This window comes from Podarcis cretensis (assembly GCF_951804945.1).
Source record: "Podarcis cretensis genome assembly, chromosome: 9".
Lineage (NCBI taxonomy): Eukaryota > Metazoa > Chordata > Lepidosauria > Squamata > Lacertidae > Podarcis > Podarcis cretensis.
Window position 1 is genome coordinate 316835 of NC_137178.1, and position 121896 is coordinate 438730.

Below are 121896 nucleotides of genomic sequence, written 5' to 3' on the forward strand. Positions count from 1 at the left end.
CAATGGGGAGGCTTTTCCATTTTCCTTCGACCTTGCAGAGAAATATTTGAGGTCAATTTGGGTGGGACAAAATGGTTTCAGGACCTTTTCTGTGGGGTTTCAGACATGTGGTTTATATATGCAGTTATGAACATTTCTTATTATATATATAAGACCTTTTTTTATTTCAGGGAGAACAGGACTAGAGAGCTTGCCAGCCCTGCAGGATCCAGGTAGCCCAACTCCTGTTCTTCCCATCTTCAGGTGGGTCAGGAGAGGGAGGGGGACAGGAAGCACCAGCAGCCGGCCCCCCCTGCACCCCCCACGCTACGCCACTGGCGTCTCATGCTTCCTGCCCCTCTCGATCGCCATCTTGTTTGAAGAGGACCCTCAAGACTTTTCCTCCCTGGAGCTTCCTGTTCCTCTGGCATCAGTCGTGACCTTGAAAGCAGCTCTTCAGAGTTTCCCAAATACCTGGAGATGATGGTGGTTATGACTTCACAGAATCCTAAAAACCTCCAATGGTAGCGTTTGAGGGGATTCCCGAGGGTCAGAGACCACCTTGGCTGTGAGGACCTGCCAAGAGGCTCTCAGGGTTGTTGAGGAGTTATCGTTTAATTCTGGAGATGTATAATTTTTGCTGGTTTTGGTATTCTGTATCTTTCTTGATAGACTTTATTATGAATCACCTGGGAATTGTTTAATTTTATTGTGGACTAATCAAGTTGCTTTTATTTTCCTTCTTTTGCTTTCTTTTGACATTGCATTCTGAATGGAGCGTGGTGTAACTATGGAATGGCAGCATACAAATAAACAATGATGATTAAAAAATAATAATTACCGGTATTATTTGCCTGTAATGCATACTCGGGTTACAGACGCTTCAGGTTACAGACTCCGCTAACTCAGAAATAGTACCTCGGGTTAAGAACTTTGCTTCAGGATGAGAACGGAAATTGCGCGGCAGCAGCCCAGCGGCAGCAGGAGGCCCCATTAGCTAAAGTGGGGCTTCAGGTTAAGAACAGTTTCAGGTTAAGAATGGACCTCCAGAATGAATCAAGTTCTTAACCCGGGGTACCACTGTAGTTTGGTCCTTATTTTCCTAAAACTTAAGAACTCTCGATTGATTTTGCTAAAGGTAGTCATAGTGAGGAAACCAGTGGAACAAGCAATGCTGAAGTCACTGGGGTTGAGGAGAAGACAGGGGCTCTAGCACGATAGGCACAGGCCCTCTTCCTTGCCCCTACCTCAAATTTTCACACCCCCCCCCCCATGTCTCTCCCCATGCTGCCATCTAAAATGCTACCTGAATGACTGGTGCAAAAGGCCCTTTGCTGCGGGGACTAAGCACCCTCCCCTCAGAATCCCAGTTCTTGTGTCATGGATGCTTCAGTTGAAATTCCCTTGGGATCCCCTCCAATTCTACGATTCTATTATTCCCCCCCCCCCCTTGCAGTTATTGCAAGAGCTACCATTAGACCCACTGATGCAAAAGGTCCTGGTGGCACTCAAACCTCCGCCCACTAATTCAGCCTCCCCCCAACCTGCCCTCAATTTGTCATCCTTGGCGCAGGGCGATGAGATGCCCCCGACCCCCCTGGCACCCTGCTCCCCAGCGCCCCTTCCCCCCCCCAGGTGAGCCCTCTCCGCCTGCAAAGCTTTAATCGTTGGGGTCATCCATCTTCCATGTGCCGGCGCATGGCTGTCAGCAAGTCAGACAAACCATTTCCTCATTTCATTGCCCCAGTGAGGGGGTGAGCTGGAGTTCCCTGCAAGAGCAGCAGCAGCAGCAGCTTTAATTGAAGCCTCATGTTGGTGAGAGTAGTGAGAGGGGACAGCAGAAAAGTCGGGGGGGGGGGAGATGAGGCTTGTTCCCCCTGCCCAAGCCGGCACCTTGCAGCAGCCAGGGGCACCATGGCACTCATGCACACACCTATCTCCCAGGTGGGTCTTGGATCATGGGCAAAATGGGCACTGGGGACCTGCAGGTGAGGAAACGCCACTCTTGCTTTCAGAGCAGCCCCTCACTCTCCACCCTCAGCCCCCAGACGTCTCTCCCAACGAAGCTGAATGGTGGAAGAATCAGGACAGAAAAAAGAAATAACTTTGTCATCGTGCCAAACCATGGAACTCCCTCCCAAAGGAGCCAGGGATGGCCATCAACCAGGGCCAGATTTAGGTCTGATGCGGCCCTCAGCACCTGAAGGTAACGGGGCCCTTTATATGTCCAGCTGTCCTTTGTCAAAAACAAATGGTCGCTGTTTTGAATGGATGCTATATGGTCACTGATGGGCGTCACTGGTATCTGAAGCCATTTGTACGTGTTGCCCTGCAACCAGTCCATGCAGGATGTTGGCACCCTATATATAGAAAGGAGCAAACCAGTGATATTTTAGGGAGCAGGTGAGCAGGCAGGGTCCATGACATACATCAGAGGAGCTGACACGACACAAAACACTGTTGCTGGATGTAGGTTTTATTTTATTTGTTTTTTTATCTTATATTTTGGAAATGTACATCCAGCATTTTTTTTCTTTAAATTTTTTGGGGGCCCCAAAGAGAGTGGGGCCCTAAGCTATAGCTTGTTTAAAAAAGGTAAAGGGACCCCTAACCATTAGGTCCAGTCATGGCCAAATCTGGGGTTGTGGCGCTCATCTCGCTTTACTGGCCGAGGGAGCCGGCATACAGCTTCCAGGTCATGTGGCCAGCATGACTAAGCTGCTTCTGGCGAACCAGAGCAGTGCACGGAAACGCCATTCACCTTCCCGCCAGAGCGGGACCTATTTATCTACTTGCACTTTGACGTGCTTTCGAACTGCTAGGTTGGCAGCAGCAGGGACCGAGCAACGGGAGCTCACCCCGTCACGGGGATTCAAACCGCTGACCTTCTGATTGGCAAGTCCTAGGCTCTGTGGTTTAGCTTATACATAAAACCGGCACTGCCACCAATCCAGATGGCTTTAAAAGAGGATTAGACAAATTCATGGAGGAGGAGACGGCTATCGATGGCTAGTAGCCAGAATGGCTTTGCTTCTGCCTCCACAATTGAAGGCAGTGATCCTTCTGAGCACCTGTTGCTGGAAACCGCAGGAAGGGACCAGAGTGTTGGGTCCTGCTTCTGGGTTTCCCCCTTCGGACGTCTGGCTGGCCCCTGTGAGAACAGGAGGCTGCAGGCCCTTCTTACGTTTTTGTGATCTCTCTCAGCCCCTTCCTACTCCAGAGCCCCTCCTAGAGTCAGGTGTTGCCACTTCCAGAAGCAATGAGCAAGAGGGGGCCCCATTCCAGCCTGGGTGGCTAGCCCCTGTTTTGAATTAAGTGAAGTAAGGGGGGGACTATTAAGCTCTCTTCTGAACTGGAACTCAGGACCACAGCTTGCCTGCCAAGCACATCTGTTTGAGGAGTGCCACAGCAGGAAGTAGCAGGGAACATCTGTAGCCCTCCAGATGGTTCTAGCTTTAAATATTGGTCCTGTTGGTGTTTAGCGTTAATATGCCCAGCAGAAGCAGAAGTGTTAAGTACTGAGTTGAATAGGATCCAAAATGCAGAGGTCTGATTGGTCGTAGAACTATAGGATCCAGAATGCAGCAGCCTGATTGGTCTACAGGAGCCGCCCAATCCAGCTCCAGGTGGAAGTGAATCCGCAACCTGATTGGCCTACAGGAGAATCCCGGAATTAGCCAATCACGTGGGGCCCATTGTGTAAATAATGTATATACATAATAATAATAATAATAATAATAATAATAATAATTTATTATTATTTATACCCCGCCCATCTGGCTGGCCCCCCCCCCAGCCACTCTGAGCGGCTTCCATAGAAACCAAAAATACAGTAAAATATCACACGTTAAAAACTTCCCTGAACAGGGCTGCCTTCAGATGTCTTCTGAATGTCAGGTAGTTGTTTATCGCTTTGACATCTGCTGGAAGGGCGTTCCACAAGGAGGGCGCCACTATCGAGAAGGCCCTCTGCCTGGTTCCCTGTAGCTTTGCTTCTCGCAATGAGGGAACCGCCAGAAGGCCCTCGGCGCTGGATCTCAGCGTCCGGGCAGAACAATGGGGGTGGAGACGCTCCTTCAGGTATACTGGACCGAGGCCGTTTAGGGCTTTAAAGGTCAGCACCAACACTTTGAATTGTGCTCGGAAACGTACTGGGAGCCAATGTAGGTCTTTCAAGACCGGTGTTATGTGGTCTCGGCGGCCGCCCCCAGTCACCAGTCTAGCTGCCGCATTCTGGATTAGTTGCAGTTTCTGAGTCACCTTCAAAGGTAGCCCCACGTAGAGCGCATTGCAGTAGTCCTAGGAAGAGATAACCAGAGCATGCACCACTCTGGCGAGACAGTCCGCAGGCAGATAGGGTCTCAGCCTGCGTAGCAGGTGGAGCTGGTAGACATCTGCCCTGGATACAGAATTGACCTGTGCCTCCATGGACAGCTGTGAGTCCAAAATGACTCCCAGGCTGCGCACCTGGTCCTTCAGGGGCACAGTTACCCCATTCAGAACCAGGGAATCCTCCACACCTGCCCGTCTCCTGTCCCCCGAAAACAGTACTTCTGTCTTGTCAGGATTCAGCCTCAATCTGTTAGCCGCCATCCATCCTCCAACCGCCTCCAGACACTCACACAGGACCTTCACTGCCTTCACTGGTTCTGATTTAAAAGAGAGGTAGTGCTGACATAAAGCAGACATTTCAGGAGAACTTCCATTCCTCACTACTATGAGCTGAATAAAGAGCATGAAATCCACACTCGACTCCGAGTATATTTCAAGAAGACTGGATCCCTCTGGGACAAACACACTTTTTTGTTTGTTTTTTGAGGGGTGAAAGATGCTTTCAATGGCGGGAGGTGACATCATAACCAGAGAGAGAGAAGTGTATGGTGACTTCCGGGAGACAAATCAGAGACGAGATCTGTAGAGGATCGAGGAGGTAAGCCAGGGTAGAGCTGACCTTCCAGGAAATAAAAGAAGCGTAGAGAGATGCCTTCCAGGAAATAAAGAAGATACAGATATGTATAAATGGAATCCAGGAACCAGAGATGAAGGTATAGTGTGATGACATTGAGAAGATAAACCAGAAAATTGTAGAGATGATGTCTAGGTTCTCCTAGACATGGAATGGAACGGAATGGAACGGTGGAGGCAAGCACCCTGGATTGAATTACACATTTATTGCCTCACCAGGAGAGAGGCAAAGGATGTCCCTCTGAGGTCAGCATCCCTGAGAGAGAATCAGCCTAGCACCCAGGATGGTCATAGGTGAGGACAAGGAGGACAGTCTAGGAAGACTGGAGGCCCCTCTCTACTATCAGCTTACTTTGCAAGCTGAGTTGCATCCCTGGCATGATGAGAGCTGCAGTCCAGCAACGTCTGTGCAGCCCCCACCCCAGGTGCCCCACTCCGGCTTCAACCCACATCATGTCCCCAGCTGGCTTCTCTCCTCTCCGCCTCTTGCCCCTTTTTGAAGAACTGCATCCCCCTTTCCCTTCAACCCTCTTCCCCCCCAGGCAGGGAAGGTGGGAGATTAACAGTCAAACCTAACAAATGCATATTTAGCATGAAAAGGGGCCGAGTCCACAGAGCTATGGATACTGAGACCATAGAAATACAATTGGTAGAGAGGGCTCTGTGTGATGTCATTTCCTCTCCGGAACAGGAAGAAGCATGTGGTTAGCATTTCCTGCTTCTCTGTCTCCCTCTTCCTTTGATCAGCGTTGGAAGCAGACATGTCACCACTTATTCCAGCTTTAGGAAATGCCTGAAGCATGGCTTTTACTGCTGCCGTTGCTGTGAACCAATGCATTATTATAAAGTAGACCATATTTTTGAACTTACCTTACAGATTGTTGCCTGATTCGTTATTCAGAAGGGAGAGCCAGCTGACTCCATAGCTGGACTTGCTCAAAACAAGGTTTCACAGCCTAATTCCTATGCTTTTGATTTTGCTGTGAAGGGTGGGATTTTGAAGCTCTGTTCAACCCCAAGAGGTGGGCGCCTGGAGGGATAAATTGCAATTAATATATCCTCTCCTACCCATTAAAGCCCACAGGGACTGCCTCACTTCTGCATCTAATCTAGCATCACACTGTCACCGCTATATATATATATGACCCAGCACTTGGACATTCCCTGGCCCAGGCTGAAGGTACTTGAGAGAGAAGATTCACCTGAGACCTCAGTTCTATTGCAGAAACGCCATCCCAAGATGTGCCGTGGCCTGAGAGGCTCCCGCTGGTGCCTTGGCAGCGTGGCACAACTGCCCAGGTCAGATGGGGCCTCCCTGCTGCTTGGTTGCTTTGGCCATCAAGGGAATGGACCACGAGTCAGGCCACCCTGGACCCACCCACTTGGCAGACAGCGACCCCAGGAACCTCGCCCAGGAGCCCCAACCCTCTTCCTGCTCCTGCAGTTCCCACTTTCCTACCTGAGGAAGCCAGCGACGTGAGTGCAACTCTGGGGCAAGGGTGCTGCTGCTGCTGCTGCTGCTGCTCCAGGGTCCCAGCACTGGTCGGCTTTGGGGGCGCGGCAGCAGAGCCCTTGGACACGGACACCCCTGCCAAGCTCAGCCCAGGTGACAGTCGAGGAGGAGGGAGGGTCTTGTTGTCACCCTGGCCCCAAACAAATGCCTCCCCCCTGCGCAACCTCCAAATGGCCCAAGAGGCCAAACGGAGTGGGGGGGGTGGAGCAGGCTTCACATTTCAAAGCTGCTCCCAACCTGATGGGGAAGGTCAGACAAACAACCCCCTGCACTCCACATGTCCCCCCTGCTGATGGACGAGACCCCTGACCTTGGGAAAGGCCAAAAGGGGAGGGCGGGAGGCGGAGGGCGGGCGGGCGGGCCAGGCAGCCTGGCACCTTTTGGTCTCCAAAAGGGCCCATCTCTCCTCCTCCCTCCTGGTCCGCTCTCATTCAAAGGCTCTTCCTCAGTGCCAGGGCCACCCCCAGAGGCCTTCCTCCCGGCCCTTATGGGGCTCAGCACCCCTCGGACCATAAAGAAGCAGAGTGTGATGGGGCATCTCTGAAATCCGGGCCCTGTGACCCAGAAAGAACCTGCACATGCTCAGAGGTGCCTTCTTCACAGTTGCGCTCCGTGTTCCAGGCTAAGTTCTGGTGACCCCTGGCTCCAGGGAAGCTCAGCCAGTTCCTTCGCTTTTTGACAGGGAGGGAGGGAAGAGCAGCAGCAGCAGCTGTTTGCCTCCTTTGCATCGCAGCCCCTTAAAGACCGATGAATTTATTACGCAAACCATAGCTCTCCTGGACCAGGAAAGTGGCCTCTGGCTGACAAGAGCTTCTGCCATAATAAATCTGCTGGTCTCTAAGCTGCCACAAGACTCCTGGCTGCCTTGGTAAGGATGAAGGTCAGAGTCAGTCCCGTTGTCTTGGCGGGGGGGGGGGGGGAATGAAACAGGAGCAGCTCCAGGAAGCTCCCTCTTCCATTCAGGTCCCAGAGTTGGCTCATGGAAAGAGGCACCTTGAACTTGCCAGTGGGCAGAGGTGGTCCAGGCCAATAATAATAATAATAATAATAATAATAATAATAATAATAGTAATAATTTATACCCCTCCCCGGACAGAGCCGGGCTCAGGGCGGCTAACACCAGTAAAATTTCAGTGAAAACATAATAGGGGGGGAAACCCAATTTAAAATACAGGTTAAAATGCAGTTTAAAATGCAGCCTCATTTTAAAAGTAGCCCATAGATCAAGACCATAAGGGGAGGGAAACATAAGGGTCAGAGTGAGTCCAAACCAAAGGCCTGGTGGAACAGCTCTGTCTTGCAGGCCCTGCGGAAACATGTCAAGCCCGCAGGGCCCTGGTCTCTTGGGACACAGCGTCCCACCAAGTCGGGGCCAGGGCTGAAAAGGCCCTGGCCCTAGTGGAGACCAATCTAACCACCTTGTGACTTGGGACCTCCAAAATGTTGAGAAACTCCAGCAGATCATCCAGAGATGGAAAAGACTAGCCTGACTCTGCTCTGGGCTGAATGGGGGGAAGGTGAACTATGGAAGCCACGCCCACAGGAGGCAGTGTTGGCCCCCCACCTAGACAGCCATCTATCATGGATGATTGAGCTGAGATTCCTGCATTACAGGGGGTGGACTAGATGACCCTCAGGGTCCCTTCCAATTCTACGATTCTATTATTCTCCCCCCCCCCTTCCAGTTATCACAAGAGCCGCCATCAGACCCTATGATTATATGAAAAGAGGATTGGACAGATTCATGGAGGTGAAGAGGGCTACTGGCTCCCAGCCACAATGACTATGTTCTGTGTCCACAGAGGAGCCAACTCCTAGGGGCCAAGGAGACTTCGGCCCCCACAATAAAATATGCGAGGGGGCTGCCCCAAAGTTGACAAGCATTGCCATTCAAATGCTCCGTGTGTGTGCCACATCATGTGACGATTATGCAGGGCAGGGCTTACCTCCCCCCTCCCCGATATTTTATTAAATTTGGCACCCCTAGAGGCACCAATGGAAGCCGCAGGCGGGGAGAGGACTCTGGTGCTGGGTCCTGCTTGCCTGTTTATAATAATAATAACAATAATTTATTATTTGTACCCCGCCCTTCTGGCTGAGTTTCCCCAGCCACTCTGGGCGGCTTCCAACAAACATTAAAAATACATTAAAATGTCACACATTAAAAACTTCCCTAAACAGGGCTGCCTTCAAATGTCTTCTAAATGTCAGATAGTTGTTTATCTCTTTGACATCTGATGGGAGGGCGTTCCACAGGGTGGACGCCACCACCGAGAAGGCCCTCTGTCTGGTTCCCTGTAACCTCACTTCTCGCAATGAGGGAACTGCCAGAAGGCCCTCGGCGCTGGACCTCAGTGTCCGGGCAGAACGATGGGGGTGGAGACGCTCCTTCAGGTCTACTGGGCCGTTTAGGGCTTTAAAGGTCAGCACCCACACTTTGAATTGTGCTCGGAAACGTACTGGGAGCCAATGCAGGTCTTTCAAGACTGGTGTTATGTGGTCTCGGAGGCCGCTCCCAGTCACCAGTCTTGCATTGTTTCCCACAATGAGCAGACATTTGGACTAGACCTTGAACTGAACCTTCAGGCTGTTGCAGGCATCCTTCTTGGTATAGGAGCTGAGGGGGCGGCTCTCAGAGCAGAAGGTCCATTTTGAGACCAGCCAGCCAATCAGAGCCCAAGATCGTTCCAGCCCCTGGACTGCGCAGCAGGTGGTCAGCTGGGAGGCGCAACCAAGCCCCGCCCCTTTCCCCACAGACTCCCGAGTGGCCTTTCACGGCAGTACCCCTTCCCAAGCCTCCTTTCACCACCTAGGCTGGGAGGGTCCCGTGATGGATCAGGCCCAAAGTGCCCCCCTAGCATAGCTGTCAACGTTTCCCTAATTCCGAATAGGATTCCTCGCAAGAAAAGGGAAAAGTTGACAGCTATGCCCCCCAGGCCAGCATCCTCTTCCTCACCTAGGCTGGCAGTGTCCTCCTGTGGGGAGCACAGGAGTTCGGAGGCGGTGGTGACACCCCCCCTTGCCCCTCGCCCTACACCAAGTGACAGGCTGGAGGCGCCACTGGGCTGCCGCGGATGGGCTTCAGGCGCGCGAGATCCTTGGGCGGACTGGCTGGGGCTGCCTTGGCAGTGCAGCAGGGCGACCCTGGTCCGGCCCCCCCTGAACGCTGCTGCGGCCCGGCTCTGCCTGCGAGGCTGCCCCGTCTCCAGCCTGGCCGACTCTGCGCTCTGCTCCCCCGGGCGCCCCATCCCATAATAATCGGCGGGGGAGACAGGGATGGGCCCGTCGGCCAGAATTGCGCCCAGCAAGAGCGCATCTCCCGCGGCTCTGGCCCTCAGTGACCCGGGAGCCGCTGCTGGCCTCTCCTCTGGGCTCCGAGAAGCGCCTCCGCGGCCTCCTCGCTCCGCCAACTGCCCAGCAGGCGCTTCATTGCTAATCGCGTTAGGTGCGCCTCCGCGGGCGATCTATAGCAATCGGGTTAGCGCGGAGGCCAATCCCGGCGGGCAAATATTGATGGGGAAGGGTCCCTGCCGGGTCTGGGCATCAGTCTGGCCACTGGGCGAGCAGAGGAGTGGGAGAGAATCCTAGAGTCGGAAGGGATCCCCAAGGGTCATCTAGTCCAACCCCCAGCAATGCAGAGAAGGACGGAACTGGCGTTGCGCCTTGTCCTCCGCAGGTGCTGTCTGCAAGGATCGGATCCTGGGCTGCGTCTGAACCCCGCTTGAAGGAGCCCGTCTCAGTCTCCCTCCCCTGCCTCGCAACCGCAGCTGATTTGCCGACACGGACGTCGTGTCTGCTCCCACGTGTGTGTTGACTCCTAGGCACCTCGCAGCCTTTGAGGCCTCATTTGGCTAGAAGTGGAGAGCGGTGGGGAGGAGCCACTCCAAGCCCCGTTTGCCCCTTCCCAGCAGATGGTGCGGGAGGGGGCGTCCCGGAGCTCCCATTTGCTCGCCCGCCAGAGCGCAACTCCGAGCACCCGGCGGGGCAGCGATGCAGCTGCGGCGCATTTCCGCACAGGCCTCCTCCCTCGGTGCCAACGGCGCCCCCCCCCCCGGCTCATCTATTATTTAGCGGCTCCATTTCAATAATGCAGATCTGGCGGGTGTAATTCAATTATGTCCCTGAGCCGGGGGGGCTCGGGAGGGCCGCGCCTGTTTTCGGATGGAAATTGCTTCCAAATGAATTTCCCTTTAATAAGGGGAATGGCTGGGCGCAAAATTAAGCTGTCAATAAGACGGCGAGGGAACAGGCGGCTTCGGCCAAGACAGCCGCTTTCACGCCTTGCGAGGCTGCGGAGAGGCCAGCGGGGTCAGCGGAGACGAGCGTCGGCTTTGATCCCGGCTCCTCCGCAGCGCCGGCGGGGAATTCCCACCGGCGGCTCTGGGACAGCCCCCCGCCTCCCCCTCCGCCGGGCCAGGAGCCGAAGGGGCTCTCCACTCTGCGCCAGCTAGATAGCAAGGAATACAGGAAGGCCACCAGTCCATTTAGCCCCATACTGTCTGCACTGACTGCCAGCAACGGCTCTCCAGGATTTCAGGCAGGAGTCTCTCCCAACCCCACCGGGAGATGGCAGCGGGCACTGGGCATGGGACCTGCTGCTGCCTAGCTTCCCCAAAAGGCTTTGCCCGGCTCGTTTCCGGGGCCCCTGGCCATAGCAGGCGACACTTGACCGCCCCTCGTGGCCCAGAGCCTCCCGCAGCTCCGCCCGTGAGGTTAGACTCAGGCGGGTAGCATCTGGGCCCGGGACCGGCTTTTCCTCTGCCTGGCGCGGCGGCGATTCTGGGCTCCGGCTCTCACGCCAGCTCAGCCCCTCCTAGCAGTGGAAGGCCCAGGCCCTCCACTCGGGCGTCTGCACCAACTCGCTCCCACAGGAGACAGTGATGGCCAACGCCGAGGACGGCTTTAAGGGAGGATGCTATAGATTCCTGGAGGTTTTCCACGGCCAGGAAGGCTGCGCGCTCTACCTTCACGGCTGAAGACAACAGGGCTTGTGAAAGCCTGTTGCTGGGATCCGCAGGAGCTGCGAGGGCTCTTGCGCGCAGATCCTGCATGCTGGTTTTTCCTAATGGGCATCTGGTTAACTGGCTTTGCTGTTCCAGGCAGAGGCCCCTCTTTGTTCTGCTGCCTGGCTGGTTAGATCTTGCGACCGCAGCGCAGCCATATCATCCCGCAGGCCGCTGACATCAAGCCGGGGAGGCCAGCTCACCTCTTTCTGCTTGCGGGGCTCTGCCAATAGGGTACGGACTGGAGCAATGTACAGGGGTACCTCAGGTTAAGTACTTAATTCGTTCCGGAGGTCCGTTCTTAACCTGAAACTGTTCTTAACCTGAAGCACCATTTTAGCTAATGGGGCCTCCTGCTGCTGCTGCGCCGCCGGAGCCCGATTTCTGTTCTCATCCTGAAGCAAAGTTCTTAACCTGAAGCACTATTTCTGGGTTAGGAGTCTGTAACCTGAAGCGTATGTAACCCGAGGTACCACTGTATTTTATTTGCTTCGCGTGCTCTTGCCCACGCCCTGCTTGGTGGAACTGGGGGGCGGGCAGAAGTCTTGGAGTCTTGCTCCTCCCCCGGCCTGACAGCCGCACCCAAACCCCAAACCCCTTTGGCTTCTCATCAGTTTTATTTGTGGTGCGCAACTGAGCGTTTGTCTCGCTTTTTATTCACCCTTAATTTTGTTGAACGGTGTTTGTACTTTTATTGTACTTTTATTGTTCTAATGCATAAAGGGGTTCCCTGACACCCCCAAAAAAATCTACAGCGGAACAAGGCAGGACCTGAATTCACTTGGCACAAGGAAGGGCTTGGAAGTGTCTAAGAAGCAGGCAGGCGGCCGACCCGAGGGGACTTTGCCTAAGAGGGTGGGCGGTAGTCACGATGTTTGTTGTCCTCGTTAAACTGGGGCGGGGTCTCTGGTGTAGGTCGGCTGCTTCCCCATATCCCTTCCAGACCCAGTCGCGTCTTCTTGTTCTGCCCGTGCTTGCCGCGCGCAAAGGTCCCCTGAGGAGCTCAGTGCTTAAACACTAAATTATTGTGACAAGACAGGACCCGATCCACCGCGACTGCTGCTAGACAAGCCCGGTTGAAAGGAATGGGGTCGTGTACCAATAGGTCCCGCCCCCCAATTCCAGGGCTGCATCTTTCTTGATCGGTCGGCCCCCGGAGTGGAACCAAACCAGCGTGAGCCCAAGCGCTTCGAAGATTCTCCTTAGAGAAACCCAGAAGGGGTGAAGCCGTGGCAGACGCCTCGCCGGCCTTCGTGAGCAACAGTGGAGCCCGAGGGCTGATCCTGAGAGAAGCCAGGCCGCCCCTCATAAAAGTGGCTTATAAACTCAACACCTTGAACTGCGTCCAGGAACAGGCCGCCCAGCAAAAGCGGGGAGGGAAGGAGGTAGCGAGCAGGGAGCGAACACGCCCTTGGGTGCGGAGATGCTCCTGCTTCGAGGGCGGTAGCAGCGCGGGGTTGTGCGCTCCCGGCTCGCAGGGAGATCCCCCGCCGCCTGGGTTTCAGGCTGCGCCGGGCGCGCATCTCTTGCCGACGGCGCCTGCTAGGAAACAAGCGCCAGGCCGCAGCCTTCAGACGGCGCGTCTATCTCCTGCGGATCTGCTGGCTGCAGTTGGCTCCTGTTTGTTTAATTGTTCGTCGCATTAATATGCCAACTTTTCCTCCTAGGAGCCTGAGGTGGCGCACACAGTTCTCCCCACCCTCAATGAATTCCCACAACAATCTTGCGAGGTCGGCTGAGAGGCAACGAAGGTTAGCCGGGAAGCTCCATGGCCGAGTGGGGGTTTGAACCCTGCTCTCTCTCAGGTCCTAGCCCGACTCTCAGACCACTACGCCACAGAGCACCGGGTTTAGCTGTATTTTGATGTACAGTATTCCCTTTAAGCGCCCTGCAAACCGGCGGCTTACAAGCGGAATAAACCAACAACTGAAAAAGCGAGTCTTGTCTGGAGGGAAATCGGGGCTCGCTCCCCTTGAAAGCCGGCGCTTTGGCCCGTGACCAGCTTCATCGCCCAGCGTATCCTGAAAGCCCAAGCAAAGCAGCCGGGGAAATCGTCAACCCGCGTGTCCGCGTCCCGCAGAAGAGCCACGCGCCTTCGCCGGACTCGGGGGCTTTGAGAAAGCGACGGGAAGGGGCTTCGCGGACCCTGAGCCCCGGTGGACAGGGGCAGTCTGTTGGATCTAAGGCCAGCAGAAGAACTCTGACCTGAATCTTGCGCAGAAATAAATCTGTACTACAATAAATAAGTTTCTTAAAGCCTTGCTTGCGTAACTTACCTTTAAATGTTACAAAAGATACGTTGGTTTCAGTCTCTCTCCCACTGGTCCCAAAGTGAGCCTTTAAACATATTTTATTAAAAAGTAGCTTTCCAGCTAAAAATCAAAATACTGCTCCTCCCCCGCCCTCCTGCTGGCCAATACCCCCACACAGAAAGCTACCTGCGATTCTTCGTGCGTCTGCAAGCGGCTTCATTTGCATATCTAAACACCTGCAAAGATGCTCCGGTTCCAGCTCCACTCGCCGCTGCCTCGTGACTTAACTCGTGATCCGAGCATGAAACTCCTTCACAGGGTACCGCACCCTCGAGGGGGAAGCCAGCGGGCCGTGGGAAAATACTGGCAACACGCCGAAAGCATGGTTTGTGGCAGCTCGAATACAATGCAACTGCAAATAAAGCATTTTATGTAACAAGCATAATTTAAACCCAGCCTGCCCCCGCCTTCCTGCTCGCCTTAAGCTGCTTTGCAGGGGGTCAGACTAGATGACCCTGGAGGTCCCTTCCAACACTCTATACTTCTAGGATTCTAGGACGGCGCCGCCAGCCAGAGGTGACCAGCCTGGTCAACGCGGCTCCGTCGGCCTGAAGCGAGGTGCGCGCCGCACCCCATAGTCTGGCCTTCTGTCCTTCCCCTCCAGCCCTCGGCGCCTGAGCGCAGCAGCAGCCGAACTCTCCTCGCCTGCGCTTCCCAGCCATTCAAAAGCACTTCCTGCCTCCGACTGTTATTACCCCCCCCCACACACACAAACACCTGCAAGTCCTGGGAAGAAACCAACCTCTTCCGCCCCTCTGACCCCGAAGTAACGGAAATAGAGTTCTGCCAAAGGGCTGGGATGCTGCCCTTAGCTGAGTCGTTCCTCCTCGGAGAAATTGGGGTTCTTCGCAGGCTTCGTCTCCTGGCCCCCCAAGGAGGCTGCCCGGTCCTGGAAGCAGCGGGAGGGGACAGTTTTGCACATGGAAATCCGAGGTTTTCGACAGGAGGAGGAGATGGAGCAGACCTGAGGAGGGCCTGGGGACAGGTGGAGAAGCTTAGATTCGCTGGCTCCTGCTCCTCTGCTGCAGGTGGCTGAGGGGCCAGGAGGTCACCGAGCCCCCCCCCCCCCTGTGGAGCCCAGCCTGTCAATAGTCTCATGTTCAGAACACCCCTCCTTAGAGCATCTTGAAAGCTGGTGTGGCCTTGACAAGAGTCCCACCTCCCGTTATGGAAATATGTGACATAGCCAAAGATGAAGGAAGGGGTTTGTTAGTCTCTGTGTGTGTTTGGTCTTTTTTCTACTACATATTTTGTGTTTTTATTTTGTATTTTTATGTTGTGAACCGCCCTGAGATCTACCAATGAAGGGTGGAGTACAAATTTAATAAATTACTAAATAAAATAAAGATTATTGGCTGTTCTTCTTGAGTTCCGCTTGGACCTTTCCTAAGAATGAGGAACTGGGAACCAGCTGGCAACCAATTCCATCCTCCTCCCCTGATGGGTTCCACCCTGCCTTGGTGTGTGTAACTGTCTTATTCCAAAAGGTCTTCAAAAGATGAGGTAGAATAATTATTTAAATCGGGTTGGACATTTAATAATAATAATAATAATAATAATAATAATAATAATAATTATTTATACCCCACCCTCCCCAGCCAGAGTTAGTCTCCATTGCTGGGTCTCAGTTTTAAATGAGAAACATGAGTAGCTTTGAAAGTACTGTATTTTAATCCTTCACTGTTGTTTTAAATGGTTTTTATTCATGTGGTAAGATATAAGGCTGGCCCAGACATAATCCAGGAACTATCTTTAAAATACATAAGACTATTTCTCTGTCCTTGTCCATGGAGTTTTCTTGGCAGGGATACTGGAGTGGCTTGCCGGTTCCTGCTCCAGGTGGATCACGTTCGGTCAAAACTCTCCACCATGAGCATAGCTCATAGCTATAGGTCTTATAGCTCATAGGTCATAGAAAAGACCCTGATGCTGGGAAAGATGGAGGGCACAAGGAGAAGGGAACGACAGAGGACGAGATGGTGGTAAAGTGTTCTCGAAGCTACCAGCATGAGTTTGACCAAACTGCGGGAGGCAGTGGAAGACAGGAGTGCCTGGCGTGTTCTGGTCCAGGGGGGCACAAAGAGGCGGACACGACTAAAGGACTCAACAACAATTTCTCTGTCCAAGCTGCATCGTCCTCTCCTCCGCCTGGCCAGTGACTCTGCAGGGCTACTTCAGGCAGGGGGGGGTCCCTTCCCCATTCCCCATTCCCCCCCCCCAAACTGATCTCATAAGCTATATAATGGAGGGATCAAACAAGGGTCCTCTGGCCACCACCATAAAGATACAGAGAAAGATAAATGCAAAACACCTCCGCGCTCATCAAGGAGGCAATCAGCAGTGCGTCACGGGAACAGCTCCGCACAGGCGCAAGTGAGTGCACCTACCTAATCAACACTGCGTGCCCCGTGGGTGTTGCACTGACACACAAGCCATGTGCTTTTGTTGTATTTGAATTTGATTATTTCATTATGGGAAATCTCTTTGGGAGCCAGCTGGTGGAAGACAGAGCAGGAGAAAAATGGAAGAAATGAAATGGATCTCTCTCTCTCTCTCTCTCTCTCTCTCTCTCTCTCACACACACACACACACACACACACACGGCAATTCACATGAACATGCGTGCTCCAAGGCAAACTGTCTTTAACATGCACAGCCAAACACAAGCACACAGACACACAACATTGGGATTTTATTATTTATTTATTGATAGGAAATTACTGAGTATTTTCTGGTTATGGCCCGGCCAAACCTCAGCATCCTTCAGTAACTAGCTGGGACATTGTGGTGCCCTGAGACAGAAGGGTTGTGTGGTACCCATTCATTTATCACTACAGAGCCTAGGACTTGCCGATCAGAAGGTTGGCGGTTCGAATCCCCGCAACAGGGTGAGCTCCCGTTGCTCGGTCCCAGCTCCTGCCAACCTAGCAGTTCGAAAGCACACCAAAAAGTGCAAGTAGATAAATAAGCACTGCTCCAGCGGGAAGGTAAACGGCGTTTCCGTGCGCTGCTCTGGTTCGCCAGAAGCGGCTTAGTCATGCTGGCCACATGACCCGGAAGCTGTACGCCAGCTCCCTCGGCCAGTAAAGTGAGATGAGCGCCACAACCCCGGAGTCGTCCACGACTGGACCTAATGGTCAGGGGTCTCTTTATTTTGACTCTTCTCCAAAAGGAGAGGTGCCAGGGTCAATATCTCTGACTGGAGTGCCTTTGTCTTGTGACCAGCAACGTGAAGCTAAGCCACAAGACAGAGGAACTCTGCATGTACCCAGAGGCACCCTTGATGATTACATTGCATGTTCAGGAGTGCCTGCGTTGTTGAGCCCAGCTCAACCCTGTCTCAAATTACACCTTCAGGTGGTTGTTGTGGAATGTAGAACAGTCAAGTACAACCTTTTCCTGTTGCCTGGAATGGACACCCAGGGGAATGTGGCTCCAGGCAGGGAAACCTTCCTGCCATACCTGCTCTGGATCTCCACCCCCCACCCCGTGTGTGACCAGGTAGATGGGCGTGACCCTAGCTGACCAGGTAAAAGGGCTGGCCATGCAACCATCTCTCTCTTGGCCTCTTGCTTTCCTGGCTCTTAGCCAGCGCATGGCTCAACCCTCACACAGGATGGAGCCCACAAGCAGAAAGTCTGAGATGTAGCTCAGACTTCTTTTCACTGTAACCACAAGATAAAGTGTGCCTTCAGATTCCTGCTGTGAACTGAATGTGAGTAAAACTTTATTCTTACTTTTAAAGAAGATTGTGCTGTGTTATTATTGTGGGAATGTTCAGGGGTGCAGGAGAGGATATATTGTGGGATTATATCCTAATCCAACTTGTGCTAACAAGTTCCCAAAATATCAGCAGAGTTTATAGACATTCCCCTTTAAGTTCGCAACGGTAACGTCTGCACAGGTTCGCTAGGTACTCTGGTAATTTCCCCTTTTGTTCCCTCTTAAAATACAAGACACGACACAGTCTTTATAAAAGTATAAAAGAGTTTACTCACGTTCTGTTCACAATATGATCCCAGAAGGCAGACAGACTTAAAAAGGTAAAATACACTCAGAATCTATCTTATGGAAGATAGTCCCTTAGTCCTCTCTTGGCTGAGAGCCAAGAGGGCATGTTGTTCCTTCAGAAGATGAAGATGAGAGAGAGAGAGAGAGAGAGAGAGAGAGAGAGAGAGAGAGAGAGAGAGAGATATGGCTGCCCTGTGCTTTTATCATTTACCTGCACAGGTGAGGCCACACCCACCTCAGGTCACATGCGGAGGAAGTCCGTCCCCAGGAAGTTTACCTGTTTGCTAGACAGACATCCCTCCCCATGTTCTAACATGTACATTCTAGGAATGTTGTCATTGACTGCTCCTGTGTTTACATCCCACAATTATTAGTTTAAGAGAGGAATAAAGGGGAATTTACCAGGAACAAGCCAGACTGGATTGCTTAATTAAAGGATTCTAAGTTAGTGAGGAGGGATAATATCAAAACAATATATCCTCTCCTACCATCCTTAACATTTGTCCTGTTGGGCTGGACCCCTGATAAGTTGAAAGGGGGCCTAATCCATCTAAAATGAGCCCATTGCGTGCATTCTTGGAGAGGAGTCCTTTTGCTTTTTGGCTTTGCAGGGCAAACCCCCCCCCAAAAAAAAAGGTTTTATTTGTTGTGTTTCCCCCATTGCAGGAGCTGGCCGTCAGGGTCCCTTCTGACTCCACAGTTCTACCATTCTATGAAATCGCAACTTACTTCCTGCTTGGCTTCACACAAGCTCCTTCCTGACCCAGATAACGTTTTTACATCTTTCAGGCACACCAACCACCTTCCCATTCAATCTGAATCAATCCCTGTCTGTCTGTCTGTCTGTCTGTCCATCCGTCCGTCTCTCTCTCTCTCTCTCTCTCTCTCTCTCTCTCTCTCTCTCTCACACACACACACACACACACGTGTGTTTCACACCATGTGTGTTTAACCTTGTCTGGGGGATCACCCAGGAATTAGTGTGGGCACATATCTGTTTGCCCTTTTCCAGCCACACTGCCACACTGCCAAGTGCTCCCATTGCCAAGTCCAAGAGAGATCATAAGGCATCAACATCATGTATGCCAAAAGGTCAAAGGGATGCTGGCAGGAGCATGTGAGCACATGGGGGCGCAGCACAAGCCCAGACATGTATGTTGGTGGCCACCTGGCTGCTCTGGGTGTGGCCAGGACTCTGTGCCTGGGAGTGTGGGAATGTTCTGGGGTGCAGGAGAGGATATATTGACTAATTATATCCTTATCCAACTTGTGCTAACAAGTTCCCAAAATATCAGCAGAGTTTATAGACATTCCCCTTTACGTTCGCAACGGTAACGTCTGCACAGGTTCGCTAGAACCTCTATAATAATTACTCTGGTAATTTCCCCTTTGTTCCTTCTTAAAATACAAGACACGACACAGTCTTCATAAAAGTATAAAAGAGTTTACTCATGTTCTGTTACTCACAATATGATCCCAGAAGGCAGACAGCTTAAAAAGGTTACATACATTCAGAATCTATCTTATGCGAAGGTAGTCCTTATCTCCTCTCTTGGCTGGGAGCCAAGAGAGCATCCTTAGATGTTTCCTCTTCAAAGGAAGATGGCAGAGAGAGAGGCATGAGAGAGAATGGCTGCCTGCCCTGTGCTTTTATCATTACCTGCACAGGTGAGGCCACACCCACCTCTGGTCACATGCGGAGGAAGTCCGTCCCCAGGAAGTTTACCTGCTTGCTGGACAGACATTCCTCCCCATGTTCTAACATGTACACTCTAGGAATGTTGTCATTGACTGCTCCTGTGTTTTACATCCCACAGGGAGACCACGCAGGAAGTGGCTGGGCCATACCAGCCAGATGTGCTGGGGCTTTAGAGCTCCTTTTCATAGCTGTCAAATCAAAGTGGGGGGGGGAGGGAGGTAGACAGGAGTTCTAGCATCATGCTCACAGCAGCTGGATGGAGTCCCAGGGTTGCTTGCATCTGTTCCATCAATCACAGCAGGGAGAGGGGCGTGGGCAGCTGTGAGGGCCCATCTGCCTCTGCCAACCTCAGCTCACTTGCCCCTGAGGCCCAGGGCTCCTGGTGGCCAAAGAAGCTGCAGGCCAGTGCCCGCTGCCTTAGACTTGCTAGGATGGCTTCCAGGGGCGCCCCCGCCCCTGCTTGCAGTCACTTGAGAGGGAGAGGGGGCCACACGCTCTTGGCCTGGAATCCTTGTCCCCAAATCCCAGACGCTGGGTGAGTGTGAGGCTGGCACTCCTGAGTGCTGAGGCAAAAACACTCTGCACATGCTCAAGGCATGCATCCAAGATCACATATCATGCTATGGAAAACCACCTGCAAATGATGATAGATTTCCAGTGAAGAGCCATCATAGAATTGTAAAGTTGGAAGGCACCCAAAGGGTCGTCCATGCAATGCAGGAATCATCATCATCATCATCATCATCATAATTTATTTGTACCCCGCCCATCTGTCTGGGTTTCCCCAGCCACTCTGGGCGGCTTCCAACAAAGATTAAAAATACATTAAAATGTCACATGTTAAAAACTTCCCTGAACAGGGCTGCCTTCAGATGTCTTCTGAATGTCAGGTAGGTATTTATCTTTTTGACATCTGCTGGGAGGGTGTTCCACAGGGCGGGTGCCACTACCGAGAAGGCCCTCTGCCTGGTTCCCTGTAACTTGGCTTCTTGCAGCGAGGGAACCACCAGAAGGCCCTCGGAGCTGGACCTCGGCTTCTGGGCAGAACGATGGGGGTGGAGACGCTCCTTCAGGTATACTGGACCGAGGCCGAATAACAGCTAGCACCATTCTCTCCCTCCTGGGAGCCCCTGACGTGGGTGGGCCTGTGGCAGTGGAGTCATGGTGGTGGCAGAGACCCTTTTGCTGGAGGGGGTGAAGGTGTGGGAATGTTCAGGGAGGCAGGAGAGGATATATTGTTTAATTATATCCTTCCCAACTTGTGTTAACAAGTTCCACAACTTAGCAGAGTAACATTCCCCTTTTAAACTTATACAGTGGATAGGTCTTTGCCAGGCTTGCATAAGCCTCTAAAATAAGTTTCCTGGTAATTCCCCTTTTATTCCCACTTAAAAAGAATAGACATGACACAGTCTTGTATAAAAGTATATAAATTAATTTACTCACATTCTGTTCACAGAAGGATCCCAGAAGGCAGACTTAGGTCACAAAATATATACACGTGGAATCTATCCCATAAGGAGATACCGTAGTTTCTTTGTCCTTTCTTGGCTGAGAGAGCATCTCAGGCTAAGGAGATGTTGCTATTTCAAGGAATGGAGTCAGAGAGACAGAGGGCTGCCTCCCCTGTGCTATTTTGTTACCTGCACAGGTGAGGTCACGCCCACCTCTGGTCACATGTAGAGGAAGTTTGTCCCAGCCCAGGAGGAAACCGGAAGTTCTGACTGGCTGGTCCAGACACCCCCTTTTTATGTCCACTCTAGGAATGTTGCATTTGACTGCTCTGTGTTTCACACCCCACAAAAGGTGAGGCCTCTAGGCCAACTTCATGAAGCCCCTCCAGCTCCACCCCCAGCTTGAAGGCACCTAGCCTCTCCTGCTCCTGGCCCCAATCCCGCCCCTTCCACCACTTTCTCAGGCTATCCCCTTCCACACCCCCCACCACAATCCCCGGCACAAGTTTGCTTGTTTAACCATTTAGGTAAAAAAAGTAAAGGACCCCTGGATGGTTAAGTCCAGTCGAAGGCAACTATGGGGTGTGGCCTTCATCTCGCTTTTCAGGCCCAGGAGCCGGCGTTTGTCCACAGACAGCTTTCCGGGTCATGTGGCCAGCAGGACTAAACCGCTTTTGGCGCAACAGGACACCGTGATGTAACCAAATTGCCCAGAAATGCCGTTTACCTTCCCGCTGCAGTGGTACCTATTTATCTACTTGCACTAGTGTGCTTTCGAACTGCCAGGTTGGCAGAAGCTGGGACGGAGCAACGGGAGCTCACCTCGTCGTGCGGATTAGAACTGCTGACCTTCTGACCGGCAAGCCCAGCGCCACCCGCTCCGTTTACACTTTGCCCGCCTTCCAGCTCCAACGTGGCATCCACACTTAGCCTAAAACTAAGGCTACAAATAATATCGCTTATATACAATTAAATCAAGAGCCATCGTTTAAAAACGTCCTGATCCCGGGGCCCCTCCTCGGCGTCTTGGTCTTCGCAAGGCGCTCCTCCGTTCACTTAAGTAGCTGCAGAGCCCAGCTAGTCCTCGCGCTCTTGACAACTGAGATTAGCACACGCGCACACGCGCGCAGAAACACACGCATCTAAAGGCCTGGGATGGAGCTGCTCGCCCCACGAGCACATTCTTCTCCATCACTTAACTCAATTTCCCTGTCAACGCCCCAGATAAGCTGGGAGTGGGGGCGGGGGGGGAGAGATGCTGAAGGAGAACCGGGCGGGGGAAGAGACGCGAGACCTGCTGAGAATGAGCTGGGGGCCTGCAAGGATCCCCCTCTGCAGCAATTTCCTGGTGCGTGTCACAGGGCATTATTCGAGACGGTGTGCAGGGCGGCGGCAGGGGGGGGGGAGTGTCTGTACGAGGCATGGAGCGGGGAGGAACCAGGGAGGCCAGGAGGAGCATTTCTCTCTACTTGCAGGTTGAAGTGTCCCTGCGAACACGCCCCGAGTCCCTGTATAACGCTCCCTCACAGGCTGAGCCAGGGCAGCGAAGACGCCTCTTTCTTCCAGAGGTTGCGCCTCGCCTTAGTCTGCTGCAGAAAAAAAAATGGGGGGGGGGACGGGTCTTCATTATGGCATCAGGCTTTCATGCGATCGTGGGATTGTAGAGTTGGAAGGGTCCCCAAGGGTCATCTAGTCCACCCCCCCCGCAGCGGAGGTTTTGTGTGCTTCAGATGCATCGGGTGGGGCCTTACAGACTCCCCGCTGTGCTGTGGCCTCCCCTGTAGCGGCGAGACAGAAGCCCGAGGGAGGCGAGGACGCTGTGGAGGAAAGTGGCTTGTCTGTCGACTGAGGTCCTTTGTCTCCGCGAGACTTCCTGGTCAGAGCGCTGCGCTAAGGCCGGAGGAATCGCGGCTCAAAAGCAGCCACGAAGCTCTGGGTGACCAAGAGACAGTCAGTGTTTCTTAGCCTAACCTCCCTCACAGGGTTGCTGTAAGGAGAAAACAGAGGGAGGCGGGCAACACTGAGCTATTTGGACCACAGCTGAGAGCCCGTGTGGCATAATGGCTAGGGAGACTTTGGAGTCAGTCACCATCGCTTCGCCTAACCCCCTCACAGGGTTGTTGAGAGGGAAAAAACCATGGAACCACCTTGAGCTCCTTGGAATTTAGAGGTGTATATAAATGTAGTAAGTACATAAATAAAATAGTAACAACAAGAGTCTGGGAGAACTGTGGATCTGGCCCTGTGACGGGTGCCAGACGACGCCCCTTCCTCACTCGTAAGAAGTCGATCTCTTAGTGTGGCGGCGCTGTCCTCTGGAACTCCCTGCCGATTGACAGCAGACGGGCTCCTTCCCTGCGCTCTTTTCTGCGCCTGCTAAACGCATCCTTGCTTAGACAAACCTACTCGGGTAAAATGTTGGTGTTTGTTTTCTTTTGATTTTAGTTTATGGGTGGTTTTAATTTTTCGAATGTTGCTTATAACTGTTTTTATCGATAATTTTATATTTCTTTTTTTTATAAACCACTTTGAGGCGTTTTACAATCAAGCAGAGTATAATTTTAAACAAACAAACCCGTTTCATTTGCTGTAGGGCTAGCAAAGAGGCAACCCCGGGCGAGCTGGACTTTCGCTGTGGCTTAGAAATATTTCCTGGGCCTGCCTTTCCCAGAGCGCCTCCCCTGGGCTGTCCCTGAGGAGTCCCGAGTCAAATCCTGCGCGCCACCCGCGCCCACAGCTCTCCTCCCGCAGAGGCGCCGAGGGAGGTTCCGGCGCTGGACTGGGAGGCGGCGACGGACGGATTGTCAGTGCTAAGGAGGGAAATAAGACGACTAAGAGGAGCTCTGTGGAACCAGGGATCGGGGCCACCGGCGAACAGGCCCCGACTCACTGGGCAAGGGCCCCTCGCCTCCTCCAAGGCCCCACTGCAGCAAACAGACGCGCGCCGTCGGAGAAATGATTTATCCGACGTGCGCCAGGCAGCCCTTCCAGGCCTCTGGCTTCTCTCGCGGACAAAAACTCTCTTAGTCCGCCTTGTCAACAGAGACGCTCCAGGCGCCAACATTTTAAAATCAGCAACGTTAAAAACAGACAAACGAAAACCAATGAAAGCGCTAAAGCAGAGAGGCGAAACCCTGAGTGGAATCCGGGAGAGCAGCTTGCGCGTAAACCGCCAAAGGAGGGAATGGATCTGGTCGCGGCGCCCAGACGAGAAAGGCCCTGCTGCGCCCGGCCATTCGCCGCCCTGGGGAAACGGTGAGAGGCTCAGAATAGCCAGGCATGTCCGACTGCAGCCGGGGAGGTGGCCGGGAGGGAGCCGGCGACTGCAGGCCCCTGAGCAAGTAGCCAGCCCGGCAACCCCGCGTTTCTCTCTCTCGCATTTCGTTGCAAACGTCCGCACGTCTTTTCGGCAACTGTAAAGGGGCGCACGGCTGGCGAGGCGAAGCAGGAGCGAGGGCGACTTGTAGACTTTGCGCTTTGGGTGGCTTTACAGTACCTTGGACGAGATTTTGGGGTGCGCCTGCTTTTCCCTGCTCCCTCCCCCTTCAGAGAGGACAGGAGGCAGCGGGGATCGGTAGCCCCGGCGGAGGAGCGGTAGCCCCGGCGGAGGAGCGGTAGCCCCGGCGGAGGAGCGGTAGCCCCGGCGGAGGAGCGGTAGCCCCGGCTACGGGCTCCCTCCTTCCTGGCTCCGTGTCAAAACTCCGCCGCCCGCGGGACTTTCGCACCTCCCTTCCTCGGCAGATGGAGCGCCTCTCTTCCCCAGTCTCGGGTCAGCGGCCTTCCACTCTCCTCGCTCCGCATCAGGATCTCCAGGAACCCACTTCTGCGGCAACAGATGCAAATAAAAATAGTGTTTGCCTTTCAGAACTGAGGCGGCGCTTCTCTACGCCAAGAGCCGCCTCGCCTTCCGCGCTGTGTAAGCCGCTTGACGGGGCTTTGCCGGTTTTTCTGCATCCAGTGCGCTTCTGGCTGAAGAAGCATTTTGACGGTATTCTGACCGTCACCCACCCGCTCGGAGAAGTCTTGGGATCGGAGCCTTTGGCAGCCAGAAGAGATGCGCCTTCCAGCTGCCGCCGGTCTCGCTCAGGGACTCTCGGAAGGCAGGAGGAAGGAGCAGGCGAGGGGAGGCCCGGCGCTTTTTCACTCCTGCGGCTTAGCGCGGGTCTTGTCAGAGGGGTGAACTATGGAAAGGGAAAGCAATTAAGAAAGGACGAAAGGGAGAAAGTCCGGCCAGCGGGGCTTGCCAGACTCCGCGCGGCTTCGCTGAAATCCCGGAGCAAAGCGGAGCCGGTGAGGCAGACCCGCTTGGAAGGAACCCGCGAGGGGCGGCGAGGGAGGCTCCCCTGGCGCGAGAGATTGGGGGGGGGGTCCTCTCTTTCCATAGGCTCCTCCCGCCCCTGTTGTCCAGAACCATAAGGGAGTTTCGCCGGTTGGGAAAGGAAGGCGAGTTCCTTTGGGATCGACTCCGGAATGGACCGAGGCCGGAACCTGGAGCGCCCCGCCCGGGAGACAATGCCCCGTCCTCCCGCTTACTCTTGCGGTGCCTTCACACCAAAGTCAGCCCCCTCCCCGGTTCCGATCCCAATTATTTTCATTCCCCATCCTCCCAAGTTTCAATCTCCAGGCTCCCCTCCCTCAGCAAAAGCAGATGAGGCGACGCGCTGGGGATTGTCCCGACATGAAAGTCACCATCTGGCGGAGCGCTCTCCCGATCCGCCGCCCCCCGCTCCGCCCGCCCGCCCGCCCGCGCGGCTGTGGCCATGGCGGGCTCCATCCGCTCCTAATCGCTCGTGTAAACGGCCCATCTATCACGGCGAGCGGGGATTAAAGGCCCCCGAGCGGAGGGGCGCGCAGCCCGCCAAGCGCTGAGTGACAGCTGCGCTTAACCACTTCGGCTCCGGGATGGGGCAAAACTTTTAACAGGGCGGAGGGGGACTATAGAGGGGGGGGGCTCTAAGGCAAGAAGCGAATTTATTCGGGGTGGAAGCCTTGGGATCCGCGGGAGGAGCATCCTCACCTGCTCTAAGCGCTGGGCCTGATCCGAACCATGGGGGGGATCTTTGGCCAGAGGAACCCTCTTCCACACTGCATTGCACCCCCCAATACCGAGGTGATTCTACTCCCGGAGCTCCTGCTTTCATTCTGGGGTTTTGGGGTACGTGGCTTTGCGCGCGACGGTTACAAAGAGGAACCTCTCCGCCGGCGGGCTTTGCTTTATTCTGCCTCAATGATCTCCGAGAGACCTTTCTCCGACGTGAAATAGCGCCGAAGGGTGGTTTGGGGCCTGGCCAAGCCTGGAGCCCGTCTCCAGGTTTCGGGGGGGGGGAGTAGGAGACCGACCGGGTTCGGGCAAAAGGAGCGGAACCTCAGCCACATACAATCTAGGCGTTCCGACAGCCCGGGCAGGATCCGGGCCGATTCCCCTTTGAAGGCTGGGCCGAGAAGAAAATGCAGCCGGAAAAATGGCGGGGGATGTCCTGCCTTATTCGGGTTGCAGCTGACAATTTTATTTCTTTATTTTTAAAAAAAGGGTTTTCCAAACCATTACAGCTCTAGAAAGAGCATACCGCATCCCCTTACCTGAAAGATTCCTTCTAACCTTCCAAATATTTATCTTCTATAGGTTTCCTTTGTTCCGTGTTAACCTAAAACAAGCAAAAGATTACATAAGGGACCAAGAGACGATAAAGGGGTGGAAGACGGCTCCATGCAATCCTTTTCCAACTGGGAAGGGGCTTGGGGCTGGCCCGGCTTGGGGCTTGGGGCTCTCCTGGGCTGGCCCTGAGCAGCCACCACCCGGCCGCCAGCGCCTTTCTCAGGCCCGGGCAGGGCAGGACGCCGCCTGCGCCTCACACCTGCTCTTCCACCCGGCCGTCAGGATGCGGGGTCGCGCAGTGGGGTCCGCGGGACTGGGAAACAGGGCGTCGGAACCTCGTTCACAGGTCAGGCCCGCAGCTCCGCCGCCCGACACGCGAGGAGGCTGGGCCTTCAGTGCCTCCGCCGGCGAGCAGGGAGGCTCCGAGACCCTCGTGCCCCAGGCCGCTAAGCTGAACGTCTGGAGACTCTAGAGTCTAGACGGTGTTCTTGCGGGGCGGCGATTATCATGCGAAGGAGCATTCTGCCCCGCGGAGGTTGTACCTTCCCGTTACAAACCCAGGGCCACTTTTATCCTCATGAATGTGTGAAGGGAATGGGAAACAAAAGGCGACTTCTGAATCTTGCGAGGTTTCTGGCTAACAGGAGTCTTATGGTCGCCTTTCGGGGTGATTGGAGGAGCAGGCAACGGGGCTGCTGGCTCTGAGATGCCCGGGGGCAACTGGCCAGGTTCACACAGCCAGAGAGGCCCCCCCACAAGTACTTTGCCGCGTCTCGTGTGAACGCACGCGCCCTTCCCCCCTTCTTTCCTGCGGCCTCTTCTGGCCTTCGGTGTGGGCAGAGACTATGGCTTGTAGGACGAACGACTCTCGTAGGACTTTCCCAGATATCGCGCGCCCACACCGAAGAAGATGCTATGGATTGGCTTGTGGCGAAGAAGGTGGTGGAAGTCGGTCGCAGGGCGGGTGCGGAAGGCGAGCGGAATGCGGACGCCAGTGGCGAGCGCTGCGGCTTCTCCTGGGCCTTTCGCGCTTCCTCCGGAGGTGTGAGATGGCTCTGGGATAGACTGATGTCCATGTTCCGTTTCTCTTCCGCCCATTGGCGAAGTCCTCCGGGCAGAGGTCGGGTGGCCATCTGTCCAGGATTCTTTAGTTGCGCTTCCTGGATTGCAAGGGGTTAGACTAGATGGCCCACGGAGGTCCCTTCCAACTCTCCAATTATATGATTGTGCGCCTACATTTGGGGTGTAGATGGGAGGGAAGGGATTTTCCTGCCCTCCCCCACCCGGTAACCTTCAGAGATACCGCCCCCATCCCCTCTTTTTCTGCTGCTTGCGCCGTGGGCTTTCCCGGGGGTATTGTGCCTTCTTCCGGCCGAGTCCGACCGGCTACAGGGGGCCCTCGGTGCGCGTCCACCGCCAGCCCTTTGCGCGCAGGCGGACCCGAGGTTTGGACAGGACAGGCCTGGCCTCTCAGCAGCTGGCTGTGGAGGGGGACAGGCTGGGAGGGAGGGAGGGAAGGAGGGGGGGGTTTACAAGCGTGCGGGATCATGGAGCTATTTGTATGAGGCTTTTACGGCCGGTCCGGGCAGTGAAACTCAAAACCTGCCCAAAGCCCCGCGCTGCGGGCCTTAATCACTCCCAGACGCGGCGCTTTTATGGGCCATTTAGAACTGGGGAGGCTATAAAACTCCAGGCAGTCGAGGGGGGGTTAGAATAGTCGGGGTGCATCCTGGAGGGAAGTGGGGAACCCCATGGAGGCCCCACTCTCCGGAGAGGCCGGGCTAGCCGTCGGGGGGAGGTCGGGGCCGCCCAGCCTGTCTACAGACTCCCCTCCCCAGCAGGCGGCCCGCGGGGGGCTTTGAAATGCTCTTTACAGCGCTTGGGGGGGAGAGCCGCTTTTTATGGCTCCCTTTACGGGGATGTTGCACGTCTGCCTTGCATTAGCGGCGGGGGTGGCGAAGGGGCCTAGCGGAGCGCCCAGCTGGGCCGCAGGCGGCGAGGCAAGCAGCCGGAGGGCCCGATCCACCAGAGACCCTGGGACGCCGCCGAAGCCGCCCTGCACCTCGGCTCGCTCGCAAGAGCGCAGGGGAAGAACCGGAGGGTGGAGGGCCGGAAAGGGGGAAGAAGACCCTAAGCTGGCCTCGATGGGTGGGGAAGGAGGGCCCGGAGGGCACACAGGGAGACGCGAGGGGCAAACCTGGAGCGGAGGCAGCGGCTCCTCTGGGCAGCGTCTCGGATCCTACGGGCCACGCAAGTCAAGGACGCCCGCTGAACAAGCCGGAGCCGGCGCTGAGGGAGAGGGGAACCTGAGGGTGCCCAAGATAATAATAGCAGTAATAGCACGAATAATAGTACTACTACGAAGAGTACTACTGATAGTACTACTACCAATAGTAACAACAGTAACAATAGTCATAGTGATAATAACAAAGCACATCTTCAACAGCGGCAGCAGCAACAAAATTCCGTGCGTCCGCGAAGGAGAGCGTGGAGTGGCTCTCGCGGGGTGCGAAGCCTGCCTTTCTCTTCCTTCCTTTCCCTTACACCAAGCGGAGGAAAACCCTCCGTGGCTCTCTCGGCTCTGGAAGAAGAGAAACCTCTCCCCGAAGTCCCCGCGGGGCTATTTCGGGGCCGCCAAGCTGGTGAAGGAGCTGCAATTGTGCGTAATTGCGCGGCGGGTAAAACCAGAGTCCCGAGAACAATAAGCGAGGCTGCCACAAACCCCCGAGGGGCATTTAGCTGGAGGGTCGCCGCCGCCCGAAGGAGAAGCAGCCGGAGGGCCCCGGAAGAACCCGGCGCTTCTCTTGCTCGGAATAATCCTCGCCACAGAAGGGCGACTGGCGATTAGGAACTGCACTCGAGGGAGGGTGACTATTTCTCTAGAGGTGAAGGCCGCAAAGGGCGCCCCACATGCTGGTCAAGGAAGGCTCCCCTCCTCCAAAGCAGACCCGATCCAGGCGGCTCCATAAAGCTCCTGGAGAGAGGCGGGGGGGGCGCGGGAAGAGACAATGCCAAAACTCAGGGGGCTCCTTGAGCAGAGACATTTGCGGCAGCTTAAGACAATTGCCAGAGATGAGCCCCGAAGGGGGAGGCAGGGTCCTCTATCGCCCACCCCAGCTGCCCTTCTTGTATCTACAGCCAGTTTGGCAGGGGGCGGTGGAAGGGTCTGGAAGGAGCGGGGACCACCGCGGAGCACACATACCGAGAGCTGGAGAGGCGAGGCCCAGCGTGATAAGCCGAGAAGGGGCCAGCCCAGAAGGCGCTGCTTCACAGCCCAAGCTGTCCTCGGCTTGGGGAGCCGGAGAAGCTGCCGGGTCAGGGCCCTGGCACAGGCCTAGCCGCTCCCGCGACGCCTCTTTGCTCCCGGGATCGGGGCCGCCAGCTCAGCGGTGGAGCCGAGGGAGCCCCCAGGCAGGCCTGCGAGCGAAGGCAGAGCCGCCGGGCGGTGGCCGCTTCTGCAAGGCGGCCGGAGAAGCGGGGACCCCCTCCCCTCCCCGCGTCCCCCCCACTCGCTCCCCCCTCTGAAACTTTGCTAACACTTCCGCGCTGGCTCCTCCTACCCGGGTGCCCAATTGATGGCCCTGCCTGTGCGTCTTTAAGGCTGGAGCGCCCGGGCGGACTTGGCTAGGACTGAACGGGCTCACCGCCGGCCAGAGGCAAGGAAGACCCGACGGGACGCCCCCTCCCCAAGCCGCGCCGGGCGAGGCCAGGCAGGGGGATGGGCCGGGGGGGCCCTTGTGCGGCGCCGCTCTACTCTTAGGCCCGGACCCAGCGGGCAGCGGGGCGGGGGGGGGAGAAGAGGAGCTTCCGCGCTCAAAGCTGGAGGGGGCGGCTCAGAGCGGCTGGCGCGCAGAGATAACAACGCCGGGGGATCTGCAGCAGCAGCAGCACCATGACCCCAAGGGGGTGCTGAGCCCCATCCCTGCTCCAAGAGAAGCTGGGGGGCTCCCTCCCCCTCCCTCCCGCCTCCCTCCCGCGGGCCATGACCTCCGCTAAGGAAGGGAAGGCGGCCCCCGCGCTGCCTCAGCCGGCCACCGAGGAGCGGCGCCGGAGCCCGCTGGACCAGCTGCCGCCGCCCGCCAACTCCAACAAGCCGCTGACCCCCTTCAGCATCGAGGACATCCTCAGCAAGCCCTCGGCGCGCAAAGCCCCCGCCGCCCGCCTGCTGGACAAGGTCGCCGGCTCGGCCGGACCTCCCCGCAGCGGCGTGCCCGCGCCCGCCTCTCCGCTCTGCGCCCTCGAGGAGCTGGCCAGCAAGACCTTCAAGGGGCTCGAGGTGAACGTGCTTCAGGCGGCCGAAGGTAAGGGTTCGGGGCGAGCGGGAGAGGCGGGGCGGGGCGGCGGAGGGCCGCGCTTGCCTCTTCCGCTCCGAGGGGTGACCTCCTCGGGGGCTCTCGGCCACGGGGCTTGGGCAGGCTCGGTAAGGAGGCGGCACCCGGGGGCACCTTCTCACAAACGCTGCTACGAAGCCAAGGAAGCGGCGGCCCTTTCCCTGTCCGGAGATTTCTCGGGCAAAGCGAAGGGCGAGGCTCGGACCCTCCTCAGCGGTTTGGGAAGCCCAGGAGCCGCCTCGGGGGCTGGCGGGTGTCCCAAGGAGCCGCCGCTGCCCTCGCTTTCCCGAGAAAAGCGCGGAGCTCCCGGAGGCGAGGAAGAGACTCATCCGCCGCTTTCCTTCGGAAATCCTGATGCGGAGGTCTAGCGGCGTCGGAGGCGAAGGGCTGGTCCGCCCAGCCCTCTTTCCACAGGGTCCCCCCAACGCCAACGCCGCTTCCTCCCCTTTGGCCTTTCTAATCATTTTTTTCCTGCCCCGCAAGAATCCGCAGCCGGTTAAGTCAATATTATGTCAGCGGCCTGGATTTGTTTATCTGTCCCGCTGGCTCCACTTGACGGGCAGAGTCAGTCCAGACCGCGAACCGACACACAAACCGCCTGCGCTCCGAGGACAGCAAATGGCTGCCGCGTTGGGTCTTTCAAAACTAGACCGTTTTCTCTCTTTCGGTCCCGCCCGACGAGAAAGAAAAATGCCACCGGCCTAAACGGCGCGAATTCGTTTCTGGCGGGTGCTAAAGTTCGTGGCGGCGGCTGGGTTCGTTTACCGCGCGCAATAATTTCTCCTTGCTGGGTTTCACACGACTGCGATTTAATTCTGCCTTCTGCTTCTGTAAAGTGACCCCCCCTCCCGCCCCTGCAACGCACCGAGAGACACTCTCTATTCAAATTAGCCGAAGGATGAACGCCGAAAAACGGCCCCGAATCACGTTAAACCACAAAGGGAAACGCGCTAGTTTGTTCGGGGCCGTTTGCTCCGATGTCCAGGAGAGAAATCCGGGAGTCGAGCCTGTTGGAGAACGGCCGGATAATCGAAGTGGGCACAGCCCTGCCCGGACCCCCATCCCACAAAAAACCCCGCCATTTAACATCCGGTTCCTCAAAGAATTCCACCACCCCTCTTTTTAAAAAAATGTTGCTGAGAGTGAGAGACAACATTTCGCCTCCACTTTTCCGGGGAGCTGGACCTTTCAGTTGTCGCCGCGGCTAAAAACCTTTCAGGCCGAGCAAACAATTTTCCGCCAGAACCCCGAATTCGGGAAGGTTGTTCCTTGCTGAGCCCCCCAATTGCGCCCTGGGCAAAAAGCGAGTGAAGGCCCCGGACTCTCCTTCTCAACGCTTCTCAAAGGTACCCTAAGAGCCACGTGGAGAGTCACAATCGGACATTACGTAATTAGTTCAAATTAATTATATTAAATCATATTCTTTATATTTTACAATTTCCCGTATTTCTTGGGTGGATGTTCCTCCCCAGTCTTTCAGCTTAAATTGCTTGCAATTCCCCAAAACCATATTTCAACTTAATATAAATATGTTTCAGACGCCTTTCTCCCCGCGCCAAAATGGGTAATATTTGAGTTCCTTTTTTCCCAAGGAACCCGGGAAACTCTCTTTTTTTCCTGCGTTGTGAAATTAGCCGGGCCTCAGCAGGTCCTCTTCGGCGCCCTTCGGGCAAAATTCTGACTAGCCAAGGGCGAGGGAGGCGGCGGGTGTTTTTCTTCTAATCGTGAAACAACAGAGCTTAGGAAAGCGTCATTTGTGAATGGTGGGGTGGAAAATGGGACAGAAAGAGAATTTAAACCCATTTCAAATCCAGGCTTGTTGCTCTTTTTTTCAGGGCGTTTTCAAACTTTCAGTTTAATACATTTTTGCATTTTCCCCAGCTGAAGTGCAAATCATGCGTCGGAACAGAATCTCAATAAATTAAATTGAAATTAAATTCCGGCGCATGGAAATGGGTTTACTTTCTCTTTCTGTCCCACTTTCAACCCCACCATTCACAAGTGACGCTTTTCTAAGGTATTCGCAGGGCGCTCAAACAGTTCACGTGTACAAATTCGGATTTCAGACCCGGGAAAGGGAAAATTGAGCAGCATTTGCGAAAATAGCCGACAGAGGAAAGCAGGATTTGAGAGCGCTATTAGTGTAAAGGGGGCATTAGTTTGGATAAGCACATCCTGAAGAGAAGGGCCTGATCCTGTGGATTCACCCAAACGGATTAATTCTGCGAGAGGTAATAGGGTTTCCCGGAGGGGTCCGGCTTCTCTGCTGTGGGCCGAATCGTTTTAATTCTAGACGAGGCCCTCGCGCGGGCTCAACCGCAGCCTAGTCTCGGGCAGGTCCATGGTCTCCTCCCTCCCCCGGCCTGAAGGTCCTCGTCCGGGACCAGAGAAGACCTCTTGTCCTTCGGCGGCCGTCGGGGGGGGGGCAGTGGGTTGCCCCGCCAGCAGCTGAGGTCAAGGGTCCCGCACTTCGGAACAGCCATTTGGTTTCATTACTGCCTCTTGCGCGCCTTTCTTAGAGGTGGAAAGGAGAAAGGGGAAAATAGAAGCAGGAGACTTTCGCTCTCCTTTCCCATCACACAGTCAGGACGGAGAAAGAAAGTATCACTGCTAAGCGGTGGTTGTTTATTAGTATTAGTATTAGTATTAGTATTAGTATTAGTATTAGTATTAGTATTAGTATTAGTATTAGTATATTGTTATTATTATCCCCACCCTCACTTCAGGATAAAAGTGTAGCAATTATTCCTTGATCTGGAATTTTGTTCCAAATTGTAATTTGGTGCCAAGCATCTCTCTCTCTCTCTCTCTCTCTCTCTCTCTCTCTCTCTCTCTCCCTCCCCCCCCCCCCGCCAGCCCAGTTCTTTGGGACAAAGGTCGGCGCCTTGACCGCCTTTGCTTCGTTGTGCGAGCAAATGGCCGGGGCTTCCCAGAGTCTGGTTTTCAACAAAATGTTATCAACGCCTTTGAACAAGGGCGGCCGCCCAGCACAGTCCCTCTTTGTGCTCCTTCACTCGCCCTTCCATCCCCACGAGAACTGGGTCCGCCTGACTGAATGGGGAGAGAGGGGAGGCCGTCGGTTTTCCAAGATGCTCCGCGTCCCGCTAGCACCCTGGGCTTCCCGCTCGGCGCTTCAGCCTGGGGCGGGGAGGTTAAGCTAGAAGCCGCCCGTCGTTCTCCGGGCGCCCCCACCGCACTCGCTGGGTTTCGGTTACCGTCGGGTTTTTTGCCCTGCGCCCAAGGGGAAGAGGTCTCCGGACCCCAGCAGAAGGGATAGCGAGAGCCCTTGCCAGGCCTCCAGGCAGAGGAAGCGGAGACTCCGCCGCCCCTTCCAGCCCTAGTGGGGTAGGTCTGGAGTCCCCCCGACGGCTGCAGGTTCTTTGGCGACTCCAGACTGGGCAGGGCAGGTGCGGGATGGGGGGCGCTGGCCCTTATGCCCGGCGGGGGCGGCTGACCGCGAATCCTTCTCATCTGCCTCCCTCTGCAGGCCGGGACCCGCTGGGCGCCTTCGGGCCGCGGCAGCAGTCGAAGAAGCGTCGGAAGTCGCGCACGGCCTTCACCAACCACCAGATCTACGAGCTGGAGAAGCGCTTCCTCTACCAGAAGTACCTGTCGCCCGCGGACCGGGACCACATCGCGGCGCAGCTGGGCCTCAGCAACGCGCAGGTCATCACCTGGTTCCAGAACCGGCGCGCCAAGCTGAAGCGGGACTTGGAGGAGATGAAGGCCGACGTCGAGTCGCTCAAGAAGCTGCCCCCGGCCGCCCTGGAGAAGCTGGCCAGCATGCCCGAGCTGGAGCCCCAGCCCCAGCCTGCCCGGGCCCGCGGGGGCAGCCTGCCCCGCGCCTCGCCCCCGTCTTCGCCCGGCGCCTCGCTCCGCGCCACGGACCCCTTCTCCGACGGCGAGGACGACGACGACGAGGAGGAGAAGGACGAGGACGAGGAGATCGACGTGGGGGACTGAGAGCCTCGCGCGGGGCCAGCCCGCTCCCCCAGCATCGAACCAAGGGACGGGGGGGTTGAACCGTTGGACCCCTTACCTCCCTCTCTTTCTCCCGCCTCACCGCCAGCAAAGGGGCTTGAGAGGGCGCCCCAGCCCAAGAACAGAGAGGCCCCACTTTCGACGTCCTGCACCCCAATTCCCTGACGCCCCAGGATTCCATTCAACCCGCTTTCCCTCCATCTTTATCCGCCCTCCCCGTCCATTCACCCCTTGCCCCGTCCCCGCCCTGCATGTCGTCCATGCGTTGCCTGCACCTCAGACCCACCCCCGTTATTCTGGCCCCAGCTGACCCCACCCCGTCCTCCTTCTTCGGTCACTGGCGTGGAAGATTTGGTGCAATTTCTTTTTCTAAAAAATCAATTAATTTTATTATTATCATTATTTTTCAATCGTGGTTTGGTCCCTGCTGTGATCTCGATTCCTCCCCCCCCCCGCCCCCGTGTCCTTGCTGTTTGCCTTTCCTCCATGAGTCCAGACTGGGACACCCACCTGGAGGAAACAGGGGACTGTGGGGGGGGGGGGCGTGTATTAATGGGAAGGCCGCATTTAGCACATTCCAAAAGGGGCCCCCCGACGGCTGGGCCTGGAGCTCTGGCGACTCCGCGAGGAACCACCCCTCTAGGGAAGGGGGGCTGCCTTCCCTCCCAATTTGGGGTGGGGGCAGCTCCCCCAGCCTTTCGCGCACCCCCACCCCACCCTCAGTTCTCCGGTTCTCTCGGTCGTGTGTGCGTGTATATATTTTGAATAAAAGGACACACCAGACGACGCTGCCAGCTTACGAAGAACTGGGGCGGGTGGGGGGCACTGGGGGGATCCGGGCGGAGAGGGAGCCGGGAGCCTGAGACGCAAACTTTCAAGGGAAAGGCCGACGGAGGAACCGGGCAGTCCCGGAGCCGGGAAGGCGCGGCCGGAAGGTGGGCGAGGGCGGCGAGGCAGGAGAAAACGGGAGCGTCTCCCCTCACCCTCAACCCTCGACGGATCTCCTGCGGAGAAGACGCTCCCACGAGTGGAGGGGAGTCGCCTCAGAGACCCCCCCCAGAAGTCTGTCTCAAGCACAAAAAGAGGGGCTGGGGACGGGGCCCCCGCAGGGGACTTGCCGCTAAATCCAGGGGCTTCGGCGTTTATTTGGTTTTGGTTGGAACAGCTGGGGTGGTGGTTACACCCTGGCCTCAGCCCTGTAATTGTCAATTTGGGAGGGGGTCCAGAGGGTCATCCAGTCCAACCCCCCGTAAGGCAGAAACAGCAGCTATAGCATCCCTGACAGACGGCAGTCCAACCGAGGAGAGTCCGCCACCTTTTCCCACTGACCTTGGGGCTCGCAATTTCCCGTTGCTTCTGGGTCAGGGGTGTTTTCAACCGGAAATAACTTGTGTGAGTCGGAGGCGGGAGGGGGGGGCAGAAAGGCGGTGCAAAATGTTCCGAACTAAAAAGAAGACCGCTAGGATCGGCCTGCGCCGAACTGAAGGCTTATATGCGACGTCGCCAAGCGCGCCTGCCCATGTGCAGAGAGCAGTCCCTGCTCCGCTCGCTTCCAGAAAAATCCGGCATCCTTTCCAAGCGTCAACCGACGGCAGAGCCCGACCCCATCTCCCCCCCCTCCACCTCTTTCCCCCTTCCTATTGTCTCAACAAATGAAATTGATTTGTAAAAATGTTACATGGGGGGGGACACACGAGAGAGGGACATTGCACACTATTGCAAATCAACAAAATCTTTAATAATAAAAAAACCGACGGCAGAGGCAGGGCCGCTTTCTGAGCAGCAGCCGGGCTGGGGGGGGGGTTGGCCCTCCTCCACCGGCCATCCATCTCCACCCCCCACCGCCGCCCCCTCTCCTCCACGCCGTGTCTGCGCCCCGTACGATTCAATTAGGCGCTGGGAGCCGGCCCTGCCATCTGGTTTGTGAATTCGCCCTGCTGATGGATTGGAGCCCCCGCCTGTCGAGGGGAGGCCAGGCAAGCAGAGCAATTGATTAACGGGGGGTTGGCGATGATGAACGCCCCACCCCCGGCCGGCCCCCGCCTTTTGGAGAGGAATGGGTCGCACTTCAAGGCCGGGGGATTCGTTCCGGAGCGGGGGAGGGAAGGGCGTCGAGGGGAGACCCAGGCCCAGCCGCCCCCTCCTTCCCTAGCGCCGCAGACAGCGCCTTTTATGAGCGGGACGTGCCTCGGCCACGGCGGGAGGGGGCGGGGGGAGGGGGAAGGGACGCCCCGTCGGGGCTGGCCCCTCCCCCTTCTCCCTCTACACGTGTCCAGTTGCTCTGCCGATGCGAAGGGTCCTTCTCCTCGGGAGACTTCGCTTTGGGGGGGGGAGCCGCTTTGGGAGGAGAGAGAGTGCCGTCGAACAAGGTCGCCGTCTGCAAGGTGCGAGGCCAGCTGCCAACACGGAGGGAAGCCCCGATCCAAAGGGCAGGTTGGGGGGTTGGGTGAGGGGCGAAGGGGGGCCCTCGAGGGGCAGAAACTGGCCCTTGGCGGGGTCGGGGACCGCTCCCCCTTCCGTGGGGCGGGTGGTGCACAGAGAGAGAGAGAGAGCGCTCTAGCAGGAAAGCGTCACGTGTGGACAGTGGCGTAGCGTGGGTTGTCAGCACCTGGGGCAAGGCAAGTAATTTGCGCCCCCTAACCCTACCCCTAACCCCCAGATGTTGCGCCCCGTGCGGCCGGCCCCGTGATGCGGCCTGGAGAAGAAGCCCAGCTCCTCCGTCCGACGGGCGGCTGATTTCCTGGAGGAGCTTTTGCGGCCGGACCAGAAGGGGTTAAGCCCTCCGAGTTGTCCGTGGCTAGAGAGGGCGCGTCCACGCCACGCCTCCGGGGAGGGAGGAAGTGACGTTTGGGACTTCCTCCCTGGGGCTTCCCGGAAGGGTCTGGCTTTCCCCGGAGCGGCGCCTCGCCCCTTCTTGACCTCCTCAGTCAAGCTCTAGTAGTATTAGTATTAGTATTATTAATATAATAGCATTATATATTATTCTTCTCTTCGGCGTTTCTCTTGGGGGCCCTTTTGCGGCGCCGCGAGGCGACCGGAGGTTTTCAGCTTTCCTTTTCCTTGTGAGTCTTCGGGGATTCCTTCCTCCTGGCACCTGGGAGTCGGCTTTTGAGATTCAAAGTCGTCCTTTGGAATTTCCGGATCCAGGTAGGCAGCTGTGTTGCTCTCAGTAGTCCAAATAAATTGAATTATTTTTTTTGGAATGGTCCAGTAGCGCCTTAGAACCCCCCTCAGTTTGCTCTGGGCCTCAGCTTTTGGGTCCCTGCACACCTCTCCAGATACAGGGGAACCGAAGTCTCCCGCCCCGAGATATATATATATATATGTATATAGGGAGGGAGGGTGTGGTTAAGGACAGCAATTAGGGTAGCCCTACAGGAAAAAGCAAGGGAGAGTATGCAGATGACCAAAAATAGCTTTCGCAGGTGTAATGAGACAAGAATCCAATATCTCTGTTCTGACCAGGTCTCTCCATAGTTTTCAGTTTAGTAATAAGTTTTAATTCAGCAACTTCTCTTTCAAGTCTATTTCTGAAATTCTTTTGTAATAAGACAACTGCTTTGAGATCCTGTATTGAATCTCCTGGGAGATGGAAGTGTTCTCCTACTGGTTTCTCTGTCTTGTGATTCCTGATGATACATTTTTTGAATTTCCAGTTATTTTCCCGTTTGTATTTTTGGGAGCATTTTCTTTCCTTTCTTGATTTTAAAATGGATAGCAAGAATGCTGTTGTTGAGGAAAGCCCCCAATTAAGCAAGCTTTTCAGAATAATTTCATTCAGTGGCGGCGACATTTAGAAGGAGTTCTAAAGTGTATTGAACAAGAAGAAATGGGAAGCCGGGTCTGTTATGCAGGACAGTGTTTCAGACAAAGAAAGGTGAAACAGCTTCTCCAATGCTTCAGAGTTTGCAAAAGGCTTTAGATTTGCTCTGGTGGGCAAATAAGTGCAAGCTGCAAGAGATTTTGACTAACTTTTTTTTAAAAAAATACATTTTTATTGAGATTTCAACAGATTTATAGTAACAAACAAAACAAAACAACATAACAGAAAACAATAAACACAACCAAACAAAATAATTATATATGTTCAACTCTTACTCTCATATAGCTTACTTTCCTGACTTCCTCACATCTCCCTTTTCTGTATTCAAATTTCCAATTTTAGTTTCAGCAAATTCTTGTTGTATTTTAACTAATTTTAACATTTTTTAATTTCTTTTAAATTAACCACTCCCACTGCTGTCCACTTATCTTCTGGTCCCCCATCACTTTGATTAATTTAACTTTGTTTCTTTACTTGTTCCATAAAACCATCTTTGCACATTCCTCTCAACTTTATCACTAATGCCTCATTGTCTCAGTATCCTGCATCATTTTAACATTCAAGTAATTTACAATGTTTTTGCAGATAAACTTTTAATTTCTTCCACTCCTCTTCTGTTTGTTCTTCTCCCGAGATTTTGACTAACTTTTTTGTGGCATTAAGGATCTTTTTAACTATCGCTGTTTTAGCTGCCAGTTGTGAAAGAAGTTTCTCAAAACTTAAATTTATTGAAACATATCAGAGATCTACAGTGAGCCAAGAAGCCAAGAGCCAACGAGTAACCTAGCGATACTGTCAATTGAGAGAGATTTCAATGTAAATTTTGATGCTATTGTTGAAAAATGCACACAAATTAACACTGGGCTATTTTAAATAAATTTGAGTATGCTATCGTTAAATGCATTTTTAATTTCATCATTGTAAAAAATACAATACATGTGCTTGGGGGGTTAATGGGTTCAATAATGGACCGGTGGAAGGGACTCGGAGAGTGTTGGCAGTCCACGGGTTAGGGGGTGCAATACTTGCTTTGCCATGGGTGCTGGCAACCCATGCTATGCCCCAGCTGTGCTGCCCAGTGCTGGTGCACCCCCCTCCCCAATCAAGCCCCTCTGCCTCCCCTGTCAGAGGACAGGCTGAGCAAGGTCAGCCTTCCTCTCTAGGAAGGAAAGAGCCACAACAAGAGAGAGTTGATTTGGGCTAAAATAGGAGCAAGGAGAGGAGAAGGGTGGAAGTCCAGGCCTGTAAGGTGCAGGGGGCGGGGGCTGAACAGTGATTGTCACTTTCTCTTTCCTCTCTCTCCTTTGTTCTGCAGCACAGCGGAGAGGAGGGCATCAGCAGAAATGAAATTTATCCCTGAAGGTGCCTTTGAGTCTCTCTGCAGGGAATAGCTTTTAATTTGACAGTTATGAGACACATGCAGCAGGCGGGGGGGGGAGGGAGGAAGCCTAGCGTGAAAAGCCGCCCCACGCCACCAGTCTGCCCCAAGGGATGTCCTGGAACGATCCCTCTCTCTCTGCACGAGAACTTAGAATAATAGAATCTTTAGAGTGGGAAGGGACCCAAAGGTCATCCAGTCCAACCCCCTCTAATGCAGGAATCTCAGCTAGAGCATCCGTGGCAGACGACCCCCCAACCTCTGCTTGAAAACTTCCAAGGAAGGAGAGTCCACCGCCTCTCTTGGGAGTCTGTTCCACTGTCTAACAGCTCTTACTGTCATGAAGTTTTTCCATGTTTAGTCAGGGAGAAGAGTGTCACCTCTTGGGGGCTGGTTTGCAGCCCTGGCAGAGAAAGCACCCAGCCTGGGACTTGAAACTTTGGCCTTGGGTCCTTTGCACCCTGACTCAGGTTTGGGGGTGTTGGGGTGAGAGGCAATCGGAAGCAGAGAACTGTAGCAATGGAAGAAACCCCAAGAGTCATCCCATCGGGGGTGCAGGGCAGCTGGGCACCTTCGCCCTCCGACTCCCAGCCTTCACTCCAAGATTAGCGTAGCTCAGAGAAGGTAGGAGCTGGTTCTCGGCCCGGACCCAGCTCTCAGCTACGGCCCCCTAGATAGCAGCTGCCCTCCTGTCGGAGAAGAGGGGTCACGGCACTCACGAAAGGGCCCCTGGGCAACCACCACTGATGTCCTCATTCTGGTTGCCCCTTCGGAGGGAGCAGGCGCCTCTGGGCAGGCACTGGCCCCAGCTTTGCTTCTGGGGAGGGGTTCCGAAGAAAGACTTGACGGGACATGCCAGTGCTGTGTGCCCCCAGGCCACAGCGAGGAGTGCGGGGCGCGTCTGGGGAAGCTGGAGGCGAGAGCAGGGCCATCTTAACCTGGGGGAGCCAGGGGTGCAGGACACCTGAGCTCCAGGCTCTCAGGGGCATCGGGCCAAGAGTTGGAGTCCGGGGAAGAGCTGACAACCGAGCAGAGCAAAGCCCATCAGAGCGCCGTGGGCTCTTCTGCTGCGGGCGGCTCTGTGCGAGTTCAGGGGTGGGTGAGGCACTGAGGCTGCCAGCCGGCTCCACCCTCCTGCGCGCCTGGGACTGGCGTAGGGCCGTGGAGAAGCCCACCCAGCCCACGCTGCTCACACCATGAGGTGCCCAGCTTCGCTCAGTTGCCGATGCCTCAGACTCGTTTGTTGCGCTGGGCTCTGCTTGCGTTGGTTCCATGCTGCCCACCCCCCAGGTTCCCAACCTGGCCTTTCTCAGCAACTAACTCCTCGGGCGCCTCTGTTTCGCAGGGCTCTGCCTCTGCGTGCCCGAGTCCAGGACCGAGTGAGGCGCTGAGGTGGACAGCCAGCTCTGCCCTGCCTGCGCGGCTCAATGGCCTGCCCACCTGACAAGGCACGTGGTGCCACTGTTCTCATTTACGAGACTTCCTGGACCATGACAGTGCCTACTAGCTAGCACACACACACGCACACACACACACACACACACACACACACACAGTGAGGGGGCAGGTAAGAAATGAGTAATTTCTGTAGATAATATATATTAAGGGGAAATATATAGAAACACTAATTTTCCATTAATAATAAATCAGTATTGAGTTTGCTAATAAGGAAAATATATGAAAGGGGCGGGAAGTCTAATGTTCATGAAGAAACTTACTGTTTGGAAGTTGTTATAGTCTTTATGTGTTTTGTGATGTTTTTGATTTAATGATAATCAGATGGTGTTGTAAAGATGTGATATTGAACAGTAAAGCATAAAAAAAGAAATCAGAATCAGACATTGAAATTGGAAATTGAAATTAGTGATTGTGTGATTGAGTATTATTGGGTGGCTGCAACTCTTCTGCGTGGACTCTGGCAAGATTCCACCTTGAACTCTTTACTGTTCAGTGTTTCTGAGTAGTCACTGAGAGAGATCCATTGATTAGTTGCAGTGCAGTGAGAAGAGAGACTGCAGGGAACCACAGCTCCAGGACTCTTTCCAGAGCGGAAGGTTTTTTGTTCTGGTGGCTCGGTTGGAGGTGAATTTCCAGTGAAACCTCTTTATCTGCCCTGTGTGCCTCGACTGCATGGCCAGTGTGTGCTGCCCCCCCCCCCCCCGGTGTCTGGCCTCACTCAGCCACTGCTGCGGTGGGCTCTTCTGCTGTGCCGGGTTTTGCACACCCGAGTCCAGGACCGAGAATGGACAGTGTGGACGGGGAGGAGCCAAGCTGAGTCTGTCCGAACGGGGACACAGGCGAGGCATGAACCTTGGCCAATATTTATTTATTCACGCACCAACTTCATGTTTATCTGCTTTTTACTTAATTTTTGCAGATGGCTGATGGTAAAAAGAAATTTTCAGAAAACTCGAGAAAGAAAATATAAAGAAGATGATGTCTCCAATTGGAACTTTTTTCCGACCTAGTAAGTGAGCTACTTACTTTCTCCACGTATCTCATTTGCACACATTTATTATTAAGTGTTTATATTTTGACCGAGAGGATTTATGCAAATCTCGAAAATAAATAGGTGTAAGTATTAAATGGCAAGTTTCCAGACTGCTTTTATGGGTGGATTTTAGGCAGATATTGGCATTGCAGCCCGTTTAGAGCAATTGCTGTGTGACATACATGGCACAACAGCCGACCTTAAATTATTGCTTCTCCCCAGTTTGGCTTTGTACCTACAAAGGGCTTGTGAAGTTTACTGCTCCAAGAGCCACTATTGTAAATTATGTCTATTAAACTATGTTATTTCTGTTTTAACAGGTACATCTTCTGCAGCCCGGGACGTAGAAGAAATACCTTCCAGAGATTTAGAACTTACTGCGCCTATTGCAGAAGCCTCGACTCACAGCACACCTGCACTTGCAACTAAATCTCCTTCGATGTCTGCTATTCCCCCAGAAGCACCGTTTCATGAAGATGCAATGGAGGATCCTTCTTTGTGGCCTCAAATAGTCCCAGAGAAGTTAAGATTGTTTTTAATAGATCAAGGGCCAGTTCAGATAGAAAAGTCAGCTCATTCTACAGATGGTAATAATAGGGCATTTTCAGACACTTGTTACACAACAAACGCTAAAGAACAACGAAACTGTTAATAGAGACTGGCTTTTGTACTCCAGATCTAGCGATTCCGTATTCTGCTTTTATTGTCAACTTTTCAACGATGGTGTCACTGATTTTAATGATGAGCCAGGTTTCAAAGACAATGCATTTATCTGGAAACAAAAGCACATGAAAAGAGTGCAGGTCATCTCTTGTCCATAAAAAAAACCCCTAAATCTGAAAAACAACATATTGAAAGGGAAATCTGCAGATTCCGTAAATCAAGCCGAAATCGAAGGTGAGAAAAGATGGTGGGTGGCTGGTCAAAATTTAGCATTGAGGGGAAATAATCAAAATTTGTTCTAGTTTTGATAATATATTAGCAGAGCATATTAATTGTATTCAAAATGCTGAACACCACATGCCTCATTATATTGGCCCTAACATTCAAAACAAATTGATCAATATAATAATAATAATAAATTTTATTTATACCCCGCCCTCGCTGGCCAGAGCTGGGCTCAGGGCGGATAACACCAATAAAATTTCAGTAAAAACATAATAAGAAAAAAATAAAAAGAAAAAAACAATTTAAAATACAGGTTAAAATGCAATTTAAAATGCAGCCTCATTTTAAAAGTTAAAACCATAAGGGGAGGGAAACATAAGGGTCAGACTGAGTCCAAACCAAAGGCCAGGCGGAACAGCTCTGTCTTGCAGGCCCTGCGGAAAGATAATCAAGTCCCGCAGGGCCCTAGTCTCTTGTGACAGAGCATTCCACCAAGTCGGGGCCAGTGCTGAAAAGACCAATCTAACCACCTTGCGACCTCCAAAGTGTTGTCATTTGTGGACCTTAAGGTCCTCCATGGGGCATACCAGGAGAGGTGGTCCTGTAGGTACGAGGGTCCTAGGCCACATAGAGCTGTACTCAACCGGGAGCCAGTGCAGTTTGAAAAGCACTGGGTGAATGTGCTTCCATGGCAGAGACCCCGTGAGGAGCCTCGCTGCAGCATTCTGTACCCGCTGGAGTTTCTGGGTCAGCTTCAAGGGCAGCCCCACGTAGAGCGAGTTGCAATAGTCAAGCCTGGAGATGGCCGTCTCATGGATCACAGTGGCCAGGTCAGGGCGAGAGAGGTAAGGGGAAGCAATCCAAATACTGGTCTTATTTTGAATGGCACTCCTGATGTCTCACACAAGGAGCAGCTTACTGTTGTTAGGTTTGTACACCTTAACCCATTAACAAAAAATGCTGAGTTGAGAGAGCATTTTTTAGGTTTTTCCCCAGTGACCAACACTACCAGATAAGCACTACCAACATTTTTGTTGGATTTTTTAAAATCTTCAAATATTGAACTAGATGACATGCGAGGTCAAGGATATAACGGTGCAAATATGAGAGGCAAAAATATAGGCCTCCCCCAAAAAATCTTGGATATAAATTCATGTGCTTTCTACGTTGCTTGTGTGGCTCACAGCCTCAATTTAGTAGTGATTGATGCCGCTAAAAGCTTACTGGAAGTGACTAACTTTTTTTCTGTTGTTCAAAAAATATATGTATTCTTTTCCGGGTCGACGTCACGTTGGCAAATTCTCATGAACCAGGTGCAAACTTTAACCTTAAAACCATTATCTTTTTTTTTTCTTCCAAAAAATTTATTGGTTTTCACAATATTATAAACAAACAAACAAACAAGACAAACAAACATAAATCATAGCCTTATTGAAAATTACACTTATTAACTTTGTTAAGTGACTTCCTCGCTTCCCCTTGGTTGAATTTCATTGCATGTCCTTTTAACGGTTTTCCAAATCCCAATTCTTATGAAATTTAACTTAAACATTAACATCCTTAAATCTTCACCTTATGGAATTAAACATATTAATTCATCACTTAACATAAATAAAATAAATAAAATCTGCAAGCTATTTTCAATTAATTTAACTTAACAAATTTAACTAGATAATCATTAAATTTATTCCACTCTTCCTGATACTCCTCCTCCTTCTGGTCGCGGACTCTTCCAGTGAGGTCAGCTAGCTCTGAAAAATCCATCATCTTCATCTGCCATTCTTCTATTGCTGGTAATTCTTGGGTTTTCCACTTTTTAGCTAACAAAATACAAGCAGCAGTTGTGGCATACAAAAATAATTTAACATCTTTCTTGGGCAATTCCAAACCTGTTAACCTTAAAACCATTATCAAACACATGATGGGAAAGCAGAGTGGAGGCGTTGAAAGCACTTCGTTTTAATATGGAAGAGGTTTGCGACGCCTTATATTCCACTTTTTCAGATAGAGAGACAAGGAACACAGCAAGTTCACTGATGTTGAAACTGAAGTCTTTCAAATTCATTTGTTCTTTAGTGACGTGGTATAGCCTATTAGTGGAAATTAATACTGTTAGTAAAACGTTAACAAAAGTCTGGTGTCATTCTTCCAGAAGCAGTTAAAATGATAGAGCAGGTCAAAAATGACTAAGCTACAAATCGTACAGACTCCATGTTTGACAAAATGCTGCTAGAAGCTAAATCAATTGCTGAGGAAACAGAATGCGAAACCGAATTTACAAGCGCTGCACGCCCACCTGCCAGAAAAAGATTTTTCAGTTCTGAGCTTACCAATGAGCAAATCACAGAGCCACAGAACAACTTTAAGGGAATTTTTTATTTTTATTTGTTCGATGTGGCAGTCGCAGAATTAAATGAAAGATTTGAACTGTTAAGTGAACACAATGACAATTTTTCATTTCTAAAAGATATAGACAAATGGAGAAAATTAGAGACAGGCCAGAAAAGAGCAGATTTGCAACAGAAATTACTTCCGAAAGTGGGGCTGATGTAGATGGAGAAGATTTATTTCACGAGCTAGAACTATTACCTATTGTTTTCCATAGAGACACAACTCAGCTGGATGTTTTCAATTATGTATATTCAAATAATTTGACGTCAGTATTTCCGAACTTGTCCATTTTGCTATGTATATATTTAACATTACCAGTGACGGTAGCCGAAATTAAAATTAATTTAAAAATATTTAAAGTCAACTATGACTCAAGAAAGACTGACCAACCTTGCCATGATCAGCATTGAAAAGGGAGTAGCAATTGATACTGACGACCTTATCAAGGATTTTCCTGCTCTCTGCCTAGACCCTGACTCTGGGCTGCAAGACTGCCCTGTAAACGATCACATTTCCCAAATGTCTGATAGCCAAGTTCCACAACTTTTCACAGGCTGGGAGTAGTGGCTCCCTCTGATTGTACCCATTCTGGAATTAGACTTGAAAAGAAAGTACTAGCACAGTTAAAATCTAATTAGATTTTAATTTGATCTTGACTTGTTTTTAGGAGGTAATTTAATTATTGTTTGATTTTGTACCAATGTTATATATTTGATGTTAGCCGCCCTGAGCCCAGTCTTGGCCGGGGAGGGAGGGCTACAAATAAAAGTTTATGTTTATTATTATTTGTGTTGTGGATACGCAACTTCCATAGTTTACTTGACACGGTTCAGACTGACCAATGCCTTGTTTTCAGCGACAGTCTGCAGCATCTGAAGCTGTGAAATGTGCCAGGGGCAAGCATTCTTGGTGTTGTGAATTCTACTGATGTTAACAACTTTATCTGACCAATAGTATGCAAAATCTCTTAACTGGTATCTGATGCATAAAGTATGTGTTAATGAGATGAAAGCAAACTAACCCTGGCTCCAATTGAGAAAATGTTTGATACACATTTTTTTTTTTAAAAAATAATTTTTATTTATTTTATTTTCCCATAGCAAATATCCAATATCATTACTAGACATTCATTTTTCAATTTCCCCCCTCCCTGTTGACTTCCCCCAACTTCCATTTCTGGTTTATTGCATCAAATGTTACATTCTGCTGTTTATATATAATATTATGTTGTCACACTTATACTCTTGTTCTCTGTAAATAAAATTGTAAATGTTTATTTAAGTCCTGCCAGTGAGTCCATATTTTTCTGTTGTTTCTGCAAATATATTGTAAAAGGTTCCCGTTCTTTTTCAAAATCACTGCTGTCCTTTTCACACAGTTTGTCTGTTAACTTTGCTAACTGCATAGTTCATCACTTTTAGTGACTTTTTTGTGGGCTGATTCATTTTCCACATTGAACCACGTTTTATGACCAACCAATTTGCTAGACAGATTTTTTTTTAAAAAATAGGCCTTTTTAAAGCAGATTTACAAGCTTCCCAAAGATTAATTTTGGCTTGATGTAGTGGATTTCAAATTTTAATTATTTTACAATATGTTTGCATGTTGTTTTAAGGTCTCCCATATTAAAGCAAAGGATTAAGGTGTTAGGAGAACCTTAGAATTTGAGGAAAAACTATACCATACAATGTACTGTATCAAACTATTTTACATGACTAACGTGGGTATTCTGAATTTAAAAAGAAACAACATTGTTAAAAACAAGGTGTTACATAATAAGATAATTTGTCTTAAATCTGCAAAAAAATAAAATGTGGTGTTCTATACTTAATAATAAGTATACCTGATGATCGTCTTCCAAAGCAGCTACTCTATTCCAAACTTAAAAATGGAAAGCGTAATGTGGTCAACAAAAGAAGTTTAAAGATTCTCTCAAGGCAAATCAAAAAATTTAAAGATTCTCTCAAGGCAAATCAAAAAAACACCGACAACTGGGAAACACTGGCCAGTGAGCACTCCAGTTGGAGAACAGCCTTGACCAAAGGTGTCCTGGGCTTTGAAAACACTCGAACTCAGAACACAAGGGAGAAACGTGCTGAGAGGAAGGAACGCTTGGCAAACCCTCACCGGGATCAACTCCTGTCCAGAAACCAATGTCCCCACTGTGAAAGGATGTGTGGATCCAGAACTGGCCTCCACTGTCACTTACGGACTCACTGTTAAAGCCGTGTTTATGGAAGACAATCTTACTCAGCTACGAGTGATCGCCAAAGAAGAAGAAGAAGAAGAAGAAGAAGAAGAAGAAGAAGTGCATTGTTAATAAACGAACATTATGTTTGCAGCTTTCTTTTCCCAAGCAGAGATAATGCTTAAGTGTGGTGTCAGCTCCCTAAGAAAAGGTTGACAACTCTGGGCAACCTAGGGGCGCCGGGTGGCTCTTTTCACCCCGGTGCTGCATATTGAAATACAGTGGCAGCAGGAGGCCCCATTAGCTAAAGTGGTGCTTCAGGTTAAGAACAGTTTCAGGTTAAGAACGGACCTCTGAAACGAATTAAGTTCTTAACCTGAGGTACCACTGTGTATTGAAATACTTTATTGTCACTTGTACAACTTGTATACAGTGAGATTACACGAGCACCCCCCCCCCACTCAGCTCTCTTAGTCTTAATTCCCCTTGTTTACTGACGCACACCCACCAAACCCCAAAGTCAGCTGCCCCGTTGCTATATTTTCATTCAGCAGCCTAACAGCCCACGGATAGAAGCTGTTCTTTACCCTGTTGGTGCGACTAATCCTGCCTCTATATCTTCTGCCCGAGGGCAGGAGATCAAGAAAGTGCTGGCCAGGGTGTGAATCATCCCTGAGAATTTCCCTCACTCTCCTGAGGCAACCTTCTTCCGCTATTTCATCCAGCGGATTCACGGGACAGCCCATAATATCTTGTGCTGTATTCACCACCCTCTGTAGGCACTCGCTATCAGATGATGTCAAACCAGCGTCCCACTTTCTGTTGTGGACCGGTAGAAGGAGAGCATCAGAAGTACGATTGACATCGTATGTTTGTTACATATCCATATACTTGTTACAGAGATTATTGGGGGGGGGGGCACATCTTTAAAGTTGTTGCAATGTTACAAATATTATGCCTGAATGTATCCTTTCGACTTGATAGCTCAGGGAAGATTTTTGTTGTTGTTGTTTAGTCGTTTAGTCGTGTCCGACTCTTCGTGACCCCATGGACCAGAGAACGCCAGGCACTCCTGTCCTCCACTGCCCCCCGCAGCTTGGTCAGACTCATGCTGGTAACCTCGAAAACACTATCCAACCATCTCGTCCTCTGTCGCCCCCTTCTCCTTGCGCCCTCCATCTTTCCCAACATCAGGGTCTTCTCCAGGGAGTCTTCTCTATAAATTCATATAAAATCAGTAGTTTGACTAATTCCTTCGTTCCAACGCCATTATTGCCCTTCAGGAAAGGACTTTATTCCCTTCTACCTCCCACCATAATCCCTCAAGCGTGAGGATGGACACACACACACACCCCACCCCCCAGGGAAGGGCCCAGGGGTGACATTTGCTGAGCAGTTCGTTTCCTAAAACCATCACTGGACTTGGTCCAGGCTATGGATGTGCAAAGGGAGCTCTATTATCCTTTTATGGTGGGTACTTGGGAGTTGGCCGGACATATTTTGCCTATGCTAATCTTGTACAGTGGTACCTCGGGTTACAGACGCTTCAGGTTAAAGACGCTTCAGGTTACAGACTCTGCTAACCCAGAAACAGTACCTCAGGTTAAGAACTTTGCTTCGGGATGAGAACAGAAATTGTGCTCCGGCGGTAGCAGGAGGCCCCATTAGCTAAAGTGGTGCTTCAAGTTAAGAACAGTTTCAGGTTAAGAACGGACCTCCGGAACGAATTAAGTTCTTAACCCGAGGTACCACTGTACCAAGGACTTGTCTAGACATGTTTGCCAAGGTTAAACTAGTGTATTCCCTGTCTACCCCTCCCCTTTTGTGACACGTCAGTGATATAAAGATGATGTCTCAATGATGCTGTATGAACTGTATTCTGGGATGTGGTGGGAAGTTTTAAAAGTCAGTGTTGCCCTTGCTCAGGGTTTTTAACTGTTGTTGGATCCTGTTGCACAACAATAAAGGATCTAAGTCTACTGACTGCTGTTTTGCTCCAAATTGCTGGCTGGAGCTTCTTTCTTGTACTGACCCCATGGACCCGCGGGGGGGACTGGTACCCCAACGAGCTGCGCTGTTGAGTAGTCTCTCAGCCCAGAATTTTCCTTGACATGCTTAAGACGGCCCTGGGCGAGAGACCCAGGTCATGTGAAACAGGGAACATTTCTGCCCCCTCCTTGTCCTGACCCAGCAACGCGTGTCCCTTCCTCCTTCCTAATCGGAGTCAGGTAGAAGCCCCCCCCCCCCCCGCAGCCTCACATCTGCCGCCTTGTTTCTATCCGGCTAATGCAAGGCAACAGCTGGAAGGAGCCGCAAGGAGATGGACAGCGCCTCCGCCTAGTCGGATGCCGGGGTCCCTTTCCAACTCCAGGGAAGGGGGCCTCCCAGGAGGTTTGCTCCTCGGTGTAACTCGGCTCCTCCTCCGCTATCCTCTGATCTTCTCTGCTGCGGCCCCCGGGAGTTCCTAATCAGCCCTTGGAAGCGGGCCAAAGCCCTGGTCAGTGTCTGGTTGGCAGCCTCAGAGGCAGCGCCAGGTGGGCATCGGGCCAGGCGGGCACGCGGGGGGACCAAAAGTGACAGCCAGCGGTGTGTGTGTTGGAGTGTTTTTCTGTGTGTGTGGACTCCGGAATCCCTTCCCAAGCACAGCTCTCTCCACTCTTGCACGCACACACCCCCCCCTTGGGGCGAAAAGCCAGCTCCTCCAGCGCTTTGGGTTTCTGTTGAGATAGCCCCACCTGCAGTCCATAGAATTGTGGAATTGTAGAAGGCGGCCCAACCCCTGCAATGCAGGAATCCTGACCACAGTCATTCCTGGGGAGGCTCAAACCACCAACCCATCTGCATAATAATAATAATAATTTATTATTTGTACCCCACTCATTTGGCTGGGTTTCCCCAGCCACTCTGGGCGGCTTCCAACAAAGATGAAAAATACATTAAAATGTCACACATTTAAAACTTCCCTAAACAGGGCTGCCTTCAGATGTCTTCTAAATGTTAGATAGTTGTTTATTTCTTTGACATCTGATGGGAGGGCGTTCCACAGGGCGGGCGCCACCACCAAGAAGGCCCTCTGCGTGGTTCCCTGTAGCTTTGCTTCTCGCAATGTGGGAACTGCCAGAAGGACCGGCTGTTGGCTGCTTCTCCATAATCAAGGCCATAATCTCCATATCCTAAAGCGGCTCAGGACCTCAAGGCCCGTCTTTTTCCCATATGAACCTACCCAGAGATCATCCTCTGAGGCCCTTCTTCGCGTGCCTCTTCCACATGAGGTCCAGAGGGTGGCACCGAGAACAGGGCCTGTTCTGCAATGGCCCCCTGCTTGTGGAATGCTCTCCCCAGGGAGGTTTGCCCTGCGCCCTCATTATATATTTTAATATTATATATATATTCTACATCCTTTTAAATGTGTCTATGGGAAGGAGTGGGTGTTTGTGTTTTGCTGTTTCCTTTTAATTGTTTTAGTGTTTTTATCCTGTATTTTACTTTGTGAGCAGCCCGGAGATCTCATGACGAAGGGTGGCATATAAATCTGCCCGTGGGGCAGCTCCTCCTGCTCCCTTCCTTGGCCAATGCCCACACCGCTCTCCTCCTTCCCTAAATGCAAGCGCACTTTGTTGAAACCAACCAGTCGCCAGCAGCGCATGCGATGAAAAGAGTGCCTCTGGGTGTGTGCAGACAGCCACATTGCCACCAGGCAGGAAGGAGGAACCACGACCGGGCCCCTATCCTACCAGGGTGCAGAGGCGGAAGACGAGGAGAAGCGGATCAAGGAATCCTAGAACCGCAGAGCTGGAAGGGAACCCAAAGGTCATCTAGTCGCCTTTGGCAGAGCCCCCCCCCCACAGGCCCCTCTCTTTGTGACGGGGAGCCGGCGGCGGAGGGCGACCCGCCCCGTCCACGACCCCCCCCCCTTCCCTTGTCCAATTTGCCGCTTGATTAGCTCCGCGCCTGTTTCCTGACACTCGCCGCTGCTGGTCTTAATTTCCTTTAAGTAGTGATTAATTACTCTTCCTCTCCCGCGTCCATCTCCTCCCCTCCTGCCACCAAGCATTTGCATATTAATCAAATCTGCCTTTGATGGCCTGACAGGCGAGGAGGGGGGAGGGGGGTTAGAGAGAGGCAAAGGCGGCTCCTCCCCACCCGTCCATGCGCCCTTCCCCGGGACCGGGACGGACGACTGCCGTCGGGGAGGAACCTGGCGGAGGAAAAACAAGAACCACCCCGAGGAGGAGGACAGAGTTTGGGGCTCCTTCTGTGCTGAGTCCAAAGCTATGGATTTGAGGGACCCCCCCCCCGAAACTGAGCCCCTGGAGGAGGAGGACCGAAGAGGCTCCCCCTCGCTCTTTGCAGGGCAACCCGACGGGGAGCACGGAAAGCCGGGCGAACTGCATCTCCCCGGGCGCCCGGCTGCAACCCTTGCCGGGAATTTGGTCTTCTTGCCCCCAGCCGCCCCCTCGGGGGAGTCGCCGTTGGAACCGGGAGCGGGTCCCGAGGGGCGTAGGAGGCCGACTTCGACGGGGCGAGAGCCCTTCCTTCGCTTCCCCCGCCCGGCGCCTCCAGGAGGAATGGAGGCAAGGCGCGCATTCCCAGGGGCTTGCGCTGCGGGGCCTCTGAGCGCATGCAGAGTGCGCGTCCCGTGGGAAGAAAGCGCGCTCCGCAGGGCGACTGGCCCGAGAGGAACGCGCCCCCTGCTGCCCGAGGGAGGAAGCGCCGCCTTCCCAGCGCGCGGAGCCCAGTTGGCCGAGGCTGATGGGAGATGTCGTCTGATTGATTGATTGATTGATGGCATTTGTATCCCCCCTATTCCTCCGAGGGGCTTAAGGCGGCGGAGGTAGCTCCAAATAGCTGGAAGGCATCGATCTGGGGAAGGCGAGGAGGAAGAGGAACGAGGCAGCTCAGCGGCGCAGCTTCGCCCTTCGAGGAATGGAGGGCTGTCGAACTTCTGCCGGCAAAATCAGTTCACTCCGCCCCCCTAGAAGACACCCCCTCAGCCGCTTCCATCAGATCCAGCTCTGCCCCGGGTGACACAGAACAGCTGTTCCACTTCTGCAAGAACCTGCACTTTGGAACTCCTTGCCACTTGAAACAGGCAGGCGCCTCTTTCCTGCTCCTGATTCAATCTTAGTGTTCAGACAAGCCTACCCAAGGGTTTGAATGTTTTCAGCCTATTTTAACTTTTTGAAAGCTTTAAATGACTTGCTAATTTTTCTTTTTGATAATTTTACCCTTTTTGTAAAGTGCTGTTTTTTTAAAAAAAAAAACAACCCCAAATTTATGCAGCACATAAATTTCATGGAATAATAATTTTAAAATTATGGTGAGCTGCATACGCTCCCCAAGACAGCAGCTGATGGAAGCAGGGAGAAGTCTGTCCCCTGAGAGCACCCATTAGTTCCTGTGAGCTCTCCTGCCCTCTTGGGCAGTTCTGTGACTGATGTGTGAGCCAGGATCACTGCCCTACCCAGGAGACAACATGCTCCCCGGCTGCCCCTCTGTTGCCATGCCCCTGGGCACAGGCCAACGCCTCAGGCACCCTCTCCGCCTGCCCCTTGGGGCTAGCCAGGAGGCCACCTTGCGCCACCAGCTGTGCCAGCCTCTCCAAAGCATGCCAGGAATCCAGACGCTCTAAGCGGGGGAGAGAGCGCAGCCCGGTGGCTTCAAAGGGCGCTGGGCTGTTCATATTTCCGCAGCTGCCGGGGATTCCTGCCCTGGGAACGGAAACCCACAAGCACCTGAAACGGAGCCCCATGAAATTGGGGGTGGGAAAAGCAGGAAGAGGCGGAAGTGGCCGCAGCTGCTGGACTCAAAGAGAGAGAACTCCCAACTGTGGCAGTGCCCAGCTGGGGGGCAGCAAGCGGCTCCCTAAAACGGGCCAGCTGCGTCGGCTGCTCTTTCAGCAAAAGGCTGGCAAGACTCACGCTTATGGGTCCCAAAGGGGGAGTGGTGTCTGTCGAGCCAGAGGGGTCCAAAGCGAACCAGGGCTTAGCAGGACGGGGTGGGGACCCTCCAGCCGGGGGCAGTTGCCCCCGAGCAAAATACTTCTAACTAAAGACCCACAAGGGAGGGAGAGCAAAGGGGCCCAGCCACATGGAGGGCCCAGCTGCAAGTGAGCCCAAGAAGATGCCTTAGGCCAAGTCTGAGCATCTCACTTGGTCTTGTTTGACTGGCAGCAGGTTTTGGGCAAGGAGTCTCTGCCAAGTCTACCTGGAGATGCCAAGGGATGAACCAGCAACCTGTGGTCCTTGCCCCGTGGCACAGGAGTTGGGGCAATGGACGAGGAGGACATGGGAAACATGGGTTCAGTCCCCCCCCCCCGCTGCCTTTGGCCTTGAAGCTGCTCACCATGAGCTGCCCTACCTTGCAGGGGGGTTGTGAGAGATGTGGCACCTTGAGCTCCTTGGATTACATGGTGGGATATTATACGTTGGAAGCCAGCCTTAGACGCAAGGGCAAGGAGAGGGGGAGGAAGATCTGGGAGAGGAAGTGGCGAGGGGGGGGGGAGATGAAAGGAAGGGCAGAACTTCAGACCAGAGAGAGCTCCAAGCACAAGACCTTGAAGCTGGTGGGTCAAAGCAGGAGGAGGAGGGTCAGTGTGGGGACCAGAGGAGAGGCCAGGATTGGGGAAGCAGAGAGAGATCTTGGGGGAAGCGGCAAGGAGAGCCCCAGACCATGTTCAGTGTGTGGGGAGAAGGGAGTTGTGAGGAGAAGGGAGTTGAGGAGGGAGGCTGGCCAAAGCATACGGAAACCCGGCCATGGTCTCTCCCATAGCTGTCAACTTTCAGATTTGAAAATAAGGGATCAGCAGCTTCAAAAATAAGGGATCAACAGCCTCACCTGTCCCAGGGACAGACTATGGGATATCTAACAATCTGAAATAGCAGCAGAAAGCAGCGGGGAACAGTGCTGGAATAAGGGAATATTCTGCAAAAAAAGGGAAGGTTGACAGCTGTGGTCTCTCCAGGAGACCATGGAGACTAGGGTGTGAGTGGGCCTCCACTGATGGGGAGCAGCCCAGAGAGAGGGGAATCATAGAATCATAGAGTTGGAAGAGACCACAAGGGCCATGAGTCCCACCCCCTGCCAAGCAGGAAACACCATCAGAGCACTCCTGACATATGGTTGTCAAGCCTCTGCTTAAAGGTAAAGGTAAAGGTACCCCTGCCCGTACGGGCCAGTCTTGACAGACTCTGGGGTTGTGCGCCCATCTCACTTAAGAGGCCAGGGGCCAGCGCTGTCCGGAGACACTTCCGGGTCACGTGGCCAGCGTGACATCGCTGCTCTGGCGAGCCAGAGCCGCACACGGAAACGCCGTTTACCTTCCCGCTGGTAAGCGGTCCCTATTTATCTACTTGCACCCGGAGGTGCTTTCGAACTGCTAGGTTGGCAGGCGCTGGGACCGAGCAGCGGGAGCGCACCCCGCCGCAGGGATTCGAACCGCCGACCTTTCAATCGGCAAGCCCTAGGCGCTGAGGCTTTAACCCACAGCGCCACCTGCGTCCCTAAGCCTCTGCTTAAAGACCTCCAAAGAAGGAGACTCCACCACACTCCTGGGCAGCAAATTCCACTGTCAAACAGCTCTTACTGTCAGGAAGTTCTTCCTAATGTTTAGGTGGAATCTTCTTTCTTGTAGTTTGGAGCCATTGCTCCGTGTCCGCTTCTCTGCAGCAGCAGAAAACAACCTTTCTCCCTCCTCCTCTGTGTGACATCCTTTTATATATTTGAACATGGCTATCATATCACCCCTTAACCTCCTCTTCTCCAGGCTAAACATGCCCAGCTCCCTTAGCCGTTCCTCATAAGGCATCGTTTCCAGGCCTTTGACCATTTTGGTTGCCCTCCTCTGGACACGTTCGTTTGTCCGTGTCCTTCTTGAACTGTGGTGCCCAGAACTGGACACAGTACTCCAGGTGAGGTCTGACCAGAGCAGAATACAGTGGCACTATTACTTCCCTTGATCTAGATGCTGTACTCCTATTGATGCAGCCCAGAATTGCATTGGCTTTTTTAGCTGCCGTGTCACACTCTTGGCTCATGTCAAGTTTGTGGGTCAACCAAGACTCCTAGATCCCAGTTCTCTAATCTGTCAAGGTCGTTTTGAAGTGTGATCCTGTCCTCTGGGGTGTTAGCCACCCCTCCCAGTTTGGTGTCATCTGCAAATTTGATCAGGATGCCCTTGAGTCCATCATCCAAGTCGTTGATAAAGATGTTGAATAAGACAGAACCCTGTGGCACCCCACTAGTCACTCTTCTCCAGGATGAAGAGGAACCATTGACGAGCACCCTTTGGGTTCAGTCAGTCAGCCAGTTACAAATCCACTGAGTGGTAGCATAGTCAAGACCGCATTTTACCAGCTTCTTTACAAGAATATCATGGGGCACCTTGTCAAATGCCTTGCTGAAATCAAGAAAGGTGTGCCAAGGGGGGCAGGGTTGGCCTCACCCCCCCAGCCGCTCATGCTCCCTTTGTGGCAAAGCCCTGAACTCATCTGGCTCAGATTCTGGCAGAATGAGCAGCCCTCTCTCACGAGTGCGCCTCTTACGAAAGGAACCGGCCGGCTTTTAATGAGTTTATTGTGAACAGTGTAAAAACCACGTGGCAGGCACAAATCCCTGAACACACTGAGCAGGAGCAAAAGGGCAGGGGGAGAACGCTCCTGCCTTCTGGGCCCCACAAACGAGGGGGCACCCCAAGGCCACCCACCAGCACCACCAGCCCCACACCCTCAGGCAGGGGGACCCACACACAACTTCCTGCCCTCCCCATTCTCACCAGGACCTAGTGCACGGGGTTCAGGGAGGGGCAGGGCTCAAAGGAACCGGAGCAGAAGAGGACTTCAGCCCCACAGAGGCAGTAGAGTTGGGGGGGGGGGCTGGAGAGGCAGCTGCCTGCCCTACTGCAGGTGCATCATTCCACACACGGTGGGGGCAGATACCTGCTTTGGAGAAGGGAGGGCTCCCAAGAGCAACAGGAGGGCAGAGATCCCCCCCAACCGCCCCAGTCCTCGGCCTCAGTTTCCCTGGTCTGCATCTGGTCTCATCAGAAGCCAGAGGGAGGACAGAGGGAGATCAAATGGCCAGTGGCAGACTTGGAGAAGGCAGAGGCCACAGCCCACCCAGCAGTCCCACGTGCCTGGGGGGCTCCCACAGGCAACTGCGCTTGTGTCCACCACCACCAGTCCCCCCCCCGACCCGCAGGAAGGGTGCAGCCGACAGGCCTGTCCCCACATCTTCAGCATCTTCAGCCACAAGGGGCCCAGCTGGGCTGTCGGCTTACAAGCACAGCAACTTCTCCGCCGAGGTGTTTCACTGAGGGAGGTGGCCGAGGCGGCGGAGCCAGGAGGAGCTCAGGAAGGCAGGAGGTCCCAGAGGGGTCTCCCTGGAGGAAGAGGAGCCAGGAGAGGGGTTGCTGCTTCCTGGAGTGATGCTGCTCCCACTAGCACCCCTCTCCGCCCTCGCAAGTCCCAGACCTGCCCCTCCTGCCCACCCCACCCCCTCCTGCAGCCCCTCCACCCATCAGGGGACAGCAGGGCATCCTGCCCATGTTGCCAGCTCTCTTTCTGCACCCCTCCTTCCGCGCCCAAAGCCCCGCAGAGGGAGAGGGGCCCTGGGGGAGAGGCAGCAGGAAGGCCTCAACATTCGCCCGGCTCCCTTACGGCAGCCTGAAACGGCCGGCCGCTCTTCCTGCCCGCAACAGGCACCTGCCCACCTGCTGCCTACCGCTTCGGAGGCACCGCCTGCTGCTGCTGCTGCTGCTGCTGCCAGGTGCTGCCAGGTGCCTTGACCAGGGGAGGGGTGGCGTGCACCGGGTGCTTCAGCTGCAGGACGAGGTGGCAGCCTCTGACTTCCACACCCTGGGAGGGAAACACAGCAGACCCTTTGTGGCCACAGCTGGGGGGCAGGAGAAAGCAATGCTCCCCCCCCCTTAAGGACGGGGGGGGGGGAGCTCCTCACCTGCAACGCCACATAGGCTTCCTCGGCCGCTTTCCGGCAGGTGTAGTTGACGAAGGCGCAGAACCTTCGTGGGAGGCAGCGGATGGAGTCAATGGGCCCAAACCTGCGGCCCAAGGAGAGTCGGTGTCAGCCAAGCCAGCCGGCCGGCCTCCAAGCAATGGAGGATTGGGGGCTTTTGGAAGCAAGGCTCCCTTCCCGGTTTGGGTCAGCTGAAGCCCCGAGGAGCCAGGGGGGGGGGCGGAAGGAGGGGCATACTCACGGCTGGAAGTGGCACAGCAGGACCTCCTGGGTGATGGCGGGCGTCAGGTTCCCCACCCACACGGGAAACCTCTCCCTGGGAGAAGAGCACACCCGTCACCCACAGCCGCCAGGGGGGCCAGGGGACGCTCAGCTTGCCTATGCTTCCCACCGGCTCGCCCTGCTCCCTCCATCCCGACCCACAGCTCCCTTGGAGCTCGCAAATCCAAGGCTTCCGCCCCACTCAAGTCCATCGGGGGCAACTCCCTGTGGAGCCCCCAGGCTCCTCCCCACCTGCTCACTGGCCCATGTGGGACATGGCAGCCAGGAGCAGGAAGGCCAAATGCCGCCCAGGCAGGAGGCAGCCAGGACCCAGCCCCTGCCCCCCTTCTTGGGCAGCCTGAGCAAGTGGCCAAGGCTGGAGCGGGAGGGGAACTCCTTCCAGCTCATGTCGGGGTCGGCATTTTTGAAGGACAGAAAGCACTGGTTTGAAGTGTCAAGGTCTTTTCTATTCTATTTGATTCAAGAAGGTTCTGGAACTTTCTCTGTGTGATGCAAGCTGGAAGTTTCCATTCTGCCAGGAAACAAGCAGAAGGTTCCTGATGTTTGGGGTTAGGCCTTCAGAGAAGCCGAGTTAAGCTTATCTCTTTCTCCCAAGGTCACACTTCCTAGAATAACAGCCCAGTATTATAGCCTGGGTTTCACTTTCTCTTTCCTTCCTGGTTCTCTCTACTTTGTTTCCTGTGTGGTGATCTGTTCAGAATACAGCATGTTTAAGTGCTAAGTTTTTAGTCTTATTGTAAGTTTAAGTTAAGGTTTGTGCTGCAACTATCCCAACCCAGAAGAGTTGGATTTGTGAACTGTTATGCTCATTTGCTTTTAGCAAATAATACTGGATGAAGCTGACTGCGTCTAGTCTATTTCGGGAACCCTGCATTAATAAAAGTAATAGTAATAATAATAATTTATACCCCGCCCATCTGGCTGGGTTTCCCCAGCCACTCTGGGCGGCTCTCAGCAGAATTAATGATAATAATAATAATAATAATAATAATAATAATAATAGCGATAAAACATCAGACATTAAAAGCTTCCCTGAACAGGGCTGCCTTCAGATGTCTTCTAAAAGTCAGATAATTGTTTATTTGCTTGACATCTGATGGGAGGGTGTTCCACAGGGTGGGCGCCACTATCAAAAAGGCCCTCTGCCTGGTTTCCTACAACCTCGCTTCTTGCAGGGAGGGAACCGCCAAAGGGCCCTTGGAGCTGGACCTCAGTGTATACTGACTCGAAGCTGCATTGAGTTTAAGTTTTGTTTACTCTGCTAGCTAAGTATTGTGACTTGCTCTGGATCATCACGGAGCAAAACCACAACAGGGCCGCATTGCTTTCAAGGCAACCTTCTGAGGGCCACAAGCTGGTTGTGGATGGGGCCACAGGCAAAGATGAGCAGAGTGCCATTTTTTTTTTTTGTAAAGTTCATTTGATTTCATTTTATAATGCATACAAAAACATCTAGTTTTTAACCTTTGCACACTAGGCTGATTTTGTACGCGCTCAGCCACCGCTCTCAGAGACTGTCTGGATGCTGCAGTCACGAAAGTGCCTGGAATGCAGGAGAGGCATCAAAGGAGCCTGGGCTCACAGTGTCCATGTGGTCAGAGTGCTGGACTGGGAGCAGGGAGAGAGCAGGGTTCAAATCCCCACTCAGCCACTGAGCTCCCTGGGGGACCATGGAGGTCAGGCATTCGCTCTCTGCCTCAGCTATTTCACAGGGCTGTGGTGAGGATAAAATGGGGACGAGAACCAACACCCCCTTGGAGGAAAGAAGGTGGGGGATGTTAGGATCTAGTTCCATTCCACCTTAAACGGGTCAGGCATGGCTGTTGAGTATCACATGCCTGTTTGCTTCCAGCACTGTCTGCTGGGAACTTCCCTTGTATGTTGCTTTTGCTATACAGCGGTACCTCTGGATGCGAACAGGATCCGTTCCAGAGCCCCGTTCGCATCTAGAAGCAAAGGTAGCTAGCAATGGCACGTCTGCGCACGCATGCATCACTTTTCGCCACTTCTGCGCATGACGTGATTTTGAGCGTCTGCGCATGTGCGAGTGGCGAAACCCGGAAGTAACGCGCTCCGTTACTTCTGGGTTGCCGCGGAGCGCAACTCAAACGCGCTCATCCCAAAGCACATTCAACTTGAGGTATGACTGTACTGCTGTTTTGCTGGACACGAAGGCAAGCAGACACGTTTTCCTTTGTTCCTGAGCTATGCTGAATAAAATGCTCTTCATTTTGCTTGCACATCAATCTGTCCGCCTCTTCTGCTCTGAGGTGATTTACACTCTCTGCTGACAGACAGTGCACGAGTCTCTAAACGTATCTAAGGCTCGTGTCGCTGACTGATGCTGTTCCACGGGAGACCGGTGATCATCCGGAGCCAGCTGGGGGCCTGCCTGATGCCCCGTCTCCCCGGCAGTATCCCAACAGAGTACAGATGTTTTGGGGAAAGCAGCACGCCCTCGGGTTCGGTGAAACCCCAGCCTCACCTCACAGCCACAGCCCTGAGACCTCCCCCCACCCCATCCCCATGGCCTTACCTGACTGGGGCCTGCGCAGCTAATGGCAGCAGCCCTTTGCCCTGAGAGCTGGTGATGGTGAGAGGTGCCAGGTGCCCTCTGGCCTGGGAGATGCTTCTGACGGGATGCCCACCTGGCTGCTCACCTTGCCAAGAAGGAAGCAGGAGGAGAGGAGGGGAGAGGAAGAGAGGAGGAAGAGGAAGGAGAAAAGCATTAGGACCAGCAGGCTCAACGCCCCACTGCTCACGCGCCGGGTGCTGCCAGCCCATGGGCTGCTTGCGATCCCTGCCACTGGCGGCTCCCCACAATCGCTGCCGAGTTTCTGTCACGTGTGGACTGAAGGAGCTGCCCCACTGAGAGCCCTCTTACCAGTGGGGGGCAAGGAGGATTCTCTGGTACGGACGTTCCACTCGGGAGGGTAGGAGCCAAAACCGTTTTCCTGTCCAAAGAAAAATATCGTTTGCTTTAGTTGTACGCTACAGTGTTTGTTTTTTTAAAAAATGTATTTTTATTAAAGGTTTCTTAGTTTACAAAAATACACGCGTTGTCTCCTTTTTTTAAGTTGTGTTTTATACAGATCGGTTTCATTTGTTGTGGGGCATCAGCGTTACACACGCTACTTACCATGTTTTGATATTTTGGTGATTAACAAAATTGAAATTGAAATACTTTATTGTGACTTGTACAACTTGTATACAGTGAGATTACACGAGCACCCCCCCCCACACTCTGCTCACTTAGTCTTAATTCCCCTTGTTTACTGACGCACACCCACAAAACCCCAAAGTCAGCTGCCCTGTTGTTATCTTTTCATTCAGCAGCCTAACAGCCCACGGATAGAAGCTGTTCTTTACCCTGTTGGTGCGACTAATCCTGCCTCTATATCTTCTGCCCGAGGGCAGGAGATCAAGAAAGTGCCGGCCAGGGTGTGAATCATCCCTGAGAATTTTCCTCACTCTCCTGAGGCAACCTTCTTCCGCTATTTCATCCAGCGGATTCACGGGACAGCCCATAATATCTTATGCTGTATTCACCACCCTCTATAGGCACTTCCTTATCAGTTGATGTCAAACCAGAGAACAACATCGTGATGCAGTATGAAAGGACACTTTCTATTGTTGACCAGTAGAAGGATAGCATCAGATGTTGATTGACATTGTTCTTCCGCAAGACTCTGAGGAGATGGAGTCTCTGTTGGGCTTTCTTAACCACCTGGGTTGTATTGATTTTCCAAGTAAGGTCTTCACTGAGATAAACTCCTGGGAATTCAAAGGAAGAGACTCTCTCCACACAGCCCTCCCCGATGTACAGCGGGGCTAGTCTCTTCCTCCAAAAGTCCAACACCATCTCCTTTGTCTTGCTGATATTAAGGTGCAAGTTGTTCCCTAGGCACCATGTAGATAAAATCATAGCATTGGCAGAGCTGGAAGGGACCCTGAGTCATCTCGTTCAATCCCCTCCAACGTAGGAATCTCTAGCTGAGATTCCTCCAAGAAAGGAGAGTCCACAGCTTCTGAGGGAGACCCTCCCACTGTCAAACAGCTCTTACCCTCAGAAAGTTCTTCCTGGTGCCCAGAAATCTCCAGTGTCGCAATGGGGCCCGCGCCAGTAGCAGAACGTGCCTGCTAGCGCTGCTCTCCACCCCACTGAGACCCCCTTCTTTCTCAGGTGGCTTCCTTCGCCCAATCCCCACAGGTGCCCTGACCTGTGCAAACTATCCCTGCCGAGCTGCCCTCCTGGATCCCGGCGGCCCCAAGCCAGGCTGCAGCTCTGGGCACCCTCTCCTTAAGGGCACGGGGGACTTGGCCTCCCGCTCAGCTCACCAGCAGAAGCTGAACCCGACACTTCTCCAGCTGGACGGCGGCGTCTCCACGGAAGCCGTCAAAGTGCAGGAGCTCCTCAAAGGTCCTCACGGCCTCTGCGTAACGCTGGTGGGAGGGAAGAAGAACGGTCGCTATCCAGTCTCACCGGGGAGGCCACCCGCCCAGCCTTGCCCCACCCGTTTCACCCCTACCTTGAGGCCCATGAGGGCCTTGCCCTTGCGGAAGAGGCCTTTGGGCCAGCCGGGGTGCAGGCTGAGAGCCACCTGGGCGTCGCGCAGAGCCTCCGCATAGCACCGCAGCCTCTCGTAGCAGAAGGAGCGATTCCCAAAGAACCTGGCGGAAGGGGAGGGAGAGGGTGAACTCGTGGGCATCCAAGGAAGCCAAACGCTGGAGAAAAGGAAGTCTAAGCAGCACAGAAACTACGGAATTGGCTCCCGCAGGAGGCAGGGAAAGCCCACGACTTGGGTCGCTTTAACAAGACAAAAGGTTGGAGGAGAGCGATCGAGGGCCAGTGGCAACGACAGCTAGGCTCCTTCTCCGCAGGCGGAGGCTGCAATGCCTCTGAAAATCAGCTGCTGGAAACCAAAGGAAGGAAGAGTCACTCTTGGGTGCAAATCCTGCTTCCAGCAGGCATCTGGATGGCCGTGGGCTAGACGAAACAGTGGCGTGATCCTTATTCAGGCTCTGCTCACTGTCCCATCTGTCTCAATCCGCCATAGCTCTCTAGGGATTCAGAGAAGGGCCTTCCACAAGCCCTGCTTTGAGACGCCGCAGTTTGAACCCGGAACCTTCTGAACCTACCACGGAGCTACAGCCTTACCTGGAGTCACGTAGTGGGCGGTACCAGGGCTCGGGGCCAGCTTTCTACTCAGCCAGCTTAATGGTCCTGGGGAGACTCCAGGGAAGTGGTTTTCCAGATCCTGCACCTGATCCTGCCAGATCCTGAGAGGCTCCCCCAGACAGCCCCCTCCGGCTGTACGGAAGGGCAGAGGACTCTGGCACAGCTCCCCCAGCCATGCTCAAGGGAGGGGACCTCACCTGCCCCAGGGCTCACCTGTATTCCCGCGGGTTGAGTTTGACGGCTTCTGTGAACAGGAGCACGGCCTCCTGGTAGCCCCCCTGCTTGGCAGTCTCATTGCCGCAATCTTTAAGGGTCATGCAAGAAGCAAGAAGAAAAGGCCATCACGGGAATGGAAGGGAGCTTGCTGAGGACCCGGGTCCAAGGCTTTGCCCTCTGAAGGCTAAGCGCTCCCGCTCAGCACCTCTGAAAAGGGAGGCGCGGGCAGACTGCCAGCACTCCAGGGCAAACACACACCTGCCAGCACCATGCTCTGCTCCACAGGAGTCATCTGGAGCCCAGACTTCGGAACCTGGAAGAAGCAGCAAGGAATGGGGTCTGAGCTCCTGTAATTCTCCTCGAGAGGAAGACTGTGATCAGTGGCCAAAAAACCAAGGCCATGATTCCCCCACCTGCCCTGAATCTTCTACAGAACCAGAATTCTAATCAGAAGTGCCCATGAATGACGAGGATTCCTAATTTGCACAGCTTAGGGGACAGAGAGCAATGGGCCGTGTACAAATTAAGTTAGACCAGATCTAATAATAAATAATAATAATAATTTTTAAAATTATACCCCGCCCTTCCCAGTTTAAAAACCGGGCTCAGGGTGGCTAACAACCAATTTAAAACACTTAGCTGTAAAAGCAGCATAAAATACAGTATAAAAACATGAATAGCAATAAAATTCAAAGTTCAGAAATCAATTTAGGGGAAATACATCTAATAAGCATTAGATAATCACCAGGCCTAGCTGGCTGAATTGGTCCTACTTGGGCCAGCGAGGGAAATAGAAGATCAGGCTGAATTCAAACTAAAGGCCAGGCGGAATAGCTCTGTCTTACAGGCCCAACGGAAGGAGATAAATCCTGCAGGGCCCTGGTCTCATGGGACAGAGCAGTCCACCAGGTCGGAGCCACCACTGAGAAGGCCCTGGCCCTGGTGGAGGATAGTCTGACTTCCTTAGGGCCCAGGACCTCTAAACTATGGTTATTCATGGACCTTAAGGTCCTCTGTGGGGCAGACCAGGAGAGGCGGTCCTGTAAATACGAGGGCCCTAAGCCACAAAGGGCTTTCAAGGTCAAGACCAGCACCTTGAACCTGACCCTGCACTCTTCCGGGAGCCAGTGCAATTAATCGACCCAAGTAAGCCAAGTCCATTAGCTTCAATGGAGCAAGCTTCTGCTGCTCCAGAGGGCGGGACCCTAACCAATGGATTCAAATGACAACAAAGGAGACCCCAACCAAATGTTGGAAATAACTGCAATGCAGGGGTTTGGACTAGATGATCCGCAGAAGGTGGTGGACTCTCTTTTGCTGGAGTTTTTCAAACTGCAATTAGATGGTCACCTGTCAGAGATTCTTTAGTTGAGTTTCTGGCACTGCAGGGGGTTGGTCTAGATGAGCCTTGGGGACCCCCTTCCAACTCCACTCTCCAACCTGTCCTCACCTGCTCCTGCTCTTTCACCTCTGGCTCCTTTCTGTCCGGCTGGGCGGCTGCCTTCTCCTTTCTCGGCAGCGGCAGTGGGGGCGGCTTGGAGCCCACCTTGAGACGAGCTTTCGATACGAAAGTGCTGGTCAGATCAAGCTCCTCCTGCAGACGAGAGACAGGAAAGAGCAACTCTTGGCCACGTCCTGAATCTCTCAAACACCTTCCCTAAAAAAGAGCACTTCCCCAAAGAGAAGCCAGGTCACAAAGGCCTCCTCCCCGCACCAAACAGGACCCACATGGAAAGGCTGCTTCCTGTTCCATGGGGCAGGGATGGGCAGAGCCACAAATGAAAGCAGCCTCTCTTGGGCCCCTGACCCTCCATACGCAGCCTGCATCAAGCCAAGGCGAAGAACAGGGAGGTGACAGGGAATCGGGCAGAATGCCTTCCCATCAGATGTCAAGGAAATACAGAACTCTGACTTCTAGAAAACGGCTGAAGGCAGCCCTGTATTTTAACGTTTGGTGTTTCATTGTGTTTTAATTATTTTGTTGGGAGCCACTCAGAGTGGCCAGAGCAACCCACTCAAATGGGCAGCCTATAAATAATAAAGTTGTTGTTGTTATGAGAAAACAAGTTCTGCCCGGCTTCTTCTTTCCAAAGAACGTAGAAAGAAAATAGCTGCTGTTAGAGGTTGAGCCATACTGGGACCACTGCACACAAGGGAAGAAATATTATTCCAGCCCCACAATACACATTTTTTCCTCACAGGGAATTTCCTCCTAAGCTGCATGTCCTGATGCACAACTAGAAGCGCAGACAAGCCCCAGCTGCGCTGAAGAGAACTTCAGGGGCGGCATCAGGCTGCCTGCCCAACTTGAGGGGCTGGGTTGATCTCCCAGACCCACAGGCTCCCTCTTCCCCTTCGCCCCCCTTGCTGAGCCTGTCTCCCTCACAGAGGGAGTGTATGGGTCCCACTTGCCTCCGTTTCCTCCTCTGTGCTCCTGCTGGGACTCCTGCCCGGGGAAGCCATGTTCTCACTCAGGTCCTGGGTGGAGCTCTCCTCTGAATCGGGCCGGGCCGGTCCCAAGCCACTCGGAAGGGCAGCCATGCAGGCAGAACCTTGCACACCGCTGCTGCTGTTCAAATACTCATCCTGCACAAGGAGAGACACAGCCTGTGAGGGCAGCAAGGCGCCACCTGCCTCTGGGGCAAAACCAAGGGGTTTTTTCTGCAGCAGGCCCTACTGTACAACCCACCTCTGCCCAGGCCAACCCTTTGGACTTTGGAGCTCTATGCTAAATACAAGGCCCTCGCTTGCCAATGAGCTTCGCTGACTGTGGCCCATTTTGCCAGCCTGGAAGCAGCAGGAAGGTTCAAGGTGAGGAGAAGGGTCTCTTCCTGAGCCCTCACTGCAGTTTGCCTGCAGGGAGGTTGTGCGATGCTGCAAATCCACTTTAACTGAGCAACCTGAACCTGCCGGCAAGCAACACAGCAACGCTCTGAAAGGGCTGTGGATCCCCTGTGGCAGATGGGCAAACGTGCAGACTCCCCCAGTGGCCACTCACTGCCTCAGCTATGCTCTTGGCCATCAGCTCCTGGTCTCGCTTCTCCTGCTTCTTCCGATCCTTCTGCCTCTGGAAAGAGAAAGCAGCACACGCAATGGGGCCAACGGACGGACACAAGGACAGCCTCTCCCCCAGCGGAGGCCCCACCACCACGCAGATCGCACAGAGGCAAGCACCTTCTTCTTCATCCTCTTCTTCTCAGCCTTCTTCTTGATGCGCTCCTCTTCGGCAACCAACTCTGCAGCATTCCTCGCCGCTTCCTGAGAAAGACCAGGACAGTGAGACCTTTCAGCATAGTCAAGCAGGTGCGCACAGACACACATCGCTGTCCTACCTGTCCCAGCATGCGCTGAGGCTCCCCACAAAAAAGGCAGGACAGAATTCAAGCACGGGCTTCATGGCAGCAGCCCTGTTTAGGGAAGTTTTCAATGTTTAATACTGTATTGTGTTTTAATATTTGGTTGGGAGCCACCCAGAGTGGCTGGGGAAACCAAGCCAGATAGGAAGGGTATGAATAATAATAATTATATTATTATTTTCAGGAAGTGCTGTCTGGTCTGGCAGGCAGCAAAGATGGAAAGGACAGCAAAGGAAAGGGGATGGAACCCCCCAATTCCTTTCAGAGAAGTAAGTCGGCAGCTAAGGGTGAAATCCAGAGAATGAGGCAAGAGCCATGGGTTGCAGGAAGTCAAGGGAAGAACCAGCTGCCCTGAGGCAGGCAAGGCTGGAGGAGAGTGAAGAGGGCCTGGCTGCATGCCTCACCTCAGCTGTGAGCTGCTGCTTCCAGGGCAGAGACATGCCCAGCAGAGGGCTGTCTTTATTGCCGCTTGCTGGCAGGGCAAAGGCAGAAGGCTTGCAAAGGAAGGATTTCTTAAAGCCACAGAATGTGGCCGGGCTGGCATTCTGGGCCCTCTCTTCCTCCAGTTCCTCCTCGTCGCTCCCCAAGTCATCGTCACTGTAGTCATCATTGGCGCAAAACCAGCAAGGCCTGTTGTCCACGTCTGAAGAGAGACCACACAGTGAGCGAGAGCTCTTTTGGAGAGCAGGCACGGGGGAACAGTAACCCAGCTGACGCACCCTGGGCGTGGCCTGGGGGAAATACCCAGCAGAGACAGGAAAGGGGCACCGTTGCCGAGAAAGAAGCAGGCAGGGCAGGCACAGAGGGACATGCCCTCTTGTGCCCTTGTCCAGCCTAGAGCGGCAAGAGCTAGCCCTGACTTGGTCTCTGCTCTTATGGCCAGGTCTGAAGCCAGGACTGCTGAAATAGGCTTCGCCTTTGGCTCTGGTGAGCTTCTGGGACAAAATGCGGCAGCTGTGGGGCAGTCCCTAAGCACCTGTCTCAGCAGAGCAGAGCCATCCTGATGCGGAAACATAGAGCAACAGAGCAAAGCCTGTGGGGTCAGACCAACGGGCTCTCTAGTCCAGCATCCCACTCTCAGGGGGGCCAAGCAGATGCCCCAAGGGAACCTGAGCGCAACACTTGTGATTCCCAGAAACTGGTGCTCAGGGGCATAGAGCTTCCATGGGCAACCCTGTGCCCCCTCCATTCATTAAACCCACCCATGGTTTGCAAGGGGTGTTTGTCATTTGCTTTGATGCGCTCCCTTGACAGTACCTTCAGGACTCAGCAACTCACACCATTTGCCTCTCCACACACACACACACCCGGTGCAATATCTGTGTGTATATCCTAGAATCCGAGAACTGCAGAGTTGGGTCCCAAGGGTCATCTAGCCCAACCCCCTGCAGTGCAGGAACTCCTGTATACACATCTAGGGGTATTGTTTACGGGGGGTTGGGAGAGGTTGTTGCTGTTATTGCTCTTATTGTTGCATCTCTGGTTTCCGATCTTATGATCTATGTGTAAATTGTTTCCATTTAATAATGTACTTTTTGATGTGTTTTATTTATTGTTTGTGACCTTTGTTACGTTTGTGATTGTGTAAACCTTGTCATGTTCTAAGCCGCTTTGAGCATGGTTTCAACTGGCTCATGCATCGGTGGGAACAGGCCCAGTAGACCTGAAGGAGCGTCTCCACCCCCATCGTTCTGCCCGGACACTGAGGTCCAGCTCCGAGGGCCTTCTGGCGGTTCTCTCATTGCGAGAAGCCAAGTTACAGGGAACCAGGCAGAGGGCCTTCTCAGTAGTGGCGCCTGCCCTGTGGAACGCCCTCCCAGCAGATGTCAAAGAGATAAACAACTATCTGACATTTAGAAGACATCTGAAGGCAGCCCTCTTTAGGGAAGTTTTTAATCACTGATGTTTTAATGTATTTTTAATCTTTTGTTGGAAACTGCCCAGAGTGGCTGGGGAAACCCAGCCAGATGGGTGTGGTAGAAATAATAAATTACCACTACTACTACTACTACTACTACTACTCCTGAGAAGAGAAGACTCCCTGGAAAAGACCCTGATGTTGGGAAAGATGGAGGGCACGAGGGGAAGGGGAGGACAGAGGACAAGATGGTTGGACGGTGTTCTCGAAGCTACCAGCATGAGTTAGACCAAACTGTGGGAGGCAGCGGAGGACAGGAGTGCCTGGCGTGCTCTGGTCCAGGGGGTCACAAAGAGGCGCACACGACTAAACAACTCAACAACAACAACTACTACTACTGTCTGGAAGCCAAGCAGAGGGAGACTGGGCGCTGGGAAGCCCCCTGCCCCCCAGGACTGATGCAGCCACAGGAGGCTCCTTGGAAAGGGCAGAGTATAAGTAGTTGTTATTATTCTTATTATTCAACTATGGAAAAGCGGCATACAAATAAAATGCTGCTGCTGCTGCTGCTGCTGCTACATGTTTGCATGTGCGCCCCCCCCCCGCCGGCCCGGTGCACCTGCGCCCTGGAGTGGGGCATCCCCCTCCCCCCCCGCCTCACCTGCGCAACTCAGTCCCGCCTCCGCGTTGGCTTCGTGGAGGAAGAAGGGCACGTGGTCCGCCACCCGCTGCGCCATCCCGTGCTGGGGGGAGAAGGGGGCGTGAGCGGCGGGGGGGGCGGCGGCGGGGGGGCTCCTCTCCCTCCCTCCCTCCGCTCCCCCCCCCCCCGCGCACCTGCCAGCCCTGCTCGAGGGGGTCCCGGGCGGGAAGGGGAAGGTCAGAGCCCGGCCCGCCTCCCCCCCGCCTCCCTCGGGCAGCCCAGGCGCCGCACAGACGCTTCCGGACGCGCGGGAGTGATCTCGCCCCACCTCCAGCCCGCCCGCCGCCCGCTTCCGCCCGGAAACGGAAGGCGCGCCCGGAGGAAGTGACGCCTTTCCTCCGGAAACGGAGAGGCGGGCGCCATCTTGGTCGAGGGAAAGTCACCCCGGGCGCCATTTTGGCTGAGGGCAAGCTCACCCGGCTCTTTTCCTTACGCGGAAGCGGAAAGGAAAGCGAGAGGCTCTGTTAGAGAAATTCTAGCTTCTCCTAAATATATTGTTCCGGAAATCACGGGGGGGGGGCACATCTTTAAAGTTAAATGTTACAAATATTATGCTTGAATGTATCCTTCCAACTTGACAGCTCAGGGAAGTCACCTAGCTTTAAAAAGAATATAAAATCATCTCCTTTCCCACTTCCCCCCATTCCAAAGCTATTTTCCCCTTGAAAAGGGACTCCAGGAAGTTCTCAGAGGCGACAACTGCTGGGCTCCTTGTTAGCCAAAGGAAGCCAAATCTCATCACCAGACTTGTCTCAGGCTCCAGACATGCAAAGGAACTTCTCTTGTACTTTTGGGTGGTGGGTACTTAAGACATATTTGTCTATGCTCATCTTATACCTGAGTCTTGCCCTGCCATGTCTGCTTAGGCTAATCTGGTACCAAGGACCTGTCTGGACATGTTTGCCAAGGTTAACCCCTCCCCTTTTGTGACATGTCAGTGATGTAGCAATGATGTAGCTGTGATGTATTTCTGCTGGGGACCACCTCCTTCTATGATGCATGTATGATGTTTTGGGGGGTGGTCTTGAACTAAAAAAAAGTAAAAGTTAAAGGACCCATGACAGTCAGGTCCAGTCACGGACGACTCTGGGGTTGCAGCGCTCATCTCACTTTACTGGCCGAGGGAGCAATTCATGAGGTCGGACGTGAGGAAAGGTTGATGCGTGAACACCATGCGGGGTGGATCTCCTGCCCTCACTGGTGGTATGGGCAGTGCCCTCAATGGGAAAACGCCCTCTGCCTCCCCATTTAGTAGGTTTTCCTTTGTTCGGGTCCTGCTGGAGACCGGTCCATCTGGCCCTTCATTATTAAGTTGTCCGTTCGGAGGGGCAAGGACATTTAAATTAGAGTGATCTCCCCCTGCCTTAGATGTACTCAGGGAGGTGTTGGGCAATGATTCGGCTGTTCCTCCTCTGGGAGGGTCAATAGCGGCAGGACTAGTTATATTTTCCATGGGCTCCGTGCCCCCTCCGCTGGTTCCCGCCCTAGGTCCCGGTAATCGGGGGGGCGCTCTTGTTTCAGGGTAGTAAAAGGGAACAAGAGTCCTATCCAGTTGTTCTTCTTGGGCCCTGATTTCATCATATGGGGGTGGCCTAGCCGTTTTTAGAACAGCCATTTGGCGGGCGATTTGAACTTGCTGACATTGGAATAGCTCGCGGGTTTCAATGAAGAGGTTAAGGTAGTAGAGCTGGTGAGGCTTTTCGTCAGCTAAGTAGGACTTAAGTGCTTGCATTCTTATGAGGTTAAAGGAACCATGAAGCGGCCATTGGGAAAGTGGTTCCAGGTGGTGGGTGAAAGCGACCCACGATATGTTACAGAGATCCCTCAGCTTGGATTTGGAGAGTCCCTTTCTCCCTCTCAACTCCTTCCAATTTAGGAGGACAAATTGTAGAGGGGTATCGGAGTCCTCCCTAGAGCGGAAAGGCTTCGTAGAAGCCTTGTCACCAGGAGGAGTCCAGTCAGAGTGTTGAGAAGCGTGGGCTCCCATTACTCTTTTCTACAAAATGGGGTTTCGCTAGCGATACGCACTACAGACAAAGGGTTAACAGACAAAGGGAAACAAACAAGAAGAGAGAGGGGGGGGGAAAGGTAGAGAAAATAGAGTTCTTTCAGTAATTGAGGTACCTCGGTTTATCTCTATTGAACCTAATCTCGTCTATTTTTGAACCACAATTAACCTAACATCCATCATTCTCAAACATCAGCCTTGAATTCACGGGTCTCTTCCTCTACCCGATACTCAAACACAAATCCTAGAATTCTACTGCAGTACTGCTTACACAACTGGTCCTAGTGTGGGGCCCCAATCCGTGAGCCACCCCTTCTTCCCTCCACGACAGCCTCCTGCCTAGCCTTTGAGACTAAGTTCGAAACCCCTACTGGACGCTTGCGCAGTGCAATGCCAGATTAGGGTCCGAGAAAATGAAGGTTTTGGAAAGGAAACAAACGACCTTGCTTTCTCACGTACCCGGGTCATCCCTAACAAAGGTCGCCAGGCAGGAGGGGCGGCTTCGTTTGCATAATTAGGAGAGAGAGAGAGAGAGAGAGAGAGAGAGAGAGAGAGAGAGAGAGCGCTTTGAAAGACGCCTCCGGATGACTCCGAGAGAGGGACGTCAGAGAAAACAGTAAAGAGCCACGCTTTCCCGGACTCAATTCCAAGACGGAAAACGGGGGAGAAAAGGGATAGAGAGATTAAGGCGTCCCTGGACGACTCCGAGAGGTAACGCCGGAAAACAGTAAAAGTACCACAATTTCCCCGGACCCATTCCGCGTAAGAAATTGGGAGGAGAGAAAGGGAAACGATTTGATGTTCCTAGACGACTCCGAGAGGCAACATCAGATAGTAAAGTTCCGCGACCTCCCTGGCCACTTTCCGAAAGGGGAGAATCGGGGGAGAACAGAATAGAGCTAAACGTTCCCGGCCGACTCCGAAAGGTAACGTCAGAAATGAAAGAAGGAAAGTCTGGCTGTCGTGGAGATATTACTTTCCACCCCCCTCCCAATGTGTTTTACTTCAAACCATACTCACGTTCGAAGATGTCCCCCGCAGATCCCGGGATCCTTTTCTTTTAGCCGGCTTTTACCTCACCTTTGCTCTCTCTGGTCGGGCTTCTGGTGACGGTTGATTACCACCCGCAAAGAGGAGGCAGGGAGAGGAAAAAGGGATCCCTAGGCTAAAGTTGCCCAGTGGCGCCCGATCCCCTCTATCTCCCCTCTCACCTCTGCAGGAGAACCAAGTGTCCCTGAGCACGGTCGCCAAAACTGTTGCCGGAAAATCCGAGGGCTCTCTTGGACAAATGAAGACACCAACCAGAGCAAATCAGAGCAAAACAGCAGCCAGTAGGCTCGGTCTTTATTAAAGAGAAAGACTGTCGCGACAGGACTCCCACCGCCCACGAGGTGAAGCAAGATGGAAGCCCCGAACAAAAGACGACCCTAACTTTTATTAGTTGCTAATCCCCCAAGCTACACCCCCAGAATTACATCATATTTACATCATGATTACATTAAAATTGGGAGGAGTCGAGGAGGGGTTACACAGGTAATCCGAGTGTCCTGACACCTGGCCGGAGCCTCCTCTCCCCCTCCCACATGAGTCATTTTCAAAAACAAAAGAGAAGGGCGAGGTTTCCTGCCCCCTGAGGGGAATCCGGTCAGAGTCCTTTGTGAGAGTCCGTGTGGAATACACTAAAAGGTGCAGCTTTATTGTGTCCTTGATAGCCTCCTGTCTGGACTCATCACGATGGCTATCAAGGCAGTCACGTCAACCGAGAGGAATCGCTGAGTACGTGACCGCTCGGTCGAAGGATTATGGTTGCCCAGCATCAGGTCACCCCCCTTTGATAGTCCTAGAGATATGCAGTAAAATAAAAGTGGTCCGATAAAAATCCAACTTACGGCTGATTTTTGGTGAATATAAAACGGCGAAGACTTTGAAGTTCAATCCAACCCCAAGTTTAGGAAACAATGTAGCAAGGTCTTGATTGGATCAGTCATGGTTGATTGAATTCGGAAACGTTGTATCAGTGAGCTGTCAAACAGGGAACCAGCGAATGCCGGCTGCAGTACCAGCGCAGCCGCCACCAGGGGCGCTGTTCACTAATGCTGATTGGTTGAAGCGGCAGTCGACTGACCCAGGGTTCGGTCGCCCGGTCTACTCATGTTAAAGATAGGGCGATGCGGAGCGCTATAGCGGAAAACTGTCAGGCTAGCGCTTCCTTATTTACGGAAGGCTTTTAAGAGGTGACCCTCTAAAGGGACATCTCTAGGGTTGGGGAGGGGAGATGCGTGTATGTGTGAGTGTGGTGCTTGTGTAATACACGTGACAATGGAAGGGGGGGGATTCCCGGCGACAGGCAGGACTCCTGAAGAGGAGGAGAAAGGGGAGGGAACTGGAAGGGGAATATATACTCTGTGCAAATGACTGTGAACTCGTGCTTGTTTGTGAACTATCACACTTGCTCCTTCTACCAGTTCATGGATGGTAGAAATAAAGCTTTTTCTCCGAAACTATTCCTTGAGTGTCTGTTGACTCCCATTTTCCCTTTCCCGGGTGCAATACTTTTTCCCACCCGAGGGCAAAGCCTCATAAGGCTACACCCTGTAGCTCAAGACCACCCCCCCAAAACAACATACATACATCAGAGAAAGAGGTGGTCCCCAGCAGAAATTTGAGTGTATTGCTTCTCTCCTGTCTGCCAGGATACATGATAATGCCTTAAAGGTAAAGGTAAAAGGACCCCTGACCGTTGGGTCCAGTTGTGGACGACTCTGGGGTTGCGGCACTCATCTCGCTTTACTGGCCAAGGCAGCCAACGTTTGTCCGCAGACAGTTTTTCTGTGTCATGTGGGCAGCAAGACTAAGCCGCTTCTGGTGAACCAGAGCAGCACATGGAAACGCCATTTACCTTCCCGCCTGAGCGGTCCCTGTTTATCTACTTGCACTTTGACGTGCTTTCGAACTGCTAGATGGGCAGGAGCAGGGACCAAGCAACGGGAGCTCACCCCGTCGCGGGGATTTGAACCACCTACCTTCTGATTGGCAAGCCAAAGAGGCTCAGTGGTTTAGACCACAGCGCCACCTGCGTCCCGTAATGCCAAAACTTAGTTCCTGAATCTCTTACGCATAGTGATAGTGTGCTCAGCTTAACAGATACCTGCCAAACTGAATTTGCAGGGAGGTGCAAGCCTCTACAATCCGGAGACAATTGGAAAGCTTTTCCCATTTCCTTCCTCCTTGCGGAGAAATATTTGAGGTCAATTTGGGAGAGTCAAAATGGCTTCAGGATTGCTCTCCTGTACTATTTCATACACTATAATTATGTATGTGTGTTTGCCTTGTATGCATGTGTTTTTGACCTTAGAATTCCTATAACAATCATCCCTCTGGGGCTATAATTTTAATTAAATTGTTTGCCCCACAAATAATATCCTGGTATGTTGTAAATTGATGCCTTTGTGTAAATCTGAAGAGACCTGCATGTCAGGCCTCTTAAGGCTATTCGCAAGTGTAGCTGTGCACATAGCTGGACATAGGATATCACATAAAAATAGGACATGTTGCATTCTCTTATGAAATTACTTGTGGCATTCTAGCACTTTGGGAGAAACATTTTCTCAGTAGTGTTCTATGCTTTTCACTCAGCAGGAAGGTCCAAAAATTATTGTAAAAATGCAGTTTGTTTTGTTTGCCTTTTTTGTGTTCTCAGGTGTCAAAGTTGGCCTCCAGGCCCTTGCAAGTTCAGCAGAACTGAGGGGGGAAACACTGGTCAAAAAGATTTTGGAAGTCTTAAGTACACATCATGTTAGCCAGATCACCTCTATCTTTATGCTTTCTGACACTCTCAACGGAAGGTTCATGAGACAGGACTTGCCTTGGCAGAAGCCCTGGTGGCTCTGCTTCACAGTAGGGCTTGTTCTTCTATATGTTTGCTTATTTTATCTTCAACAATACTTTCTGCCTGTTTTTCCAAGACTGAAATTAAGCTAAGCAGCCTACAATTTCCCAGGTCCCCCCCCCCCCATCCCATTTTAAAAACTGGTGTTACATTGGCTACTTTCCAGTCCTTTCATTAGAAGATCAGCAATTTCACCTACAAGATGTTTGGGAACAATACGGTGGATTCCATCCAGACCTGGCGATTTGCCAGTTTTTATTTTGTCTAGGAGGCTTTGTGCTTCACCTCTTATCAGTGCTCTCTGCCTCCGTTGTTCAAAGGCAGTTCAGGCACTGGGATCTGCCGCACGATGCCTCTGAACACCAGTTACTGCGGGGAGAGTCGCTGCTGCACCCAGGTCCTGTTTGTGGGCTCCCTTGGGGGCATCTGTTTGAGAAAAGGGTGCTGGACTACTAGATGAGCCCCCTTTGGCTTGATCCAGCAGCAGCCAGGCTCTGAAAGCTGCTTTGGGAAGAGCCAAAAAGAAAGCCTTGCAGTTAGCCAGAACAGAAATGCAAATCGAAAACCACGATCCATTAAACCGTGGGGCTAGGTTTCCTGCGCTGCAGGGGGTTGGCTAGATGACTCATTGGGTCCCTTCCAATTCTCCCATTCTGTGGTTCTAAGTGGCATTCCAGGGCGGCTGTCCTGGGAAAGGGCCGGGCAGTGGACCTCCTCTCCCCCCTTCCCCCAGGAGTGGACTGAAATCCCTAAGCCAATGAGTGTTGTCCATCCTGGATTAAGGCCACCACCAGCCGGGAAGTCCATAAGCTCATTTCCTTCTTGTCACACTTGTCCCGGCCACCATGGAGGATGAGGAAGAGGACGCCTTGGCCAGGAGCCGCAAGGAGCCCGCCATGCAGGTAAGGCGTGCAATGGTCCCTGGGAAGCTGGAGGTGAGGCATGCGGAGTTCAGGGTGGTGGTCCCAGGTGAGAAAGGTGTGGCTGGCAGACCGGGAGGAGTCGGACTCTGCTCTGGCTGCGGAAGCTGCGATCTCACAGACGGAAGGGAACGTGTTGCGGTAAAGAGAAGGGTGGGATCAGGTCCCAAGCCTAGCCTCTGTGGCTAGCGATGGCAATCTGAGCTGTGCAAAAACAGAAACTCCGGCAACACATGCAGCTCAGATGTCAAACGGATAAAACAACCGCACAACTTTCCAAAGGCATTTGACGGCAGCCCTGCGTAGGGAAGCTTTTAATGTTTGCTGTGTTTTTACCATGTTGGAAGCTGCACTGAGCGGCTGGGGCAACCCAGTCAGATGGGCAGGGTGTCAATAATAAAATTATTATGATGATGATTATTATTATTATGGTGGGCTGCAGTTCCTGATTTGCAGGGGGTTGGTCTAGATGAGCCTTTGGGTCTCTTCCAGCACTATGGTTCTAAGGACAGAGGGAAAGGCTGGCAGAGGCAGGTGAGCCAGAGAGGCACAGGGCGGGGGGGGGGGGGGGAATCAGGCTCTCTTGTACCTTTAAGCATTATTAAAGGTGGGGTGCTGGTGCTGCTCTTGCTAGGATTTGCACCCCAAGTGCAGAATCACGGACCCCCAGCAAAGCAAAGGGGGTGGCAGAGCCCCTCCGGGCCCAAAGGGGACCAAGGCTGGTTGGAAGTAACTGGCCGGTTTTGGGGGGAACCCTGGGCTTTTCTGTGGGAGCTCATGTCCCCGGTTGGAGCAATGTGCTTCAGTCACGGTTGGGCCCTGCCTTTCTGGGGATTTGCTGGTTAATGAGGATTATGCACTTCATGAAGGAGAGAGGCGTAAAACTAGAGGGTTAGAAGCAGAGACACGCAAGGCGGGCAGGGCAGGTCGGGTCCTGACTTAACCCTGTTATAAGATAAAACTGCTCTTTTTCCCTTATGGGGTATCCACTAGCCCATATAGAGTCCCTTTGTGGCTTCTCTATCGGCAGGAGAAAATAACAGAGGCCAACCAGAGAATGTTGAGAAGCAAAACAGCTTGTAAGCCTGATCTTTATTAAACCGTTGCAACAGGGTCCTCACAGCCACATGCAGGAGGGACCCAGAACAATGGTGTGCAAGGCCTTAGATAGACTTTTAAAATTTCTACCCTGCAGCCCAAGACCCGCCCCCCCATGCATCATACATACATCACAGAAGAGGCCGTCTACAGCAGAAAACCTGCCTGCCAGGGTACCTGAGAATGATCACTGATTACATTATTTGGGCAGCCTGGCAATTCCTTTGTGATGGTAAATACTCAGTTCCTCAATCCAGGTCACAGGCTCACACAGATACCCCTTAAGACAGGGGTCAGCAACCTTTTTCAGCCGTGGGCCAGTCCACCGTCCCTCAGACCATGTGGGGGGCCGGACTATATTTTGAAAAAAAAAAAATCAACAAATTCCTATGCCCCACAAATAACCCAGAGATGCATTTTAAATAAAAGGACACATTCCACTCATGTAAAAACATGCTGATTCCCGGACCATCCGCAGGCCAGATTTAGAAGGTGATTGGGCCAGTTTATGACTTAAAAGACTTTGCTGTTAAGTGATAATTAGGAAAAATTATAATAATCACAAATAAAAGAAACAATATACAAGAAGTAAATAAGGAGGTCATTTACAGGATAAAGGAATTTTTATGTTATGTTTTCTTTGTGTAAGGGGATAGGAGTTTAATTTTGATAATTAAATGGTCAATGGTGGTGGGTTTGTTTGTATGTATGAGTTGTTGTGGACTATGTTGTAAATAAAGTATTAAAAAAGAAGAAGGCGATTGGGCCGGATCCAGCCCCCAGGCCTTAGTTTGCCCCCCCTGCCCCTCTCTCACCCACAGAACAGCCTACTCTCAGCCTCAATTCCCAGGAATACTCCAAGACATTCACGTGGCTTGATGCCTGTTATGTACTGAAGTTCTCACCTTGGGCCAGCAGGGGGATACCGTAGATAGTTATGCAAATGAAGGATCAGAAGTGACATTCAGTGATTGGATAGTTTTAGAAAGTTGCCACAGTTACGTTGTTCTGGAGCTCAATATAAGCAGGCTGACTGAGCTCCTCAGTTCTGTTCTGTTCTGGCCTTTGAATAAACAAGAGCTGTTTGAAGAATCGCTGTGTCATCTGATATGTTCGCCCACAACTTAACAACGCCGGCATTCAAATTTTCCAGTGCTGACGACTGTTTCTCCATTCCTGGAGCTGTGGGCTGGAGAGTCACCCGAAAGGGATCCATTTCAATCCCAAGCCTGCCTGGCTGTCCCCCGTTGGAAGCACAGCACTGGGTCTGATCCAGTTTGGATGTCTTGCCCTTTTGTGGCTGCTAAGTGTGCCGCCCTGCCTGCTCTCCATAGTGAGGGTGTCAGAATCGGCACCCAGGTCCCGAAACCCTGGCTGTGCCCTTCCTGGCCACTCTCCTTGGGTCCAGTCCTGGCCTGCCCTTGGAGCCTGTGGAGACTTCAAAGCAGATGGGGGGGGGCACACCTGGTTCCTCCCTCTCTTGTGCTCACAACCAGTGCCGGAATTACAGAAGCTAAACAAGCTCTAGCTTAGGGCCCCACTCTCTTGGGGGCCCCAAAAAATTTAAAGGAAAAAAAAACCCACTGGAGGTACATTTCCAAAATATAAGATAAAAAACAACTAAAATAAACCCTACCTACAGCAACAGTGTTTTGTGTTGTGTAGGCTCCTATGATGTAAGTCATGGGCCCCGCCTGCTAGCCTGCTCCCTAAAATATCACTGGTTTGCTCCTTTCTATATATAGGATGCCTACATGTAGCACCCTGCTTGTGGTTAACGCTTAGCTGGAATGAAATATTCAACACAGCAATAGAGAAATTAAAATAATAATTTATTTGTCAGACAAATAAATGAGAGGCACAGTGGTATATGGTTACCAAGCTCTGGCCTGGCCTCCTGCCATTCTGGCCAGCACTTATATTTCCTTAATCCAGCCCCCTTGCTCCTCCTGTGGCTGCCTCTGTCCAATCAGCCTGGTTGAAATTCCTATTGGCTGTTTGCTAGAACCAATCACAAAAGATACACCCATTTCCTTTTGCCCTTTTATGGGAAACAAAAAGCTATATATTCTTCTATCTATAAATGACAAATAAGTAGTAATATATCTTACATGTGTCTCAACAAGGAACCTTAATTACCAGCTCACCTCTTGCCCTCCTTGCCCTATTGCCCTCCAAAACAGATGGTTTAATCTTAAATTTTTATCTTAAACAGATGTCAAGGATCTTGAGTTCACATCATCATTGAAAGATCTCCTTCTCTTGGAGGTCTTTAAACAAAGGCCTGACAACCATATGTGTGCTCTAATGATGTTTCCTGCTTGGCAGGGGGGGCTGGGCTGATGGCTGATGGCCCCTGTGATCTCTTCCAACTATATGAAATAAGAATCTAGCATAAGGATTTAACATTTCTTAGCTTCTAATTCCTTTGCATAATTACATTTAAGCCAATATATTTAATACATAACATAGATAGCTTTTTAAAAGGAAAAGAAATCTTAAAAGGATCTCAGTTTAAGAAAGAAACAACTTTAGAAAAAGACTTCCCAAAATACTCTCTTCCTTTCTGCCAGCCAGATGCTCTTGGCCTTTTAACCTTAGGAAAATATGGCTCGAGTTTAATGGGAGGCACATGGTTTTATTTTACTATTTACCCACTCTTAATTATGTTTTTCTCTGCTTTTTTATCTTCTGTAATATGTAGGGTCAGTGTAACCTTGGCTCTCAGCCTGTAATTCCCTTTTTACGACTTTGAGAATTGTTTTCTGCTATAAATCAGGGGGCCCCCTTGTCCAGGAGAATAAACATTGCCAAGGTTCTTAGGCAGCTGGTCTTCTGCCTGGCATAAACATTTGAAAATCTTTAAGCTCTTTTTAAGATACAGGCCTTAATCAAAAATATAAGCTTTGATAAAAATGCAGGCTTATGATTAGATGCCTCATACATTCTGCGTAAGGTCCATATATTTAAGCTATGATTTTCCCAGTAGTGATGTATGGAAGTGAGAGCTGGACCATCAAGAAGGCTGATCGCCGAAGAATGGATGCTTTTGAATTCTGGTGCTGGAGGAGACTCTTGAGAGTCCCATGGACTGCAAGAAGATCAAACCTCTCCATTCTGAAGGAAATCAACCCTGAGTGCTCACTGGAAGGACAGATCCTGAAGCTGAGGCTCCAAGACTTTGGCCACCTTCTGAGAGGAGAAGACTCCCTGGAAAAGACCCTGATGTTGGGAAAGATGGAGGGCACAAGGAGAAGGGGACGATGGAGGATGAGATGGTTGGACAGTGTTCTTGAAGCTATGAACATGAGTTTGACCAAACTGCGGGAGGCAGTGGAAGACAGGAGGGCCTGGCGTGCTCTGGTCCAGGAGGTCAGGAAGAGGTGGCTAGGACTAAATGATAACAACATTCTGCCTGGACTCCTTGCAGGGCAACATGTGCAAATGGCTTGCGATACCTCTTAGGTCCATCAATTACCATACAGCATCTATTCAACACAAAAAACAGCAACAATTTGTTGTTGATGAAGGACAGCTGGACATAGAAAGGGCCCTCTTACCTTCAGTAGCTGACCATAGCTGTCAACGGTTCCCTTTTTTAAAGGGAAATTCCTTTATTCCGAATGGGATTCCTTGCGAGAAAAGGGGAAAGTTGACAGCTATGCCTAAATCCCGCCCTGCTCACAACAACCCTGTGAGGTAGGCAAGCCTAAGGGAGGCTCAGGGTTTTTTGAACCCGGGCCTCTTCGCTGCTGCTCCACACTCTGCTGCCTCTACATGCTCCCCACCTCCCAGGAAAGCATGGGAAAGAAGAAGCATCTCCTTGGCATCCCTGTGCCCCCCCCGCCTGCCATGGTACAGCCCGTTCCTTCTCTCCCCCCCCGCCCGCTGCTTGGGTGGACCAGGCCTCCCTTTCGCGCTGCGCCACCTGCAGGCGCCTTGGAGAACGGCAGGGCTCGGAGGCGACCGGTTCCCCTTCCACGTGACTCCTGGGCGCGCTCCCATTGGCCCGCCGCTCGGTTCCCTCAGGGCCGCTGGGTTGCCCGGCGCCGAGGCAGCGGCTCCAACGGCGGCGGCGGCGGCGGCGAGCGAGGCGGCTTCTCGGAGGGAGGCAGGCCGGTAGGGAGCGGAGAGGGCCGTGGGGGCGGGCAGGGGGCCGTTCCGGAGGCCGTGGCAGCGACGAGCGGCCGGCCCCGCCCGTTGAGCTGGCTTGCACGTGTGAACGCAGACAGACTTGCGTGTCACGGGTCTGCGCGCTCCTCTGGGCCTTCGGGGACCTTGCGCGGGGCGGAGCCTCCTCTGGAGGAGAGAAGCGGGCGCGAGGGCGGCGGCAGCAGCATCAGGGCAGCGCGGGGTTAACCTGCGGAACTCCCCGCCACAGGAGGCAGCAAGAGCCGCCAAGCGAGATGGCTTGGGAAGAGGACAGGACAAGCTGTAATTGGCTTTATATATATATTGCAATTAAAGAACCTTTTATTGAGGGTGAAAGAGGAGAGCGCAAAATATGGTCTGAAGCTCAACATAAAAAAAAACCGAAGATCATGGCCACTGGGCCCATCGCCTCCTGGCAAATAGAAGGGGAAGAAATGGAGGCAGTGAGAGATTTTACTTTCTTGGGCTCCATGATCACTGCAAATGGTGACAGCAGTCACAAAACTAAAAGACGCCTGCTTCTTGGGAGGAAAGCAATGACAAACCCAGACAGCATCTTAAAAAGCAGAGACATCACCTTGCCAACAAATGTCCGTATAGTTAAAGCTGTAGTTTTCCCAGTAGTGATGTATGGAAGTGAGAGCTGGACCATAAAGAAGGCTGATCGCCGAAGAATTGATGCTTTTGAATTCTGGTGCTGGAGGAGACTCTTGAGAGTCCCATGGACTGCAAGAAGATCCAAACTATCCATTCTGAAGGAAATCAGCCCTGAGTGCTCACTGGAAGGACAGATCCTGAAGCTGAGGCTCCAATGCTTTGGCCACCTCATGAGAAGAGAAGACTCCCTGGAGAAGACCCTGATGTTGGGAAAGATGGAGGGCACAAGGAGAAGGGGACGACAGAGGACGAGATGGTGGGACAGTGTTCTCGAAGCTATGAACATGAGTTTGACCAAACTGCAGGAGGCAGTGGAAGACAGGAGGGCCTGGAGTGCTCTGGTCCAGGGGGTCACAAAGAGGCGGACACGACTGAACGACTCAACAACAGCAACATATTGCAATGTGAATTGTAATTAGAGATTGACAAAATGTGGATTTTTTTGGGTTTTAGTTAGTGAAAATTAATTTAAAAACAGAAAGAGGACAGGACAAGTACAGTGGAGGCAGCGAGGCTTCTGGATCCCTGTGGCAGGGAAGCGCAGGAAGGGAGAGGGCTTCTCTTTCTTGGGCTCGAATCCTGCACACGGGTTTCCCCAAAGGGGCACCTGGAACCCAGAACAGGAGGCTGGACCCCTTTGGCCTCATCCTGCAGGCTCTTCTGAGGTCCTTTTCTGCTGGGCATGGAGCAGAGGGAAGACTGGGCAGCCACTTGCGGGGGCCCAAGCAGGCAGTCTTGGGGACAAAGGGGGGATTTCTACCCACCCCCAAGGCCACTATTCCAGGAGGCTCAGCATCAAGTTGTCTTTAAAAATATGCCTGGTTTGTCATTTATTTCAAGTAGACTGCTTAAAGAAATGAAAGTGGCGTACAACAAACCAGCAATGTAAACTCTCAGTGAAATTGCACAGGCTCTAATGTTTCACTTCTGTTTCCATGTATCTGAAGAAGTGTACATGCACACGAAATCTAATACCAAGAACAAACTTTAAGGTAAAGGTAAAGGTACCCCTGTCCGTACGGGTCAGTCGTGTCCAACTCTAGGGTTGTGCGCTCATCTCACTTAAGAGGCCGGGGGCCAGCGCTGTCCAGAGACACTTCCGGGTCACGTGGCCAGCGTGATGAAGCTGCAACTGGCGAGCCAGCGCAGCACACGGAAACGCCGTTTACCTTCCCGCTATAAAGCGGTACCTATTTATCTACTTGCACCCGGGGGTGCTTTCGAACTGCTAGGTGGGCAGGAGCTGGCACCGAACGACGGGAGCTCACCCCGCTGCGGGGATTCGAACCGCCGACCATGCGATCGGCAAGTCCTAGGCACTGAGGTTTTACCCACAGCGCCACCCGCGTCCCTAACTTAGTTGGTCTCTAAGGTGCTACTGGACTATTTATAATTTTTTTATATATATTTCACAGGCAGATTGAGACAGCTACAGTGGTACCTTGGTTCTCAAATGTCTTGGTTCCCAAACACCGAAAACCTGGAAGTAAGTGTTCTGGTTTTTGAACGTTTTTCAGAAGCCAAACGTCCGATGCGGCTGTCGGCTACTGTTTCCGGGTGCCTGCACCAATCAGAAGCCATGCCTTGGTTTCCGAACATTTCAGAAGTCAAACAGACTTCTGGAACGGATTAAGTTTGAGAACCAAGGTACCACTGTATTTGGCACTTTTGTTTTTGCTATTCATTTTGTGTTTTTGTTTTTGAGGCTTTTTCAGTTAATTTGTTTTTGTGACTATGTGGAACCCAGTTCGGCTACTAATTGATTGATTGATTGATTGATTGATTGTGTGACGGCGGAAATGGATAAAAGCCCCCATCCAAACAATGACTATCATCAGTGCAAGTACGGAAAAAGAATAATTTTAATTTTTATCATCTGCAATACTGTATTATTCATTTTATAGTACAGTACATTGATTATTAGGGGGACGCAGGTGGCGCTCTGGGTTAAAGCCTCAGCGCCTAGGACTTGCCGATCGAAAGGTCGGCGGTTCGAATCCCTGCGGCGGGGTGCGCTCCCGCTGCTCGGTCCCAGCGCCTGCCAACCTAGCAGTTCGAAAGCACCTCCGGGTGCAAGTAGATAAATAGGGACCGCTTACCAGCGGGAAGGTAAACGGCGTTTCCGTGTGCGGCTCTGGCTCGCCAGAGCAGCGATGTCACGCTGGCCACGTGACCCGGAAGTGTCTCTGGACAGCGCTGGCCCCTGGCCTCTTAAGTGAGATGGGCGCACAACCCCAGAGTCTGTCAAGACTGGCCCGTACGGGCAGGGGTACCTTTACCTTTACCTTTACATTGATTATTGCCTTCATTTTATGGATCAATGGTCTCGTTAGAGAGTAAAATTCATGTTAAATTGCTGCTTTAGGGGTTGTTTTTAAAAGTCTGCAGCGGATTAATCCATTTTGCGTTACTTTCTATGGGAAAGCGCGCCTTGGTTTTGGAACGCTTTGGTTTTGGAATGGACTTCTGGAACGGATTAAGTTTGAGAACCAAGGTACCACTGTATAGGAACAGAGCAAATGATAAAATAGCAAGGACTACGGCCAGGTCACTAATCCAGTGAGGCTTTAACATCCCAATTTCCCAGATGTGCTTGTGGGGTCTGAAGTGGTGGCGACTGGCTGGGTCCTTGAGGTTACAGTGGACAGCTCAGGGAAGATGTTGAGCCAGCGTGTGGCAACCGTGCAAAGGGCAAATTCCATGCTAGGCATCATTAGGAAAGGGATTGCAAATAAAGCTGCCAATACTGTAATGTCATTTATACAAATCAGTTGTGCAACCTGTATACTGTTCTGGTCGCCTCACCTCCAAAAGGCTGTTCTCAAGCTGGGAAAGTTTCAGAAAAATGCAACCAAAATGATCAAGGGGGTAGAGTGGTTTCACTGAATAAAGGTTGCGGCATTTTGCAAACAAATACATGATAAAGGTGTATAAAATTATGCACATTTTGGAGAAAGCAGATAGGAGAAGTTTCTCTTTCATCATACTAGAAAGGAGGGCCAGTGAAAGAAACTGAATGTTGGAAGGTTCAATCCAGACTTCTCCACATTGTCCAGAGTTAAAACTCTTCTTCTTCTTCTTCTTCTTCTTCTTCTTCTTCTTCTTCTTCTTCTTCTTCTTCTTCTTCTGCGATCCCTCGTAGCCGAGTAAGATTGTCTTCCATGAACAGGGTCTTAACAGTGAGTCCATAAGTGACTTTGGAGGCCACGTCTGGATCCACACGTCCTTCCACAGTGGGGACATTGGTTTCTGGGCGGGAGTTGATCACGGTGTGGATTTGCCAAACATGCCTTTCTTGTAGCTCGTTTCTCACTTTGGTCCTGAGTTCGAGTGTCTTCAAAGCCCAGGACACCTTTGGTCAAGGCTGTTCTTCAGTTGGAGTGCTTGTAGGCAAGTGACGGTGGCTATCAAGATTATACCTCAACGCAGGCTTCAAGGAAGGAAGCCAAGGCGCAAAATGAACACTCAAGCTCTTCAAGATCCCATTAAGTGGAATTGCTTCCAAACGACTCTTAAGGACCATCTGCCTTCAGTTAAAACTATAGAATTCGCAACAGCAAGATTTAGTGCTAGCTACCCATTTTGGTAGCCGAGGATAAAGCTGTCAGTGGCCACCAGCCACAATGGCCAGGCTCTGCCTATGCTGTGGGAGGCAGGAACCCCCGTTGCTGGGACTGGCAGGAAGGAGCCTCCGTCTTGCCACTTGGAGAGCAGCTTGCTGCACGAGATGGGCACCCTTTGGCCTGATCCTGTGGCTGAGCTCTTAAGGTCTGCACACACTCTGGAAGATTCCCAGAGCCAAAGTCTGGAAGCAAATGGCAGCCAGTGAAACGCCTCTGTTCTGAAAAGGCCCCTCTCTAGCTGCTCCTGGCCACTGGTGCTCAGACTCACCCGGCGTGGCTGGTCCCAGATTCTGGTCCTAGGAAGCATGCAAGGTTTCCAGAGACATTGCCCAAAGTTGGGGGGGGGTCAGGGGGCAGTGCTGACCCTTCTGTCTTTCCACAGGTGATTGAGGCCGAGGCTGTAGGCTTGAGCACCATCTTCCTGTTCCTCATGTCCCGTGTATCGCAGGCCTCGGGGGGCATGTTGCCACCTCTCAGCTCCCTGGTGGGGCCCAGGAAGGTCTTGCCAGCTGATGGAGGGGAACACCTGGAGGCAGCTGACACAGGTAGGTAGGGGCCTCTGGTTCCTGCCAGAGGCTTCCAGTTGTTTCTTGCTCTGCCCACTGCACATAGATGAGATGGTGCCCAAAGGAAGCTCTGTTCAGGAGGACTGGAGCGCTCCCAGTCGTGCTTCCCACCCTCGCTTGACTGCAAGGAAAGTGACTGGTGGTTTTGCACTGGAATGTCCTTGTCACAGAAGCCCTTCTGGAAAGCGGGGGGTGGGTGGGGTGGGGTGGAACCAGCTGCCCCCCTCCTGCTTCTGGGAGATCCCTTAATTGCATTTGCCCTTTCTTCCTGCTGCTCAGCTGCTCCAGGCAGGCCAACTTAATCCTCGGAATTAGCAGCCTGCTGCAGGCAGACCAGGTCCCAGCAGGGGCAGCAGAGGTGACTGACCTCCTGGCAGACCTTGGCAGTGCGGAGGGGAAGGGCATGGCTGTGGCTGCCCAGGGGATGCCAGCCTGCTGAGGCAGCCCTGCAGCAAAGGGTTGGCATCAGACTCCTGTCTCTTTGCAGGCTCCAGATCGCTGACGCCGCTGGCCAAGTCCTTCCAGAAGGCGGAGGCTCTCCTGCGCCACTGCGTCAACCCCAGCCTGTGGCGCCTGCTGCCCCCGCGCCCCAGCGAGAGCGCTTACGACAGCGAGGAGGAGGACTCTCCCGGAGGCCTGGCCCGCCTGGCCCAGGTGGAGCGCAGCTTCCTGGGGCTCAGCCGCTGCCTGTGCCTGATGGAGAACCCCCGCACAGAGACCTTCCAGGCCCACGTGCGCCCAGCCCTCCCGGACACGGCCCGGGGCGCCTTCACTTACCACGTGGCCCGGAGCAGCGTGGCTCGCCAGTGCGCCACGCTCCACGCTCTGCTGCAGCACCGCCACCACCTCCGCCTCTCCCGCCACTTCAGCCGCCGCCTCAAGGCGGCTTCGGGCTTCGTGCAGCACCTGATGGCCACCGAGCGCTGCCAGCCGTCCCTGCTGCCGCTGGCCGGCCAGCCGGATGCCACCTGGGGCCACCAGCTGCGGGGGCTGTGCGAGGAGATGCGCACCCATGCCACGCATTGGGAGGGACTGCAGCGGCGCATCCGCAGCGACCCCTGGCTGCGGCACATGCTGCTGCAGCGCCACGAGGTGGTCCAGCACATGAGGCGGGCCCTCTGCTTGCTGGCCCTGCACGCCGTCTGCCTCCTGGAGCGCCACATTGAGGCCTTGCTGCGCAGCTTGGCCCACGCCCTTCCTGTGCCCGCTGCCCCGCTCTCCGACTTGTTCCAGGGGCTGGAGATCTACAACCAGGTGGTGAATGAGCAGGCGCTGCAGCAGGCCTTCCTGGAGCAGCAGGCCAGGAGGCCTGGTCTGCAGAGGACAGCGAGCAGTTCCCCAGCCTTCCCCCTGGAGAGGGTCTTGGGCATCCTGGCAGCAGAGAGGGGCAAGCGGGCCGCCCAGAGGCTGCACCCGCTGCTCCTCCGAGGGGGGGGTCTGGAGCCTGCGCCTTGGGGTGGGGATGTCAAGCCTGGGCTCCTGGAAGGGGCCTCCCAGGCCTCTCCGGCAGGCGAGGGTCTTCCCAGCCTCTCGGTGGAGCTGCAGGCCTTGGGGCACGAGGAGGAAGAGGCCCTCCTTGTTGTCCTGGGGGAGCTGGTGGCTTCCACCGACAGCCTGTGGCATCACGTCCTGAACCGGCCCAAGCAGGAGAAGCCCCTTGAACGCTTGGAGCCGACTGACCTGCCTCAGGGGCTGGACTCTGCCTCGCTGCCCAGCTGGAAGTCTGTGCGTTGGCTGGACACCTCCTTCACCGAGGCGGCTGCAGCGCTCTATGCCCAGTACTGCCCACTGATGTGGAGAGCGGCTGCCTCTTCCTTGGCCCACCAGCTGGAGCTCCACCCGCCCCTGGCGCACTTCCAGCCGGGGGCAGCGGCTGCTTTGGCCCGGCGGTTGAGCCGTGGTCTGGCACAGGGTAAGTCAAACTGCGGAACTCCCTGCCACAGCAGGGAGGAGGAGAGGCCTCTCAGTGGCTACTTGCCAAGATGGTTGTGTTGTGCCCCCACAGTCGGAGGCAGCAGCATTTCTGAATACCAGTTTCTGAGAACCACAGGAGGGGAGAGGACTCTTGCCACTCAGCTCCTGTTGTGGGTATCTGGCTGGCCACTGGGGGGGGGGGCAGGATACTGAGCCAGATAGGCCCCCCATGGCCACATCCAGAAGGCTCTTTGGAGGTTCGGAGGTGCAGGCTAAGGTTCTTGGCTGATGGTGGGGTTGAGACAATGCCAAGGGGACCTGCCGGGATGGCATTCCAGCCCTCTGCCTCCCTTCCTGCTTCTGGTTGGGATCTCCAAGGGGTCTTTGCCTTCCCTACAACCCATTTCCCATCACTTTCCCCAGGCCTTGATGGTGCCCCTGCTTGAGTCTTGTCCGTGTGTGGTCGTGACTCGCCAGCAATTTCCCTGCCCCACGAAAACGGCTGCCCTGCCAGTTTAGCTGGGGAGGCAGAGGACCAGGCGGGGCTCCTGCACTTGCGCTTCCGGGGTGCTGGTGCCCTCTGAGTCCCGAAAGGACAGGCAAGGCCCACACCCACCTGGGGCTGCAGTTTGGGAGGTCAAAGGAGGAGTGGGCACCTGCAGCCCAAGGGGAAATTTCCCTGACCAGTTCCTTCCTGTGTCTGGTGGAAGATGCCCTAAACACTTTGGTATGGCCTCTGGGGGGAGGCTCCCATTCTGTCTTGGGATCCACAGCCCCCTGGAATTGGGCTAGGGGTCCCTGCCTGCCACTTTGGGTGGGAACAGGCACTCTGGTCCCCATGGGGCTCATGCTCTCTCCCTCCCTCTGTGTCTCTGCAGCCTGTGTGCCTCAGGAGAGCACAGAGGAACTGAAGGCCTTGGCGTTCCACCTGCTTACACGGGATGTCCTCCAATACTGGGACCAAGGTAGGGCAGTCACGGTTGGCAGGGGTGGGGGCTGCGGGGCAAGGGCTGAGTGAAGGGCCGGCCTTTGGGCATGAGACAGAGAGTTGGGAGGGGCTCCCGAGGGTCATTTAGTCCAGCCCCTGCAATGCAGGAATCTGAATTAAAGCATCGGTGACTGGTGGCCACCCAACCTCTGTATGAAAGCCCCCCAGGAAGGAGAGCTCACCACCTTCTGGTGAAGTCTGTTTCATCATAGAAGAAATGGTTTACCAAATAGTAGAGTTAGAGGAGCCATGGGTGAAGTTATTACTTCAGCTGGGAGGCAGCTCCTGGGTCCTGGCCCTGTGATCCCATCCGACCTTCTTCCCTTTCCCTCCCAGGTTTCTGCCAGGCTCTGGGCTCCAGCCTCACCGACAAATGCTTGGCCAAGCCTGCCCAGAGCACAGAGGTGACCTGCAGCCAGACGGCTCAGCTCTTGCAGAACCTCTACCTGCCCTTGGCCTTCAGCCTGCAGTGCCTGGACTCCCAGCCCACGGAGAGCCCAGGTGAGTGGGGTCTGCACTCTGTGGGGCAGGTTGGAGTCCCTTTGCCCTGCCTGGCCAGCAGCTGGGCCCCAACTCCCTCCTCCACTGACGCCCTTTCCCCCTTGCAGCCGGCAGCCTTGTCCCATCCGGCCTCCACCTGCGGCTGCTGTCCCTCTCGCTGGCCACCGCTCACTCCTCCTGCTACTGGGTCATGAGCAAGGCCTACCAGTACTTGGCTTCCTGGTCCCTCAGCCAGTTCCTCCTTGTGACCCAGGGGGACTTGCAGGCAAGTAGAACCATGAGTGGTGGGCGGGGAGGGGAGCAAATAGCCAAGGATCCATCCCCAAAGCCGCATCGCGTGTGTCTCTCTTGGCCAGAGAAAGAGGGAGAAGTCCTGGCCAGTGCAGAGAGAGGATTGCGCCAGAACAAGCTCCTCTAAGGCTTCCTGACTCCTTCCTACAGCTGCTGAAGGCAGAGGCCACCAGGATGTCCGCACTGGTGAGCACGGCTTTTCCTGAGGGCAAGAAGCAGCAGAGCCCCCTCCTCTCTGGCCAGGAGCAGCAGCTGAGCCAGCAGATCCACTCCACAGCTTCAAGTGTCCAAGTGAGTGTCGTGGGTCCCAGCCTGCCTTGCCCCACTCTCCTCCCAGCAGCTTCCAGGATCCTGGCTGACCTCGGCACTGGCTTTGAGCTCTGGTGCCTGGAACACAACAGGCTGGGCCTTCCCCAGCTCCCTAGAGAGGCCCTCTGCTTGCCCCCTGGCAGCCCTCCAACCTCTTCAGTAGGGCTTGCGCAGGGGGCAATGGGGTGCTTTGTTTCCCACCCCGCCCCATGGCCCCTTTCCTCCTCTGTTGCACAGCTGTTTGCGAACCAAGTGCTGACGCTGTTTTCCTTGGACTGCAAGCGCATGTCGGCGGAGATCTTTAGCCAAACCATGCCCCTGGGCAAGCCCTGGCGCCTCACCCTCCGAACAGGTAGGTCTGCAGGGCACAGAGCAGCCCCCTCCTGGCTACCCGTCCTCCATAGTTCTGTTCCTGCTGCCCTTGTTCCGCTTGTGGGCTCCCCACTGGGGCATGTGGTTGGCCCTGTGGGGCCCAGGAGCTCCTGGCCTAGTCAGCAGGCCTTGCTTGGGTCTGATCCTGCCGGGCTTCCCTCCCATTGCCCTCGCAGAGCTGCCGCCCTCCCCCAGCGAATACGCCTCGGCTGCTGCCCAGAGCGTCCTGGGCCAGGTCTTGCTGGGCATCCAGCTCCTGCCTCAAGAGGCCCAGGGACCAGCGCTCAGCCAGGTGACGACGGCCTTCTTGGAAGCCTGGATGGACCACATCCTGGCCCAGAAGATCAAGTTCAGGTGAGCATTCGTCCGGGAGGGAGAGGGGTCTGGCCCTCTTGCCCCAGGAGGGTGGCAGGCTGGGCTGCCCTTTATTCCCTCTGACAGCCAGCCTTGCCTTCTGCCCCCCCCCCCCCCCAGCCTCCAGGGCGCCCTCCAGCTGAAGCAGGACTTTGACCTGGTGCGTGAGCTGCTGCAGTCGGAGAATTATGGTCTGTCTCCAGAGATCAAGCAGCTGGTGCTCTCCCTCCGCGTCTTCCAGCAAGTGGACAACGCCATCGCCTGCCTCCTGCAGCAGCCCCCCAAGACCTCCTTGCCCTCACACACCTGGGATGCCTTCCACAAGTGCTGTGAGTGGGCCTGTGGGGGCGCTCTGGAGGGCTCTGCGAGTCCTGCATCGCAGGGGGTGGCTCTAGATGGCCCTTGGGGGTCCCTTCCAACAACCCGGTGGGTCTGTGGGCAAGGAAGGTGCATCCCTCTCCTGTCCACGGCTGGGGGAAACCTCTGCCCCTCAAGGCCAGGGTCATGAAAGCTGGAAATGGAGACTCTACGCTCAGTGGCAGTCTACCTCTGAGCCGCCAGCAGAACTGGTGCGTCTGTAGAGTCCGAGGGAGACCCAGGAAGCCCAATGGCGCCTCAGCTGCCCCCACAGGAGACTGGCTTGTTTGAGAGGGTCGTTTGGAAGTTGTGGGGAATGCAAGCGAGGCACTTTTGAGCGCTCTGAAAGGGCGATGTCAGTGCTGCCGCAGAAGCCACTGCCGCCACCTCTGGGCCCTGCGCTGACTGGGCCTCGCGTTGGCTGCTGTCGGAAGTGGACTCTGCTCACTCCGACCCCGCCAGGCCTTTGCAGAGTGGCTCTCTGACCAGATCTCCTCCATAGAGGACTGGTGGACTTGGGAAGAGATCCGGGTGGGAAGGGGGTTCTGTCCTAAACTGCTGCAGAGACTCGGTCCTGGAGCGTACGGAGAAGTTCCGAAGGAAAGAGTGCCCCTGAGCCCGCAGAGGGGCCTTTTCCTTGCCACTGAGCAGCCACGGATTGGGACGTTTCAGCAGAGAAGGACCGTATCTCAGTGGGACGGGAGGGAGGGTCCCGAGGTGGAGCTGTCTCTGGCAGGCCCTGTCCCCTTCCTCAGCTGCTCTTCTTCCTCCCCCCCCCCAGGCTCCCACGACGGGATTCGCACGCAGGACGGCGGCCCAGGCAGCCTGAACAGCCTGGAGAGCCTGGAAGGGCTGCCCACGCAGGCGAGGGCCGTGCTGGAGAGCCAGGCGGGCGACCTGCTGAGCCGCATGCAAGGGGGCGGCTGCAGCCCCGAGACCTACCTCAGCCCCATGCAGCAGGAGTGGCTGGCGCTGCGGCTGCACGGGGGCCGCCGCTGGAAAGTCCCCGCCCTGCCCTGCATGAACAGGACCTCTGAGCCTTGATGGGGCGGGGGGGGCAGCTCCGGCCTGGGCAGGACGAGCCGCCACTTGCACCACGGACTCCTGGGGGCTCCTGCCACACGTGCCTCACGCCCCCCGGCCCTGCACAGTGGCAGCCGTGCTGTGACACTCTCCCCAGGGGGGCTGGTGCACGGGGGGGGGGGGAGGAGCCTCGATTGCCTCCCGCCAGGCCTTGCCTGCTTCCCTGAAGGAACTTTCTGGCCCTAGACATTTTGGCTCATGGGAGAAGCTCCTGCTGGAGGAAGAGAAAGCAGCTTTTTGGACGGCAGGGCCTGAAATCCCAAAAGGCGCTTCAGCGCGCTCAGGGTCACAAGGAAACTGGAAAAGCACATGCAGTATCTCAGATCACCTGTTTTCCACATTAAAGACTCCTGACATTGCAGCCACTCAGCACTTCTGTTGATTCAGGAATAAATCCGTAAGAATCTGCGTGACCCACTTTCCTCGGCCTCCTTCACTGGGGGGAAGGGCTAGGCTCTAGCCGGCCCCAGGCTCAGCCCCCAACGGCATCTGCATGGGGGGCGGGCTCGGAAAGACCCCCTGCATGAATCCCTGGGCAGCCGCTGCCAGTCAGTGCAGGCAGAGCTGAGCTCAGATGGACCAGCGGTCGACTCAGCAGCTTCTTAGCCTTCTTGGCATCCTGATGTTTGGCCGCAAAGTCCCTGGCTTTGCAGAAGTTGGGCTGAGGAGCGAGCGGGAGAACTCCGAGTTCCCTGGGAGTAAAATCCTGTCCCAGAGAGCAGCTCTCTGCTTTCCTGCCCGCCTGCATTGTGAGAGCGAATCCCGGCAAGTCATAACATCTGTGCATTCTGACAACACCCGCAGGGCAACGAAAGCTGAGCGCAGCCAGGCCCCACCCCTCGCTCCCCTGCCAAGTTGAAAGTGGCCCAACAGCCGTGTGGCTCCCTCCCTCTAGCCAGGCCTCACCTGGAGTAGCGGGGGGGGGGGGGGGCAATGTGGAAAGAGGTCTCAGGAGGGCGATGAAGGGGGCCAGTAGTACCAGAAAGGAGGGGGGGCTGCCTATTTAGTATTGCATTTGTAGCAGGAACCCCCCACCCCAATCATTCTGTTTGTATAAACTTCACACACACTACACACGCCACATTTCTGTTATAAATTCATAACGCCACATTTCTGTTATAAATTCATAGAAAATCAACCATACATTGGATTTGCACTGTTCCATTTTTATTTTACTCCATATGACAAGAACTAACAAAGGGGGGTGACTTAGTCCTGGTCAGCCATAATCCCTTCACTGTCTCAGCACATACACAGGAGCCCTGCCCATACCAACCCTGATGATCCCAGACAGAAGACAATCAAGATCACAAAGAACTTGCATATGGGAGTGGATTCAACATGGACTGAAACAAAGGACAATGATCAGATCTTCCCTCAGGGGGCAGGAAACTGTGGGGAGGGGGAAAGGAGGAACCAGCCAGGTGACAAGACACTCAGGTTACCATCAGCCCCTCCTTTCTGTAATGTATGCCTCCCTCAACCCCTCCTTTCTGTAATGTATGCATGATGTTTCTGGGGGTGGGCTAGACCTAGAGGAGGGGAATTTCAAAAGTTTTTATAAGACCTTGCACACTATTCTTCTGGGTCTTTCCTCTCTCCTGCAAGTGAGGGGAATACCCTGTTGCAACAGTTCAATAAAGGCAAGCCTACAGGCTGCTGTTTTGCTCCAAGTTATCCTGGTTGGTGTCTTTGTTTTGTCCAAGGGAGCCCTCGGATTTTTCCTGTAACACATTTCAGAAGACAAATGGGTCATTGGGAGATTCAGCATGGGTGAAAGGACAGACTTCAGGCAGCAGCACGTAGTTAAACTGTGGAACTCCCTGCCACAGCATGCCGGGATGGCCACCAACTGGCTGGCATCTGTCTGTTTCTGGAGACAATGGAAGAGGGGATCTGGGGGGGGGGGTGAAGTCCAACGCTAGGAAGGTTGCAGCGCCTGCTGTGGCTGTAGAGACCGATAGGGGAGAGACATGTTTTGTTGCAGCCGGGGCAGAGAAAGATTGTCCCCCAAAGGATCAGGCAAATCCAAGGTGGGGCACGGCTGCCGACAGCTACCAGCCAGGAGGGCTGCCCCTGAATGCCTGTTGTGCAGCCGCACTGGGGACAGGCTTCTGGTTGGACGTGGGGGGACTGGGATGCTGGGCGAGGGGGGCCCAAGGCATTTTCAAGGAAACCTGAAAAGTGCATTCACTGCTGCTCTCGATACAACTGAAAAGACGAGGAAGAAAGCAGGGAAGAGCTGGCTGCAGGATGAGGCCTCCTGTGTAATCCAGCATGGGAGGCAGTTTTAGGATAGCATGACGGCACTGGCACTGCTGGAATTGGAGAGCGCAAAGTCCGCCGGTGCCACCAGCATCCTGCCCCCGTTAGTGGCTGTGCAGCTGCCTCTAGAGTGACCCCAAATGGGATCAGGGCCAGCTGAATCCTGACAAGACAGAAGTACTGTTTTGCGGGGGCCGGAGGCAGGTGGGTGTGGGGGCTCCCTGGTCCTGAATGAGGTAACTGTGCCCCTGAAGGACCAGGTGCGCAGCCTGGGGGTCATTTTGGTCTCCCAGCCAGCCATAGAGGCGCAGGACAATTCTGTGTCCAGGGCAGCTGCTTACCAGCTCCATCTGGTACGCAGGATGAGACCCTCCCTGCCCACAGACTGTCTGGCCAGAGTGGCGCATGCTCTGGTTATCTCTCGCTTGGACTACTGCAATGTGCTCTATGTGGGGCCACCTTGGAAGGTGACCCGGAAACTACAATTAATCCAGAATGTGGCAGCTAGACTGGCGACTGGGAGTGGCTGCCGGAACTACATAACACGGTCTTGAAAGACCTACATTGGCTGCCAGTACGTTTCCAAGCACAATTCAAAGTGTGGGTGCTGACCTTTAAAACCCTAAACGGCCTTGGTCCTGTATAATAGAAGGAGCTTCTCCACCTCCGTCGTTCTGCCCGGACACTGAAGTCCAGCTCCGAGGGCCTTCTAGTGGTTCCCTCATTGCGAGAAGCATAGCTACAGGGAACCAGGCAGAGGGCCTTCTCGGTGGTGGCGCCCGCCCTGTGGAATGCCCTCCCACCAGATGTCAAAGAGAAAAACAACTACCAGACTTTTAGAAGGCATCCGAAGGCAGCCCTGTTCAGGGAAGCTTTTAATGTTTGATGTATTACTGTATTTTCATATTTTGTTGGAAGCTGCCCAGATGCCTGGCGTATTATGATGATGATGATGATGGCAGCCTTTTCCTGCTGCCTCTAAGCCTGGAGGCTCCATTTGGCGCCCCATTGAGAGAGTCACCTGCCAAGCTCGCCTTCTCGGTGGTCGGAGCCCCTGCCGTCCAGCCCCGCTCTCCCCGCCTTCCCGCAGCCCTGCAGCCGACGGGGCGGCTCCCCTTGCCGGGCCAGCCTCCGGGGCGGGGCGAGCGGGGACTACGAGTCCCATCAGGCAAGGCCCCGTCCGCCCCCCCTCCGCTCACTTCCGAGTCCGCCCGCCCGCCAGCCAGGAGCCCCGCGCCGACGGGCTGCTCGACGGGGCCGCCTCCTTCCTCCGCCGCCGCCGCCGCCGCCGCGCCTCGCTCGCTCGCTCGCTCGCTCGCCCCCATGTCCGCCGCCTCGGCCCTCGCGGCCGGCTCGGCAGAGCTCCTGCGGGCCGACCGCGCCCCCTCCCTGCTGGCAAGTAGCGCGCGCCCCCGGAGGGTGGGGGGCCAGACGCCTCGGGGGGCGGGACACGTGTCCACGGGGCGCCCCCTCCTGCCAGCCCCTGGGTGCCCAGGCGCGCCCCCCCGACGCCGCTCCGGAGGGTCCCTGCGCCAGGGGTGGGGGGCCAGACAGTTGTCGAGGGGGCGAGACACGCGTCGGGGGGCGGGACACGTGTCCGGGGGGCGCCCTCTCCTGCCAGCCCCTGGGTGCCCAGGCGCGCCCCCCCCCGACGCCGCTCCGGAGGGTCCCTGCGCCAGCTGGGTGGCCAGACACGTGTCGGGGGGCGGGACGCGTGTCGACGGGGCGCGTCTTCCTACGAGCCCAAAGGACCCATGGTGCCCAAGCGACCCCTCCCCGAAGCCGCTCCGGAGGGTCCCTGCGCCAGGGGTGGGGGGCCAGACACGGGTCGAGGGGGCGAGACACGCCTCGGGGGGCGGGACACGTGTCGGGGGGGGCGGGCGGGCGACGGGGTGCAGCCTCAAAGGACCCCCAGTGCCCAGGCGCCCCCCCCGACGCCGCTCCGGAGGGTCCCCGCGCCGGGGGGGGCGGGACACGTGTCGGGGGGGCGGGACATGTATCGACGGAGCGCCCCCTCCTGCGAGCCCAAAGGCCCCCCGGTGCCCAGGCGCCCTCCACCCCGGCCCCGGGGGGCTCCGTGATCCTGGGCAGCCGTCGGGGGCCAGGCTGGCCTCGCTGCTGCCCGTCGGGGGCTGCGCACCACGGTGCCAGCTGCCCCGCCCCTCGCGGCCTCGGGAGGCTTCTCTGCCCGCCTCGCCCTGCCCTCGCCCTGGCGCAGTTCCCCGGGCCGAGGGGGGCGAGACCCGCGTCCGCCCGTCGGGGCCCGGGGGGGGGCGCCTGGGGAAAGGGCGTAAAGGCGGACTTTACTGGAAAGGGTCATGAAGCTGGCTGGGTGGGTTGTGGGGAGGGGAAAAGGAGGAGACCCACTAGGCCGCCTTGGGCTCCTCGGGGGAAAGCCATGCAATTAGGAAGAACGACAGCAAAGATAGTCAAGAAAAGTCGGAGCAGGGGAGCAAAAAAGCTGAGTAATTCCGAGATGGGCATCCTGAGGGGGGCATGGTATGTTTAAAGGCTGAGCAAAGGAGACCCCCTTGACCTGGTGGTGCCATGCGCATGCCCCCCTCCCCAACTCCGGCTGCTCCCTCCCTCTGGGTAGTCGGGGCTCAATAATAATAATAATAATAATAATAATAATAATAATATCTTATTTATATCCCACCCTCCCCAGCCGAAGCCGGGCTCAGAGCAGCTAACAATACAAGTAACAGTTACATAAAATCACAATCAATTAATTGAAATGCATTCACCTCTGAGCAGGAGGCAGCCCCGGGCACGGCTGGGGTGCAAACAGACGCCTTGCCCTGGGGCTTTCTGATGGATGTGGGGGCCCCAGGACCCCTTGAAACCAGGCTCAGCCCCAGGAACATAGTTTTAATGCCAGCGAATATCTCTGGAGCAAGTGGCATTGTGACTGCCGGACGTGGCTTTGAGCGGCGGCTGCAGGAGCGCCTGGACTTGGGGGGCAATGTGGGTCAGGGGAGGGGCTGGAAGAAACAGACCCAAATCCCCTTTGGGCATTCTTGGGGGGGGGCTCCTTGCCTCTAGGGCACCTGGCCGGGTACCAGGAGGCTGGGCCTGATCCTGCCGCTGCAAGGCTCCCCTGTGGTTCTCAGCCTGCCTTCTCCCCCCCCCCCCCCGCCTGCAGGGGGCAGAGCAGGCGGACTATGAGGACGAGGACCTGGCAGGGGAGCTGATGGACGGGGGCGACGAGGAGCCCCGGGCATGGACCCTGCAGGAGAAGGCTCTGCACGAGGCGCGGCTGAAGGCCAAAGCCAAGCGCCGCCTGCGCCGGACGTCCTCCCGCGATTCCAACCGCGAGTCCCTCTCCGAAGGCGGGGAGCCCCTCCCCGACCCCAGCAGCCCCAAGGGGAAAAGCCACGACCGCAAATCCCGCATGGGCAAGGGCCGGGGGCTGCCCAAGAAAGGTAGCAACCCCCACCCCCACCCCCGGCCTCCTTGTGCCCGCTGCGGGCTCTGCCAACGGCCGGAGTGGCTGCAGCCGTCTTGGGGGGTGTTGTTTGGGTGACAGCGCTCAGCCCACCTCTCTCTCTCTCTCTCTCTGTCTAGGTGGCGCAGGGGGCAAGGGCGTGTGGGGGGCCCCCGGGGTGGTCTACAGCTACCAGGAGCCGGACGCCCGGGACCCCAACTACGACGAAGTGGCACAGGTACCCTGGGCCAGAGGAGGGGGGCCTGGGGGGGTCTTCCCAGGCAGCTGTCCTTTCTCCCCACCCCGAGGCCACGTGCCCCATTGCCATGGGAGACCTTGTCCCTCCTGCCCCGCAGCCTGCAGGGGGGCATGGAGACCCCTTGGCGGCATAGAACTTGAATCGTCGAACGCATGGTAAGGACCCCAGCCCCATGGCCAGGCAGCGGGCACGGATTCGTATGCCAGGTGCAGCTGTTGCAGTGGATCTGGGAAGGGGGTCCGATTGGCAGGGGGTATTCTGGGTGCTGCGCTCGAGGCGGCAGCCCCCAGGCCTGGGTGGGGGAACAGGCGCCCTCCCTTCAGTGCAGGCCTGGGACCCAAGCCGGGGGGAGGAGGAGAGGGCAAGCCAGCTGCCACTTTCCTCCAGCCTCTTGAGCCCCTTGCGCTCCCCACCTGGCCCCAGGCAAAGCAAAGGAAAAGCTGAAACGAGGGTCCTTTAACTGGAGGGGCCCCCTGCCCCTTGGGGGGGTCTCCCGCCATGATCCCCACAGCAGTGGGGCAGCCCACACCTTCTGGGGATGATGCCCCGTGGGGTTCATGGGCGCCGGTTCCAGAAGGCTTGACGTTGCTCCAGCTGGGCTCTCTGCCCCCTTTCTGGGGGTCTTCTCTGGGTGCCTGGCAGGGCCCTTCTGGAGAAAGGGGCAGGGTCCTCCAGGGCGAGGGCTTGTGGGGTTTGGCAAGCCTGACCCCTCCCTCTGTGCCGCCTGGCCTCTCCCCAGGGGGACACGGTCTACGCCACGGTGGTGCCCGAGCTGGAAGAGGAGGAGCTGGAGAAGGCCGTGCAGCCCATGATGAAGGAATACTTTGAGCACGGAGACACTCTGGAGGTGGTGGTGCGTATTCTGGGGGGCAGCCGGGATTGGGGCCCCCTCAGATGTTTGCCCCCTGGGCCACTGGGGAATTCTGCTGCAAGCCAGAGTGGGCTCTCTGGGGGGGAGGGCAGGGAGGGAGGGCAGGAAGGGATTTCATGGAAGAGGAATCCCAGAATTGTAGAGTTGGGCAGGGACCTCCAGGACTCATCCAGTCCAACCCCTTGCAGTGCAGGCGTCGCAGCTAAAGAATCCCAGGCTGGCAGCCCTCTGACCTCTGCTTAAAAACCTCCTGTGAAGGAGAGGCCATTCCCTCCAAGGCGAAAGAACGGATCCAGGGACAGGGTCACTTCTTCCTCATTCAGAATCGGATGCTGGATCTGAGCTCTGACTGGGGAGGGAGGGGGGCATTTGTGAGGCCAAGGGGGCCTTTGATTTATCGGCTACTTTAAAATGAGGCTGTATTTTAAATTGCATTATATTTTTTTACTGTGATTTTATTGGTGCTAGCCGCCCTGAGCCCAGCTCTGGCTGGGAAGGGCAAGGTATAAATAAAATTTATTATTATTATTATTATTATTATTATTATTATTATTTGACATGGCAGCTGGGAAAGTCTGGCCAGGGCGGGGGCTCTGCTCCCCTTCTCCTGGGCCAGTCGGTTCTTGAAATAAACAGAATGATGAGACCCTCCAGAGTGGGCAGGTGGCCTTGAGGAATCCGCTGGCAGTAATGAGAACTGCAATATTGAAGGTCAGTGGATCCCAGGTCCCCTATGGTCCTTAAGAGGCTGGGCTCCCTCTTCTGTCTCACCCTGAAGCTCAGGTGCCAGCAAAGTTCAGAGCCGACAATTCTGTGATTCATTGGAATCTCTTAACCAGGTTGCCAGGGTGATTTCTGCACCGCAGAGGGTTGGACTAGATGGCCCCATGGGATCCCTTCCAGCTACAGTTCTGTGACTCTATGGGGGTGAGAAGAGCAGCTTGGCAAGTTCCTGTCTGTGCTGGGCAGAAGGGAGTTGCATTTGCAAAGGAGGCCACCAGCCTATCCTGCCCACCCGAATGCCCCACTGAATAATATAATAATAATTTATTATTTCTACCCCACCCATCTGACTGGGTTTCCCCAGCTATGCTGGGCGGCTTCCAACAAGAGATTAAAAATACATTAAATCATCAGTCATTAAAAACTTCCCTAAACAGGCTGCCTTCAGATGTCTTCTAAAAATCAGATAGTTGTTTATTTCCTTGACATCTGGTGGGAGGGCGTTCCACAGGGCGGGCGCCACCACCGAGAAGGCACTGCCTGGTTCCTGTAACTTGGCTTCTCGCAGGGAGGGAACCGCCAGAAGGCCCTTGGAGCTGGACCTCAGGGTCTGGGCAGAGACGCTCCTTCAGGTCTACCCCACTGGAAGGGCAGCGAGGGCGTCTCCATGGCGCCTCCACCACGGACTAGCAAGGACTAGCAAGTCATGGTGGCTACTAGCCAGAATGGCTCTGCTCTGGAAGGAGGCAGATGTGCTTCCGAATATCACTTGCACTCATATCCTGCTTGTGGGGTTCCCATAATGGGCGTCTGGTTGGCTACTCGGAGAGAAGGATGCCAGGCTGGGTGGACCATTGGCCTGATCCAGCAGGCTCTCCGAATAATAATAATAATAATAATAATAATAATAATAATAATAATGAATTTTATTTATTCCCCAGCCAGAGCCGGGCTCAGGGCGGTTAACACCAATAAAATCACTGTAAAAACATAATAGGGGGAAAAGAGAGGGGGAGGGAAGAAAAGAAAAAAAACAATTTAAACTACAGGTTAAAATGCAATTTTAAATGCAGCTGTATGTTCTGCCCACAGGGCAGTGCGGCTGTGGACTGATCCTGCCTCCTCAAAACTTCCTTGCCCGTCTTGCTGAGAGCTGCCAGGGCACACCAGTGAGATGGGTGGGGTGCAAATAATAAAGTTATTGTTCTTATTGCAGGAGCTGCTCCGCGAGCTGAACCTGGGCGGGCACAAGGCGGCTGTGCCCTCGCTGGCCGTGGCGCTGTCTCTGGAGGGCAAGGCCAGCCACCGGGAGCTGACCTCCCGCTTGCTCTCGGACCTGGTGGGGAAGGTGATGAGCCCCGAGGACATCGCGGCCGCCTTTGACCGGACGCTGAGCGACCTCCCCGACCTCATCCTGGACACCCCCGAGGCCCCGCAGGTGGGGGGCAGGCCGAGCCCTGCGAGGGGGGGCTGGGTTGGGGGGAACGGGGGGCAGACGGACGTGTGACCCCTCCGCCCCCTGTGTCCGTCTTTGCAGATGCTGGGCCAGTTCATCGCGCGGGCCGTGGCGGACCATGCGCTGCCGCTGGACTTCCTTGAGCGCTACAAGGGGCGTGTGGACTGCGAGCACGCTCGGTGAGAGGGCCGGGCTCACGGGGGGAGGGCAGATGGGGGCCCTCGCCCGCCCCCAGGTGCAACCCACTCAGGGTTGGCATGCACCCAAGGAAACGGGGGCAGTTGGCAGGCTGGTGTGCCGGGCAAACTCCGGTCCTTGGTGCAGCATAAATCAGTGGCCCAGGCTTCAGACGACGGAGCGCACTATTCAGCAGAGAAAACGGTGCGCAAACAGAGAGGCTGTGTGAGCATAGTTACAAGCAGCTTCTATTCAGTCTAAAGGTAAAGGTAAAGGTACCCCTGCCCGTACGGGCCAGTCTTGACAGACTCTGGGGTTGTGCGCCCATCTCACTTAAGAGGCCAGGGGCCAGCGCTGTCCGGAGACACTTCCGGGTCACGTGGCCAGCGTGACATCGCTGCTCTGGCAAGCCAGAGCCGCACACGGAAATGCCATTTACCTTCCCGCTGGTAAGCGGTCCCTATTTATGTACTTGCACCTGGAGGTGCTTTCGAACTGCTAGGTTGGCAGGCGCTGGGACCGAGCAGCGGGAGCGCACCCCGCCGCAGGGATTCGAACCGCCGACCTTTCGATCGGCAAGTCCTAGGCGCTGAGGCTTTAACCCACAGCGCCACCTGCGTCCCTCTTCTATTCAGTCTAGATCAGGACAAAAGGAAACACGTCTGATCTCCTTCGTGTCCAAAGCAAAACAGAAAACTAAACACAAACGGAAGTTCCCAGCGTGCAATGCTGGTGCGTGTTACAGACATGCGACACGCAACTCTCCCGTGCCTGTTCCTTAAGGTGGAACGGAATTCTCAACACTTGGGGCTGTCTTAAGCATATCCAGCGCTGTGGTGCAAAACTCCCTCCGGCACCCCCCCCCCCCCGTTTCCCAGAGTTTTTTAGGGAGGACGGTGCTGCTGGCGGAGGCTGGCAGCAGCTGGAGGGCAGCTCCTTCAGCAGGGAAGAGGTGGAGGCTGGAAGCTGCGCCTCCTGGCTCAGCTGGCGGCTTCGTGCCATGGTGGCCACGGCAGACAGAGGCTCTGGGTGCGGCGCTGCTTTGGCGAGGCGGGTGAGGGCAGCGAGCTGATGCCAGGAGGTGCCAGTCCAGCCCCCACCTCTTCCCTGGTGAGGCCTTCCCAAAGCAAAGGAACTCTGATTAATAAGAATAGACACAGAGGCTGGACCAGCAAGACTCTGGGAGGAGTGTGTATAATAATGATTCCTCTCCACCCTCCGGCCCAGGTCATTTTCTTCACAAAAGAACTTTTTACACAGTGTATGCAAGAACCAATCAAATTTCCTCTGAGCATTTCAAAACCCCAACGTGGGACAAAGTTAAAAGTTAAAACTACAAGGAGCTAATTTTCTACTTGAGCATGCATATGTAATTCAGAGTGAATAAAAGAGGAAGTGAAGAGAAATGCTTTTAGGAAACTCCGGAGGTCATATATAGGAGAGCCAGGATTTACCATCTCCTTATGAACTCTCTTCCCAGCCCTTAAGATTAACAAAACCAACAATAGCTACATCAAAGCTATCTACCATCTTGATGACCCAGGATGGCTGATGCAGCAACTGGCATGTCTTTAGAATGCTGACAGGTGCCTGTCAGGCGTAGAAAATGGCCAGAAATGCAGAGGCTTGTGGGATTTGATCAGAAATTATTGCCAATGAATCGAACCCAGTGAATGCCATGCTTTCATAGTGGACACAGTGGCTTGATGCCTATTTTATAATTCCTCATAGTAATCCCACCTGACCCCCACACTCTGGATATTTGCACTCCTACACCTGGCACCCTCCAAAACTCCCCCGCTCAAATTTTTAAAATTAATTTTCACAAGGCTATAAACAAACAAAACACAAACATACAAACATAAATCATAACCTTATTAGAATTACACTTATTAACATTGTTAAGTGACTTCCTCGCTTTCCCTTGGTTGAATTTCCATGCATATCCTTATAACAGCTTTCCAAATCCTGATTCTTATAAACTTAGTCCATTAATATCCTTATATCTTTTCAATTCAAAATTGTACATGTTAAACATCACTTAACTTGTATAAATTCCTAAGCCAATCTGTTGCCTGCAAGCTATTTCCAGTTAGTTTAACTTAACAAATTTAGCTAAATAATCATTAAATTTTGTCCATTCTTCCCAAAACTTGGCACCCTGGTGCCCGTGCAACCAGCCTCTCTGGGTAAGACGCCCCTGGACCCCCTCGCCCTCCCCATTGCCCCCTCTTTCCTGATGTCTGGCTGCCGCCTTCTCCGCAGCGCATGGGGCCAGGCTGCTCTTGGGGGTCCCTCCCAACCCCACAAAACCATTCTCCATTTCCAGGGCTGCTCTGGACCGCGCGGCTATCCTCTTGCGCATCAAGCGGGACGTCAACCGCCTGGACAACGTCTGGGGCGTCGGGGGAGGACAGAGGCCTGTCAAGCATCTCATCAAGGAGGTGAGGCGGGAAAATGGTTGGCGGCCAGCTTGAGAAAAATGCTCAAATGCACCGTATTTGGTGGGGGTGTGAAAACATAAAACAGCTTTGGAGCAATACATGCGAAGAATTAAAGCAGATATTTGAAACATCAGTTAAGAAGAAACCAGAAGACCATCCCCAAGAATAGGATAAATATATTCTTATACGCAATAGCAGCTGCCAGGGCATGGATTGCAAAAAATTGGAAAGGGGAATATGTACCCTCAAATTTTGTCAATTCCTAAATATGGCAAAATTAACTGTAATAAGAGGAAAATCAAACCAAAAAACAGAGAATGGAGTTGTGTAAGAGAATATATAAAGAAACATTCTTTCAGAATAGAAATATCGATATGCAGAATAAGAAGGACGCAGGGATAATAGAAAGGGTAACAATAAGCAAAACAGACGAAAGCTCATGCCAGAACAAACTTAGTTGGTCTATAACGGGCATAGGCAATCTTCGGCCCTCCAGATGTTTTGGCCTACAACTCCCATGATCCCCAGCTAACAGGACCGGTGGTCAGGGATGATGGGAATTGTAGTCCAAAACATCTGGAGGGCCGAAGGCGGGGGGTGCCTGGTTTACAACCATAATCCGTTCCGGGGGTCCATTTGTAAACCAAAACAGGTTGTGACCCAAGGCGCGCTTTCACCAATGGGGCCTCCAGAAAATGATTTGTTCATAGTCCCCCCACCCCAGTGGGTTGTCATCCAAAAAAAGGTTGCAAACCGGGTCATGCACTTCTGGGTTTGACGTTTTTGTAGTCCAAGGCGCATGCAAACCAAGGAACCACTGTGCAAGTCTTCCAGGGGCTCAAAGGTGGAGCAGCCTTGGGGTCAGAAGTCTCCATTTCTGGGCAGGATGCATCCTCTCTGAGCCCCCCAGTTGCGGAGCCGAGTCTCGCCTTCCGTAGGCCCACTTTGCATGGCTGCCCTTTCTGGGACTGGCCCCACGGAGCAGCGACACTTGCAAAGGAAGCTTTCGTCTCCTGGCCTTGAACTCTCCCCAGTTCTGCCAGACACTGTCTGGGGAGACACAGCAGTTGGTGTTGTGCACGGCTGGGGGGGGGGGTTGGCAGATAGGGGGCTGGAATTTTGCCTTGGTGAAGGTCTGGAGAGGTGCTGCGTCCTGCCTGGACCCAAATTAAAACGTCAAGGCGTTTCCTTCTTGGGGGGCGGCAGAATTCCTTGCAAAACCTGGGGGGTGTCAATGCCCCACAATAGCAACCTTTGTTTCTAGGCTTCTAGGCTTGGCTGGGGGGGGGGAGCTGTCCTGAGCTGTTGTGGGGCTCAGTGCTCCCTCTCCGCTATTATTATTATTATTATTATTATTATTATTATTATTATTACTATTATTATATTAAGATTTTCCAACAAATTTTAACAAATTCAAAAATTCAAATTACATTTTACAATTTCAGTTAACCCCCAACTTCCTTTTCTGGTTTGTAACATATTTGTTTGTTCTGCTTTTAATTTTATATCCCTTATATGCTAAAATTAACATTGTCTTCTTAACCTCTTCTTAAATTTTTGTGCATTGCAAGTGTATTACTCAAATCTGGCCAGTGAGTTCATTTCAATGCATTGCTTCTGTATATACATCCTAAAAGGTTCCCCATCTTTTTTTAAAGTCTTGATGTGTATTTACCATGCTTCATTCGCTGGTCTCTCACCGCCCTCTCCGCTCTTCCAGATGAACCTCTTGCTCCGCGAATACCTCCTTTCGGGCGAAGTCTCTGAGGCCGAGCACTGCCTTCGCCAGCTGGAGGTGCCTCACTTCCACCACGAACTGGTCTACGAGGTAGCGCAGGGCATCCTTCGGGGCCCTTGGGTGCTGCGTGGGGATGGGCAGTGCCCGCCTCTTGGCCGCTGGGCACGGCTTCTGGGCTGGGCCTCGCCCGGTCCCCTCTGAGCCCTTTCCTGGCCTTCTTCCCCCAGGCGGTGGTGATGGTGCTGGAGTCCACGGGAGACACGGCCGTGGCCATGATGGTGCAGCTGCTGAAGGTGCTGTGGGAGACGGGCCTGGTGACGCTGGACCAGATGAACCGGGTGAGGGCCGCCCCCTGGGAGGGGTGCAGCATGGCTGCCGCCCAGAGGGGCCAGAGAATGGGGGTTTTATGTTGCGCGGCGCTCAGAGATCTGCGGGTATTGGGGGCTGTACCAATTGAAAAAAAATAATAAAGTGGTACCTCTGGTTGCAAACGGGATCCGTTCTGGAGGCCCGTTCGCAACATGAGCAGAACGCAATCCGCATCTCGGTATGTGCGCAGGTCACGCTTCTGCGCATGCGCATGACATCATTGTGCGGAAACGGCGAAACCTGGAAGTAACCCTTTCTGGTACTTCCGGGTCGCTGCGGGACACAACCTGAAACCTCGCAACCTGAAGCAAACGTAACATGAGGTATGACTGTAATAATAATAAATAAATAAGAAGAAGAAGAAGAAGAAGAAGAAGAAGAAGAAGAAGAAGAAGAAGAAGAAGGAATTCTAACTAGAAATTGAGTAAAGATTGGCTAACGTTCAAAGAATATCTTTAAATGTAAGGTAAGAACACAGATCTCCTGACAGATTTGGATTGAATCTTGAAGTTTAAGGAAATGAGAAAGTCAAAATTTCTCCTGATAATTGACCAAAAAGAATAATAAAAGTGAAGTGCGTATAGACTGGTAAGGTGTAATGCTAATGCAGTCTGGCAGGGAGGCAGCCGTGCTGCTCGGGGGGGGGGGTCCACCCTCAGCCCCCCCCCTGCACTGACCCCTCTTGCTTCCTTCCCCCCCCCCCCAGGGCTTCCAGCGGGTGTACGATGAGCTGGGAGACATCAGCTTGGACGTCCCGTTGGCGCACAGCATCCTGGAGCGGCTGGTGGACCTCTGCTTTGAGGAGGGCGTCATCACCAAGCAGCTGAGAGACGCCTGCCCTGCGCGGTAGGCCAGGCTCCACCCTTCTTGCCCCCGGGGGTTCAGGCGGGGAGAGAGCAGATGTCCAGAGCGCCGCGCTTGCTGGTCTGGCGGCCTGTCTCTCAAAACAGCCCTCAGGGGCTTGGATCCTGCGGGCCGCTTTCCCACAGGCAAATGTGCACCAGTGAGAGTAGCGGCCTGGACTGGGTGGGCTGCTGGCCTGATCCGTCCGGCTTTCCTGATGTGCTCCTTGCGTCTGACGGGCGCTGGAGCCCCCTCCGTTCCGCCCCAACTTCCGGGAGGGTCCTTTGTTCGTCTGAACCGGAGATGGAGCAGTTTGCTAGGTCTCTCCAGTCCCAAAGCCCGCTTCTCTCCTTGCTCTTCTTTCAAGGGTCAGAAGAAGAGAATCGTGGCGTTGGGGGGGACCCCCAAAGGTCCTCTAGTCCAACCCCTTGCAGCTAGCTAGTTTCTCTCTCTGTGTGTGTGGCAGGATGGCTGTGGCCATTACAGGTCTGCAGGTCTTTGCAGACTAGAACGGGAGTAGGTTTTGTGGTGGGGGGCCTGGGAATGGGGCAGCGAAGATCCAAAGGCTTTGTCTGTGGTTGTGTGTGTGTGTGTGTGTGTGTGTGTGTGTTGTGTTGTCACTCCCCCCCCCAACTCACTCTCTCCTTCTCTCCTTCTTTCCTCAGGGGCCGGAAGCGCTTTGTCAGCGAGGGGGACGGCGGCCAAATCAAGCCCTAGCTTGACTATTCCAGCCCTGGCCTCTGCCCCCTGCGATGCCCCCCCAGCCCAGCAGGGCCTGCCAGCTTCAAGGGAGAGGCCAGGAGGCTGCACCAGACACCCCTCGCCCCCCCCGAACCAGCCTGGGAAGGAAAGGGAGCTTCAGCCGCCACATCCGGGTCAGCCTGGCGAGGGGGTCAAAAGAGGGTTCTTGCCCTCCCGCAGGGCACCCCATCCGGGTCTTGCCCCCCTTCTCCAGCCCCCCAAACGCATCTCAGGAAGCAGAGGGGAGCCTGGGGCCCTGATTCAGTGGGGATGGCGGCCACCTTGGCATTCCTGGCCCTATAGGGCTCCCTAGGGACCCAGGCTTCCTCCAACAGGTCTAGCCCCTTGCTGCGTCCCAAAAGGGCACAAATACCTCCCCAAAGCCCCCTCCGCAGTCCCCTAATTTCTGCGTGGGGGGGAGGCCTATCCTTGCTGCTTAAGGTGTGTGGGGGGGGGGGAGGAAGATCTCACGGTCAGGGGAAGCAGCTCTCTCGGGTATTGGGGAAGGCAGAGCGGCGTCTCATGAGCACGGCTGGAAGATAAGGTGGGGGGTGGAGATGGGGAGGGGCCTGGTGTCCTTGCAGCGGTGGGGGGAACGGGTGGCACGTGGAAAATCTAAAAATAAAAACGTATCCAAAGGAGCTGGCTGTGCCCGTCTCTTCCTGTGACTGGTTGGGGGCAGGGACAAAAGGCCCGGGGGGGGGGGGCGGGAATGGCCCTGGCAGGGGCACGGGCGTCACCCTCACACAATTTGCAAAAGGTGTGAACCCCCCCCCCCCCGGACACATAAAAGCAAATAATAATGAATTATTTTCAGGCAGGTAGCCGTGTTGGTCTGACGCAGTCAAAAAAATTTTTTTAAAAGGGTATCTGAAGAAGTGTGCATGCACATGAAAGCTTATACCCAGAACAAACTTAGTTGGTCTATAAGATGCTACTGGACAATTTTTTAAAAATTATTATTAATTTATTATTTATACCCCAGCCACTCAGGGCAGCTTCCAACAAAAGATTAAAATACAATAGTCCATCAAACATTACAAGCTTCCCTAAAGAGGGCTGCCTTCAGATGTCTTCTAACAGTCAGGTGGTTGTTTATTTCCTTGACATCTGGTGGGAGGGCGTTCCACAGGAGCCACTACCGAGAAGGCCCTCTGCCTGGTTCCCAGTTACCTCACTTCTCGCAGGGAGGAAACTGCCACAATGCCCTTGGAGCTGGACCTCAGCGTCCTGGATAGACGATGGGGGTGGAGACCGAGGCCGTTTAGTGTTTTAAAGGTCAGTACCAACACTGTGAATTGTGCTCAGAAACGTACTGGGAGCCAATGTAGATCTTTCAAGACCAGTGTTATGTGGTCTCGGCGGCCGCCCCCAGTCACCAGTCTAGCTGCCGCATTCTGGATTAGTTGTAGTTTCCGGGTCACCTTCCAAGGTAGCCCCACATAGAGCGCATTGCAGTAGTCCAAGCAGGAGATAACCAGAGCATGCACCACTCTGGCCAGACAGTCTGGCAGGTAGGGAGGGTCTCAGCCACATGGAGAGCTGAGCTTCAGCATCTTCAGAGAACCAAGAAGGGCAACTTGTCTCTCGCATGGTCCTGTGTCGGGTGGCAAAAGGGTCAGAGAAGCTCAGGGACCCATTCCTCAGATCGGCTGGAGAATTTCCTTTATGTTGCATTATATCCCACCTTTTGTTTTCCCTCCAAGGAGCTCAGGGTGATGCATGTGGTTCTTCTCCTTTTCTCCTTTAATCTGCACAACAACCCTGTGAGGCAGGCAAGGCTGAGAGGCTTCATGGGAGGCAGTGGGGTGCAGTGGTCAGAGCATGGGTAGGAAAACTAAATCTGGCCTGCAGATGGTCCAGGAACCAGCGTGTTTTCACATGAGTAGAATGTGTGCTTTTATTTAAAATGCATATCTGGGTTATTTGTGGGGCATAGGAATTCGTTCATCCCCCCCCCCAAAAATATAGTCTGGCCCCCTGCTGAAAAAGTTGGCTGACCCCTGGGTCAGAGGGTTGGCCTGGGACCTGAGGGAGACACGGGTTCAAATCCCCAGCAGCCACAAAGCTCCCCGCGAAACCCTTGTGCCAGTCACTCACGCGCAGCCCGGCCTGCCTCACAGGGTCGTTGGGACAAAAAAATGGGGAGAACTATTTGCCACTTGGAGGGAAAGGTGAGATATAAATGCAATAAATCTAAAAATACAGCCTGGCTGGGATTGGAAGCCTGCTCTCTCTCGGGGTGACACTCGACCCACTAGGCAACCCTGGCTTTTTAATGATGCCTGTGGACTTTGCGAGGCATGGAGGGGCTGCCCCACACATTTGCGGGGGCTCACCGGGACCAGGGCTGAGGAACCCGTTTTGCCAGCCTTGAAACCCCTGTGGTGGCTCTCGGCCTTTTCCAGGTCCCTCTTCTGATGGGGGGGGGGGTTTGAAGTGGGACAGGTGGTGACGCAGAAGAGGGACCCCTGTCTCTTGGGGGGGCAGTATTTGAGGGGTCCTCCCCATGTGACAGGCCCTGCTCTCTTGGCTCCACTAGGGTGGCTGTTTCCTTGGTGTCCTGCTGCAGCTGGATCAGGTCCAAGGGGACCCTTCCAGGCCAGCCTCCTCTTGCCCCCCAGGGACAGTGTGGTGCAGTGGCTAGTGTCCAGCTATCCCCAGGGTGTGTTCTCCAAGCTGCCAGCCTGAGTTTGACCAAACTGCAGGAGGCAGTGGAAGACAGGAGGGCCTGGTGCGCTCTGGTCCAGCGTCCCTGTTTTTTGTGTTGAATAGATGCTAGATGGTAATTCATGGACCTAGTAGGTATTGCAAGCCATTTGCACATAACAAAAACATGTATTTTATCAAAGTCATTGTTGAACTGAAATACAATGAAGTACGTTCACAGTGAAATACAATATTATTTTGTACATTAATACAAAATACAGGTATATTAATAGTGAAATTGTTAAGCTCTAACTGTATGTAGGTTTTATTTTAGCTGTTTTTATCTTATATTTTGGAAATGTACATCCAGTGGTTTTTCCTTTGATTTTTATTGGGGCCACCCCAAAATAAAGGGGGGCCCTAAACTAGAGCTTGCTGAGCTTCTGCGTAAGGGGCGCCCCGTTGCAGCCGCTCCCTCCCTGGCCCCCCTTTGGCAGACTCCCTGCAGGCGGAGGCGCATGCGCGGGGTGCCAACCTCTCGCCAGGCGCCACGGCACCCTTGGCCAGCCCCGACGGGGGGGACCGCGAGCACTTCCGGGGTGCCAAGCGGGGCGGGAGGCGGGGAAAAGGGGCAGAGACTACATCTCCCAGAGTGCAGCGGGGTTGGGGCGCCGCGAGGCCTGCCGGGAAAGGGAGTCCTGCCCGCGTCGGGGAGCCGCGTGGCGTCGATCCGGACGGGTGAGCGAGGCAGCCCGACGGCGCTTTGGGGGAGGGGGATCCCGGGCAGGCTGCTGCCCGTCGGGGGCCGGGGGAGTCCCCGATCGCCCCCGATCTCCCCAGCGCCTCTTTCCCCTCTCCCGCCCCGTCGGGGCTGCAGGTGCGGCGGCGGCGGCGGCGGCGGCGTCGGAGGATGGCCCGCGAGCGGCGGCGCCCGGGACCCGAGGCGGGGCGGCGCCCGGCGGAGAAGGGAGCCCCGAGGGCGGCGACGGGGACGAGGAAGGGGCGCGGCGGCGGCGCCGTCGGGGTCTCCGGCGGGCGGCTGGGGGCTCTGCTGGCGCTGGGCTCGCTGGCGCTGGGCTTGGCGGCCGTGGGCTACGGCGTCGGGGCGCGGCGCTGGCGGGCGGCGCGCGTCCTCTCCCTGCACCCGGCGCCGCGCATCCTCGACGCCAACAGCAGCGGCCCCGAGGCCCAGCCCGCCCGCTTCTGGGGCTCCTACCGGCCGCAGGTCTACTTCGGCATGAAGGCGCGCAGCCCCCGCTCGCCCGTCGCAGGTGAGAGGGGTCCGGCTGGATGACCCCCGGGGGCCCCGTCCAACTCAGCGGAGGGCAGAGCTGTCAACGTCTCCCTTTTTGAAAGGGAAAACCCCTTATTCCAAATAGGATTCCTCGCAAGAAAAGGGAAAGGTGGACAGCTAGGCAAGAGGGCAGGGCCTTGCCCACGCACCCAGCGCCCCCGGCCCCCTTGGCAAGGCCCAGCTCGACGTGGCAGGGGGCACAAGGCAGGGGGCACAGAGTCTGGAGCCTTCAGGAAGCTCCTCTTGGCATCCATTTGTCTCAAGATGGAAGCGTTGGGGTAAAATCCGATTTGGGCAGGTGTCAGAGCCTGCAGAGAACGTGCGCTTGCAAGCCTGGGGCCCACATCCAGCGCAAAACAGACCCCAGGTAGCTTCTGCTGGAAAGACACCCCCCCATTGCCCCCCACTCACGCAGCAAAGGAGAGAGCACTGGCACAGTGGCGTAGCGCGGGGGGTGCAGGGGGGGCCGGCCGCACTGGGCACAACATCTGGGGGGTAGGGTTAGGGGGCGCAAATCCATGGGTTAGGGGGCAGAAATCCATGGGTTAGGGGGCACAAATTACTTGCCTTGCCCCGGGTGCTGACAACCCATGCTACGCCACTGCACTGGCATGATGCGACTCGTGAGGAGCTGGCGCGTGTCACAGGCTGCTGGGACCGGGGAGGTTCTTTGTCCCAAAAGCTCTTCCTTGGCAGCTGTTTTGGACGTAGCTGTCAACGTTTCCCTTTTTTTAAGGGAAATCCCCTTATTCCGAATAGGATTCCTCGCAAGAAAAGGGAAAAGTTGGCAGCTATGGTTTTGGAATCTGTGGCCCAATAGTTCTGATCTTCGTATAAGGGCTCCTCCCAGCTCTGCAATTGCCCAACCCTCTCCCAAAATCTGGGCCTCATCTGTGCTGCAAGAGGAAAGAAGGGAGTCAGTGAGTTCTGCAAGTCAGGCACAGGTATTTTTTTTTTTAAAAAAATTTAAATTAAATTTTCCATTTTAACAATCCAATCAGATCACATTAAATATTCCAGATTATACAAATACATATCATATAGTCCAAATATTCTGCCAAATTATAATTTTTTATTGGGACTTCCCATGCTTCAAGTTCGGGGGGGGGGGGGCTCTGATCATCTCATATCTCTGCTGCCTTGAGTTTCCAATAGTTCCTTTAAGTCTTCTTGTTGTGAACCTTCCTTCTCAAGTCAGGCACAGACTGGGCTTGCGAGGCTGCCATCCCGGCCTCTGTCCTCATGGAGCGTGGCCAAGAGACAAGGAGGCAACTCTGTCCCTGGCAGAGTGGCTCTTGCCCTTGCTCTCCGCATTGCAGGGGGTTGGACTAGATGACTCTGGAGGGCCCTTCCGACTGCCATTCTGCGGCTCTTCCTGCAGGACTCATGTGGATGCACCAGCTGGAGGGGGACGTCCGGCTGCGCCACACCTGCGAGCAAAGCGACGGCCTCCCGCGCTACGGCTGGCTGCTTCACGACGGCGTCAATTTTGGGGTGCAGGAGATCCAGGACGTGGGCCTCAGCCTGCAGACGGAGTTTGTGAAGCGACCTGGGGGTCAGCACGGGGGAGACTGGAGCTGGAGGGTCACAGTGCGGCCCGAGGTGAGTGGGGAAGGGCCAGCGGGAGAGACGGGCATCTCTTAAGGAATAATAATAATAATAGTTATTTATACCCCGCCCTCCCTGGCCAGAACCAGGTTCAGGGTGGCTAACACCAGTAAAATTACAATAAAAATATAATAGAGGGGGGGGAAACAATTTAAAATACAGGTTAAAATGGTAAAGGGACCCCTGACCATTAGGTCCAGTCGTGACTGACTCTGGGGTTGCGGCGCTCATCTTGCTTTATTGGCCGAGGGAGCCGGCGTACAGCTTCCGGGTCATGTGGCCACCAGGACTAAGCCGCTTCTGGTGAACCAGAGCAGCGCACGGAAACGCCATTTACCTTCCCGCCGGAGCGGTACCTACTTATCTACTTGCACTTTTTGGTGTGCTTTCGAACTGCTAGGTTGGCAGGAGCAGGGACTGAGTAACAGGAGCTCACCCTGTTGCGGGGATTCGAATCGCCGACCTTCTGATCGGCAAGCCCTAGGCTCTGTGGTTTAACCCACAGCGCCACCCGCATCCCTAAAAAAATACAGGTTAAAATGCAATTTAAAATGCAGCCTCATTTTATAAGTAGCCCATAGATCAAAACCACAAGGGGAGGGAAACATAAGGGTCAGACTGAGTCCAAACCAAAGGCCAGGCAGAACAGCTCTGTCTTGCAGGCCCTGCGGAAAGATATCAAGTCCCACAGGGCCCTAGTCTCTTGTGACAGAACGTTCCACCAAGTCGGGGCCAGAGCTGAAAAGGCCCTGGCCCTGGTTGAGACCAACCTAACCACCTTGCAATTTGGGACCTCAAGGTCCTCGGTGGGACATACCAGGAGAGGCGGTCCCATAGGTATGCACCCATGGCCCTTCGTGGAGCTGGAGGGAGGTGCAGGGGGGCTCCTGTCTAGCTGTTACCAGGCCCAGGCATGCTTGCACCTAAGAAGAGCTTGCAGGATCAGGCCAGTGGCCTGCGGGAAACTCGCAAGCAGGATCTGAGCCGAAGAGGTGAGCTTTGCTGCCTCCGACCATGGAAGCAGAATGCAGCCGTTGTGGCTCATAGCTGCTGCTAGCCCTCTGCTCCGTGGCTTGAGCCTGATGGCTCCTTCACAGGCTTCAGATGGCAGCCCTGGCACCCGCTTGCCGGCAGACCTCAGCGTAATTTAATTTTAAGCACAAGGAAGCCTCTGGTTTCCTTGCTTTGTTTGTTCCAAAACATGCACAGGCCTTGAGGACATAAAGATAATCCACCGCATCGTTCTCCTTCTGCCTCTTATCTTATCCCGTGACCTCGAGACGGCAGCCGAGGCCCCAAACTCTGTCCGAGGGGCGGAAGGGAGCCAGGTTTCTCCCAAGTTTAGAATGCAGGGGGCTATGAAGATGATGGACTTTTCGGAGCTAGCCGACCTGACTGGAAGAGTCCGCGACCAGAAGGAGGAGGTGTACCAGAAGGAATGGATGAAATTCAAAGACTATTTAGTTAAATATGTTAAGACAACTTAATTGGGAAAATTTGCAAATATCAGATAGGCTTAGGATTTAAATATGTGATGTTAGAGAATAAAATGTTTAAAGTTAAAATGAAAAGAAAGAATGATGTTAAGCGATTAAGTTAATTTTAGGAGAAATTTGGTTTTGAAAAACTGTTACAAAGATATATACTGAAACTCAGCCAGAGGGATTAGAGGAAGTCACCTAACCATGTTATGAAGATTGGATTAAGTACAGTTAAGATTTATGTTTGTTTGTTTGTTTAAAAATTTTGTAAAACCAATAAAAAAAAATAGGGGGAAAATAATAGAATGCATGGGGCTAACTGGCCCCCGCCTGCTCCAAGATGCTCAGCCAGGATGCAAAGGCCTGTCTCAGCTCAGGTCCCAGAGACTTCGACCCACAAGTGTCACCCAGAGCGGGGCTCTCAGAAGCAGACAGGCGCCCAGGCAGACAGACTCCTAGAGTGGTAGACTTGAAAGGGGTGCCAAAGGTCCTCTAGCCCAACCCCCCTGCAGTGTATCCATGACAGAGCTCACCCTCGCACTCAATAATAAATAGTAAAAATATTTTTTTTATCTATACCCCCCCCTTCCCACTTCAAAAACCGGGCTCAGGGTGGCTAACAACCAATTTAAAACACTTAATTGTAAAAGCAGCATAAAATACAGCATAAAAACACAAATAACAATAAAATTCAAAGTTCAAAAATCAATTTAGGGGAAATCCATCTAATAAGCATTAGATAATCCCCCGGGTTAGCTGGCTGAATTGGTCCTACTTGGGTCAGCGAGGAGACCAGGGGAGAATTAGCTGTGGGGTCTCGGAGCGGGTGATCTTCATAAAAGGGGAGGGAAGACAAGGGAAATAAAAGATCAGGCTGAATTCAAATTAAAGGCCAGGCGGAATAGCTCTGTCTTACAGGGCCTGCGGAAGGAAGTTAAATCCTGAAATAGTAGTAGTAGTAGTAGTAGTAATAATAATAATAATAATAATAATAATAATAATAATAATAATTTATTATTTATACCCCGCCCATCTGGCTGGGCTTCCCTAGCCACTCTGGGCGGCATCCAACAAAACACTAAAATACAATAACCTATTAAACATTAAAAGCTTCCCTAAAGAGGGCTGCCTTCAGATGTCTTCTAAAAGTTTGGTAGTTGTTGTTCTCTTTGACATCTGCTGGGAGGGTGTTCCAGAGGGTGGGTGCCACCACCGAGAAGGCCCTCTGCCTGGTTCCCTGTAACTTGGCTTCTTGCAGAGAGGGAACCGCCAGAAGGCCCTCGGCGCTGGACCTCAGTGTCCAGGCAGAATGATGGGGGAGGAGATGCTCCTTCAAGTATACTGGACCGAGGCCGTTTGGGGCTTTCAAGGTCAGCACCAACACTTTGAATTGTGCTCAGAAACGTACTGGGAGCCAGTGTAGGTCCCTAGTGAAGGGCCCTAGTTTTCTGGGACAGAGCATTCCACCAGGTGGGAGCCATCACTGAGAAGGCCCTGGCCCTGGGGGAGGATAGTCTGACTTCCTTGGGGCCCGGGACCTCTAAACTATGGTTATTCATGGACCTTAGGGTGCTCTGTGGGGCAGAGCAGGAGAGGCGGTCCATAAATACGAGGGCCCTAAGCCACAAGGCAGGGAAAGGAGTCTTGCGGCTTCCTGACGGCGCTTTCCTGTCTGCAGAGAACTGGGCCCCCCGCCCCCTTCATCTCCCTGCTCTTTTACGTGGCGACGGATGGGCAGGGGTCTCTGCAGCCTGTGGTGGAGCAGAAGATCGGCCGCTTGGCATCCCTGACGGGCACCACTGAGGAGCTGGGCCACTTCACCATCACCTTCCAGCCACCCACCAATGAAGCTGGCACAGCACCTCTCTACGCCAGGTACCCTGCAGGGCAGAAGTGCCACATTTTTCAATCCTAGGGGGTGGGGATGTGATTGTGTCTCCCGTAAGTAAGAACCCAGGCCGAGGTGGATGGATCAGGCCCATGGCCCAGCATGCTGCTCTCAGAGTGGACAGCCAGATACCCATTACAGGAAACACACAGGCAGGATCTGGGCACAAAATCAACTCTGCCCTCCAGCAGCTGGCATTCGGAAGCATTGCTCTGGACAAGAGGTCCCGAGGGTGGCAGCACGAGAACAGGGCCTTTTCTGCAGTGGCTCCCCACTTGTGGGATGCTGTCCCTAGGGAGGCTCGCCTGGGGCCTTCGCCATACATCTTTAGTGCCAGGCTAAATGTTCCTCTTCAACCAGACCTTGGGCTGATTGATTGATTATCTGATTTATATATCACCCGTCGGCAAAAGATCTCAGGGCAGTTCACAAGACATTGAGTACGGTTATTGTATACATTCCAGTTGGCCAATTTAACTTGCATACTGTTCAGTCATTAAGGTACCAAATTATGATCAATGCAGTTCTAAAATTAATATTAAGATATTAAAATTAACTGTCAGAGCTGCCCGAGGTCCCAGCTCACAAAGGACCAACGCCAGTCCGTTGTTATATATAAAAGTCTTTATTGAAGTGCAGTTTCGATTTCAAAGCCGCGGCGCGCAGCTCTACATCTCGAACTCTAGACCGCTGAAGCTCCGTCTGAATCTCCTCCCCCCAGACACCAGTTTAAGACTCTAGCCTTGCTCCACCTCTTCCTTTGCTCTTTCCTCCTCTGGGTCCGCCTGTCCGCTGGGGTCTTGCCCTTTCTAGACTCTTCTGACGCTGAGTCCCCTGAGTCTTCCCCCTCCCTCCGGCGGGCTTTAGGACCTGGTTCCCCATCCGGGTTTTCTGCTGTGCCGCGCGCCTGTACATTTGAACTTGGTGCGCGCGCCCAGCCGGCAACCTTCCTCCTGACCGTTACACTGCTCCTGTCACTGCTTCCCCCTTCGGAGAGGCTAGCTGGACCTGACCTCCCCTCCGTTCCCTCACTCTGCGATGGAGGCGTGGCCAGCCCTGATTCATCTTCTCTCCCTGCTGGAGGAGAAGCTGGTCCTGATACATGGGACTCTTCCCCCCCACTACGCTCTGGTGGGGGAGCTGGTCCTGATCTCCCGCTGCTGCTTTGGGAGTCCCCGCTGGCCCCTTGCTTCTGGTGTGTCCCCCCTGGGACCCCCCTTGCCCTGGCCATCGGCGCCCCCCTCTGGGAATCTTCTGATTCGCTGGAGAAGCTCATGGAATCTCTCGGGCCACTCTCATACTCCCCTACGCTGCCCTCAGATTCTTCCCCTTCACTCTCCATTTCCTCTCTCCCCTGTGCCTCTGCTCCTGAGCCCCTGACATTAACGAATCATATTCTATGGCCTTTTAACTCTGTTTGTGGGAAGGAGGGGTATGTTTAGTTTTGCTTTTGCTTTAATTACCATATTTTTCAGTGTATAAGACTAGGCGTTTTTCCTTAATAATAATGTCAAAAATTAGGGGGCGTCTTATACACGGGGCCATCTCCCCCCATTTTCTTAAACCGGAGTCCCCAAAAATAGGGGGTATCTTATACATGGGGGTGTCTTATAGACAGAAAAATAGGGTATATATTTTCTGCTACTATCCTTCGTTTTTATCTTGTGAACCGCCCTGAGAGCTGCGGGTGAAGGGGCACTATATAAATGAAATAGATAGATAGATGATAGATAAATGATAGATAGATAGAAAGATAGGTAGATGATGGATAGATAGATGGATAGAAAGATAGATAAAAAGAAAGATAGATAGATGCCTCTGAATGTGGAGGAAGAGCAGTAGTCCTTGGCGGTGATTCTCGCTCCCTTTCTCCCTCTCCAGTTACAACCACCTGCAGGCGAAGGCCGAAGGGCTGGACCGCCTGAGTGATGTGGTGAAAGCCAGCCTGACCCCTCGCTTCACCTTCGCCCCCCCAGGAGCCCCCAAGCGCCGCTACTTTGGGGTGGATGCCTCTCACTCCCCGGCCGGGGAGCGGGCGCCCCCTCACAGCCAGCTGCTGGTGCACCAGGTGACGGTGTCCCTGCCCTGCCGCCTGGAAGTGCTCTTTGAGTCGGGCAGCGCGGGCGACCGTGCCGGGCGTCTGGCGGGCGAGGCTCTGTCGCAGGAGCTGGGCCGGCACACGGCAGCCTTTGAGCGGCGCTTTGAGGAGACCTTTGGCCTGGCGCGCAAGGGCTTCTCCCCGCCAGAGCAGAGCTTTGCGCGGGCCGCCCTCAGCAACATGCTGGGCGGCATGGGCTACTTCCACGGGCGCTCGCTGGTGCAGTCGCCCCACGCCGAGCTCCCCCAGCCCTACCCGGAGGCCCCGCTCTTCACGGCCGTGCCCTCGCGCTCCTTCTTCCCGCGGGGATTCCTGTGGGACGAGGGCTTCCACCAGCTGCTGCTGGCCCGCTGGGACGCGGCTCTCAGCCGAGATGTGCTGGCGCACTGGCTGGACCTCATGAACGCCGAAGGCTGGATCCCGCGGGAGCAGATTCTAGGCGCCGAGACCCGTGCCAAGGTGCCCGCGGAGTTTGTCGTGCAGCACAGCAGTGCCGGAAACCCCCCAACGCTTTTACTGGCGCTGCGGCAGCTGCTGGCGCAGGAAGCTCTGGAGACGGACTACCTGCGGCGCCTCTACCCGCGGCTGCAGAGCTGGTACGACTGGTACAACAGCACGCAGGCCGGGCCCCTGCCCTTCACCTTCCGCTGGCGTGGCCGCGACCAGGACACCCAGGCGTTCCTGAACCCCAAGACGCTCACCTCCGGCCTGGACGACTACCCGAGGGCCTCGCACCCCTCGGAGGACGAGCGCCACCTGGACCTGCGCTGCTGGATGGCTGTGGCCTCGGGCGTCATGGCGGAGGTGGCCACGCGGCTGGGGGAGCCGGCTGAGGAATACCGGCGCATGGCGGAGGCGCTGTCAGACGGACAGCTGCTGGACCAACACCACTGGGCCGAGGCGCTGGGCACCTTTGCCGACTACGGCAACCACACGCAGGCGGCGTCCCTGGAGCGTGAGAAGCTGCGCCCGCCTCCTCCGGGGCAGCCCCTGCCCACGCCGCGCCTGCTGCGGGTGGTGCGGAAGCCGCCCCGGCTGCAGTTTGTGGGGGGCGCTTTTGGCTACGTGAGCCTCTTCCCGCTGCTGCTGCAGCTGCTGCGCCCCGACTCACCGCGGCTAGGCAGCCTGCTGACCGACCTGCGCAACGAGAGGAAGCTGTGGACGCCCTTTGGGCTGCGCTCGCTGTCGCGTGCCAGCCCCTTCTACCTCAAGCACAACACGGAGCACGACCCCCCCTACTGGAGGGGCCCAGTGTGGGTCAACATCAACTTCCTGGCCGTGCAGGCTCTTAAGCACTACGGCCGGCTGGAGGGGCCCTTCCGGGAGCAGGCAGCCGCCCTGTACCGGGAGCTGCGCGCCAACGTCGTGGGCAACGTCTACCGGCAGTACCTGGAGAGCGGCTACGTGTGGGAGCAGTATCACGACGGCACAGGCAAGGGCCAAGGGTGCTACCCCTTCACGGGCTGGTCGGCCCTGGTGGTGCTCATGATGGCCGAGGAGTACTGAGCTTCCGAAAATGCCAGGCTGCCTCTGCCATGCTCTTGGCGGGCGCAGTGCCCGCCTCCTCCCCTCAGGTGTTTTGACTCCTGGGCAGCTGGCCTCCACTGCTCTCCCTCCAGGATCTGACTTCTAATTTTCTAGCGAAATAAAGCTGTGAAGCTGGACGTGCCAGTGGCCTCTTGCGGGAAAGTAGCTGGGCTGTGGGAAGAAGCCTCTTCGGGCTGCTTGGGCATTCCCATGCGCTGCCGCCTCTGGAGTTTGGGGCGGGGAGGGGAGATGCCTTGGAGTCAGAAGCGAAGGCAACATCAAAGGGGTTTGTGCGCTCAGAGCGGCTCCCAGGGGGTGCTGGTGAATCTGCACTTGGGATTTTATTTATTGTTGTTTTGCAACTTTATTGTTTTGAAAAACCCTCAAAGCCTTTACATGTTTTTAGCTCCTGGGAGGGTTTTGACTGGTCCCCTGCTGCTTACGGTTTGGGGAGTGCCGCTACAAATGTGCTGCAAGTTAACAACTTTTTGAAGCCCTGGGGATTAATGGGTTTATGGTGCAATAAACTGATATGAACTGGGATTAGCTGCTTCAGGGTCACAGCATGTTTCCCCACACTCAGAGAATAGGAGAGTTGTAGAGAGGACCCTGAGGATCATCTAGCCCAACCCCACTGCAATGCAGGAATATGCAGCTGTCCCAACCAGGACTCGAACCTGCAACCTTGGCATTATCAGGACCAGGCTCTAAGCAACTGAGCTGTTGCGGCCAGGCAAACATAAGAGATATATGCATGCCTGTAAATGTAGCCACACAGGCCATCAGCCTCACCTGAATTCCATCCGTGCCAATACTTAGGTGGGCAAAATGGCACCATCTGCCCACAGGAGGGAGGGAAAAGCCTCCGAATCCCAACCCCAGGGGACAGAATGAGCTGAGCGCCACAGGATCTTGCCTGACTGGTCGCTGGGAGATATGGAAAACTCCAGAGGCGGAAATCCCCCCCCCCCCAACATCATCTGCTACCAGAGTTTTTTCCATGGAGCTTGAACGTCCTGCCTCCAAGGAGGCTGCTCTGCCCCTGGACCACAGGATCTCTCGCCAGGCCATCTCAAGGCACCCAAAATACTGAACATCATGCCATCACCTTTCCTGGGCTGCAGGCCCCTTCAAGCGGGGGGGGGGGGAGAGGGCTCTTGTGCTTGGATCCTGGTTCCCCCCTGGTTGGCCACTGTGAGAACAGGAGGCTGTTATGGGCTGTGGCACCGATTCAGCAGAGCTCCTCTTGTCTCCTTACAGAAAGTGCTGCCCTCCGTTAGCAGTTGCATGGAAATCTGGGTTGCCACTTGCAAGAAAATTGTTTTGGCACAGGGTGCTACAGCTGACCATTCCCCGTCCCGGCCAGATTCCCAGAGTCCCCCCCATTCAC

The 121896-nt window shown here is 54.1% G+C and overlaps 5 protein-coding genes and 1 long non-coding RNA gene across 12 annotated transcripts; 5 read left to right on the forward strand and 1 right to left on the reverse strand.

Annotated features, from left to right (window-relative positions):
• Nucleotides 1-27705: 27705 nt before the first annotated feature.
• Nucleotides 27706-35627, forward strand: LBX2 (ladybird homeobox 2). Of its 2 annotated transcripts, none has more exons than XM_079991201.1 (2): nucleotides 27706-27977; nucleotides 34351-35627. In XM_079991201.1, exons 1-2 carry the CDS (start codon nucleotides 27782-27784, stop codon nucleotides 34824-34826), a joined length of 672 nt encoding a protein of 223 aa, XP_079847327.1. In that variant the 5' UTR covers nucleotides 27706-27781; the 3' UTR covers nucleotides 34827-35627. The 2 variants fall into 2 exon arrangements, with proteins under 2 accessions (XP_079847327.1, XP_079847326.1); XM_079991200.1 differs by lacking the exon at nucleotides 27706-27977 and adding an exon at nucleotides 30077-30833.
• A 1560-nt stretch (nucleotides 35628-37187) lies between these two features.
• Nucleotides 37188-46874, forward strand: LOC307224421. 3 transcript variants are annotated; one of them, XR_013842495.1, is made up of 3 exons: nucleotides 37188-37228; nucleotides 42423-42512; nucleotides 42857-46874. It is a non-coding gene; the product is annotated as an uncharacterized lncRNA (long non-coding RNA). The 3 variants fall into 3 exon arrangements; XR_013842496.1 differs by lacking the exon at nucleotides 37188-37228 and adding an exon at nucleotides 37783-37991; XR_013842497.1 differs by lacking the exon at nucleotides 37188-37228 and adding an exon at nucleotides 41957-42127.
• Nucleotides 46875-56560: 9686 nt separating this feature from the next.
• Nucleotides 56561-69820, reverse strand: TTC31 (tetratricopeptide repeat domain 31). Of its 4 annotated transcripts, none has more exons than XR_013842454.1 (17): nucleotides 69701-69819; nucleotides 69528-69609; nucleotides 67413-67651; nucleotides 66827-66910; nucleotides 66651-66719; nucleotides 66065-66238; nucleotides 65103-65246; nucleotides 63911-63965; nucleotides 63650-63740; nucleotides 62787-62928; nucleotides 62596-62700; nucleotides 61142-61211; nucleotides 60794-60917; nucleotides 58217-58291; nucleotides 57958-58060; nucleotides 57529-57857; nucleotides 56561-57479 (listed from the first exon to the last, which is right to left on the reverse strand). XR_013842454.1 is itself a non-coding variant. In XM_079990918.1 (17 exons), exons 2-17 carry the CDS (start codon nucleotides 69601-69603, stop codon nucleotides 57310-57312), a joined length of 1758 nt encoding a protein of 585 aa, XP_079847044.1. In that variant the 5' UTR covers nucleotides 69604-69609; nucleotides 69701-69820; the 3' UTR covers nucleotides 56561-57309. The 4 variants fall into 4 exon arrangements, 2 of the variants coding, with proteins under 2 accessions (XP_079847044.1, XP_079847045.1); XM_079990918.1 differs by having other exon boundaries at nucleotides 56561-57382; nucleotides 57724-57857; nucleotides 69701-69820; XM_079990919.1 differs by having other exon boundaries at nucleotides 56561-57382; nucleotides 57713-57857; nucleotides 69701-69818.
• Nucleotides 69821-86324: 16504 nt separating this feature from the next.
• Nucleotides 86325-93061, forward strand: CCDC142 (coiled-coil domain containing 142). Its single transcript, XM_079990811.1, has 10 exons — nucleotides 86325-86458; nucleotides 86967-88391; nucleotides 89272-89358; nucleotides 89718-89882; nucleotides 89990-90147; nucleotides 90324-90464; nucleotides 90720-90834; nucleotides 91031-91208; nucleotides 91329-91537; nucleotides 92347-93061. Exons 1-10 carry the CDS (start codon nucleotides 86344-86346, stop codon nucleotides 92607-92609), a joined length of 2856 nt encoding a protein of 951 aa, XP_079846937.1. The 5' UTR covers nucleotides 86325-86343; the 3' UTR covers nucleotides 92610-93061.
• A 3063-nt stretch (nucleotides 93062-96124) lies between these two features.
• LOC307224260 (programmed cell death protein 4-like) lies at nucleotides 96125-108435 on the forward strand. Its single transcript, XM_079990966.1, has 11 exons — nucleotides 96125-96308; nucleotides 98059-98338; nucleotides 98481-98578; nucleotides 99339-99452; nucleotides 101410-101631; nucleotides 101731-101828; nucleotides 104156-104270; nucleotides 105991-106098; nucleotides 106236-106346; nucleotides 107084-107223; nucleotides 107886-108435. The coding sequence occupies exons 1-11, from the start codon at nucleotides 96237-96239 to the stop codon at nucleotides 107935-107937; spliced, it is 1410 nt and encodes a 469-aa protein (XP_079847092.1). The 5' UTR covers nucleotides 96125-96236; the 3' UTR covers nucleotides 107938-108435.
• Nucleotides 108436-111490: 3055 nt separating this feature from the next.
• MOGS (mannosyl-oligosaccharide glucosidase) lies at nucleotides 111491-120643 on the forward strand. The gene is made up of 4 exons (XM_079990797.1): nucleotides 111491-111881; nucleotides 113286-113506; nucleotides 116672-116868; nucleotides 118763-120643. Exons 1-4 carry the CDS (start codon nucleotides 111521-111523, stop codon nucleotides 120483-120485), a joined length of 2502 nt encoding a protein of 833 aa, XP_079846923.1. The 5' UTR covers nucleotides 111491-111520; the 3' UTR covers nucleotides 120486-120643.
• The last annotated feature ends 1253 nt before the right edge of the window (nucleotides 120644-121896 follow it).

Coding starts and splice junctions, on each gene's coding strand:
- TTC31 (XM_079990918.1), bottom strand. CDS start 69,603: ATGGCGCAGCGGGTGGCGGACCACGTGCCCTTCTTCCTCCACGAAGCC. Junction 67,652..69,527: donor GGCGGGACTGAGTTGCGCAG/GTGAGGCGGGGG, acceptor GTCTCTCTTCAG/ACGTGGACAACAGGCCTTGC. Junction 65,247..66,064: donor GCACAGAGGAGGAAACGGAG/GCAAGTGGGACC, acceptor TCTCGTCTGCAG/GAGGAGCTTGATCTGACCAG.
- LOC307224260 (XM_079990966.1), top strand. CDS start 96,237: ATGTCCGCCGCCTCGGCCCTCGCGGCCGGCTCGGCAGAGCTCCTGCGG. Junction 98,339..98,480: donor CCGGGGGCTGCCCAAGAAAG/GTAGCAACCCCC, acceptor CTCTCTGTCTAG/GTGGCGCAGGGGGCAAGGGC. Junction 99,453..101,409: donor GAGACACTCTGGAGGTGGTG/GTGCGTATTCTG, acceptor TTCTTATTGCAG/GAGCTGCTCCGCGAGCTGAA.
- CCDC142 (XM_079990811.1), top strand. CDS start 86,344: ATGTCCCGTGTATCGCAGGCCTCGGGGGGCATGTTGCCACCTCTCAGC. Junction 88,392..89,271: donor GAGCCGTGGTCTGGCACAGG/GTAAGTCAAACT, acceptor GTGTCTCTGCAG/CCTGTGTGCCTCAGGAGAGC. Junction 90,148..90,323: donor TGACCCAGGGGGACTTGCAG/GCAAGTAGAACC, acceptor TCCTTCCTACAG/CTGCTGAAGGCAGAGGCCAC.
- LBX2 (XM_079991200.1), top strand. CDS start 30,515: ATGACCTCCGCTAAGGAAGGGAAGGCGGCCCCCGCGCTGCCTCAGCCG. Junction 30,834..34,350: donor CGTGCTTCAGGCGGCCGAAG/GTAAGGGTTCGG, acceptor CTCCCTCTGCAG/GCCGGGACCCGCTGGGCGCC.
- MOGS (XM_079990797.1), top strand. CDS start 111,521: ATGGCCCGCGAGCGGCGGCGCCCGGGACCCGAGGCGGGGCGGCGCCCG. Junction 111,882..113,285: donor CCCCCGCTCGCCCGTCGCAG/GTGAGAGGGGTC, acceptor CTCTTCCTGCAG/GACTCATGTGGATGCACCAG. Junction 116,869..118,762: donor ACAGCACCTCTCTACGCCAG/GTACCCTGCAGG, acceptor CTCCCTCTCCAG/TTACAACCACCTGCAGGCGA.